The sequence below is a fragment of the Siniperca chuatsi genome, linkage group LG22 (assembly GCF_020085105.1).
Source record: "Siniperca chuatsi isolate FFG_IHB_CAS linkage group LG22, ASM2008510v1, whole genome shotgun sequence".
In the NCBI taxonomy this organism is placed as follows: Eukaryota; Metazoa; Chordata; class Actinopteri; order Centrarchiformes; family Sinipercidae; genus Siniperca; species Siniperca chuatsi.
The window spans coordinates 203236-347414 of NC_058063.1; the positions used below are offsets into that span (position 1 = coordinate 203236).

Genomic DNA, 144179 nt, shown 5'->3' on the forward strand with positions numbered 1-144179 from the left:
CTATATGTTACTGTGTATGTTGTAAAGTATGCCTATTTACAGTATGGGGTAAAACATTGTACTTATAGGGGACTTCAGCAGCCTGAGGTGGTACAGGTTGACACTGTTGTTACACAGGGTGCTGTTATGACCTGTGGGTGGCTCTCAAGGATGGTCATGCTCATATTATTATCTTTGAAACCTTCCAATCTGGTTTTCGTCAGCATCACAGCACAGAGACTGCCCTTCTTAAAGTCACTAATGACCTTTTAATGACCAATGATGCTGGCATGTGTTCCATTCTCGTACAGCTTGATTTGAGTGCTGCTTTTGACACGATTGATCATGGCATTTTATTGGACAGATTGAGGAAATAGGTGGGCATATCGGGCACTGTACTGAGTTGGATCAAATATTATCTTTCAGCCAGAAAATTCTGTGCGACCATTAACAACCATAGGTCGTCATTTGCTACTGTCAAGTATGGGTTACCTCAAGGGCCAATTTTGGGACCAATTTTATTCTCTCTTTATATGCTCCCACTAGGTAATATAATTCGTAGATGTGTTTCCTTTCACTGTTATGCTGACAACACACAGCCTGTTAAGCCAACTGACCTCCGTATGCTGAGTTCTTTACAGGAGTACCTAGGTCATGTAAGAAACTGGATGTCGAATAACTTTCTTCAATTGCACTCAGCCAAAACAGAAATTATTGTCATTGGCTCAAGTAAAACAAACATCAAATATTGCCATCTACTGCGTACCTGTCTGAGTACATAAAGCCTGTTGCTAGAAATCTTGGCGTCTTGTTTGACTGTAATTTAAGCTTTGAGCAGCACGTTACAAACTTGCTTTTATTAACTAAGGAACATTGCCAGAATTTGTCCTATGTTAAGTGTTAAAGACACAGAAACTATTTTACATGCTTTTATCTCATCATGCCTGGATTACTCTAACAGCCTTTTTACTTGCCTAAACAGAAAAAGTAGACCGGCTACAGACAGTACAGAACTCAGCTGCCATGCTTTTAACATGTTTCACCCCGGTTTTAGCCTCTTTACGCTGGCTTCCGGTACGTTTTAGAATTATTTTAAGGTGCTTTTAATTACAAGTCACTTAATGGCTTGTCTCCTCTGTATCTCTCAGATCTTTTATCCCCATACAACCCTGCTCACACCTTGAGATCCTCTGGCAGGGGCCTTTTATGTGTTCCAGACACTTGGCTGAAGACTAAGGGGGACAGAGCTTTTGAAATAAGAGCCGCAAAACTCTGGAATTCCCTGCCCAAGGAAATACGTCAGTGGCTTCTTTTAAATCTAAGCTTAAAGCATAACTTTTATCTTGTCCTTTTTATTTATTTGTGTGTTTTATTTGTTTTTATGTTATGTATGTTATGTTCTTTGCTTGCTTTGTGAAGCACTTTGTAACTTTGTTTTGAAGTAAGTGTTATATAAACAAAGATATTATTATTATTATTATATCAGAATGGGTACCCCATAGTTAAAAATACTTACAACAATAAGTTCTCTTTAAATTCCTGCCAAACAGATTGTTGCTAAGTAGGTCATACTGGACTCCGTAATAACAGAATACTGTTGGTACCCATTAGTTAAAAATACCCACAGTATGTATGTATAGATATATGGATGTATAGATATATGGATGTATAGATGTATAAATGTATAGATAGATAGATAGATAGATAGATAGATAGATAGATAGATAGATAGATAGATAGATAGATAGATAGATAGATAGATAGATAGATAGATAGATAGAAAATATATTTTGAGCATTTGGGCACTGTTGGACACTAACACAGCAGCAAGCAAAGTGCAATGAGATAACTTCTGTTATGAATTATAAATATATAAATAAAATTGAATTGAACTGAATTGAATTTAATATTTAGTGATACTATTCAATTTTTCAATTCAATTTTATTTAAATAGCGCCAATTCATTACAGAAGTTATCTCATTGTACTTTTCCTATAGAGCAGGTCTAGACCATACTCTTTATAATATTATTTGGGCACTATCCTATCCAGTCAAGCAGTATTTGGGTACTTTTTGGTGCTGTAACAGAATCAGGTAGTGGATGTTTCAGTCTCAGATGTGAACACTTCCTCCAACACTTACACCACAAAGCAACAAGCAAGGGCTTAATTTCTAATAGTAATTCTTATTGTAAGTGGTGATCTTTTGTGTGACATCAAATTGGAGCTCTGACAGAAGGGAAGGGCTAGAAGCCATAGTTATAAAATAATTTCACCTCTATCTACAACAGTCACACTTAGACACACTAAACTTAGCAACTGCTTTATCTCAACTAATATAACTCCTTAGTCACACATTTCAGTAACAGACGAGAGGTGGAGGAGGAAGACGGCAGATTTTACTGTACAGACAAAATAGGACGGATAAGGAGCTCACATACAGTAGTCATCTGAGACTATTGTGGTAAAGATTCAGACTAAACATTCTCAGACAGGTTGCTACTATCAGAGTCTCCTGTTCCAGGCCTTTGGAAGTTGTGGATACAATTCTGCATGAATAACAAAAGAAAGGGGGAAGAGGGAGATTGAGTCAAAGAGATGGGGCCGGAAGGAAAACAAGAAGAGACAGATCAGATTGAATACAATATATTTCAGTTTAATATAAAAACAATTTTAAACTAAACTAACACAGTTCATTGCAACAGCAGTTCTTTGTCTTTTTCCAGAGAAAATCCAGTAATTCTGCACTGCAAACCAAATATTAAAAAATAACCAATTTTTTTTTTGCCCCCAACAGGGCAACCTCACATTCACTCTGACCTGGGCCATAACCCCCTTTCATAACATAAAACCAATAATCGTTTCATGGCGCTGTGGAGCATTCTGGGCCCATATTTATCAAGCATCTCAGAATCACTCCTAGGAATCTTACTTCAAATTAACCTAGGACTAAAGACACTCCCACTCCCAACACTCCTGTAGTTGTTTTACGACACTCAGAGAAATTATGATGTAGTTGTAGTTGTAGTTTTCTGACTGTTGCGGTTTGAAATGTTAGACAGTGGTAAAATTCTAAATTCCACTTTTTTGTGTAAAGGCAAACGTAGGATGTAGGTAGGTAACTTACTTGTGTGAAATCATCTTATCAGCCTAACAGATCTAGATCTATGTTATGAAAAAGTAAAGATCTTGGTTTATTTCAGATATTTTAGCAAGTATTCTAGAAATGGGGATTTGGGTTGGTAGTTCTTCCAGTTTGAAAAGTAGGATTGTAAATACAATCATAAAAAGATTTATCTTATAAATATATCAAATATCTAGTAAAGCCAAACTAGTAATTACACTGCATCTAGATAATCTATATTTTTAGACAGAACAGGAGTCGAACGCCCCATGGTTTAAAGTGTCACCGACTGACACCGAAAACAGTCAGTGGGAAGAGAGAAATTTTCCCCTGGATCAGGGAGCATTTCATGCTAAAAACACCTATCCAAAAACCTAAGTGACACACTATGTCTGGCTGATTATGACTGTAAATTCATTGTACAATAAGTACTTAAGAAATTTAAAATTTTTTCTACCAGACTTCAGGTTTAATGGGGAGCTGGATTCCTCTTGCAGCGGTGGCTAAGGATCATAGGTAATGTAGCCTTTAAACTGATAGCCGTAACATTAACATGTTCTATTGTTGAATTATCAAGGACACTTTTGTGTTTTAGTTTTGAGACATGTTGAGGATATCATTGAAAGAAAACCTTAACAGTGAGGAAAATACTTCCGGGCGGCAGGTCTTCAGTTCTCCCATGGGACTGATGCTCACAGCATCTTATAGCGCTCTTATGTTGGAGTGAATGGACAGCCAGAGCAGTTCCTCTGAGTGTCTAATATTGCAGCGGATGGTTTTACATTGGGGTTAATGAAAGCCCAGTGCGTCTGGGTACGTTGGTATTTGATGACCTAGGAATGAGAACGGATTGATGCATATATATATATATATATATATATGTATGTGTGTGTACTTTGTATAGTAAAGTAAGAGCATAGACAAAAAAGGAAACATTCGCACAGAGAATATTTATTGTATGGTACAGTATAGCTTTAAAATACAGTGGCTTTTTCTAACTACTTATTGTTATTTCAATAATAAAATGTATGTGGTCTACATCGGTTAATCTGACTATCGTCAGAATAATTAATCTATTTTAATGTAAGGCATTTAGTGTAGCCTACTACATGTAAAAATGTAATGTCTTTGATGCGTGTCAACGTGAAAGATAAAAAAAGGTTTTATATAAATTAGATACATCAATTTAAATCTGTTTTTTTACTCTTTTCAAATCTGCGGTGAGCTTCCTGTGTATGATTTGGCACACACCTACACTGAACTTTGACTTCCACTGACTCAGTGCACACGCCACTTTGGATTTTGACCTTCCTTCATACTGGAGTGCAAATTATCTATCAATGTAGTGTGCAAATCAACACGGTAACTAACCTATTAGTTTTCTGTGGTGCTCTAGGGCGTCAACATATTGTGTAGTGCTTATTGCTACCCTTGTATTTGTTGCCTTCTTGGTCATACAGTAGTTACCAACATATGAGGTATTCTGTGATTCAGTTACTGTAGCTAGTGTAATATAATAAGTCTTTTTAATGGGCCAATAAAGCTGTTATACAAAATGCTGTATTGAAAAGTACTATTTCCCACACTTTATAGTGCATTTAAAAAAGTTTGAAGTGTATAAAATTTTTGTTTATAAAAAAATGTGGTGGTCAATGGTGTCGAACGCAGCACTGAGATCTAACAAGACAACTACAGAGACAAGTCCATTGTCTGATGCAATTAAAAGGTCATTTGAAATTTTCACCAATGCTGTCTCTGTCCTAAGATGCACTCTAAAATCGTCAAATAAACTATTGTTATTTAGAAATTCACACAACTGATTGGCGACTGCTTTCTCAAGGATCTTAGAAAGAAAGGGAAGGTTAGATATAGGTCTATAGTTGGCGGAAACCCCTGGATCACGAGTGGGCTTTTAAAGGAGTGGTTTAACTACAGCTACTTTAAAGGATTGTAGTATATAGCCCGTTAATAAAGACAGATTGATCATATCCAGTAAAGAAAAGAAGTGTTAACTAAGGGTAAAATGTCTTTAAGCTGCCTAGTTGGAATGGGGTCTAAGAGACAGGTTGATGGCTCAGATGAATTAATCGTCAGCTGAAGAAGATCGACAGGAGCAAAGCAGCCAAAACACACATCAGGCTCTACAGCTGTTTCCAAGGTTCCTGTGTTTGAAGACAAGTCGGCACCGGTTGAAGGCAGGACTTGATGAATTTTTTCTCTAATCGTTAAAATTTTATCATTAAAGAAGCTCATGAAGTTGTTACTACTGAGGGCTATAGGAATACATGGCTCAATAGAGCTGTGATTCTCTGTCAGCCTGGCTACAGTGCTGAAAAGAAACCTGGAGTTGTTTTTATTTTCCTTATCCACTTCAGATTTGCAGGCACCACTTTATCCGCCTCAGATTTTCACAATCCAGCTAATAATGTTCAGATTGACGTCATACTGGTTGTTTATCCACATAGAATTTGGTGCGAGCGCCCCATTCTCCTTATTTTGGTCTCCTAATATTGGTTGTTTCTTAGTTTCTAGTTGGAATGCATACCTGTCTTCAAGCTCTAGTGTGTTGTTCATACGGGAATGCAAATTATCTATCAACGTAGTACTGTAGTAAATACTGTTTACATTCATAATCTGAAGTGGGCCAATAAAGCTGTTATACAAAATGCTGTATTGAAAAGTATTATTTCCTACACTTTATAGTGCATATAAAAAAGTTTGAAGTGTATAAAATCGCTGTATTTTTTGTTTGTTTGAAACTTGCCAGAAAAAGGGAAGAGATCACAGGCTGCCATACTGCACTGGAAACTTGATGTGTGTGATGATGATCAACTGGAACAATGTTTGGAACCAAAAAGAAGCAGATTCGTGCCAGGTGTGTCCTATGCTGATATTGTTCAAAAGGAAGGAAAAACTGATGTATCGTGTGCACAACCAATGTCTGATGCTAATGGTGACAAACATAAAGATGAAAGAAATGTTTTTATTGTACCAGAGGTGTCTTATGCAGATATTGTTAAGAGGGGAGATCACAGTGATATTCTATGTGTAGTGGGGCCGTATCATCCTGACAATGTAGACCAGAGATGTCCCTGTGATGAGACACGTGTGCCGGCATCGCGTCAGGTTTCTGCTAAATACAGATCTTCCAGTAATCAATTCAATTCAGTTCAATTCAATTTTATTTATAAAGCACAAATTTATAACAGAAGGGGGGGGCACAATGCAAATACCACCTAGAATATTTTTTTTACATAGTAGAATAGTAATTGTAGTGTTAATGTTAATAAATTAATAACAATAGGAATGACAGCTATAGGAATAATAATGTCAGTATTAGTAACAGAGCCAAAAACAACAACTGTAGTAGCAGTTGTCGAGCAGGAACACGGGGGCAGCAAGTGGCCCACAACCACAGATCCAGTCTCTGCAGCTCCGGAGGCAGAAATACCTGCTGAAAGCGACAGGAGAGAGGAGAGAAACGAGAAAGCACAAAACTACGGGAGAGAGAAGATGTCGAGTTAGTAACATGCAATAATGGGATAAAAATGCATATAGATGGAGAGAAGGAGAGAGGAAAGAGGTGCATCATGTGAAGTCTCCCAGCATTCTAGGCCTATAGCAGCATAACTAAGGGATGGTTCAGGACTCACCCAAGCCAGCCCTAACTATAAGCTTTATCAAAGAGAAAAGTCTTCAGCCTACTCTTAAATGTGGAGGTGGTGTCTGCCTCCCGAACCCAAACTAGGATCTGATTCCACAGGAGAGGAGCTTGATAACTGAAGGCTCTGGCTCCTATTCTACTTTTGTAGACTCTAGGAACCACAAGTAACCCTGCATTCTGGCGCAGTGTTCTAGTCGGATAATAAGGTATTATGAGATCTTTAAGATAAGATGGTGCCAAACCATTAAGAGCTTTGTAGGTGAGGAAAATGATTTTAAATTCTATTGTGGATTTTACAGGGAGCCAGTGCTGCAAAGCTAATATTGGAGAAATATGATCTCTTTTCCTAGTTCTTGTCAGTACATGTGTCGCAGCATTCTGGATCAACTGACGAGTCTTAAGGGACTTATTCGCAGCCTGATAATGAGTAATCACAATAATCCAACCTAGAAGTAACAAATGCATGCACTAATTTTTTGGCATCATTTTGACATAGGATGTGCCTGATTTTTGCAATGTTACGTAGGTGAAAAAAGGCAGTCCTTGAAGTTTGTTTCATGTGGGAGTTAAAGGATAAATCCTGATCAAAGATAACTCAGAGGTTCCTTATGGTGCTGCTGGTGGCCAGAACAATGCCACCTAGAGTAACTATATCTTTAGATTATGTGTCTCGGAGGTGTTTGGGACCAAGTACAACAACTTCAGTTTTGTCAGAGTTTAATATCAGAAAGTTGCATGTCATCCAGGTCTTTATGTCCTTAAGGCATGCTTGAAGTTTAGTTAACTGGTTAGTTTCATCTGGCTTGATCGATAGATATAACTGGGTATCATCTGCATAGCAATGAAAGTTTATGGAGTGTTTCCTATTGATATTGCCTAAAGGAATCATATATAAGGTGAAGAGAATCTGTACAAGCACAGAACCTTGTGGAACTCTGTGACTAACTTTGGCGTGCACAGAGGACTCATCATTAACATGTACAAACTGAGATCGATCTGATAGATAGAATTTAAACCAGATTAGAGCAGCTCCTTTAATGTCAATTAAATGTTCCAGTCTCTATAATAAGGTGTGATGGTTAATGGTGTCAAATGCAAGACAAGTACAGAAGTCCATTGTCCAAGTACAGAAGTCCATTGTCCAATGCAATTAAAAAGTAATTTATAATTTTCACCAGTGCTGTCTCTGTGCTATGATGCACTCTAAATCCTGACTGAAAATCCCCAAATAAACTAGTGTTATATAGATAGTCACTCAGCTGATTGTTAACTCCTTTCTCATGGATCTTAGAGACAAAAGGAAGGTTAGATATAGGTCTATGGTTGGCTAAAACCCCTGCATCAGGGAGTGGGCTTTTTAAGAAGAGGTTTAATTACACCTATTTTTATGTGGGACATAGCCTGTTAATAAAAAATAAATTAATAAATTGAAATAAATAAGAAATAAATTGATCATATCCAGTAAAGAAGTGCCAACTAAGGGTTAAACTTCTTTAAGCAGCCTAGTTGGAATGGGGTCTAAAAGACAGGTTGATGGCTGAGATGAAGAAATCATTGAAGTTAGTTGAAGAAGGTCGATAGGAGAAAAGCAGTCTAACTATATATCAGGTTTTACAGCTGTTTCTAAGGTTCCTGTGTTTGAAGATAAATCGGTTCCATGTTGATGGCAGGACGTGAATAATTTTTTCTCTCATCATTAAAGATGCTCATGAAGTCGTTACTACTGAGTTATTTTCCTCTATTAATGATGAGTAATAGGCTGCTCTGGCATTACGGAGGGCATTCCCTTATGTTTTAAGACTATCTTGCCAGGTTAAATGAGATTCTTCCAGATTGTTGGCATGCCATTTCCTTTTCCTTTTGGCAATGTTTGCTTTAATTTGTGGGTTTAGGGGTTATACAATGGAGCTAATCTTCTTTGTTTTATTATCTTTTTTAGAGGGGTGATAGAATTAAGTGTGATTCGCAGTGAGCTTGCAGCACTATCAACAAGATAGTCAATTTGGCAGGGGCTGAAATTAGCATAGGAGTCCTGTTATATGAAATCGCTTCCTTAAATTTAGCTACAGCGCTATCAGATAGACATCTAGAGTAGGAGTTTTTGTCTAATGGTGTGTAGTCCAGTAATAGGAGTTTAAAAGTTATGAAATAATGGTCTGATAATGAAGGATTCTGTGGAAAGACTATTAAATGTTCAATTTCAATGCCATATACCAGAACAAGGTTGAGGGTGTGATTAAAACAGTTTATGTACACTCTGACAAAAGCCAATTGAATCTAATAAGGCTATCATTATCAACATCCACATGAATATTGAAATCACCTACAATAATTACTTTATCTGTTTTAAGGACTAAACTTGATAAAAACTGGTGAAAACTTGATAGAATTGGCTGTCGTGTTTTCCAGGTTGGGTGTGAAAGACTAAGAACAAGGCTTTCGAATGAGTTATTATTTAGATTAGGTTTAGGGTTGATTAATACACTTGAGTCGAAGATGGCTGCAAGTCCACCTCCTCGGCCAGTGCCTCGAGGAATGTGAGTATTAACATGACTGGGCGGAGTGGATTCATTTAGGCTAACACATTGTTCATGCCCTAGCCAGGTTTCACTAAGACAAAATAAGTCAATATGATACTCTGATATTAAATCGTTCACTAGTACAGCTTTAGATGACAGAGATCTGATGTTTAAGAGTCCACATTTAATTATCATATTTTGTTGTGCTATTTCACCAGTGGTAAATTAGTTTATGTTTTTGTTTTTATGTATAACTCCTCTTCTGTTAACTTTAGATTTTATTAATTTAAGTGGTCGGTGTCACAGCCTGTCATGTCCTCACCAGCCCATAATCACCCACACCTGCTTCTAATTACACTCCTGCCCTTAATCAGCCCCAGTCACACCCAGGATAAATTCACTCCACTCTCCACACTCAGGGTCCAACCTCGTTTGTGGATAGGACTCCATGCACCAGACTATTCCTATGTCTCTCCAGTTCCCCGTGGTCTCTCCAGTTCCCCGTGTGTTCTTCAGTCCTCCATGTCATCGCCAGTCCTCCGTGGTTTCTCCATTCCTCCTTGGTCTCTCCGGTCTCCTGTGGCTTCCCTCCGGTAAACTTCCCCAGATCCACTCTACCTATCTCCACACTCTCCACTGCTGGCTGTCATCATAAATAAAGACATTCCCATTCATCTCGGTGTCCTCTGCCTGTTAGTCCGTGACAGAAGGTTGGACCTAAAACCGCTATGATGATGGCCAGTATTTCCGACGACCCTTTACTCCACCTGAGTGGTCTGGCCGAACCGAACCGCCAGGAGTTTGGCCCGCCAAACATGTGGTCATCAGCCCATCCCCAACCCGTTTGCTCGCCTGCCTCCAGTTCCCATCCCCAACCCGTTTGCTCGCCTGCCTCCAATTCCGAGACCCAGCCGCCGCTGCCTGCCTCCAGTTCCGAGGCCCAGCCGCCGCCGCCTGGCTCCAGTTCCGAGGCCCACCCGCCGCCGCCTGCCTCCAGTTCCAAGGTCCAGCGGACTCTGGCTGACTGCTGACCTCCAGGCTGGAAACCGGAGGTTTTGGTCGTCCACCCGGCGTGACCGGACTCCGGCCAGCTCCCCGGATCAGCGTGCTTCCCGGAGGACGGGCCACCGCGTCGGGGGGAGGGGGGTTTCAGCCCTCGACAGCTGGCCGTGGAGGGGGGGGTACTGTCACAGCCTGTCTTCACCAGCCCATAATCACCCACACCTGCTCCTAATTACACTCCTGCCCTTAATCAGCCCCAATCACTCGTTGACCTCGTTTGTGGATAGGACTCCATGCACCAGACTATTCCTATGTCTCTCCAGTTCCCCGTGGTGTCTCCAGTTCCCCGTGTGTTCTTCAGTCCTCCGTGTCATCGCCAGTCCTCCGTGGTTTCTCCATTCCTCCTTGGTCTCTCCGGTCTCCTGTGGCTTCCCTCCGGTAAACTTCCCCAGATCCACTCTACCTATCTCCACATTCTCCACTGCTGGCTGTCATCATAAATAAAGACATTCCCATTCATCTCGGTGTCCTCTGCCTGTTAGTTCGTGACAGTCGGACACCATCACTAAGGAGTTTTGGGTGGGTACCTGCTATAATGGAAGTGCAGAGAAGCATGTAGGACTGCAGCGCTCCCTCCTGGTCTCAACTCTGAGTTGTCATGGTTTTGGTCCACTAATAAACTCGGCCAGATTTCTAGATATGAGAGCTGCTCCATCCAGAGTGGGATGAATGCCGTCTCTCCTAATCAGACCAGGTCTTCCCCAGAAAGTCCGCCAATTATCTACAAAGCCCACATCGTTTGCTGGAGTCGTTACCGCTGACGTGAATAACAATGTTACTGCATTTACACTTATACTTAGCCAGCAGTTTTGAATAAGATTCAACGTTGCACACTCTGGCCGCAGGAATACATTTGATTATGGTCGTCGGTGTCTCTAACTTCACTTTTCTCAAAATGGAGCTACTAATAATCAGCATTGGTCAACGGGTTTGTCGCTGAGTGGGGAGAACTTGTTGGAAATGTGAACAGGTTGGTGGTGAACAGTGGGCTTCTGCTTAGGGCTATGCTTCGTTTGGACAGTCACCCTGCCTCCCTGGACGGCTAACAGGAGCTACCACTAGTCGGTCTGCACCGGCTACTGGGGGCTGGCTAAGTACAGCAGCTAATGATTGAGTTCCCATGGTGCGGAACCACGTTTCCAATTCACTAAGCCTCGCCTCCAATGCTACAAATAAACTACATTTATTACATGTACCATTATCACTAAAGGAGGCAGAGGAATAGCTAAACATTTGACACGCCAAGAAAGAGAGAGCAGGAGAGAGAGAAGCCATTGCTAGCTAAGAACGGTAGCTAGCAAAACTGAATAGCGTGTAAACTGTGGGATTTGCGAGAAAGTCGTTAAAAGAAGGAGAGAGCTATGAGTGCTTGAGCAGAACTAGTGTACGTTTAAATGTATAGCAGATAGTTAGACACAGTAATGAAGAACGAAATTAACTGTGAACTGCTAGAGCAGCAAAAATATGCTACCAGTAACACACAAACACCGGTGACCAGAAATGAGACAATAAAATCAAGAAACAAGACTTGAAAGCGTTCTCAGAGCATATCAATACTGTGGACCCCAACATCAAGTTCACACGAGAGGATGCCAAAGAGAACCGCATGGCCTTTCTTGATTGTTCTACACTGAGAGGAGAAAGCTCCAGATAGAAGTGTACAGGAAACCAACACATACGGATCAATACTTGCTCTTTGACTCACACCATCCATTACAGCACAAGCTGGGTGTAATCCGGACATTACAACATAGAGCCCAAGAAGTGCCCACCGGCTCTGAGGGTAAGAAGAAAGAGGAAAGGCATGTCCAGAGTGCACTCTCAGCCTGTGGTTATCCTACTTGGGCTATCAACAAAGTTAAAAGAGCCAAAAAACAGGACAAAAGGGGAACAGAACCAAGAAGGAACGGTGTCTCCAAAATGAATAGAAATGGTGGTCTGAGATTCAATCTGCCCAAAGTCTACCACAGTGTATTATCACCTTGGTCACGCCAATCACATGCTAATCAGGTACTTAACAGTGATGAGGGAGGTGCAGCCAGAAAACAATAGGCCTGATTACTGGGCCATCATGGAAACAATTAGGTCAGTTTCAGGTGAAACTAGCTAATCAACAGATACTCAGGTAAACTCCTTCCTGAGGGCAAGGCTTATGCAACACAGAGTAGCTTAAATTTCTGAGTTCCCGTGCCATTTTTTCACAATTGAGAATGATTTCTGGGTGGGAGCCGAAACGTCTTGATTCTGAAAACAGTGTCCAGATGACTACGACTGAAACCTTTTCTACGATACTGATGTAAAACAGCTTCCAATTAGTGATCCCAGTTTAATTAAGAAATAATTGTTGTCTTCTTTGAAACACTTTTTCAATTTCTAATAGCATCACATCAATCTTATTTGTATGTTATACTGTATACTTTGTGTGTTTGTATGTATGTTGTTATGTCTAATGCTCAGAGAGAGAAAATGGTCACAAAACTACATTCTCTAGGAATTACTTTGAGCCTACAGATCAGAAACCTCAGTGTCATCTTTGACTCAGAACTAAACTTAAGGTTAATGTGAGCTTTGTCGCCAAAGCTTGTTTTTAACATCTCAAACTTATAACCAAATTTCTAACCATTTTGCTGTCTGAGAGACACTTTAATATCCTGCAGGCTGGACATGTCATGCTCTCTTATCTGGTGTACCCAAAAAGTTAGAAATCAGTAACTTTTAAATCAGAACTCTGCTGCCCACTACTGCCCTCTACTTCTGGTCCCTGACTGGGACCAGAAGTAGAGAAACTATTAATTAAATTAAATAAAATGTTATTTATGTAGTGCCAATCCATAACAGAAGTTATCTCATTGCACTTTTCCTTTAGAGCAGGTCTAGGCCGTACTCTTTATAATATTATTTACAGAGCCCCAACAAATGGAAGCACAATGCAAATACCACCTAGAATTTTAAAATAGTAATAATGTAATGGTAGTGGTAATATTAATATTAATAAGTTAATAATAATAGGAATGACAGTCAACAATAATGACAATAATAGTAACAGAGCTAATAACAACAACTGTAGTAGCAGTTGTCGAGCAGGAACATGGGGGCAGCAAGTGGCCCACAATCACAGATCCAGACACTACAGCTCCGGAGGTAGAAATACCTGCTGAAAGCGACAGAAGGAGAGAGGAGAGAAATGAGAAAGCACAGAACTACGGGAGAGAGAAGATGTCGAGTTAGTAACATGCAGTAATGGGATAATGCATATAGACGGAGAGGGAAACAAGGAGAATCATCTGTTTAATAGACCTTTCATTGTTTGCCTGTCATTTTCTGCATTGATTGAAGAATTATTTTAAGCCTACTTGTTTTTAAAGCTCTTCATAGCTTTGCACCAGCCTACTTCTCTAACATGTTTACAATGTATGAACCAGTACAGTGCCTCATGTCCTGTGACACATGCCATTTACTTGTTTCAAAGTGGATGACAAAAACCTTTGGTAAAACAGCTTTGAGGTTTTATGCTCAGACCTGTTGGAACAGAAAGGATCTGAAAGTGTTGATGTCTTAAAACTTAAAACTTGCCTTTTTTTGCCTAGCTTTTCATTAGAATATTGTATTACCTTTATTTGTTTAATTTAATCATTTATTTTCTTGTATTCATGTTTAATTCCTCTTCTATTTTAAATGTCATTAACTTGTATCATTTCAATCTAATTCTGATTTTATTTTTAGATTTATTTTATTGTTTTTTTTCCACATGCACATTAATGTCAATATACCTCCATTATATTAGTCTCAATCATTTGTCTTGTCTCATTATCGACTTATCAGTCATCTGTGAATATATATATTATATATATTATACAGTGGTAGAAAATACCAGGACTGCTCAGCAAAGTTCAGACCTAGCATCCAAACACGTCCAAAAAGTTTGGTTACAATAACTTAAGCCAATTTTGATTTATGAGCATTTATGTAAAATTTACCTTAAAGACAGGTTTTAAAATGTATAATTTTAAAACGGATTGATGTATCGAAATTTCTTTTATAACTTTAGATCAGTCAAGTCTGTAGATGATCTTGCTAAATGTGCAAAACTTATGTGCCAAAAGAAGCAAAATGTGTTTTTAAAAAAATCCAAAATGGTGGAAATATTTTCTAGGCACAAATGGGCGTGGCCTATATCAGTCGAATTGACATCATCCAAGGAACACACTGGGATGACTCCCACCCCCCCGCCTGTAACCTCTACTTTGAAATTGAAGAGTCAATTGTGTGGGAATGACAGCAAGTTAAAGAGAAGAGTTTTAAAACATTTTTACAGATTCTCTGCAGATGGGTCCCTCAATCTAGCTGTAAACATTCCACCCAATACACACTCAATGCTTTGAGTATTCACACCCAATAAAGATTTGAAGAACAATCACCCATACCTCCTACAGAGCTGCAATTTTTTCAGCCCACCCACTGAAATGTGACAAAAGTTTGCCTCACTTCAACCAATGGTCAATTCAGAAGTCTGTCACTCTACATTTTTCAAAATATGCTAAATCGATTAACATTTCTATCCCCATAAGTCTTCATTCAAATGGTACCAAAATTGACACAGACATTCAGTTCATGTGCGCATGCGCCAACGTGCATGCTGCCTGTTGCCACTACTCTGTCTCATCGTCTTACTTTTTCCAACTTTTATCTTTCCTTTTTCTTCAAAACTTGAGTAACTTTTGTGCAAGTGTAATTTAAACTACGCTCTTTAAGACAATGAGAGTAAAGAGTGTTTTGGGGGGTTTTATCGCCATGAAACTTCTTCTCCTGCTACTCGGTCAGGGCACCGCTGCAGAACAGCTGTTTGGCCGCATTGTTTACACCAGGGAACAGCTGATCATGCTGAAGCTGAGCGGCATGGCGCCGAGGACAACTGATGTCCCCACTGAGATCTGGAGGAGGACACACCGAGGATACAGAGGTGGAACGAAGCGGCGAGGAGAGAGAGAGGGGTCCAGACAAAAGAGACTTACGAACAAGAGATTTAAGTCATGTCTGCCTTCTCTCATCATGGGCAACGTGAGATCACTGGCAAATAAAATGGACGAGCTAACGTCATTAGCCCGGAGTCAGACGGAGTTCCGTGAGTGTAGTTTGATGTGCTTCTCAGAGACATGGCTATACCAGGATATCCCGTACCCCGTACGTAAATTTTTTGGTGGATCATCATTGGACCAAGCTCATCAAAAGTTGCATAAAAAGTTGCAAATGTACTTCAAGACGTGTGGATCACCACATAAATAGAACAAAGACAACAACCGTTGGGTCTATCAGCACAAAACTTAAAGGAAATATTCACAAAAGTACCTGAAACATACTCTGAAAGTTTCCTCCAAATCGACAGCTAGGGGGCGCTACAAATGCACGTGGCATAATATGAATCAGACTATAAATTTAGAAATTTGTTTTCTTCATTCTATTTGTGAAAATGAAAAAAAGGGAGATTTCACTGCGTTTTTCATGTCTAGACGACATTTGACCAGATCCAGATAAAAAGCTTTAAACTTCTAATGGTCTGTGTTGGCTTGAATTGAATTGATGCTTGCGGCTATATTTTTAATTATTTTATTGTATTCTATTCAGTGTTTTGGTCTTTTATTGAGCCCTGTCCGGCTGACGTGCTGCGGTAAGTTTATTGCCTCATTTCCAGTCACCGGTGTATGTGTTTTACTAGTAGCGTGTTTTTGCTGCTCAAGCTCATCAAAGATAATTTTGTTTGATTCTTCATTATAGTGACAAACTATCTGCTATACATTTAAACGTACACTAGTTCTACTCATGCACTCATAGCTCTCGCCTTCTTTTAACGACTTTCTCGCTAATCCCAGTTTACATGCTATTATTTTTTGCTAGCAACCGTTCTTTAGCTTAGCAGCTAGCAATGACTTATTTTATTAATGGACCTAAACCATGACAACTCAGAGTTGAGACCAGGAGGCAGAGTTGCAGTCACACTTCTCTATCTAACCTTCCCTTTCTTTCTAAGATCCTTGAGAAAGCAGTCGCCAATCAGTTGTGTGACTTTCTAAATAACAATAGTTTATTTGAGGATTTTCAGTCAGGATTTAAAGTGCATCATAGCACAGAGACAGCACTGGTGAAAATTACAAATGACCTTTTAATTGCATCAGACAATGGACTTGTCTCTGTACTTGTCTTTTTAGATCTTAGTGCTACGTTTGACACCATTGACCACCACATCCTATTACAGAGACTGGAACATTTAATTGGCATTACAGGAACCGCACTAAGCTGGTTTAAATCCTATCTATCAGATTGATCTCAGTTTGTACATGTTAACGGTGAGTCCTCCGTGCGCGCCAAAGTTAGTCACAGAGTTCCGCAATGTTCTGTGCTTGGACCAATTTTATGTCACCTTATATATTCTTCCATTAGGTAATATTATTAGGAAACACTCCAGTAGTTACTCTAGTTGGCATTGCCCTGGCCTCCAGTACCACCCTAAGGAACCTCTGAGTTATCGTTGATCAGGATCTATCCTTTAACTCCCACGTGAAACAAACTTGCTTGTGCCTCCGTCTTCCCCACACCCCCTCCCCCAAAACCTCTCTCTATCTCAACACCTAAAATGGCAGCAGCGGATGGCCGCCCACCATTGAGTCTGGTTCTGTCCAAGGTTTCTGCCTGTTAAATGGAACGTTTTTCTTGTCACTGTCGCTAAATACTTGCTCATGGTGGAATTTGTTGGGTCTCTGTAAATAATATTATAAAGAGTACGGTCTAGACCTGCTCTATAGGAAAAGTGCAATGAGACAACTTCTTTTATGAATTGGCGCTATATAAATAAACTGAATTGATTGTTTCTTTCATTTTGAGTTGTTGAATGCCTAATTTAAATCAGTATATCCCCTCTAAACTAAATTTGATTTATGTTTGTAAGATTTAGTTAATCAATGGGTGCATTTAGATTTTCCTCTTATTCGCCACTTGAGGATTTTTACTTCTTGCGCTGTCTAGGGAGAATGACTAGTCTTGCATGAGTCTTTTACCCTTTTTCTGACCTATTGTACAGAAAAATTAAGATAGAATGCGGCAAAGGGGATGTTTTCCTCGGGCGAGCACGCGATCTGTGGCCTGTTGGGAGTCTTACCATTTACTAATGGTCTTTCTTCATGGTGTGTTCAAGGCTGTGAGCAGATGGAGGTTCATAAGCCATGTGTAGTTAGATTACTTGTTTTTATATCGATCTCTTGATCAAAAAGAGGTGAACTGTTGGAGAAATTTGGAAGTGACCAAAGAGTTTTATGGGTGTAATAGAGAATAATTCAGAATGAATGAAACTTAGACTAACAGGTGGTTTTACTAAGGTGGCCTCAGGACTATGTGATTATGTTGTTTTGGGATAGGAGGTGCCAGCTGTCTTACAGCTACTGAGAGCGCTGGACCTTGAGAGAGGCTTAAGGCAATCCCGATAGTGATAGTTACGCACTGAAACAGTCTTTGACTCAGCTTTCTACTGATTTATGATAGCTGATGTAAACCACCGCCCACTGTTCTGCTATAAGAAGAGTACCTTTTTGGATGTAAACTAAGTGTTGGGGTGGCTGTGTCCATGAATAGATGCTGTTCCAATGCTTCTCTGTTAACAGATTTGTGTGTATGTAAGAACAACTGAGGTTCTTTGAGTTATTTGTTTATTGAAGACCATCTCTTCAGTACAACCTTTCTTCAACAGTTACAAAACATCAGAAACACACCATTTCATTCAGTTTAAAGTGTTTTATTTCTTTATAAAATTACATTCACACATTAAGCCCCTTTAGCCTTTGCCTGTAGAACACTACACAGATTCACTGAGCTTCTGCTTTCCTACACTAGAGCCCCTTTACAGCTCTTTCAACCATGCACTGTCTTGTCTTCTCTTCCTCAAAGCAACCAATCAATTTTTAACAAAAGATTTCAAATCAAAATCTTCATTCTCTTTCACATGAATTTATTCGTGCACAACACAATCGCCAAGTCATTGCATATGATGAGCTGATTGAGCAAAGACAAAGTTCAAGCTGGGTATTAAATAAAAACTTACCCAATGGAGAGGAAAAACATTATTCAACACACTATTCAAAGAATGTCCCTTTGAAGGAGAAACGGGGCAGCAGATGTCAGGGTTAATGATAAAACCTTAGGAAGCAAAATAGCTTTGGCTGCAAGAGTGGGTGCATGCTCAAATGTACAGAAGAATGGGAGAAGGATCAAGGCCTCAGTATGCTTCAACAAAATAAGTCACAAAAGTCAAAAGTGTCTCTCAGAATGTTGAACATCTGGAACCCTCTTTGTGAACGCAAACTCAGGAGGCTACAGTATGTCCAATTTTTGTAAATTTATGGTGGTGTGAAAGTAGGCATGGTTTGATTGTTACTGCCGTCATTTCATGTGTGTACAACAAAGTGCAATACCGCAAAGAGAGACTGTCTGAAAGTGTGAGTCATTATTGCAACATCACTAAAAAGATACACAATAGAAACAAAATTCTTGGAGAGATCAGGGAGGCAGTGGGATGCAGCCAGGCGGCAATGACAGCAGGCTTTTCATCCCACCTTCCAGTGTGGACATTCAGAACAGCTAGAAACATGTTTGCTTTTAGATGTGGTCAGACAGCATATAGTACGAAGTAGTTTGTTTGACACTAACATTACTAAAGGCCTTTAGGGCCACAGGAACAAAATATATTTAAACTCTGAGGTCATAGTAAAAATTCTGAGATTTAGTTAGAAATCTTTATTTTAAGTATTATCCTTTCTTCAGACTTCTAACATTTTTCTCAGAATGTTGAATGTAATCTCAGAACTCAAATAATTTGTCCCTAAAGCTGTTACATACTGCACATTCATCAGTGACAGCAGACTGTACGTCAACATATTTTTAGCCTTTCTTCCCCATGTGCTCTTCTTTTTCATTTGTTCCACTACATACTGGCACAGTACATCATTCTATCTCTAACACTGTAGAAAACAGTCACATCACACAGTGAGCCCTTACTCTTATAACATGGACTAACATTCAGAGTTCAGCAGAGGAAAATAAAGGATTAGTCATTGTAGACAACAGAGCTGCAGTGGAACTGACTGCAGTATCATTTGCCCCTTCTTTAGACAGTTTCAGGCTGAGTCTTGCAGCCTGTTCTTGCCAATGACCCCTACCTTTTCTTAGTTTCTCCATGAAGTACAATTGCTCAAAGGGCATTTGAGGATGTAGTACCTTTTTAAAGAGCATAGGTGTGGCAGTAACAGTCCAATATTCACTTAGAATCTGTACAAATAAGCAAGCAACACGATCAGCAAGTCGCATAAAGGCTATTCATTTCTGACAGAACTGAGTGAGAAACTTGGCTGATGGGTACATGGTCAACAAGTTTGCCATGAGCCAAGGAAATGTGGCCAAAGCCAAACTTTTGACAAATTTTGTGTTCTGCCTTACAAGTAAAAAGTAGACAAAAGGTTGATAAGATTTCAGGTTCTCTCCACCTTTTATTTGAAAGATTGCAGTAAAACAATGAGGAGAATGCATCCTTAGTTAGTGCTTGTTAGGCTGGATTCTAAACCAGGGGAGAAGCCAGTTCAGACCACTTCAGAATCTGCCTCATCATGAAAGCGACTTCATCAGAGCAATGGAACATATAAAGCTCATGATTTTTTATCTTTGTGTATGTGTAGACGAGTGGCTACAATGTGACTGCAAATGTTCACATACTTGTCTGTGTACTTTATTCTGGGAGGATTAAAAAGTATATCCAATAGGGTGTAGCTCAGGACCTAATGATCCCTGGACGACACCAAAATATCTTCCTTGAGAACTTCAGTTTTATCACAAAGTAAACATGGCACTGAACATGGCAACAGCTGAATAGGTTCCTGTACTGTTTAAGTTCAAATCACTGCAGAAAAAGCAGCAGCAGTGACAAGCTCTATTAGTTTCTCTTCAAAACTTTGTTGTGGTTTGTTCAGCCTGCTTGTGACCTTACTTCACATCCTGACATACATATCCCTCTGGTCATGGGTATAATTGCATCTTGCAGATGCATAACCCTAACCTCAACTATCTTTATCTTAATGTTACATGTTTGGACTCCATCTGTAGGTCTGACCTCAACCATCTCTTTCTGGTGCTAGCTTTTAACCCCTTGCCTACTAAGTGCCTCATCTTGGATGCCAAGCCCCAATGCCTGGATGTCAGAATGCCTGGACCCTTCTTGCGCCAATGTGTTCTCTTTCTCACCTAGACTCTCATTCCCTTGACCAGCTACTTGCCTAAACCCCAATTGTCTTTCCTTGGACGCCTAACTCCAACCAGGTTCACCTTGGACACCCCACTGTGTCCTCTCCCCCCTTTTCTCCTGTCCCCTTTCTTTCTCTCCCTGACTGTTTTTTTGTTTTGTTTTTTAAAGGGATTTCTTTTGGCCACTCCCTCCTGGTGCTCCACATGTCAGGAGTGAGTGATATGCGCTAGCACATGCACAGCCTTTGGCTCACTATTCAAACTACCATGCCAGCAGGCACTTGGTGGGAAGAGCCACTGAAAATCGCTGACATAACCCTCTACATCTAACCCTTTCTGAGGACATGCATAACCAATGCTCCAAAGGAATAAGGAGATACACTGGGAAGCCATCATGTGCACACAGACGTGTAGTTAAATACAAGTATAACACTAGCATTGGACAGCATTACTGCAGGAGTGAAAAATAACAATTTACCTTTTCAAAATTTTGCAGGTGGAGACATAGATCACAGTTCAGTCAGTTAGAACAGAAACCCATCATCCAAGCTGCTTACACAGTGTACAAGCTTTAAGCATAATCTCAACATCCTGAACAATTTTCACTTGAAGAGATAAACAGACATCCTTCTATGACAATCCTTATCTCGCTATGGTTGCACTGAAGCAACTCTTTGAGCAAGACAGCAAGGCCCAGGATAGATGAAAAACAGTCAAACTAAAACTACAGTACTACACTACTCCTGTAGACACTAGCTTCCAACTTTAAATCTTTCCTTCACCCACATCCCTGTCTAGGTTGTGATCAAGGAATGTTGTAAGAGTACAAAACAAAGAAAATGAATTTCCTATTAGAAATGAGGAGGTTTCTGTCCAGAACTCCTGAGAGGACATTGTACAAATGATATCCCTGTATAATGAAAAACATGCATGCAGGCAATAAAAGGAAGATTTTCCTCTGTAGGATTACATAGGATTGGAAAATGTAACAAAACCCTAGTAAGCGACAGCAACAAGATATCTGGAATTAATATTGTGATACAGCTTAAAATAAATAATTTTCCAGAAATATCCGACTGCTTCTGCTGTATGAAATGAGCAATTCATACATTTTCCCTAAGATACCATATCACTTGCCTGATGAGGCAAGATGAGTGAACATGGATAAGACTGCTTGCAAACAACTTGCAATTCCAGTAATTTATTTTCCTGAATACAGTTTTTCCAGGGGAAAATCTGGTAACATATATGATGAATGATCAATTATGACCTTCTGTACATACCCTACATGTGACTGCAAAGAAGTTTATAGTATCGCAAACATTCTCATCCCTGTCCACAGCTTTTTATGAAGTAAACATGTTTCATGCATAACAAGAGAACACACCAGTGCACACACTAACATTAGACTGCAGACTGTACAGAACTCAGCTGCTAGGCTTTTGGCTCCTGACTATATTTTAGACCTTGTAATCCCTTATGAACCTTCACGTAGTTTGAGATCTTCAGGCAGGGTTCTTCTGTCTTTTCCTGAGTCCAGGATGGAAACTAAGGGGGGCAGAGCATTTGCCATCAGGGCCCCGAGGCGCTGGAACAACTTGCCCGAAGAAATTACATTGTCTGAGTCAGTGTCTTCTTTTAAATCTCTTCTCAAAACACATTTTTATCGGAAAGCATATCCTGATTTTACCTGAACTGGCTGTGTATTGTATTGCTTTTCTGTATTTTATTTCTTTATATTTCATCATTCACTGTGGAATTTTATTTCTCTTGTTGTGAAGCACTTTGTACATTGTTTTGATAAGTGCTCTATAAGTAAAGTTTTATTATTATTATTATTATTATTATTTTTGTTATAGACTAAATACCAGGGGTATACAGTTCGCATATTCACTAATATCTGGTTCTGTTTTGGATTTAGTTCCACACATTTTATCTCTTAAGTTAAAAAGATAAACATTGACGGTAACAGATTATTTCAACTGTAGGTTGTTACACATTAATTTAATTCTCTAACTTTGCTGTTGTCTAGGTGTGCTCTCTGAAAGCCAGTGTCTGTACTCAGTTAAAGATAATCTCCGCCACTCAACATCACAATGACTGCAAGTGGACAGTGTGTTTTTGTAGTTCAGCAAGACCAATAGAGAGTCTTCTCTGGTGAAACAATCTATATAGCTGATCACGTCACATCAATTTCAGGAGTTGGAATCTCCCAGTTAACTTTGATTCATATCAGATCAATAGTTTCAGTTTATTAATAGTTCTGGACCAGGACTTCCAGTACTTGGATCAAGTAGATAATAAAAAAAGGTTAGCAAAGTTGATTGCACTTCAATTTGGTTTTTGATTATTTATACTTTCGTTACAAATGCTGAAAGCTGATGGATACTAGATACTACAAGGATTTAGATTCAATGAGTGGATTAAATTCTGGATTCAGATTTATTAAAATGCTATCAAACCCCAACCCTGTGTGTGAGCATAAACATAAGATGTTTGTGCATTTGTAGGACCACACATACATTTGCCAGAAACTCTCAATACACCTGCCCACTCAATGACACTAAATGATTTGTCTAATTACAAGCTGATCTGAGCTAAGTCAAACCTAGGGCAAGTTGAGATAGAAAAAAAAAAACATCTTTCCACTTCATTAAGGAAACCATGTTGATACAGTATGTTGATCTAAGTGATCTGAAACTAGGTAACAAACCAAACCCTGACCTAAAACCTGAGCTCTGCACCCACAATGACCCTGGTAAACTGTTGCGCCCCAAACAAATACAAGAATACATTCAAAACTGGTTGCAGGCTGTTGAAATGCTTCTACTGTTGAAATGCACTTTGTTTTAAATGACAGTTTAACTAACTTGAACAATACGAGCACCACTTACAGGAAGAGCATTTATGGAGATCCTGCTCTTTTCCCATTACTGACTTCCATTACTTGTGCGGTTACTCATCAAATTTAGATCACCATCAGTAACAACCACATATTCAAAAATAAAAGATAAAACATTGTAAATACATCTATGGGACCATAAGATATACTTGTCTAAAATCTAGTTTGTTCTAATTGCCTTGGAATTTCAATCCAGTCCTAACATGTAGTATCAGTTTGTAGTACCAGCAGAACAATGTTCCAACTCCAACACTGAACTCTGTTCATTTACATTCTATCTCAGTGTTTGCTTCCTGCTGTCTAGAGGAAAACTATGTTGGATGTGATTCTCAGTTGCACTTGTTAAATTGCTCGACATTTCTATCTCATCTGGTACATCAGTCCACTTACGAAACATATGAACGGATCATATGTAAACAAGTTATTTTAGGCTGTGACGGAAATCTCAAACGTCTTTGGTTCATTAGTCACAATCCACATTGCAGTTTACCACCGTGGGCCCGTCGTGTTAGGTAAGATGGACCAATCACATATAAAAAAATGAATTCCAAACAGTACAGCTCCAACTTCATGACAAAATTCAATAGACATTCTCAAAGAAGCAGTGTGTAGGATTTAGTGGCATCTAGTGGTGAAATTACTGCTCGCCTCACCCTCCCCTTCAAAGTGTGTAGGAGAAACTACGGTGGCCGTGAAACTCACAAAAAACGCGAAAGGCCCTAACTAGAGCCAGTGTTTGGTTTGTCCGTTCTGGCATACTGTAGAAACATGGAGGTGCAACATGGCGGCCTCTGTGGAAGGGGGCCGGCTCCCTCTGTAGATATAAACGGCTTATTTGAAAGTAATGAAAACACAACGATTCTTATTTTCAGGTGATCATACAGTAAATGAAAACATACTTATGAATATTATATTCCATTTCTGCCAATAGATCTTCCTAAATGTTATACACTGGTCCTTTAAAACATCAAGTGTAATTACAATAATTGTAATAATATACTGAAAAATAGGAAAACTGTTTTCTTATAACCTGTCTTATGCCTTAGTTATAGCCCTCAATCCTATTGGTTATGATAAAGTTTTACTTACATCTTCATTGCTGAGGTCTAGGGACACAATGCCTCAACATGGCTTCATAATGCAATGCATGAGGCAACAACAAAAGCCATCAGAGCCACCATATTATCTAAATCATAATTGGAAGTGAGAATGAAGGTAAATATTAAAGTTATTACCCAACCTGTCTGCTGTAAATATCCACGTCACCTTTTGAGCTACTTCCGGCTTAAAATTTGACTGATAGTACTTACAGTGGTTGTGTGCATGCAGTTTTACAACACTATGGATGACTGTAACATACATTTCAGTTGCACTCACTTTTGGTTTCTCCTACAAACGGGCTGATCATATAATAGTTAAATTGGGGACCTGTTTGGTTGCCCTATGTTATAACTGGTAGGAATGATGGACAAAATTACAAAAATAAGACTTAAGTTGTAATTAACCGAAATGACCCTTTACACAAGAGAATAACAATTTGAACACAGCTTTTGCAGTTATAACTGGAAATGTGTGAGAATGGCGCTCCTATGTGTCCTGATATTGATAATGCGACACTTCAGTGGAGGGACAGACATTTTGTATTTTTTCTCTGCACATTGTGTGTATTTTTGTTGTTATATTTTATCAACAATAGGAATAATGACGAGGTACGAAAACAGGATTCCTCTTGAAGGAAGTTTTTTCTTGCCACTGTCGGCAAATGCTTGCTCAGGGTGGGATTTGTCTCTGTAAATAATATTATAAAGAGCACTGTCTAGACCTGCTCTATAGGAAAAGCGCAATGAGATAACTTCTGTTATGAATTGGCGCTATATAAATAAAATTGAATTGAATAAACACTGAATCGTACTTTAAAGGTCGGGTTATTCTATATTTTTTCTGACTGTCACCAAATTCCATGTGCAGAGCCAAACCAACAATGAATGTATCCTACTAAGTATTGTGTGTATCCAAAGCCTGAAATATCTTACTTCTCTGTGCCATAGTTGTCCAAAAACTATTAAAAACACATCAGTGAGCCACACCATTGCCCTGACTGACATGTTCCTTCATTGCCATGAGCCCACTCATACACTGTAGTTTTTTTTTTACTCAATCCCATATACACCTTACTGCTGCCGGAAATAAACACTAGAGCAGAAAATGTGGATTAGTCTGCCGGTGAAAATAGTCCCCAACAAATGCACTATTTCCTCCTGTTTCAGTAACGTTTGCTAAAAAACTATAGGGGCCAGCTGTTTTAGGAAATTACTGAGCCTTTTTTTTTTTAAAGCTGTTTTTTAAATATTCATGTCATCAGTAGGAACCAATGGGCTTGGGGCAGAGAGCCACAGACAGGGCATGGGAATCAGAAGGTATTGAGAAATGGACTAACTAGTTTTGTTTTTTTCATGAGAATTGCTGAAAATACAAAAAAATATAGAATAACATCTGACTTATCATTTGAGTGATGCCCAGTTATTTTTTTCTGTCTAATTACCGAAATCCCTGATCTAGTCTCAGTCTCCATTCAGTACCTGACAAAACGCCACAACAAGGTGTGACTGTTTAACCAGCTCTTTGCATCAAAGCATCAGTCTGGTACTTATCTTAACTTTCAGATAAGCAAAGCTAGACTCCACCTCACCATTTTAAAAATCGAAACACACAACCCCCCCTGCAGCCAAATACAAGTTTAAATATATTCCATTTCCTCTACCCCGCAGATCAAACACACACACACACACAAACACAGAGCTAAAGGGCCTGTCAATGCAAGAATCTTCCATTCTTAACTGAGTCTTTTCCCCCATTAAAATACTTAACATCAATCCCCAGAGCCACAGAAACACAGAACCAACACCGTCAGTCCAAGCATGTTCAATTCCAGATTCTGTCCTGCCCTCTCTCATCCAGCCGTCTGTCTTAGGATCTACAGTCTCTCATAATGCTGCTGTGTACTACGCCAAGCCCATCTCCTCCAACACACTCCTGGGTGACTCATCCTCCTGTAAAGGGAAAGACAGAAACGTTAGAATGGTGGATTGAGTTACACTTAAACACCATTTAAAAAAACAACAAATATACACATAAAAATGGTGAATGGCTACATTTATATAGCGCTTTATCCAAAGCGCTTTACAAGGCTTTTGCTGCTCATTCAACTATTCATGTACACACTCACACACCAATGGCAGCGAGCTACCATGCAGGGTGCTGGCCAACCATCAGGAACAAGTGATCAGTGGATGACCCGCTATACCTCCTGAGCCACAGCCGCCCCATCACATCTTCAAATCAACATTTGATGGGGCTGCCAGCTCTCAGATGTACAGATATAAGAATCACTACAGCCAGACCTTTTTCAATCACATTACATTATGGCATTATGCAACCCTGAAACATTCAGAACTGTGGAAACAAAAATAAACATAATCCAGTCTATGGCAAGCCATAGACCATACTGCTCTCACTTTGTCCCAGGTGTTACAAGTAGGCCAAATGACAACTTAGGGCTGGGTAACGAACCTAAGTTTTTTTTGGTACCAACCAAAATGTGTCTATAGCTTTGAGTACTGAAAACTGCCATGCACTGAAAGCTGAAGGTCTGATTCATACAGTAATCTTGTTCAGGTATTCTTTTATCAGATAGGTTCTGATTTCAATCAAAACTTTTGATAGTTTTAGTCTGTATTTTTTAAATGCTCAATTTTGACCAAATAGTTCCAGGAATTTGAGCTACAGAAACTAGAGGAAGAAAATTAGGACCTACAAGTCCTTTATGCCCATTCCTGTTTGTGTTTACACTGCATCTGTGGAACTGGAAAGATTAGGCAAATTAGATCAATAACAGATTCAAAAATGATGGCAACATTTGAGACCCAATTTTCACACGAGGAAACACGCAGTCTTTGTATTTACTTTGTTGTGACTCTAATGTTTGAATAGATGTAATGAACAGATGCAAAGGAGACATGCAGAGGTGGAAAAAGAGACTGAAAACTCCATAGTGCCCGTCTCCAGATACAGTAGATGATATGCTGAGTGTTTGATGGTTACTTATTTCTGCATTAGTATATATTGTAACCATCATGAAACAAATTAAAGATGTAGAGATGTTTTTCCCGTTTCATTTTACGTGATTACATGGGTAATGTTGCGGTGTCAGTTAAGGGGGGTGAAATATTTATCCAGGAGTAGTTGCAGTAGCACTAACCACCACCAGGTGGCACATGTGAGCAGACCAGATGCAGTCTCTCCATGCTGGGCAAGCAGGCCAAGGGGGAAAGACAAACACCATGTAAGTCTGTTGAGAATGAATCACACCACACAATTTTCTGTCTGTACAGTATACTTACACGTTACAGTCTTAATTTCATAATGGACATTTGTGTTATGATATTTAAACCAACCATCTGTCAACACAGTTGTTGTGTTTCGATTTTCAGTTATACTAAAATTGAATGAATGTGGGATGCCAAATTCACAAAATAAAGTATGTGCTGATAAAGAATCTCGTTTAGTCTGGCAAGATAGTTTTAAAACATATAAGAAAGCCCTCCTTAATGCCAGAGCAGCCTACTACTCATCATTAATAGAGGAAAATAATAACAATCCCAGGTTTCTTTTCAGTACTGTAGCCAGGCTGACAGAGTCACAGCTCTATTGAGCCATGTATTCCTATAGCCCTCAGTAGTAACGACTTCATGAGCTTCTTTAATGATAAAACTTCAACCAGTACCGATTTATCTTCAAACACAGGAACCCTAGAAACAGCTGTAAAACCTGATATTTAGACTGCTTTTCTCCTATCGACCTTCTTCAACTAACTTCAATGATTTCTTCATCTAAGCCATCAACCTGTCTCTTAGACCCCATCCCAACTAGGCTACTTAAAGAAGTTTAAACCCTTAGTTAGCACTTCTTTACTAGATATGATTAATCTGTCTTTATTACCAGGCTATGTACCACAGTCCTTTAAAGTAGCTGTAATTAAACCTCTTCTTAAAAAACCTTGGGGTTGGGGTTTCAGCCAACTATAGACCTATATCTAACCTTCCCTTTCTTTCTAAGATCCTTGAGAAAGCAGTCGCCAATCAGTTATGTGACTTTCTACATATCAGTAGATTATTTGAGGATTTTTAGTCAGGATTTAGAGTGCATCATAGCACAGAGACAGCACTGGTAAAAGTTACAAATTACCTTCATCAGACAAAGGACTTGTCTCTGTACTTGTCTTGTTGGATCTTAGTGCGGCATTCGACACCATTGACCATCACATCCTATTACAAAGACTGGAACATTTAATTGGCATTACAGGAACCGCACTAAACCGGTTTAAATCCTATCTATCAGATTGATCTCAGTTTGTACATGTTAACGAAGAATCCTCCAAGCTGGAGATGGAGCAGGATCAAAGTTAGTCACCGAGTTCTGCAAGGTTCTGTGCTTGGACCGATTTTATTTCACCTTATATATGCTTCCATTAGACAATATTATTAGGAAACACTCCATAAACCTTCATTATTACGCGGATGATACCTAATTATATCTATCGATCAAGCCAGATGAAACTTACCAGTTAGCTATACTTCAAACATGCCTTAAGGACATAAAAACCTGGACGTGCAATTTTCTGATGTTAAACTCTGACAAAGCTGAAGTTATTGTACTTGGCCCCAAACAACTCATTGCCCTGGCCTCCAGCACCACCCTAAGGAACCTCGGAGTTATCTTTGATCAGTATTTATCCTTTAACTCCCACATGAAACAAACTTCAAGCACTGCCTTCTTTCACCTACGCAACATTGCAAAAATCAGGCACATCCAATCTCAAAATGATGCTGAAAAACTAGTGCATGCATTTGTTACATCTAGGTTGGACTAGGTTGGTAGGTTCTTCTAGGCTGCAATTCCTTATTATCAGGCTGCCTGAATAAGTCCCTTAAGAGTCTCCAGTTGATCCAGAATGCTGCGGCACATGAACTGACAAGAACTAGGTCAAATGATTTCTCCAATATTAGCTTCTCTGCACTGGCACTGTAAAATCCAGAATAGAATAAATATCCTCCTCCTTACCTACAAAAGTTTTAAATGGTCAGGCACCATCGTATCTTAAAGAGCTCATAGTACCTTATTACCCGACTAGAACACTGCGCTCCCAGACTGAAAAGTTACTTGTGGTTCCTAGAGTCTCCAAAAGTAGAATGGGAGCCAGAGCCTTCAGTTATCAAGCTCCTCTCCTGTGGAATCACATCCCAGTTTGGGTTCGGGAGGCAGACACCAGCTCCACATTTAAGAGTAGGCTTAAGACTTTCCTCTTTGATAAAGCTTATAGTTAGGGCTGGCTTGGGTGAGCCCTGAACTATCCCTTAGTTTGGCTGCTATAGGCCTAGACTGCCGGAAGACTTCCCATGATGCACTGAGCTCCTCTCTCCTCCTCTCCATCTGTATGCATTCTTATCCCATTAATGCATGCTACTAACTCAACATCTTCTGTCTCCCGTAGTTTTGTGCATTCTTGTCTCTCCTGTTGCTTTCAGCATTTATTTCAGCCCCCGGAGCTACAGAGTCTGGATCTATGATTGCGGACCTCCTACTGCTCCCATGTTCCTGCTCGACTACCGCTACTACAGAGAGAGAGAGAGATTCATAGATCTCCAGATATAAAGTTACAGTGTGGATGCATTATTCGCCAGACTGGGTAATTTAATGATAGATCTAACGTTAGACTAACACTTTGCAACCTACAGCACACTAAGTTTTTAAGAGTGAAGATGTTGTCTGTCCTGTTCTACAGTATATGAAAACAGTTGTGATCAGTGGGACATCCTGGTAGTTCACCTCGTGGAGTGCGTACCATTAAAGCTGAGATTTACTGCAGCGGCTCGGGTCCAACCCACAGCCTTTTTCTCCTAAAAATTGGTTAGGAGAAAAATTGGGTTATTGGCAAAATATCAAAGATATTTATTAATATTATCAAAATTATTAATATGGATGAATAATTATAGGGCACCACCCTGAGATCAGGGACCAATAGCCAAACATGAAAAACAGTCTCAAAAGGTGGCTGTCCACTTAGATATGGCGATATTTAAAGTCAGTTACATTAATACAATCCAATACAAGAATACGATCTAGACCTGCTCTACAGGAAAAGTGCAATGAGACAACTTCTGTTATGAATTGCCGCTATATAAATGAAATTGAATTAATAAGGTGGACAGTGAATGGTGAATCTGAGCTCTGACCGTCACAATCAGCTGTTATTGCAACACACACAAATAACCACAGGCAACTGCTCTTTAAAAAGGTACAGAGTTTATTTACTTTAGCCTCGATCAATAATTAATAAATTCATCCAATAAACTACTATCATCTACTCTAAATACAGTAAGCATACAACAATCAGCAAGCACAGAGTGTGTGTGTATGTGTATGTACATGTGTGTTTGGGACAATAGAGAGGGGGGAGTGAGGAAGATGGCGGACGTAACCACGTGGTGGTCATCACGCACAGATCTAAAACGGCGGGCAGGCCTGCAAAACTCAAACAAAGTGGAAGAGCTAAAATGGAGGATGCGCTCCACTTGTCCTCAAGATAGCGTGGAACGTAGCTAGGCTTCCACGCTATCTGGGTTAGTTGAGATGTAGGTGTGTTTAGGTGTACGTGAGGCATGTGTGTGTGTGTGTGTGTTTGTGTGTGTAATCTCAGATGCCGCAGTAAGACACAATAGCTGTCCCTTTATCACACCTGGCAGCGAGCTTGTATTCAGAAGCCGTGTTACTGGACTTTGGTCTGATAAAGCACTATTATTAGCTTCCACAGTGGCTAAAACTAACAACTAAACGACCCAGCGGAGTGGTATCGATACAAAATGGAATGTGCTAGGCACGAAAAACACATAGCAATACGGCACACGGCAGTCCGTTATTTCCCACAATAAAACAAATAAAAATCACAACAATGAAGCTTGGGTGAAATAACACACAAGTTATAAACGCTCTGCCTCTTACTTGAAATCGCTCTGCGTAACGATTTAATGGGTCAGTCCGTTTGGATTATCAGGCTCGGATACTGACGGTGACCGGGGGGGCGCTTTGTCAGTGGTTTAAAAGGCAAAATTGTTCCTCGGGCGGCAGCGGAGCGAAACTGCAGTTGATTTTGATTTTTTGATTTTTGGAGAAAGCGGGGCACAGTGGTTATCCTTTTCTCCGTAAAGAAGACGGTGGAATCCGTATCTTCCTTCTGCAGGTATGAGATTGTTATGTGGAATATAAATCTCGTTCAGGATCCAAAATGTGTTCAGCAACCACAAAAACAATCTGTTTCTCATCCAGCAGTCAAGTCAAGAAAGTCAAGACTTTCACCTAGGGATTAAAGTTTAATGTTGAGTCAGGTCACCCCTGTACCAACGGAGTTGCAGCGGAAAGGAGGAGGACAACCGGTGTGCTGTACGTTTATAGGCATGATGACGTCATGGGGGCTTCCTGTGCTCCTGTGATGGCTTGTCCAGTAGGAATCCAGAGTTTGGATTCAACGTATTCTCACTCAGGTGTGAATTAATGGACTTGAGGAGATTTGGTGCTATTTCTACTAGTTCAGGCTTTTTGTTTCACATACAAGGCTTCAACTAACCCAAGCAGGCCTTTCTTTGCTCCCCACACGTGGTGAGGCGCTGTGAATACTTTCCAGATGCACTGTATATAGTATGTTTAAAGATCATTGAATGTTATTCACACGACTAATCAAGGCAGACGATAGATACATTCAAGACATATAATTCAGCATTCTGATTAATTAAGCACGTGGGTTGTGGGTAGGTGAAATAGGGTGAAGCGTCTCCCGATTATGAGAGACGCTGTGCGCATTTACACACGGGGCACAGCAGTGTCCCTTCATTGATTAGTTAAATCTCCCGACACGCCAACAAAATCGTTCAGGATCTAATGTTCTGTGTTCTTCTACACATCCAAAAGGTCACACACACAGTCCAGGTTCATACAGTGAAATTGTTTGGAGTAAAGCAGCCATCCTCCTGATAAATCCTTAGCTCAATCAGAGCTGTCTAAAAATGCACACTGTCACACTGCCTGTACACAAAGGTAGGCTACACATAAATAAACATAAATACACACAGGTACACACATTTCTTCTTACCGTTCATCCAGTTCCACAGCGGAGAAACAACTGAATAAATGTCAGAAACAAACTTAATGATGACAAGCAGATGAATATCAGCTCGAATAAAGAAAAAAAGTATTGAGTTTCTTCCACTACAAACATAACAAGACACAAATATTTCATATGTTGGCTTAAGTTTTCAGCGAAGTTACACTTTGAAACGTTGTTTCTACAGCTGCTCCACTTGCCGTGGAGTCAACGAGCGGATACACGGACAGCGCCACTCTGCCATTACAACCGGAGGGTCGGAGGGTGTTGGAGGGTGTATTATCCTAAAGTCCTGTCAAACAGGATTCAAGCACTTTGCTACCACCTAGTGTCTATAGTTAACAAGTGCAGCCCACACTTATCCCTCACTTTTACCGCCCCGGCATTACTGCAGTAACACTCCAGGATGTGTGCCAAATGAAACAAGGAACATCTGTAGGGTTTGTTTCTCTCATTCTCATTCATACTTATTAGCTCTGTCTATCAGCCCTATCTCTCTCTCTTTTTATCTCTCTCTCTCATTGGCTCGTGCTCTGAGCTCATTCGCACACTCTTTTTAGGCTCATCAAGAAGATGCTCAAATAACTTTGTTTTCAATAAAAATTACAAGAAATGTCTGCTCTGCGTTAAAAAAATGATACTTGCGGCACCCAGTGGCAACTGTGGGAATGAAACTGTGCAGAAGTGTAGAAGGTGCGGTTTGTGTTTGACCAATCAGTGACACTACAGCAAACTCTGCAGTGCTCCTAAAATGGTTCCTGGGACCCTGGAAAAGTTCTACTTGGCATTTTTCTTAAATAGTAGCTCACATCTGCAATAAATATTAAACACTTTTGATGGAAATATGTTCCATTTTTGTGATAACCTGCTAACAGATTTAGAGACATGGCAGAAACCCAAACCCTAACCCTCCTTGGTGGAGGTGGCCTAGGTTACCTCCTGCAGTAGGTCAGCTTGTTCAATGGCTTTGAGGACGCTCTTCTTAGACGTGTCCTGGATCTCTCCTCCCATCAGGAACTCATCTAGAATGAAGTAAGCCTTCTCAAAGTTAAAGATGATGTCCAGCTCACACACCTGCACAAATAAACACAAATCATCAGTGCTTTCTACAGCAGGGAAAGTCTTCACATGCTCTGACTTCTCACTTAAGTCTGTAACCTTAGTTTAGCAGTGTGAAATCAACTACAGAGACAGAGCAAACAGATCAGGGACAACTAAAGAGAGATTCAGAGATCTATGACTTACACTGCCAAAGTACTTATCTAGCAGCTCTACGAAGCGGTGGATGACTTCCAGTGTGATCAGCTCATTGTCCTGCTCTTCAATTGCACAACAGAAATACAAGCTTGCATACCTGCATGAATACATACATAAAAAACAATATATCAATATAATAACATCTGGCATAATCAAGTATCAACCACTGTGTCAATGTGACACCAAAGTTAAAAGTGTTAAGCTGCAGTTCCTTTAACTGCCAATAGATGCTGGCTCCAAGGAAACACCAGCTAATAGATTTTACTGACGCTGCTGGGTGACATTTACAAATACTTCTGTGGGTCTTTTAGGCCATGACCTTTTCCCTCCCCAACTAACAATTACTAAACTGCATCACTAAAACTCTGAGCCTGAGCAAGTTTACCAAGCCTACAGCTCTACCTACTAAATCATATTCCCACTTTCATGTTTACAGAAATACTAGGGTCGGGAATCACCAGAGGCCCCACAATACGATATTATCATGATATGATATTATTGCAATTTTAAACATTTTGCGATATGCTGAGTATTGTGATAACATATAGTGCGATTTATTACATTTTTTCAACTGCAAATTATGTCCCCAAAGGGAAACTTAGTCAACATCTCTTTTATCTAATAAGATAAAGTTTTCAATTTTTTCATCTCACTGTTTAAACCAACTTCCTACCAATCCCGCGGACTGTGACCTCTCCTGACCTCACCAGAAAAAAAACTAGTGTACTAAAAAACCATTGATTTTATTATTCTAGTACCAAAAAGTAATTTTTTTTGTGGTTGCAACATTTATAATTTATATAATAAAAGATTGATACTTGCCGTCTGTGTATTGATGTAATATTGCCACGGAAAATATCACGATACTATGCTGTATCAATTTTTTCCCCACACCCTAATAAATGCTATTCTGATTCTGTAAACTAATCAGTTGCCATGTTGTCTACCTAAACTTCACCTTCATGCAAAGTAAACATGTTAGACAGTTGTCCAGAAGACACAGCAAGAATATGGCAATCATATGGAACTGACTGTACATTTGGTGCAGTCAGTCACACTTAAGGATTATAAAATATACAAATACAAAACCATTACAAACAGGTGCAGTTTACTGTATTTGCTAAAAAAAAAATTTGGACTTAAGATTTGTGTTCATGGTAAATGGACTGTACTTATTTAGCGCCTTTCTAGTCTTTCTGACTACTCGAAGCGCTTCAACTACATATCTCATTCACCCCATTCACACACATTCATGATGGCAGAACTTCTCATCAAAGTAACTAAGCATTCACACACATTCACACACCGAACATTTGAACCGCCGACCTTCTGACTGGTGGACGACCCGCTCTACCACTAAGCCACAGTTGCCCCAACATGTTTTTTAATACAAAGAAAAGATAAAAAGTGTCTAGATGACGCCGCTGTAGCCAAATTATACAGCAACGTAAGGTTCAAGCCTCCCTTTCTCCAATAAACCTTTAGGCATTTTGTTGTGCTAATTACAGGAAGTTTCCTCAGTGATCATTTGGGATTCAAGCAGCTAACTTGGTCAGAATATTTTTTTTGTTGTACGATTAGCACAAACCTGCACAGGATGATATTATTTTCAGATGAAAACATGGAGGCCTACTACAATCAAAACACATCATCACTACTAGAGGATGTGGTTGGAATTCTCGATACAGTTTATAAGCCAAATATCAGTAAAAGATATCAGTTAATTTGGTCTGGCCAATGGGAAAAAATTATACATAGTTTCCTTTTATTACTGGTCCGTTTCCTGTTCACACTAAGTTTTTACAAATGAACCAAGAGCTGTAAACATGAAGTCACATGGACTGACAGATGACTCATTCATCTGAAAGTTTTGTTGATGTCATTATTATATAAATCAGCACCAGAGTCTGCTTGGAAGCGCACTGTGACAACCCTTTCCAGGTGGTCTCGGTCAGGTTATTAAAGCTAGGGTAGGTAACGTTGGAGAAAATAGCAAGAGACAGCTAGATTTTCAAAGTATCCAACCGAAAAAATTCAGGCAATGCCACTCCCCGAAAACACATTTTCATGCGCAATGAGTGCACTGGCAGAGTGCATGCAGATAGGTAGATAGACAGGCAGGTAGAGTAGCCAATTATTTCATTCGTGCCAAATTAAATGATTAGGTGGCTTATTACAGGCCTGTGACAGCCACAGATACCAGCTTTTTTTCATTTTTTTTTTCAGAGCATCTGATTCATTGATTGCTGTCGGGATGTAAGGAAAATTTTAACAATTAAAATTAAAAATGCTTCTGAAATACATTCCCTACCCTAGCTTTAAGGGCCTTTTTATAATATTATGAAAGTACGAACCAAGGTCAGAACCAAATTTAAATTTTTTTTTAAATTTTTAACAATTAATTATTAATTAAAATCTGTTGATTGATTAATGGACTACTTGTTGCAGCGCTACTCTCAACTCATATCTGATAACAAGGCAAGAACTGAACACTTACTAAACAGTGGATGCGAGAGGCCAATTCAATTTATTTAGATAGCGCCAATTTATAACTGAAGTTATCTCATTGCACTTTTCCTATAGAGCTGGTCTACACCGTACTCATAATATTTACAGAGACCCAACTATTCCCACAAAGAGCAAGCACTTGGCGACAGGAAAAAATTCCTTTTAAGTGGTAAAAGAAGCTCATGAAGTCGTTAGTACTGAGGGCTATAGGAATACATGGCTCAATAGAGCTGTGACTCTCTTTCAGCCTGGCTACAGTACTGAAAAGAAACCTGGGATTGTTCTTATTTTCCTCTATTAATGATGAGTAGTAGGCTGCTCTGGCATTAAGGAGGGCTTTCCTATATGTTTTAAGACTAAGATCTTGCCAAGCTAAATGAGATTCTTCCAGACTGTTGGATCGGATAAATAATGGTCCAATAAAAAAGGATTCTGTGGAAAGACTATTAAGTGTTCAATTTCAATGCCATATAACAGAACAAGGTTGAGGGTGTGGTTAAAACAGTGAGTGGGTTTATGTACACTCTGACAGAAGCCAATCAGATCTAATAATCAGATAAATGGATCATAAATCGACGTCCACATGAATATTGAAATCATCTACAATAATTACTTTCTGTTTTAAGGATTTATCTTGAATAAGGACCAGAACAACAATAACAAATAAAATTGGCTGTCGTGTTTTCCAGGTTGGGTGTGAAAGACTAAGAACAAGGCTTTCGAATGAGTTATAATTTAGTTTAGGTTTAGGGTTAATTATAGGCTTGAGTTGAGATAGCTGCAACTCCACCGCCTCGACTGGTGCCTCAAGGAATGGGAGTATTAACATGACTGGACGGAACGGATTCATATTCTTCATGATCCAGCCAGGTTTCAGTAAGACAAAATAAGTCAATATAATAATCTGATATTAAAATCGTTCATGAGTACAGCTTTAGATGACAGAGATCTGATGTTTAAGAGTCCATATTTAATTCTCCCATTTTGTTGTGCTATTTCAGCTGTGGTCATTTTTATTTAGGTTTTTATGTATAACTTGTCTTCTGTTAACTTTTGATTTAATTAATTTAAGTGGTCGGGGAGCAGACACCGTCACTGAAGAGTTTTGGGTGGGTAACTAACTGCTCTGGAAGCGCGTAGGACTGCAACTCTGCCTTCCCTGTCTCAACTCTAGGTTGTCATGGTTTAGGTCCACTAATAAAACTCGGCCAGATGTCTAGATAGTCCACATTTGCCATATTTCTTTTGTTTTTTTTAAAACCAGCCAGGCTTGGAAAAGAAGGGTTAACAGGAGGTTTCTGATGAACAGCAGTGCTTCTATTACAAGTGCAGTGTTCCCTCAGTCACTGCTAGAAATCCCTCTGTGCTCAACTCATCACCCACCCACGCGCAGGCTGGTTCGGTTCTCCTTTGTTTTGTTTTGTTTTTCCACCTCTACATTCTGCTCACAGTAATGAGCCTCGACACACTGTGTGTGTGTGTGTGTGTGTGTGTGCGTGCGTGTGTGTGTGGGGTTAGATCAATGAGGGTAGAATGCTAGGTCTCACACTTTCCATCCACCTAAACTCTAATGCTGATCAGCCCATATACTGACAGACATGAACTTTTATTGGTATGTGTGAGGTGAACTAAAGTAAAGAGTAGACACACTATCAGCTGCTTTATTGTTATCTGGAAATGAGTTCATCACTGATCAAAACGGAAAAAAAAAAGATTAAAGAAAATACAGGTATATATTTGACTTGGCTAGGGATGTCTTGCCTGACATTAAAACCGAGCAGCCTTTGAGTTGAAAAGTAGTTTTCCACCCCAGTAGTAACAAACCCAGTGGGGTTTTCCCCCCCCCAGGGCTGCCCCCTAAACATTAATGACCCAAATCATCAGTTGTAAAGCCCTGAAGTCTAATCTCATTTTGTCAGTTGAATAGCTGCACATTTATTTTATTTTTTTAAACTGCGTCATTGTATACAGAGCAACTCAGAATCAGAAATAATTTATTGATCCCCGAGGGGAAACTCTTTCGTTACAGCTGCTCACTATCATGTCAATGCACACAGGAATAGAGTACTAATACAATAGAAACAGAAATAATAATAATAAGTCCGCAATGAGACAATTATTTCTAGTAAGAAATAACAGATGTGCAAATCAAAATATGATACACTGTAATACAGCTAAGATAAATTAAGTACAAATGTGGATTTACAGGTTGATAAGTATAGTACGGTATAATACAATGTAATAATATAAGTAATAAGTAATAGTGCAATAATGAGTACTGTCAAGTTAAGTGTAGCAGATTAACCAGATTATTAGACGGTGGATATTGATATACAACCAGCTCCTTAGACTTTGTCGCATTGAGCTGCAGATGGTTCTGCTCACACCATGAGACAAAGTTCCTCACCACAGCCCTGTACTTAGTCTCATCACTACTGCTGATACATCCCACCACAGCAGAGTCATCAAAAAACTTCTGAAGGTGGTAGGACTCTGCGTGGTGGCTGAAGTCTGTGGTCTGAGAGAGGACAGTCCCCTGAGGGGCCCCAGTGTTGCTGACCACGTTGTCCGACACACAGTGCTGCAGACGCACATGCTGTGGTCTGCCAGTCAGGTAGTCCACAATCCAGGACACGAGGGGGGCATCCACCTGCATCGCTGCCAGCTTCTGGGTGTAGATGCGTTCAGCAGGAAGATGATGGCGTCCTCAACTCCAAGCAGGGGCTGGTAGGCGAACTGATGGGGGTCCAGGAGGGGTCTTGTTTGCCTTGTTTGAGTGGAGTGGGGGGGATGTAAACAGCCCGAACAATGGCATGTGAGAATTCCCGTGGCACATAATATGGCCGGAGTCCCACAACTAACAGTTCAATGTCCGTGCTACAGATACTCAGCTTGATAGTAACGTGACCAGGGTTACACCATCTGTTGGTGACCAGAACAGCAAGCCCGCTGCCTTTCCGCTTATCGCTCCTGGTGTGATCCCTGTCGGCCCGAACAGTCTGAAAGCCATCGATGGAAACGTTGTGATCCAGGATATCCTGGTGTAGCCATGTCTCTGAGAAGCACATCAAACTACACTCAAGGAACTCCGTCTGACTCCGGGCTAATGACGTTAGCTCGTCCATTTTATTCGCCAGTGATCTCACGTTGCCCATTGCAAGAGAACGCAGACACGGCTTAAAACCGTGGTTTCTGCTACAAGCTTGGAAAGGGAGGGTGAGGCGATCTGTATTCAAATGGTTGCAATCTGCAATTTCATCACTAGATGCCACTAAATCCTACACACTGGACCTTTTTAAGTTATACCATTACACACTATTTTACCTTCAACAGATTGCTCACCAGAATTAAGTGAAAAAATATTGACTAAATCTAAGAATCTGCACAGAGAAAAAAAATGTATATGTGTGTAATTCCTTTCCTTTTCTTTGGCAGATACAAACATTTAAATGGCTGCTCTCCAGACAAGCAAGAGGACAGAGGGAGACGGGAAGGGGAGGTCAGCCAGTGGAGCTGGCCCTTACTGAGGAACACGAGTTGCGTGACTGGTATGGATCTAAGACTGAGGCTATTAGCTCATGTTTGCTGTCGGTCAGATAAATTTAAAACTGGTGTTGTTCATAGTAGGTCAGATAAATTTAAAGCTGCTCTTTTTGTGTCCACATCAGCATGTTCAGACTCAGGATAACAGCATACCAGGCTAGTCTTGTCTCAAAATCGTAATGCAGGGCAGCGCGATTCCTTTCTCGTTTCTGGTTCAGCTTCACGCTGGTGAAGTCAGCTAAACTACTTTTGAACCAGACACTGGCACCGCCTGCTCCTCCCCTACTTCCATCTAGTGTGATCAACACTTGACTTGAAAACTAAATAGCTGCACTATTATTACCAAAGTCCAGCATTTACAATGATCTTCTAACTTTTTTTGCAGTTGGTCTATACACAACACACACATGCAGGTGTCATGAATAGAGCTAAAACAATTCATCAATTAGTCGACAGAAAATTAAATCGCCAACTATTTTGACAACCAATTACTCATTTCTTAAATTTTCCATGCTAAAGCGGCAAACATTTACTGGTTCTAGCTTCTACAATATGAGGGTTTGATACTTTATTGTCATGTATGATATTAAATCGAACATCTCTGGGTCTTGAACATTTTTCACTATTTCAAAGACAATACGATTAATCATGAAAACAATTTCCAATTTAATTAATAATGAAAATAATTGGCTGCAGCCCTAGTCATGAATATACAAGTTATTAGAAAATAAATTATCAATATCTAGTATCATCATCTCTTCCTGCTGCCATAGCAGTGCAAAATATCTTGTATTTTACTACATGTATTTTGGTCAAGTACAAATACATGTAGTTATAAAAAGCTATTTTTATTTCACAGTCCTTGGTCATCCGTGACTAAATATAGACTAGTAGAAGACATGCCATGTTGTATTTCCAACACACAAGGTTACAAGGAACACCTGAATGCAACAATACACTGGGATAGATGGAATGAGTGCATGATGCTAATGTATGATGACATGATACTTTCTCTTGTTGGCTAACTTGTGACGTGTGTCCTAATTAATTAGGACTACTCTAACTAGTCAAAGAATCTGAATTTCTGGTCTAGACTGTGGGCTGACTGGCAGGTTGTTTGGTTAGATTACTGGTAGGACAGTTGTGTTGATTATCAACTGTTTATTTATTTTGGACTCAAACAATCTTTTTATTGAAACTTGTAATATGGGTATAGTTGGGTGCCTAGGCTATTTATAATTTCCAAAATTCTAAACATTTGGTTTTGGTGCAGCCCTAATAGAAAACTATTAAGTTTCCTTTCTATTGGCGTAATGATGAATACAATTCATAACATTCATTGATCAATACATATATGTTTTGTGTATTTTATGGATATTTTTTATTTATTTAGAGATATTTAAAAAGGACAAGAACCACAGAAAAATAATTATTACCTATAACTGCACCATAGTCAAAAGGAATTCATGCATCATACACATAGCCTGGAGCTATAGATTGAAACTGACATTCACATTCAGCCTGTCATTTTATATAAACACTAGTGTGCATTAATATTTGATAGGTTTTTTCATGACGGCACACCTCATTGACATTTCATAAGCTGGCCAAACATCTAAATGAAACTCATTTGCTCTAATTTGCTCTCTGTAAGCCAGTATCTGTAATATTTACACTCAGCCAATGATGAGAAAAAGAAAGTGAAAATGGTGTAAAAAGAGAACCATATTAAATAAAGTACCTCACTAAAGAATTACTGACATGGACACTTCTGGAAGACACTTCAGGCTGCCCAGCAGAAATTAGGGCAACATTATGACTTTATTATGAGTTTATGATTTAGCATTTTTACCTTTTATAGACAATCTTGAGGTCCTTCCATTCTAGGAAGCTGCACATCTTTGGTTTGCGGGCGAGCACTATCTGCATCAGCTCCCTGACCATCTTCTTCTTATCGCGCTCAGCTGTGGCTGTGTACCACTTCTGCAGCCGCAGCTTTCCTTGCCGGCTGAACAGCAGCATGAAACGCATCTACACACAGACAGGGACGGAAACAATTCAAAACAAGGGAAAGAACCGAGACAAGAAAGCATTAATGACAGGGGGTTTTATAAACATTCCATGTTGATGTATCTGCCAATAACTGAGAAAATGTGATCAGTATTATTAGTCCAATAAAAGGAATTTCAAACAATGACTACAACTGATGGTAAAGAAGTTGTGTTATTTTTCATTGTTCATCCCATGCAGGGTTTTTCCTGCATAGAGACATTTTTGGCGTCCTCCAAAGAGGTTTTAGCTCGCTAGTCTTTGACTTACATCAGTCAACTCTCCTCTCATCCAAAGCCGCTAATATTTTACCACACATGCGGCTGGCGCAAGAAGCCAGCTAAGCTGCATTGTCTTGACTGGTCCTGAATGCTCCGCTGTGAAGCTAGCGCTAATGAGAGAGAGGACTTCCTGTGATCTCATAAAATAAAAGCAGTTTTATTGCACCCCTCGCTTATTTCCAGTAGGTGAGAATGCATCTGAAACTGAAAAATAAAAAGGTACGGGGTTTTCTTCTCTTCCCAGCACAGTCCAGACGGTGAAAAGCTAACTTAACTTACTTAAATAACGTTACAAGTCTAGAGAAAACGTGATAAATCATCTGATCGCTCTGATTACTCTACCCGTGGCTTGCAGCTCCAAAATGTATTTTGGAAAATCTCCGGTTTAAGGCTATTTTATTGACATTAGCCTGACTCGTAGCTGCTAACTAGCTAGCTTCCACTCTGCTAACCAGAGGTGGAAGAAGTATTCAGGTCCATTACTTAAGCAAAAGTACTAATACCAATTTTGAAAAATACTCCACAAGTAAAAGTTATTCTAAACCTTACTAAAGGTAAAAGTATGCCAAAATGTAATTAAAGTACTCATTGCGCAGTAAAATGGTACCTGTCAGTGTTTTACTATTATATATGATGTTTTTGGATTAATATTACTGCTGCATTAATGTGTACAGTCTCCGAAATTAACATTTTGACTTGACGACGTGACATTGCCATAGTGGACCGGTGTGTGTATTAGACGCTTTGTCATGATACCGGGTTGCAGCAGCAGACCGGTGGCAAGTGATAGTTTAGCAGAGTATGTGATGTCCGGTACAGTAAACTAATACTAAATAGCGAAACTAGTAGCGCTTAGTTGGTCAGTTTCATGGCAGTTTAGAGGCGAGTAAAAATACATATGGTATGTGTGTGCGCGTGTGTCAAACTCGGACAAAGACAACAGAGGGCAAAAGCAGCGAGCCCGTAAATGACGCCAACATGCAGTAGAGACTCTCAGCATAGATTGTTATTACATGACTGTTTTGGTACAAACATTTACCTAGCCTTCTGAAATTATTCGCCAAACGGAAAATCTACCAGCAGTTGGTGGGTGTTAATTTCGGACCCTGAATGTGTATGTTGCATTTTACGCCTGTTTAAGGTTGTGCTAATTTTAACTACTTTATATATTTTTGGTGGGTAGTTTAATGTACAGCGGGGTTGGAAATTAGCACCTGCCACCCGCCAAATGCGGGTGATTTTGCTCAACCTACCAGCCACAGTGTCGGGTGAATGAAAGTAGCATAACAGAGATTTGTGACAATCCACAACGTAGATTGAATAGCAAGTCTGCTTGTTTCACTCGGACACTTTAACGACAAGACAGAAAGACAATGTGGGGTTTTATCGCAGGGTTTCACATTTAAGGTGTGTTGATTGATTACCAGTGTCATCGAATGCACTGTGTAACATGCAAAAAAACCAAGGATACCACCTTAAAAGTTGCCGGTAGCCTTTGAGTGGCACGCTGTAGCGAACTAACGTTAACCTTATACTAACAGAGATGAAAATGCAGCAAAACATCCTTTCATTCATGATTCACTCTTCTAACGGTTTATTTGTAATGCATTTGCAAAGAATCAACTTGGTCAGCTTGTGCTGCATCCACAATGCCTGCAGGAAATGAAAGTTTGCTTACCGGTAGATCTGTTTACATAGCCTATTAGATGAGCTTACCTCCGCGTGCACTGCAACTTTTCCTCAGAATGGATGTTCCCAATGCAGCTTCATTTGCTCGGCAGACGTAAGTAAATAAAAGAATTCAAAACACAAACTACTTGTGTTCATTCGCCTGTAAGTTATTGGTTTATGCCACTAATTACAACCTTCCATGGTATCGCCTAATACTACTTAGCTAGATGTTTGGCTGACTGCCACGTAATATTCTCAACATGATGAAACTGACTACTGTCAGTCGTGTGGTCAGTATAACTGATTAATGTATGTAAACTCGCCACCGTAGGAACAGCGGTTACATAACCTTTGAAACGAGTCACAACTTAACCGTAGGCGTGCACGCATGTGCGTACGTCATAGGTGCGCTCCGGTACTTGAACAAATAGCATTACACCTACTATGTGTGTGTATGAGAGAGGAAGCGAGAGAGAGAAAATAGAGTTTATCAGTATTTTCCTTAAGAGTTTAAATATTTACCTTACGAAATAAAATTGCCTATTGGAATATTGTAGGTCTTGTTTTATTATTTTTCACATGCTGTTACACACTGCCGGTGTTATGACGATTTATGCTGCCTTGTCGAAACATTCTACCTTATATTTCCAGTTGGGTAGCCTATATTTCATAAATATATAACTCTCACAGTATTATGACGTCTTTATTTACGTTTATGATTACAAACAGGGGTAATGTACTGGAAGAATATGGGGAGTATATTTTGATACTCTATTATAATATCTTTATGTAAGATTTCAGAGGTAGCGTATTTCAATAGACCAATATCCCCTGTCAAATGCTCCCACTACAGAATAATTTTATATTACACCACTACTGACTCCATGTATACTATAGGAATATGGAGAGCATGTTGAAATACTATAATATCTCTATTTAAGATTTCAGGGAGATTGTGGGCCATGTGCAGAGCCGCTGAGCAGCACATCTCAATAGGTAGCACATATTGACAGAACACCAGTTAAAAACAAGAAAGTGGCTGGTAAAAAATTGTGTGGACGTTAGATTTTGTAATCCTCCAGCCACAGTGGCAGGTGGACAAAAGTATACAAATAGTTAATTTCCAACACTGTCTACAGCATACTTGTATCATATTCTACAAGATCATCATATGTTTGCACTATTTGAGAATTTACGGCATATCTTATTCTAGAGAAAATGTGTATATCAAGATATATATAGTATGTAGCGGCATATTAGCCTAAAAATTTCGAGAAGCCATATTACCCACAACTGTATGCGGACCGATCATGCATAGTGTCATACGTAAATCATCCCCCAAAGGCCCATTCTGAGCCAGGAAAAACCCTGGCATGGCAGTGCTGAATATCACCTAGTGCAAACGTGAATGAGAAATAGAGAACAGAGTTGTGATGAATAATAATCAAGCCAATGATGGGGTTCTGCGATCTGATGATCTATACAGTGAGACAATATAAAGATATTGCCATACTGCTTATTACGTGGTTTGTCTCCATTTAATATCTTTGGTTGTATTGGACCGTTGTAGGCAGTGTTGCAAATAACTGAGCAGGACTGATTTAAGGCAATATTGTATTTTTATATAATTCCATATCAATGAGATTAAGTACCACAAATTCTCAAATGCTGGCTTGGGACAGACATTAACAGAGTCGTGTCATATTCATCACTGTACTGCTCCTTGTTTCTCTTTTTGACACTAGTATTGTTTTCATTAACTAATTAGTTCCAATCACTTTAACTCCATCAAACAAAAATGTTTCACATTAAAAGCCTTCCAAAGGGAAGAGTCTCTCCCTTAACAGCAAAGAAAGGGGAAAGAACCTTGAAAACAGCAAAGTAAAAGTTATTGGAAAGAATTTGTAAAATAAAACTCAGAAGATTTACAGTACCATGTATATTGATGGTGACCTATCACCATTTCCAAGCTAATGATCATTAAATAGTGGTTTTGCCTTTATCGAGTTGTTTGTTTTAATTAAATTATCCATGTCTTCATCAATCAACTTAGCATGTGAGTGCAGATTCTTCAGTCCAAATAACTTTATCAAGTCTGTATTTAATTTTTGTGAGTACAACGCCTCATAGAAAACATTGTGAACAAAGTGATTATTGAAAATTATGTTTGTGACATAATAATTACAATGGCATTAAGTTGTGCCCTCTTCATTATATATTTCTCTAGACATTCTGAACAGAGCTGCTGGATATCTTTAGCTGGGACCCAAGAGGAAAATTCTATAACAGAATTGGAAGACATTGAAAATTTTGAAGGGATCTTTCAATGTAATTTTCAAAATCTTTTTTTACTGGAAGTTGTGTTTGCATGATTATTCATAATGGATATAGTGTTATATTTTGGAAGGAGGTTAGATTTATGCATTGTTCAAATCACAATTTATAAAAACTTACTAAAAGAAAAAAAAGGTTGATTAATAGCTTTAGCCTACTGGTTTTTTTTGTCTTTGCTGTAGAAATGTTTAGTCATTTTTCGCGGACAGTTATGTTATCTTCACCGTTTCACCTCTTCTATAGTACAAGTAGACAAGCTAGTAAATTACAGAACTAGCCTAGTGACACCTTTGGCTGTCTTCATCAATCACATGACCCTCGCCTTGCAGGCCGTCAAATGTCTCCCATACAGCTGATTATCACTGTTTATCATGCTCAATTTTAACATTACTGAATGGCATTAAGACACATCTACATAAACAGTTACATACGGGCCATACGCTGATTGAAAGAGCTACAGTGTGTCAGATAGACAGCACTATTTCACACCTTATGCTGTTATACGGCCTGTTAGCTTGCAGGCAATGCTGACAGAAGCCATTTGAAGAAAGCGCAGGTGGACACTTCCTGAAATTATACACCTTGCTAGCTTAATGTTAGCATTAGCTTAGTGCCTAGGCTTTTTTAAGTGAAAGAGAAGCAGTAACTTACCATTTTGTCGGATTTTTTAAGCTACTGCAACGTTATAAACGAATTCTGGGTAACGTCTACACTTCCCGGTCCAACGTAAGTGAATATACCGCAGCTAACGTTGACAGTCCATGTCTGTGTCAGATACTGTTACACAGAAACTAAAGTGAACCATGGATGTATAAAGAGAACTGGATACCGCGTCGGAGGCGGGGCTCCGTTCATGAAGCCAAAAAAGTGAGTAGGGTACCGCTGTAGACCGAGAGACTTTAAATGGGCGGTGTAACTGTCAATCATTTTTTAATTTGGCCAATCAGAGGCTTACAATCCTGTCAATCAAAAACTAATCTCACCAATAAGCAGCCTGAACCAGTTGTCAATCAGTTTTGTCATAGGGAGAGTGGGGGAGGTTCGACACGAAGAAGCAACGTTTCCGTGCTTCTCAACTATATTTATCGACTTTATTTCTAAAAAGTGACTAGTGACACATTTAGCGGCTAATACAGACCATCAGGGAAAAGGCGAGAAATATATTAAAATATAGTATATTGTAATTTTTTCCCATGCATACTGGCTCTTCTGCCAACAGTGTCTCTCTTCCTCTCCTCTTGCGCTGTGCGCACGCAGTTAGTGTGTGGCTTGTTGGTCAGGCTGCTTCACTCTTTCTCTGCGGATCTCTGGATTAGGATGTTATAACTTGTAAATATGTAAATACTTCGTTTGTGCTTCTCTCTTACTCTTTATCTCTGGATTAAGATGTTACTACATGTTGTAAATATGTAAATTGTTCGTTTGATGTTCTCCCTTCCTTTGTAGATTTTTTTTTTTTTTTTTACATTTTTACTTAAAATACATGATGACCTTGTAGTGAGTTTGTGATTATTTGGCCAAAGATTTCTCTACGTTTTATATGTCTTAAATTAAGGCGATCTCTCCTTCGCTGCACTAAGCTGTATGCAAATGATGCGTGATGACGTCATCAATATGCAAATTAGCGCACGGCATCATCTGGCGACTTTTGGAGCTAGTGCTAGCTACTTTCATTGGAAAGAAGTTGGCCTCACTGGTTTAGATCTTAAGTTTTCAGTTCTAGTCAAAGGATCAACAGACAGCAACGTTTTTAATCAACATTTTAAAGTGGAAGTAGACAACTTTTGATCTTAACAGGACTATAGTAACTTTCACCACTGCTCCTTTTAGAAATCAAAAGTTGAAAGTTTTTTTGGAAAGCTAGACGCTGGCGGCTAATGAGCTACCACAGACTGTATGCAGTAAACTGCAAGTTAATGTTTAACCTCCACAGGAAATTACAGTATTAAGCTAGCAGGCTAGAAAAGCAGTGGAAACCGGAAGTACAGTAGTGCCTTTGCCTTACGAAAGTCGGAACAAACTTTTAAATTAGGCATTGTAGATCTAATATGAGTGAAGTTTTAGCAACTGGATTGCTTATTTCTCGTCTCAAATTTGTTCAGAAACATACTTTGGTGGACTGCTAAGGTGAAATAAGTGAAGGTTTACGTAGCCTACTTCATACAATGGAACCCTACTATGCATGCTCAAATCCCATTGGCTCACAGAACTAGTGGCCTCAGGAGGACTGCAATTGGACCCTTCTCCGCCCACCGAGCATGATCCAGGGAAAATGACGGCTCGCTAGCTAATGCTGGAAACCAGAAACAAATATCTATGATCCATTGGTTGTTTGATAATCTAAACAAAGAATACGTTTTCTTGCGGGGGCCTTTCTAAAATGAGCAGTGGTGAAACTCAACTATATTCTGTTATGATCAAGGAGTGCATAAGCCAAAAGCAGACAGCATTAGCGTTAGTATTAGTCTTCTTCTTCTGTTGAGTTTTATGGCGGTTGGCATCCATAATTGTGCATTACCGCCACCTACTGGATTTTAACAGCTTCACAGTTTAAACTATTTACGGTGTCCACCCAAAGTGCTTCCATGCCATAGTCCATTCTATAACCCAGACCCAATTATCTGAGTTGTTGCAACTCCTTCCCTCAATGTAACATCCAGATCCTCTCCAGATATGTCCATAACATTCAAGAATCTTCTTGCAGCGTCCAGCACCATATTAATTTTTTCCGACTTCCCCTTTATTTCAGCAGCAAAATTTATAACCATGGCAATAAATGCCAGAAATTGTTTCTTGTCCATACTGATGTTCTGATCATCTCCATTTCCTTTCTTCTCCCTTTCCTTTTGTACTGCCACCATTTCTCTCCATACTCTTAGCAGCTTCAGCATATGACAATCCCTTTTCTGCTCTGATCTTATTCATTTTTATTTCCTTAATTCTTTTTGGACTCTGTGCTGATCCTGTATGGTGATTTCCTTCGCAGTCCAGGCACTTTGCTTGCTCTTTCTCCACTTTGCACTGCTCCACATTACAGTTGTCCTTCCCACATCTTCTGCCTCCTCTACATACTGCAGCAACATGTCCATATTCCTGACAGCAGAAAAACCTGAGAGGCGCTCTCTCATATGGCCTCACCCTGTAACACACATAATCTAGATACACTCTGGCAATTCCCCCTCAAACATCAAACACACTGAATTACTGTCCTCCTTCTCCCCATTTCTGAATCTTGTCAGCCTTCTTGCCTCACATACATCTTCAACCTCCCGAAATGACTCGGCCTTTACTGTCAGTGGCACGCCGCTTACTACTCCCTTCTTCTTTATTTCTGCTCCAAGTGGGAAGCAGTTCACACTGCTGTGATCTCTAAATGCATGAATCTTCAGGGCTCTATCTTTCTGACACTTTGATACACATTCAGTGATAACCATCCCACTTCTTGTTATCCTGACCGATCTTACATCTCCAAGCTTTCCTCCTCCAAACTTTCCGACCTCATGTGGATTCTTGAAAATGCTGTCTGTTTGTGTCACAGCTACCATATCAACAAGATATTTCTCCTCTTTCTGACTGGATTCACTTAGAAGAAGAAGAAGAGTTAATCTTCTTCCTTTTCTTTTTATTTTCAAATCCTCTCGGGTCCTAGTTTCTAATTTAGCGCTCTGATTCCTCCTCTGACTCCATTTCATCCTTCCCGCCAATTCTGTTTGCTAGGTTAGGTAGACCGGAACCTGGAGCATGAGTTGTGAATGTACCACCCCTATATAAAACTGTGAAGTGATTTCGTGAATTAAAAAGTGATTGACAACTGGTTCAGGCGGCATATTGGTGAAATAATTTTTTGACTGACAGTGGATTGGCCAAATTAAAAAATGATTGACAGTTACCACACCCTCTCAAAGTCTTTATGAACACGTTTTCTTGCGTTGGCCAGTGGTGAAAGTTACTATATTCTGTTATGGACAAGGAGTTGATAAACCACAAGCAGACAGCGTTAGCTAGCATAGCTAGCACGCTAGAGTTTTTTGTCAAGTCATTAATTCTGTTATGTCGGAGTTACATATTTAATAACAGTCTATAAATAAATTGAAAATTATTTTTAAAGTGTAGTAAGTAGTAGTAGAAATTGCTAAAAAAAAATCCGGCAAACAAAAAAACAACAACAACAACAACAACAAATTATATATATATATATATATAATTATATATATGGGTGTGTGTGTGTCTTCTCAAATGCGTATTTACAAATACCCACCCCATACACACACATGAAATATTAAAATGCATGTACTGATATCCGTTAACACCAAACTCAGCAGAGTTAAATGATACTGTAAGAACTGCACAAATTTCACCAGTTAAACTCTGTCATCAAACAGTTGGTGTTAAAATATAGTGTTAAAGTTGTTTTCTATAAAACAACGTGACAATGTCATCATGATAATTTTTAACTCTCTAAAATGGAACTCTCAACTCCATTGGTTAACCCCACCCCACCTCATCAAATTCAGCCACAGAAGGATTGTCTTGACCATATAGGCCTATAGAAATAAGTTCTGATCTCATTATTCTAGAGTTCTTCGAAATTACAGTAAAAACACTTGAAGGTCTCATATAGGCTTAACTCCAATTTCTTTTCACTGGCTCCCCATACAACACCCACCTGTTTAGACTTGTCTTTGCTTAGTTATATTTATTTTACCTCTATTGTATTGATTAATATTATATTGACATATTTCATTTTCATATTGTGTCTCTACTTTATATCTTGCTTTTGTCTTTTATTGTGAAGCACTTTGTGATGTCTGATCTAGAAAGGTGCCATAAATAAACTTTGCTCATTTTACTTTTGTTTTGCAACTCCTGTGGTAAATAATTTATTGTGAGAAACATAATATTGTCTCATGTTGACTTAAATCCCTCTAATGCGTACAGGGGCTGGCTGAAGTTGAATTTGGAGGAATGATGGAGAAAGATATTCAAGTTCCATAGTGATAATTTCAACTGATTATTTACAGGATGTCACTAAACTTATGAACATGTACTAAACTTAACACAAGGATAGAATTTGAATGTCTGAATGGAATTTTAATAAAACTGTATAGAAGTTCATTTCTAACACTGAACACTCATGTTGAGAAAAGCTAAGTACCGGGGAATGTTCCCAGCCACAAAGAGGGTCAGTAGTAACTTTATTATAGTGTCAAAATACCAACACTTCAAAAAGAGTTACTGTATATTAACATTCTGTGGTGTGGACCCATAGTCACTTTAAAAGTGTGAAATTAAAGATCCCCTTCAGACATGTTAAAAGACATATAAAAAGAAATTCTTAAACATCTACTCCTTCTACATCCAGAATCTATGGATATGCAATTTTTTTGTTCAGAAGTTTATCAGCTGGACAGCAAGGTGTCTCCTATTTCACTGAAAAGTCTATTCTGTGTATGTGACCTCAATGTTTAAGTTTCTACATCACTCTTGTGTAAGTTGCGTATTGGACCAAAATTGGCTTCCGAACTTGTTGTGATGTCACAAATCATGCTTGTACATACATGTGTTAAACTCAGATTTAATATGAGCACAGAAGAATTCAGCAGAAGAATTTGAAAACAGCCTTCTGTAGTGTCAGACTCTGCACAGACATAATTTTGCAAAGTGAAAGTGAAACATCTAACGGGAGTAATAAGCAACACATTTTTGAGTGGAGGGAGACTTTGATAGTGTCAATTTATGTCTGCTTGTTTATAATCCTGTTATTTAATGGTGCAAATTAGAGATGATCCCCTTTTTGATTACCTATAAATTTCTTAATAAAAATATAGATTGTACTGATTTAATCAGGTTTTCATTAAGTGTGTGTAAAGCATGGCCAAATCTACAGTACATCATGTTATTTTTTAGCGAGGTCATGATCTTCGGCTTATTGAACACAAGAGGTCAGTGTTGACCTTCCACAGATCTCAATATTGCAGTAATCACAGAGACTGCAGCCTTGTAAAAACATAGTATTTTAATAAATACACAGTAAATACTAAAAAATACAATTGTAACCAACACCAAGGCATTAACAAAAATAGACATTACAATTTACATTGTAAAAATAGATATAAAATTTAAAAAAAAGTTGGTACTCATGCAGCCATCAGTCTGTCTGCAGCGGCATCTCTCTATGTGAAGTGCATCGGCCTTCAGACAACAGTAAACTACTTAATTAGTTAACTTTCCTTCATATTTCTTTCTGTCTTGTCATCCGCAAACATTCAGAGAAATAAATTAACAGAAAACATATAAACTCTTTTCAAAGAATATCTCAGTCAATCCTGTTTCCAAAGTCTGTCATGTTAAATCTGTGTGTCACTTTGTCCCAGTTTTCTTGTATTAAGCACATAATAAATTAACCTTTCAGTGAATTAGTCTGTAGAGTCAATAGAAGTCATATGAATCCTGTAAGTCTGGGGTGGTCATCATGTCTATGGTCATCATGTGGAGTATGAGCAGCAGTAGTCAGACACTGTGGAATGAAGGCAGGTCTTCAGAGTGGGTTATTGATGTTGAGGCTGGTTGAACTGACCCATGAACAGAACCGTACCTAAACACAGGAAGGAGAACATTAGACACACTTATACATTATATCTGGACTGCTCAGCTGAATGGCATTGTAAAATGATTTCAAATTAAAATGTAATAAGAGTGCTACCTGTGTGTTTGTGCTGGACGAGGAAGAGGAAGGGTCGGTCCAGAATAATCTCCTCCACTGCCATACGAGAAAACATGACAGCAGCTAACAAAGGGAGGAAATTAAAAACGGGTCAGTGTCTGTAAGGTGTGCAGAGGGCCCTGTACAAAATTTAGCTGTGGGCTTCCTTCATTGTTTTTGCCTAGGGCCCCAGATACAGTACAGTAACAGTACTCCTGAATACAATCGGGCCCAATGTTTGCCTTGTCTCAAATTTGTTTGATGTAAATTTATTTAACACAAAATATATTTAGGAATATGTGCCATATATGCATAATATTATATTATTAATATAACATAAATAATTTTACTACAGTGTTGTGAAAAAATGTTTGCCCCCTTCCTGATTTCTTATTTTTTGCATGTTTGTCACACTTAAATGTTTCAGATCATCAAACACATTTAAATATTAGTCAAAGATATCACAAGTAAACACAAAATGCAGTTTTTAAATGAAGGTTGTTATTATTAAGGGAAAACAAAATCCAAACCTATATGGCCCCACAATCTTTGCAGAATTGTTGTAATTTAGCCCCATTGGAGGGGTTTCGAGCATGAACTGCCTTGCCACAGCATCTCAATAGGATTCAGGTCAGGACTTTGACTAGGCTACTCCAAAGTCTTCATTTTGTTCTTCTTCAGCCATTCAGAGACCCCACAACAACATCCAAAGAACTGCCTTGCCTCAGGTAAGGTCAGTGTTCATGACTCCACCATAAGAAAGAGACTGTGTTATCTTTGACTAATATTTAAATGTGTTTGATGATTTGAAACATTTAAGTGTGACAAACATGCAAAAAAATAAGAAATCAGGTAGGGGGCAAACACTTTTTCACACCACTGTATATATTTGACACAGGGCCCTTTACAAGACAGGGCCTCAAATTAGGTAATTATCATCGCTTTAAAATCCTTATCATTTCATGTTATCATGTATATTCTCAGACCAATTTGCACCAACCAATTACCATTCATCCTTCCACCAAAAAAATAAAAAATTACATGACTTCCATTATGGAAAGAGACAAATTAACCAAAACTGTGACTCAGTGTTAGTATTTTACTAGTATGTGGTGTTGCATGTGGTTCGTCTGTAAATTTTGACTGTTCAACTTTCAATTTCATGGTTAAAATAATTATAAATGTATTTTATCAGGAGTTGCTGGCTTTGACTATAGCTTTGCTTAAAGGAAAAATCAGTTTATTTCAACTCTTTTTTATTAACTTATTTTCGTGGTTCTGGCCATCATTTTATTTGTTTGTTGTGTTTGAAAAAATTGAATCATCCTTTAATAGGAGATAATAGGAGTGTGTGTGTGTGAGCAAGAGAGAGAGAGAGAGATTCAGTATTGAGCCTACCTGTTGCTGCTGCTCCCTTAGTTCCTTGCTCATTCACCTCAATCTTCACTCTCTGCAGAACCTTCGACACACACAGCCTCTCATCAGCTGGAGGGCAGAAACACACACAGATTAGATACATAATTCATCTGAATGCACTATACTTATTGTAATTTTCAACATGGTCAAGTGGTATGAGAACAGCACTGCTTCTGTTCTCATACCACTTGACCATGTTAAAATGCAGAGATTAGAATATGAAGCCCCAAGTACAACTAAGGAAATATGAATGAAATATTATTTAAATAAAAAAACTAATCTTTTCAGATTGTAGGTGATTCTTCCCATCACTTGTACGCCCAGAGAGGCACTGCAGACAAAGCCCACCAAAATGTGCAAAACAAGAATGCAGCCACTATCACTAATGACATTTTGCATCTAGCCTCTCTTTGTACTTAATGCTTATTTGACAACTGCATCTACGTCCTATAAAGACATGTGGTTTTTTGAGGTTCTCTCCTCAGTTGTCTTATGTTTATGTTTACATGCTATGAGGTGAAGCCAATGAAAATTGTCCACATTGTGGACAAAATAGTTACTAGCTAACTAACTAACTGGTCTTCCTATAGGAGGTTAACTTACTGGTCATGCGTGTGAAATCAGCAGTAGCCAGGTTGAACATGTCTCCCAGACCCATGTTAAGCAGAGTGGTCTTCAAATTCACCTCAGAGTTCAGAGTAAACCTGCAAAAACACACACAAATCCTCAGTTTTCATCCTGGTTGCTTAAGGCTGGTAGCCACGTAAGAATCAATATGACACAAATAACCGTAAAACTACACAGAAAGTGTTTTTAAAAAAGTAATTTAATGTTAGCTACCCACATACTGTCCCTTTCTTCCTCACCTGGGCATGGCCAGCTGTCTTTTGATATTCCTCAGCTCCACTCTCCACTGCTGAATCCTCTGGCTGCTCAAATCCACACTGAGCATGCTCAGTGGAACTTCAGGCTCAAAGGGTGACACCAGGAACATGCTCAGTGAGTCACCCTCGTATGGGACCTCAATGACATCATAGTCCACCCCGTTGGCAGTCACAAACTCGCCTGTTGATAAAGGAGAAGGAGATAGATGTATTTTTCAAAGTTGTATACAGTATCAAACTTAGATAAATAAGTGCACTGGGTCAGTGTGTTGAACCTACCATAGTTGAAGTGGTTGGTGAGTCTCATCATGTGCACGGGCACAGTGCTGCCATTGGCACAGTGGAACATCCTCTCCTGTGTCAGTATGGGGTCAAAGGGAACCTTCCAGAGGCCCTGGAAGTGGAGGGCATTAAGGAGGACCAGGCGGGTCTCATCAGTCAGAGATCCAGGTGCCAAGAAATCAGGGATGGCACCTACAGAAGAAAAGACAACAAAGAGGTCTCAAAAGATGTATAAGATGGAAACAAAGAAAGCAGGCCACTGCAAAACACAGTTATTATTATCAGATATTAGTGTTTTTCAAAGGATTGGAAGTTGTAAATAGTACACTGGGGAGTTTAAGGGGATGGTAAACACATTTGTGTAATCAGATTTTAAATATCTAATTGTTAAATGGGTGAAAATAAATTTGAACCATATTTATTATTATCCCGTGCAATTAATTATATCTATATTTATATTATGTGTATATATATATATATATATATATACACATATACATCCCTATACATATCCTTATATATATATATATATATATATATATATAAGGATATATGTATAGGGACTGACATATATATATATATATATATATATATATATATATATATATATATATATATATATATATATATATATATATATATATATAAAATAATTTAAATTATACTTACAATTTGAAATTATTTTCTGTGCAATTAAATTTATTTACACTGTTTAACTACCTCCTGCTGCATCCTGTGCAATCAAGTCCTCGGTTCTCCAATGGGACTGATGCTCATTGCTCTGAGCGTCTAATATTGCCGCGGATGGTTTTACATTGGAGTTAATGAAAGCCCTTTATGGGGTATGAGACGCCTTATGTAGGTGTATGAGAAGCCAAGGGGCGTGACAAAACGTCGTTATTTGATGACCTGGGAATGCGAATGGGTTGATAATCCTGCAGATGACATGCTTAGCTGGGTGGTGTGAATACCTGCAGTGTGGTCTGAGACCCATGTGTTGACGATGCTGACTGCCTGGTCTAGCTTGGTGAAGTCCATCTGGTGAGGGTAGGTCTGGAAGGCCTTGGCCAGGGCCCGGCGGTATCCCTTCTCCAGGCTCATCTTCCTCTCCACCATCACCCCACTGATTGTCTCCACCCCCTCCTCATTGGACAGGTCCCGCTGCAGGAGCCGCTGCTGCCGAGACATCCCTCGCTCTGCAGGACAGGTGAGATTAGGGTTTTATGGTTACACCAATAATACACCAATATACCTTCCTCCTCTGCATCAGTCTACCAAATTCACAGATCTATTTTCCATAAATCCATCACACCTCCGTTCTGTCATGTCACTTGCAACTGGCCTTGCAGGCTGGAAGTCTTAGATGTCTAGTAACTTATTTTTACAATTTGCTTTTATTGAGTTTTATGCTTAACTGCTTTCTTTCTCTTATTTTTTCTCTCGTAGATTTGATCATGTATTTTACATGCTCTTATGTGTGACTATGTATTGTCTTAATGTTTTATCTGTTCTATATCTGTAAAGCACTAAATAAAGTAAAAAGTGTATTATTATTTTATTATTATTACCAAATTGATATAAGTGACAGTGTATGTATAACCTCATGATTATATTATATTAACATGTGTTTTTCTTATATTTATTTTTTAGGCTTCTAATGCAATGCAGGGAAATACTTTATTCGTGGTGGATTTCCTTTTATTCCAGTTCTAATTGTTTTTTCTGTCACATAAGCCAATACAGATACTACAGTGAGACCAGTGGCCTGTAGAAGGTGCTTGTTAGAAAGGCTCATCTGGCTTGATGCAGAGACCGGGTATGCGCAGGCATGTAGTCTTTCATGGGAGCACTCCTGGCTAATTTTCGACCCAATGGCAAGGTGAGGAGAGAGGAAAGATGTGGACTGACATACTTGGCATGTGGCCTACTCTGGGCTGGCTTTGCTGTACTGTATGTTACTGAATTTACACTAAAGAGTGAAAGTTATCTATTCTGACTTTCTGTGTTTTGATTGACACTCTGGGTGAGGGCCATCCTATATATCCGGACCTATCCTTAGTATCCTATTTTTCAGCACTATACAGATAGGTTCATACATGTAGGCTATATGGCTGCTTTGGATTTAATGTTGCATTGCATTTGATATAGAGAGAATTTTTGAGCTTTTTATTATTTTTTTTTATATTGCCCTCATGCTGTGGAAACCAGTGTATAAATATGTTCTCTTTTTTCCTGTACACTGTTATTGTTTTGTGTCGTATTAGTCCCATTTTCTAACAGAATCCTCAAATCATCTTCTTTTAATCTATGTATCACTCACCTTGCAGAGAAAACCCCATAACAGTAGTTAAGGCCCTGCGGGTGTTGCCAGCAGCACCGAGCTGAGCCATGGCCAGGACAGAGGCCACACCATATGGCGACAAGGCCACATTCTTGTCCACAGAGCTTTGGGCCAGCTGCGAGAAGACCTTCAGACCAAAGTCAGTCTGTTTATCCTGCAGAGAGCTCAGCCCTACTCTGCTCAGAGTCATCAACAGGAAAATATACACGCAAAGCATCCTGGTAAATAAACAAGAGAATATCTGTAAGTTTGATTGTGGTTGGTTTAAATTCAGATTCAGTGTGAACTGGGTACACTTGAATTTTACACCTAAAAGTACAACCACCAAAGAGTAACACCTCTTTCTCAAACATTTGCTGTACTGAATGCACACTGTCACTGGCATTCGTAGCACCTTATCCCAAAGGAGAGCAAAATATGTTGCATGGATATCACCAGAACAAAATGTTGCCAAATATGTTTTTCAGAGATGAGGAAACTCTCCATTTAAAGTGAATTTGTAGGGAAACCATGTACCCCATATTTGTTTGTGAGTGCATTGTTTCTGTTTCTTATTAGGAACAGTGAGTATACTGAATTGCTCAACACTGCAGAGAAACTCTAAACAGCTCTCAGATATTTTCAAATAAAATTTTAGAAATTTTAAAAATTAGGAGAAAAAATTGAAATAAAAAATAAGAAAGGGCAGGGGGTCAAACATAGACATTGCTTTATTTTAAGGGCTCATAAATCAGAAAGGTTGGGAACCACTGATTTCACTGATTTAATCCATCAGTTAAACATTCAGTTTATTCCATCTATCAATTCCTACATCTGCCCCTGTCTTACTATAGATCTTTCCATGATAGTTAACTGTGGGCCTCACATTCAAACCACTCCATTGTCTCAGATTCTTCATTTCTAATCTAGGATCAAATTTCAAATTGTTGAGCTAACCCTTTAAATTTGTGAAGGCACAAATGTAGTTGGTGAACGTACAACTACATCATATTACAAGTGTGTGTGTGTATGACTCATACTGGACGTCTGTATCAGTGTGTTAACTGGAAAATCTTAGTGTGTCAGTAACACTGGATTTCCACTGCAGACATCAATAGTATACTGTAGGCACAGCAGCTTTACAAAGCAACAGCATCATAGAACTGGTACTGGGTCACAGGTCAGCATTGTGACCTCAGCCTCAGTTTGCATAAGCAGTCACTTCCAGTTCTGAACAAACATGCTTTCACTGATCACCACAGAGAACGACACACAGCTTGACTTCTTTGTTGGGCATCAGTCTAAGAGAAGCCACTGGCCACCACTGAAGAGGCTGAATATTACCGCTTATGCCTTGTGTGATTTTAGAGCTTTAAACACCACTGCTAGTATTAAATCTAGTATAAAATACATAAAAAATTATTTATTGCTATAATAATGACTATAACTCTGCCACCTCAGTAGAAATAATGGCAGGGTACTGGTACTGGGTCACATGACCTCAGTGTCCTCAGTGATGCTACCTTTTCTGGGAATCTCGACATTTTTAGCAAACCAGGGAGACATGACCACAATATTTTTTAAATCCTGACTATGGCCGTGAATAATTCTTCTGTTCCTATTTGGCACACTCTTTTAATGCTGTAATCCAATGTTCAAAATCTTGTCTAGACAGGTTTGTACTTAAGGCTTTACAACTTTGTCATTTGCATATGTTTAGACAGCCATGTTTTTCCTTGTGTTGTGTTTTCATTATATCATATTATTGTAATAGAAAGTAACACATTAATCAAATTTAAGAAGTTTTGAGAAAACTGTCTTGACTTTGATTCTATAAATGGAAGACTGAGTGATTCTCTTCCCTGTGGTTTTGCATGATTCTGTTATTGCACCATAATACCGAAGAATTCTGCCAGTATTTTGATATTAGATTTATAATTCTAATTTCTAAAGCTCTAAATGTTTAGTCCAGTTGTAGTTCTTACCTTTTGGTTGAAATGCGTCAAATGTAGTGTAGTGGGTCTCTCGTGTTTCAGCTTCCGCCCCCTTCACTGCTGCTGCTGCTTGTGTCTGAATGACTGAATGAGTTTCTTTGTTTTTATAGTGTAGAGCTGTATGGTCTGAAGCCCTGCCCCCCACCTACACACACACAGAAGTTATTAGAGACGATGATGTCATCTGACACTGTCTGGAAAGGCTTCCTTTTCATGAACACACACATCCATTCTCCCTCCCTCTCACTCTCTGTCTCTTTTGCCCAAAGCATGACGAAGCATATGGAAAGTCACTTAACCGTTTTCCCTTGTCTCATTCAAACATACACACATCACTCTGGTATGTGCAAGAAGGACAGTGTCCTCAGAGGAGACGGTGCAGTTATGTTTTTTATTTATGACAGCTAATTGCTGCACCATCATACTATCTGTGTTTCCCCTGAAGAAAATATCTAGAAGCCTGTAGAGGAAATGGCTGTAATGTTTTCTTATGTTTCGTTTTTGTGATCTTGACACAACCCAAACTCTTGTGATCACTAGTTAAAAATGTTAGATGTTAGCCTAAGGTTCATTAAACACTTTGGTCAAGAGAAATATTTTTAGTACTGAGTACAGCTACACCACTCAGGCATCATGTCATTGATGGAATTTATCATAAATGATTGATATTAAGACAAATTATCTAAAACCAGTTCCTAAAAGGTATCAGGCACAATATGATCTTATTTTTTATTATTATTTTTATTTTATTTATTTCACCTATGGGGGTTAAAAAACTGGGGTGCTCAAACAGCTATAGTCCTGGCACCTGTCATAACATTTGATGTGGACATTCATAATCTCCAGAGGATGATTCTTTCATTCAATGCCACAATCAGGCTAAAATAGCCACTTGACCAACACTTTGGCCCCAGTATGAATCCTAATGTTTTTGGTGACCCTTTGTTCAGTGCCACCATCAGGCAAAATGTCCACTTTCACACAAGAAATGGCAGAATCGAATAGGCAGGTTGCCAGGAAATGTACTGTGCACTACATGTGCTCTTTGCTAGTGCCACCCTCGAACTAAAATTGCAAGTTTGCACACAGTGATGCTTACAAGAAGGTGAGCTTGTTTTATTTATTTTTTTAAGGATTATTTATTACTTTATTGTATAGTGACAGCTGTAGAGACAGACAGGAAAGGTGGGGAGAGAGAGAGAGAGAGAGAGAGAGAGAGAGAGAGAGAGAATGACATGCAGCAAAGGGCCCCAGGTTGGAATCAAACCAGGGCCACTACGGTAAGGACTCAGCCTTAATGGTACATGCTCTACCAGGTGAGCTTGTTATATTTTTAATGATATTTTCTTGATCATTTTTACCACCAAGCACAGCAGTTCATGTTACTTAGCACGGCTTTAACATTAGCTTATCTTTCATACAGTCACTCTCTCGACTCACTTTGGGGGGTGACACATCAAAACACTTCCAGCATTCCTCATCCCACTACTCACCATGCATCTGGTAGACAGGACAGAGAATGTGAATTAACACACTTTTTCCAAGTCTATCTGGAATGAGGTTTTGCAGACTCACAAAAATCCTAATTAAAGCCACTTTTTCTCTTAGAAGTTAAAAAGCAAAGCCAATAAGAATCTGAATCTGAATCTGACACAACTTAGCTGCCTCAGCTATGGAGTGTTTGATGTTTTTGTTTCTACTTCAGTGAAAAAAGGACAAACTACTGTATCCAGAAGGTGTTTCGGCATGGCAAATACTAAGCCATAAAGGGAGGAAAGAAAGGGTGAAATTTCAGGGCTGGGTCACCCAAATTACAAACATGTTATCTCCCTTCCCTCTAGTGGTACAGTATCTATCCATGCAAATAGTTTTGGTTTTATTTGTCCAGGTTGAGATATCAGCCCCTGAGATTTCTTCCTCCACCCAATACAACTGAGGTGAATTAAATTTAGTTTGTGATATTCACAGAACACAATGTGAACTTTCATTGGCACTTCTTTCTACCAAAGAAATAGTCCACTCGGCAGACCTAATCTACATTGCTATGACTGGCTCGTGGGCCACAATAAAGCAGGGAGAAGCACACCAAACTTACCAATAACAAACTTAAACTTAAAGTAGCTTATAATAATAAGTGCAATTAGGTGTGAAAGTCAGTATCAGTGATGTATGAAAGTGTATGAATGCAGTGGTAAATATGAGTCACGTGTTGCAAGTGTAAAAGAAGAACAATGCAAAAAAAGGGATCAGAGCATGGTGAGTAGCGAAGAGATCGGCACACTGGCGTCTGGGCAGGTGGGCTTAAATAACTAAGGAACACTAGCCAGGTGTTCCCAAGTAATGGCATCTCAGCTCCACCCAGCCAAGGACCTGCAACACACACAAACACTACATAGGACCAAGGCAAAGGGTGGTGGGGCCGTCCCAACATCTACAGGTGTTCAAGAGAGGTGTTCTAACTAAATGTCCCTCACACAAGTATTTACTTATTGATATGTAACAAAAATGTACTATAATGGTGGTTGAGTGGTTTAAGGGCTTAAAAATGCTTCACACCCTTTCACACTTGCCTCGTTTGGTCCGGACTTCCGCTTTGATCCAAAAATTACAGGTATGAAGCCTTCCCCGGACCACAGTTCGGCTGTTTGGTCCGAACCATGGTCCGGGGAAGGCTTCATACCTGTAATTTTTTTTTTCTGTCCGACAAAAAGAGGTGGTCTCGGTCCAGATCAAATTGAACCATGGTTTAGTTCATTTCTAGTGTGAAATTATTATTTTTTTTGGATGGTTCGGACTTTCAGGAATTACAGGAAGTTCTGGCAGGCTATCGTCTGAGCCGAAAAAGGAAAAACACCACAACAAAACAAAGCTGCGGTAACACATGGGGAGAGGAGGAGACCACATTATTAATTAGAATTATTATTGTAGATACCATGAAATGAATCTGTTCATTCATTTTTCTCCATTCAGTCAAACTGCGATAGAAGGCTACCTGCTAAATTGACAACACTCGCAACGTCAGACGCACACCTGTCTACAAACCAGTCAATTGCAAATATAAGGAGACGCAGCTCACGTAGGTATGCAAAATAGATAGATTCTTTAGTGTGCTTACATAATTGCAATGTGAAACCAAAACTAACCACATTAATTGTATAGAATGTAACAAAAACGCAAACCTTGGTTCGGACTTTCAGGTGTGAAAAGGCCTTAAGACTTGGTTGGGTATTGTGCCAGCTAATTGAACCATACTAAAGCCATCCTCCTCATTCATTTTAAAGAGACTACTGTGTTGATGCATTGGGGGTCCTGTCACAGAGGGTTCCAGCAAACAAACACACGGTCATCTGGCAAAAATGTTGAAACCTGGCTCAACTTTTACTGCAACGGTGTTGTAGTCAGTCATGCCGGAAAACAAGGAATGCCAGGGAACAGGACCCAAATGCAGACGAGCAAGCAAAGCTGGTGATGATCAATATTTATTAAGAGACTGGTGCTGGAACAGCTGCGACCTATGGTCAGACCCCTCCTAGACCCCCTTCAGTTCGCCTACCAGCCCCGGCTGGGAGTTGAGGACGCCATCATCTTCCTGCTGAACCGCATCTACACCCACCTGGACAAGCCAGCAAGTACCGTGAGGATCATGTTTTTTGACTCCTCCAGTGCTTTCAACACCACCTGGCCAGCCCTGCTGGGTGAGAAGCTGGCAGCAATGCAGGTGGATGGACACGAGGGGGGTCGTGTCCTGGATTGTTGACTGGCAGACCACAGCATGTGCGTCTGCAGCACTGCGTGCAGCACTGCGTGTCGGACAGCGTGGTCAGCAACACTGGTCCCTCAGGGGACTGTCCTCTCTCCCTTCCTCTTCACCATCTACACCATAGACTTCAGCTATCACACAGAGTCCTGCCACCTTGAGAAGTTTTCTGATGACTCTGCTGTGGTGGAATGTATCAGCGGTGGAGATGAGACTGAGCACAGGGCTGTGGTGGGTAACTTTGTCTCATGGTGTGAGCAGAACCATCTGTAGCTCAATGCAACAAAGTCAAAGGAGCTGGTTGTAGATCTACAAAGGTCCAAGACACCAGTGACCCCGGTTTCCAACCAGGGCGTCAGTGTGGACATTGTAGAGGATTACAAGTACCTGGGAGTACACCTGGACAATAAACTGGACTGGGCTAAGAACACTCAAGCTCTTTACAGGAAGGGCCAGAGCCGCCTCTATTTTCTGAGGAGGCCGAGGTCCTTCAACATCTGCCGGACAATGCTCAGGATGTTTTATGAGTCTGTGGTGTCCAGTGCTATCCTGTATGCTGTTGCATGCTGGGGCAGCAGGCTAAAGGTAGCGGACGCTAACAGGCTCAACAAACTGATCCGTAAGGCCAGTGACATTGTGGGGGTGGAGCTGGATTCTCTGTCGGTGGTGTCAGAGAGGAGGATGCTGGCCAAACTACATGCCATTTTGGACAATGTCTCCCACCCACTCCACGACGTGCTGGTTAAACAAAGAAGTACCTTCAGTGAAAGACTCATCCCCCCAAAATGCACCACAGAGCGCCACAGGAAGTCATTCCTGCCTGTGGCCATCAAACTCTTTAACTCCTCCCTCTATGTGTCAGTCTATATGACCCTAAGTCACTAAACTGGACATTGGATCATTAACATCACAGCAATACGTGATACTCCTGTGCAATATACTCTGTTTTCAGTTTAATATTCCCTGTTTATTGATATATATTAATACCTGACTACTAATATGACTGCTGTGCAATATCCACTGTCTGTGTAACGACCAATTTGACACTGAACAAAGGAAAAACTCCACTTAGGTAGGGGAGAAAACAAGACACAGGTGCAACTAATTTGGGCGGGGGCCCTATATATGAAGTCATTAATGAAGAAATTCTCTTTAATACCCTGCAAATAAACCCTTAGGGTAAAAAAAATACTTTTGTCAAAGAAAATTGACACTGCTGCCTCTTTGGCTAGGTGAAATCATCTCAATGTCTGCAAGAAACAAAGATGTTAAGGATGATGAAAACAGGGTTTGTTCATTTGGCCTAAGAGAACTCCTATGTTCAGAGATTTTTCTGAAACTGCATAGTTAATAAAATACCAAAGAAAAAGACAAACCCAGGCTATAAACTGAGATGACAAGGTTTACAAACTAGACTGCCCTGATGTCATTGTCTTCTGCCTTATATCTTTCTTCATGCCAAGACAACTGCATCTGTGAGGGCCATTTATAGGGCCATTTATACTGTCTTGTACTTTGCACTTGCCTTGTTTCTTAAACTCTAATGGTTTTAGTTCTGTGTCTTGGTGGCTGTGTTTGAGTGTTGTTGCACTTTAATTGCCTTGTTAAATCGCATAATACAGCTACTTTATTATCAAGCTTAAGAAGCTGCAGTTACCACTAATAACTTGGAAATGTGAGTGGGTGAACAAACACAACCTCACAAAGAGTGATAGGGCAATGACCTCATGAGTTATTTATGGAGACTTTTGTTTTGTCACTGTTGTTACTGCATGTCATTCTGCTGTTTGTTTAGACAATGTTGCCTAAAATATACAGATGTATCAACACATCGTTTTACTGTAACTTGGCATAACCCCCACTACCCTTGAGAATTTGGTACATTCCACATGAGGTTGTAAATGGAAATTCGGGTTGTACCACCCACACAGTTCTCTGTTGGGGCTTCAGGAACATGGGAATCAACTGTTGCCAAGACAACATCACACACACAGACTTGGTAGTCATTACCAAGGGGTAAAGCAGTAGCTGTTACCTGACTTGTGAAATATATAATAGCAATATATAAAAACAATATGAGAAATAAGAATGTCACATTTTGCTATCAGCAACGAGTCATTTACCTCCAAACGCCCAGAAATTCCATTGTGTTAGACAGTGGCAGGAAAACGATCTATACTCAACTAAAACTATATATATCTATTAATATCTATTTGATAAATAATTTGTCATGTAAACAATTTCTGAATATTTTCCATTTTTACTCGGTACTACTGTCTAATAAGGCATCCTTTATAAAGAATTTCTACATTGTAACTAATAACTTTCACGTTTTTCTGACAAGAACTAGGAAAAGAGATCACATTTCTCCAATATCAGTTTCTCTGCACTGGCTCCCTGTAAAATCCAGAATAGAATTTAAAATCCTTCTCCTCACCTACAAAGCTCTTAATGGTCAGGCACCATCTTATCTTAAAGATCTTATAATACCTTATTATCCGACTAGAACACTGTGTTCCCAGGATGCAGGGTTACTTGTGGGTCCTAGAGTCTCCAAAAGTAGAAACGGAGCCAGAGCCTTCGGTTATCAAGCTCCTCTCCTGTGGAATCAGGTCCCATTGTGGGTTCAGGAGGCAGACACCATCTCCACATTTAAGAGTAGGCTTAAGACTTTCCTCTTTGATAAAGCTTATAGTTAGGGCTGGCTTGGGTGAGTCCTGAACCATCTCTTAGTTATGCTGCTATAGGCCTAGACTGCCGGGAGACTTCACATGATGCGCCTCTTTCCTCTCTGCTTCTCTCCCTCTCCATCTGTATGCATTTTTATCCCAATAATAATAGGGTAAGATTTGAATCAGATTCAAACTTAGGCATCCCATCAATATAATTTAATTTGGCATGTGTGGTCTAGGTTTAGCAGCACTAAATTACTCGTATTGCCAGACCTAATGTCAATGATCTACATTATAAACATTACACAAGGTGACACCATATCCCTCTGCTTTGTCAGTGAATTTACTACTTGAAATGTGTATGAATTGAAATGTGTTATGTAAATAAAGTTGCCTTGCCTTCAATGCAATTCATGCAACACTTAATATTAGAAAACTTTTTAACTTTGCCCAGCTGATGCGACACCAGCGTACACCATGATAGTAATCAAGTGGATCCACTATCCCACTGTGAGTCACAGACAATTTGTGACTAGAGTCGTAACGTTACTGGTACACTAATCACAAAGGGGGGTGGATTTAGGGCAGGCAGTGAAATTTGGGCACAATGATGAACGTCTCTCACCAAGTATGACTCAGTTCCCATTGTTAGTACCAAAGACCTGTTAAAAAGAATCATACCATTCACGAACGTTAACATCACTACAAAGTTCTACCCCTCCCCCAACAGGAGCTGTTCTCAACTTCATGTTCACGAGGGAGGGAGATGTAGGATAGACAGAAGATCAAAAAGAGATTATATTCGCATGAAATAAGAAACAAGCAAACACCACAGCATGGTGCCAGGAACAGCAAGAGGACACAGGGTTGGTAACAGACCGATTTCACCCAGCTGCCACTAGCTGTCCCTGCAGCAGGCAGTAGCTCTGTTTTCTCCCAGCCCTGGCAGCTTTCTGTGCAGCTTCTCCCAATCCCGGTCACACACAACGACTGCTGATGGCTTTTTCCCCCTGCTAAATGTGTGTGTAGGGCTGCCAACTTCCACTGATAGAAATACCGAACGGCCACAGATAGATAGTGGTGGGGTTGTTTTGTTGAAGCACAGACACACAAGCCTGTTTCCTGGCAAGACCTTCAAAATAAAAGTCTAAATCAGAAAAACAGTCCATATCTGTAGAAAAACACCAGGAGACGTCTTAAAAATGTCTTCTCTTTTTTTTATTGTGATATAATTTTCATAATAACATTAAAATTTTCAAACTACATTTGATGCAGATTTGAATATTTATTAGATTATATAATGTCGTGGATGGTTAACTGTGAACTCTATTTAGCCAGTGTTAGTTAGTTAGTTAGTTAGTCAGTTAGTTAGTTAGTTAGGAACTTTATTGTCTAGACTATGGAAAATTGATTTTGGTTAAAAACAGAGGAGGACAGACATCGAGAACATATGCACAGGATATTTCCTCCTCTGCTGCACAGATTTTGACAAGTATTTTTTATATTTGTATTTTGTGACTTTCCAACTTTTTGGAAGTACAATATTAAATCAATGTAGTACCCATTTAAAGTACCTCTTTGAACAAGGACTAACAGTTTTATACATTTTAGAATATGGACCAACATACTGAACTGAAACACTTTCAAATGTTTCTTGTGACTCTTTCAGACAATTTCTTAAGCAAAAACATTAAGTGAAATCTCAAGTGGAAAAACTTTGGTTTACAGGCAGTTTTAGTGATAAAATACAGCTGAAGTGCTTTGAACCCGTTTTCATGTGAAAGTGGTTCTTATTTATTCCAAAATGACCCTTTTTTCATCAGATAGTGGACTGTGTTGGCTCAACCAACGACATTTCTTTTTAAAGTCAGTAAAGTCAAAGATGCTTAAAAAACCAAACATGTCATGTTTTGGCACCAAATTGTTACATTGTAAAGACACTGCATGATGAAGTACATCAGTCTCAGTGTTTTATGGCTCCATGGGACACAAAATATATTATATATCTTGTGCACATGAATGTTGTGAACGGGTCAACTTTGATAGCGTCAAAGAGCTAGTGGAGGATTACATGCAAAACTCTGAGGAGGGCGTCATTGAAACCCCTAGCACAGCATTCACTCCGACCATACAGAAGTAAAAAGGATTTTCACACAATACAGACACCACAGGAACATGAGCATCATGATGCTGCCGCAAAATGTTTTTCATCAAGGTAAACATAGTCGTACCATCAGTTTGAACAGTAATTACCTGGTGCTGTTTAAAAACCCTCGACGGTAGCGGGGGATGGCCGCCCACCATTGAGTGTGGTTCTGTCCAAGGTTTCTGCCCTCTTAAAGGAAGTTTTTCCTTGCCACTGTCACCAAATGCTTGCTCATGGTGGGATTTGTTGGGTCTCTGTAATTAAAATTATAAAGAGTACGGTCTAGACCTGCTTTATAGGAAAAGCGCAATGAGATAACTTATGTTATGAATTGGCGCTATATAAATAAAATTGAATTGAAATTGAATTGAATCTTCGCTGCCTGGTGAAAAGTTTCTTCCTGCTATTTGCTGGTACTGTTTCCTGTCATTTCCAGTGGGTTTTTCATCACCCGAAGTCACTTGTGACTTTGCAGTGCTGGTTAGGCAGAGTCAGAGTCTTAGGCAGAGTCTTCTCTCCCTCTCCATCTGTATGGAGAGGGAGAGAAGACTCTGCCTAACACTCTTTTTAACAGGTCTTTGGTACTAACAATGGGAACTGAGTCATACTTGGTGAGAGACGTTCATCATTGTGCCCAAATTTCACTGCCTGCCCTAAATCCACCCCCCTTTGTGATTAGTGTACCAGTAACGTTACGACTCTAGTCACAAATTGTCTGTGACTCACAGTGGGATAGTGGATCCACTTGATTACTATCATGGTGTACGCTGGTGTCGCATCAGCTGGGCAAAGTTAAAAAGTTTTCTAATATTAAGTGTTGCATGAATTGCATTGAAGGCAAGGCAACTTTATTTACATAACACATTTCAATTCATACACATTTCAAGTAGTAAATTCACTGACAAAGCAGAGGGATATGGTGTCACCTTGTGTAATGTTTATAATGTAGATCATTGACATTAGGTCTGGCAATACGAGTAATTTAGTGCTGCTAAACCTAGACCACACATGCCAAATTAAATTATATTGATGGGATGCCTAAGTTTGAATCTGATTCAAATCTTACCCTATTATTATTGGGATAAAAATGCATACAGATGGAGAGGGAGAGAAGCAGAGAGGAAAGAGGCGCATCATGTGAAGTCTCCCGGCAGTCTAGGCCTATAGCAGCATAACTAAGAGATGGTTCAGGACTCACCCAAGCCAGCCCTAACTATAAGCTTTATCAAAGAGGAAAGTCTTAAGCCTACTCTTAAATGCAGAGATGGTGTCTGCCTCCCAAACCCAAAATGGGACCTGATTCCACAGGAGAGGAGCTTGATAACTGAAGGCTCTGGCTCCCATTCTACTTCTTGAGACTCTAGGACCCACAAGTAACCGTGCATCCCAGGAGAGCAGTGTTCTAGTCGGATAATATGGTATTATGAGATCTTTAAAATACAATGGTGTCAGACCATTAAGAGCTTTGTAGGAGAAGGATTCTAAATTCTATTCTAAATTTTAGAGGGAGCCAGTGCAGAGAAGCTAATATTGGAGAGATATGATCTCTTTTCCTAGTTTTTGACAGTACACGTGCCGCAGCATTCTGGATCAACTGGAGAGTCTTAAGGGACTTATTCGGGCAGCCGGATAAAAAGGAATTGCAGTAGTCCAGCCTAGAAGTAACAAATGCATTCACTAATTTTTGGCATCATTTGGAGACAGAGTGTGCTTGATTTTTGCAATATTACATAGGTGAAAAAAGGCAGTCCTTGAAGTTTGTTTCATGTGGGAGTTAAAGGACAAATCCTGATCAAAGATAACTCAGAGGTTCCTTACGGTGCTGCTGGAGGCCAGGGCAATGCCACCTAGAGTAACTATATCTTTAGATAATTTGTTTCAGAGGTGTTTGGGACCAAGTACAATAACTTCAGCTTTGTCAGAGTTTAATATCAGAAAGTTGCTGGTCATCTAGGTCTTTATGTCCTTAAGGCATGCCTGAAGTTTAGTTAACTGGTTAGTTTCATCTGGCTTGATTGATAGATATAATTGGGTATCATCTGCATAGCAATGAAAGTTTATGGAGTGCTTCCTAATAATACTGCCTAGAGGAAGCATGTATAAGGGGAATATAATCCGTCCAAGCACAGAACCTTGTGGAACCCTGTGACTAACTTTGGAGTGCACGGAGGACTCCCCGTTAACATGTACAAACTGAGATCGATCTGATAGATAGGATTTAAACCAGCTTAGTGCGGTTCCTTTAATGCCAATTACATGTTCCAGTCTCTGTAATAGGATCTAGGATGTGATGGTCAATGGTGTTGAACTATGATCTAACAAGACAAGTCCATTGTCCGATGCAATTAAAAGGTAATTTGTAATTTTCACCAGTGCTGTCTCTGTGCTATGATCCACTCTAAACCATGACTGAAAATCCTCAAATAAACTATTGTTATTTAGAAAGTCACACAACTGGCAACTGCTTTCTCAAGGATCTTAGAAAGATCCTTTCTAAGATCTGGGTCCTTTCTAAAACCCCAGGATCAAGAGTGGGCTTTTTAAGAAGGATTGTGGTACATAGCCTGTTAATAAAGACAGATTGATCATATCCAGTAAAGAAGTGCTAATTAAGGGTAAAACATCTTTCAGCAGCCTAGTTGGAATGGGGTCTAAGAGACAGGTTAATGGCTTAGATGAATTAATCGTCAAAGTCAGCTGAAGAAGGTTGACAGGAGCAAAGCAGCCAAAACACACATAAGGCTCTACAGCTGTTTCCAAGGTTCCTGCGTTTGAAGACAAGTTGGCACCGGTTAAAGGCAGGACTTGATGAATTTTTCTCTAATAGTTAAAATTTTATCAATAAAGAAGCTCATGAAGTCGTTGCTACTGAGAGCTATAGGAATACATGGTTCAATAGAGCTGTGATTCTCTGTCAGCCTGGCTACAGTGCTGAAAAGAAACCTGGGGTTGTTTTTATTTTCCTCTATTAATGATGAGTAGTAAGCTGCTCTAGCATTACAGAGGGCCTTCCTATATGTTTTGAGCCAATTGAATCTAATAATGTACTAAGGCTAAGATTTTCAACGTTCACATGAATATTGATATCACCTACAATAACCACTTTATCTGTTTTAAGGACTAAACTTGATAAAAACTCTGAGAATTCAGATAAAAACTCAGAATAAGGACCAGGAGCGAGGTAGACTATAACAAATAGAATTGGCTGTTGTATTTTCCAGGTTGGGTGTGAAAGACTAAGAACAAGGCTTTCGATTGAGTTATAATTTAGTTTAGGTTTAGGGTTGATTAATAGGCTTGAGTCGAAGATGGCTGCAACTCCACCTCCTCGGCCGGTGCCTCAAGGAATAGGAGTATTAATATGACTGGGTGGAGTGGATTCATTTAGGCTAACATATTCTTCATGACCCAGCCAGGTTAAGGCAAAATAAGTCAATATGATACTCTGATATTAAATCATTCACTAGTACAGCTTTAGATGACAGAGATCTGATGTTTAAGAGTCCACATTTAATTCGCCTATTGTTGTGCTATTTCAGCATTTTTGTTTAGGTTTTTATTTATAACTCGTCATCTGTTAAATTAAGATTTTATTAATTTAAGTGGTCGGGGGGCAGACACCGTCACTAAAGAGTTTTGGGTGGGTAACTGCTCTGGAAGCACAGAGAAGCGTGTAGGACTGCAACTCTGCGTCCTGGTCTGAACTCTTTGTTGTCATGGTTTTGGTCCACTGATAAACTTTCTGGATTTCTGGATATGAGAGCTGCTCCATCCAAAGTGGGATGAATGCCGTCTCTCCTAATCAGACCAGGTCTTTCCCAAAAAGTCAGTCAATTATCTACAAAGCCCACATCGTTTGCTGGACACTACCTCGACAGCCAGCGGCGGAATAAAGACATGCGGCTTAACATGTCATCACTGGTCAGGTTTGGCAGGGGCCCAGAGAAAACTACAGAGTCCGACATTGTCTTTGCATATTCTCAAAATAGAGCTGCCAATAATCAGAGTTGTTTTCCCAGCAGGTGCGTCGCTGAGTGGGGAGAACTTGTTAGAAACGTGAACAGGTTGGTGGTGAACCGTGGGCTTCTGCTTAGGGCTATGCTTCCTTTGGACAGTCACCCAGCCTCCCTGGTTTCCCGGCTGCTCGGGAGCTGCCAGGAGACGGCTAACACGAGCTACCTCTGGTTGATCCGCAACGGCTACTGGGGGCTGGCTAACTACAGCAGCTAATGATTGAGTTCCCATGGTGCGGAACCGCGTTTCCAATTCACTAAGCCTCGCCTCCAATGCTACAAATAAACTACATTTATTACATGTACAATTATCACTAAAGGAGGCAGAGGAATAGCTAAACATTTGACACACCAAGCAATAGAGAGCAGGAGAGTGAAAGGGAGAGAGAGAAGCCATCACTAGCTGCTAAGCTAAAAAACGGTAGCTAGCAAAACTGAATAGCGTGTAAACTGTTAGCGAGAAAGTCGTTAAAAGAAGGAGAGAGCTATTAGTGCTTGAGCAGAACTAGTGTAAGTTTATAGCAGATAGTTAATCACTATAATGAACAATCGAACGAAATTAACTGTAATGAGCTAGAGTAGCAGAAATACGCTACTAGTGAAACACAAACACCCGGGACCGGAAATTACACAATACGCTTACCGCAGATACCGAAGATAAGATGAACTACGAGTCAAAGGAGAAAAGTGGGAAGACACACAGCAAGCAGCTGCAAATAAAGAATAAAAAGAAGTTAACAAACAATGACAACGGGCCCAAGAAGTGAATGCCCAGGTTATGCTAGTGCTGATGCAAGACACACCAACAGGTAAACAGCCACTGGCCTACTACTGCACTAAGTTAGACAACATTGAGTCGGATCTGCCACCTTGTTATCAGAGATTCGAAGCAGCAGTTTTTGCTTTTCAAAAAGCCTCCTCATTAACTATGGGATGCCCAATGCTCACAAGCTCTCAATTTGTTCTGACCCAAGCTAGAAAGACATGTTATGAGGTAATATTTTCAGCACCTGAATTTACAATCCAACATTGTAGCACAGTGAATCCGGCAACCCGGATGGTGCTGCCTCCAGATGGAGCGCCACATAACTGTTCAAGAAACAAACAACTTTATGTAAGCATGTGAGGACATGCATAATCAGCCAATCATGGCAAATCTCACGCTGTTTACAGATGGTTCCTGCTTTAGAGATGCTACAGGCAACCATGAAGGTTATGCCATTGTACAATTAAATAAAGATAACACCTAAACAGAAATTCAGACAACCAAGGTTGTTCAACCATGTTCTGCACAGCTTGCAGAAATTAAAGCTTTAATAGCTGTGTCTAAAATTTGCACAGGGAAAGCATCTTAATGTGTATAAAGACTCAGCATCCGCTGAATAGAGAGACTTCCTAAGGGCATACCAGTTACACATGGAGAAGCAGTCTCCGCACTGTCAGATGCAATAAACCTCCCAGCAGCGGTTGCCATTATCGAGTTTCCAGCACATCAAAAAACAGACACTTTAACACCCAAAGGGAATAATTTAGCAGATGAGAGAGTGTTGCGCCAAGCCAGGATCAAGGAGGTGGAGCGACGCAATCACAAGCGATAGAAGATTAGGAGACGGAGACACTACCATCAGCTCCAGCTCCTTGCCAGGCCTGACTCCTATTAACAACTCCGCACAACCCTTCCGCAGCCACAGTGAGTAGTGAACGGGACCATACAATGAACATTCACAATCGCAGGTGCATAACACATCTCACACTGGATATACTGGATATGCTGGACAATACTGGACACACTGGACATTATGCTTGTTCCAAGAAGCGCCATGGACACACTGTTAAGACCAACACTGGACACTAAATACAAGACAATCAAATACATTAGAGAGTACACCAGATGTCGTTGTGAATTCACCTTACATTTAAAAAGCATTTATGGTGTTCTGTGATTTGGTACTAACCCCATTAGTATACATGTTCAATACCCTAGTTTGCTCAAGTAAGATTAGCAAAACAGCCCACTGTATACTTATTTATTACTTAAATAATGATTAAACTCACAATGCATGTCTTATTATTATAAGTGTTTGATTTGGTTTTATGCTTATGGCTTTAAATACAGGATCCATGTTGCCAAAGAGAATATAGATGCACATGTTTGAACCTGTTTATGCAGCACATTGTCCTGGCGGTGTTGTGGTCATGGGGCAGCCTGTTGCTGACTCGGGGTGCAGACCTTGGCGATGACTCGAAAGGATAGTGGAGGTTGGGACTGGCAAGTGGGGGGAATGTCGTGGATGATTTCATTAAACGAACTATGTGTTATGAATCAGCCTGTGCACTTAGTATAGTGATTAACACCAATTTTGTTGTGATATATATCACAGTATGGAATAATTGACATGTATTAGGACATATAAAGTGTGAAGAAATTAAATATGTTAAGAAGATATAAAGGTGTGAAGATATTAAAATTAAAAAATATAGTCGAATCACCTTAAGACAGAAGAGATCAGGTTTTCTCCCGTCTCCGTTAAAATAAGATCATGGAAAGTTTTCGGTACTTTCCAGAGCCCAGTTAGTTCGCTACCAGTACCGAATTCGGGTTTATCGCTTGTGAAAGAATAAACTCTGTTGCACTGAACTGAGTTATTGGGAAAGTGTTGGAAAAGAAGCCAGTCTCATTCTTTGGCCCAGGCCTGGGCTTCTGTGATCCGACAACATCTGTACAGAACCAATTTTTGGGGGGTTACACATGGGTCGGGGTGAAAACTCCTTCTCCACCCATACGGTTGTTTGCATCTGTTTTTTTTCTTTTATTGCAGGTTTTTCTTTTGTTGCAGGAGCCAACAGATTTAACACCGCCCAGTCTGTTGATGTGAGTGTTGCTTTGACAATGCTTCCTCCAACTGGTAAAAACAATGATTAAATAATCATAGTTTTTCAACTATAATGCAAATGCATTATAGTTGAACACATACCCCCTGACACCACCCGCTTCTAATGTCCATACTTCCTGAAGGGTGTCAGCTGGAGGTGTCTGAATACAACACCCGTTTCTTGGGTGCTCCCCCTGGTGTCAAGTCTTGGTAGCTCGTCACAGGCGTCTCGCTGATAACCCACAAGTCGGCAGACTAAAACACGTTGTCCTTTTATTTTAATGTATTATTTTCTCTTCTCTCATTGGTTCTGGCTAACTCCACTTTCTCTTCTCTTATTGGCTCACAGTAGCGCCACCCACATCCTCTCATTGGTTCTGGCTAACTCCACCCCTCTTCTCTCATTGGCTTGGACAGAGGAGGGGGGTGTCAAAGGTCACCATCCATCATTTTTTGGCACAAAGTGTGCATATAATTTATAATGCGCAATATAATTTAATGATCTGTTATGGCCACATTTTAGACCAAGAGGTGGGTTTATGTTCAATAAAAAAATACATGTATTTGGAAAAATGCATTACATATTGATTTCTAATGCCACCTTTAGATATTTCTATTCAATGCTTTACTCGTGCCACAATAATGTAACATTTTTTTGTTAAAATATCTTTATTTGGGGGCTTTTTCAAGCAAATATTGATATATGTGATTGTCTGTGATTAAATCAGCATATATGCCACCCCATGAATATTTCTCTAGATCCGCCCCTGCGTGCCAGTTCTTTTGCACCAGCCACAATTATGGAATTGTGGAGGTTTACCATATTCTGATAGACTGGAGACTTGACTTGGACTTGCCACAAAGGAGAAAGAAAATTGTTTTAAAATAGCTTGCTAGCAAGTTTATATCATGTAAAAAAAAATCAGACTGCAGTTGGAATTGTTGGAAGCTTTTAATTTTTTTGTTAATTTAGAGGCTATCTAGAGGCTAGCTCATTGTGCTTCCAGTCTTTGTACTGAGTTAGGCTAAACACGCCCTGGACCAATTTCTGTACTGGACGCACACAGATAATCATCCATCAAGACAGCAAACAATAACTGCAAAGACAGAACTCTGTTGTTTGTCATGTGGTCTAATGCTGTAACCTGTAGTTTCCATGTTATTTGTAAAACATCTAATAGTTAGTAAGAAGACAGCAATATGATAGTTTACTGTTGACACAAATCAAAACCAGTTCAGTGCTGGGCCTCACCTAGCCTCACCATGTGTGAGGGACAAAAGACAGGCTTACCTAGAAAAGCCAAAGCCTTCATTAAGAGGCTTGGCTTAGAAACAAAGAACAGACAATAGCAAGATCGCCGCTGAGCCCCTCTCCCTACCGACGTCGGCCGCTGTTTTCCTTTGCTGCCCCGGTTGGATCTGGTTTCGTAAACGTCTGTGCATGCCCCCCCAGTTGCCTGTGGTTATTGCATGTACATGTTGTGATAATAGCTGGTTGCTACGGTCAGTGCTTGGATCTCACCCTTCACTGTTCCCCCTTTTAATGTAAGATAAATATCAACATTTTTAGGTGGACAGCCACCTTTGAGACAGTTTTCACATTTGGTTATTGGTCCCTGATCCCAGGGTGGTGCCACGTAATTATTAATCTATATTAATAATTTTGATAATATTAATAATTGTATTAATATTTACAAATATCTTTGAGATTTCTGCTAATAACCAAACCTGCCCTACCTGAATCCTAACATCAGACTGGTGATGAGACACTTGTCATGTATTTTTTGTGTTTCGGTGTATATTTTCACATTTAACTGACAGGGACCTCTAGTGGCCTTGTGAAATGTCAGAAGCAAAGGTGAAAGTAGCGCGTAATTACCACCAAACTTTCTAGGGTCAGGGTGGATGGATGGTTTGTCAAAGAAAGTGACTTTGACACAGATGATTGCTGTTGTTTCCTGATTTCCCACCAACGGTCATTGTTGTTTATTGTGTGACTAGAAAGGTTTGTTTTAAACCAAAATCTTTCCCTAACCAACTAGTTTTTGTGCCTTACCAAACCACAACCATAGTACTGGCATATAAGGAAACAGTCCTTGTTTTGGAAGGCACTGCTCCTGCTGATAGGGGTGTCAGATCAGAAAATGCTAGTATGGGTCATTTTTAAAAGCAAGGAAAAACAACATATTTTGTTCATTGGTTCGCATGACTTGGTTTTCTTTTTTTACAATTTAAATCATATTTATAGGACACAAAATACTGACTATTGCCGGCATCAGTACCTCCGTAAGGTTTGAAGCCACAGACAGCATGGAAGATGTTCTGACATGTTCCTTTGCAAGGTACTAGTTTCTAGAACAAACAGAAACAGCCCTGGTTTTGTCAGGTTTTGTCATGTCACATCAGATAACAGCAGATGCTTCATAGGATTGAAACCAGGAAGTGAATCAAGGGGTAGAGATAGTCACACTTCCTGACTCCCCAGCACAGACTGTGAATAAAGGTTGTCTTATTTGTCTTGGACATTTTTAGGACTGTGGTATGTTGGAAAAATCAAGACAGATTGAATAGAATTGCACTGAGGGAGATCCAGTCAAGCATCATAAGCTTCATGTTCTGACAGGTTTATTTGGCTGCTTACTTTGTTTCATACTATCATTCACTTTCTTCAAAATATACTATATGATGTTTCCACCCAGTGTACAAACTATTATTTGGCTGCTGAATGGGGTGTCCAAAAACAAAAAATTGAGAACTTGAAGTTCAAACGCAGAGGGTAAAACATTGTAGTGTGATATACAAACAATGATGGAAAGGAGTGAGATAAATATGTAGTGAGATAAATATGTATTTGTAACTGCTACATTGACACATATGCAAACGGAGTGCATCTGATCAGAACACGTTGTCACACCTAAATTTGTCTTGACAGTGCTTGAGGGAACAGAGAGCTGGAGAGTCCAAAACAGAGCAGTCATATTAGATGTGTCGCGGTTTTATATAACCCTGCTCTGCTGGAGTAGCCTCCACAAAAAACGCATGGTCTGCAGTCAGTCATTAGATAGGATCATTTATCTCCAATTTCTTGAACCCTGTGGACAACTATATCAACTAGGCACTAAAATGAAGTCTGATTCTCCAAACACATTGTTTATTTTACACCTCAAATGTATTCAGAAACTGTATTTGATGAAGAGTTTATAATTGATGTGCTTCAAGACAAGATTGATCAGAATCAGGAATCAGAAATACTTTATTGATCCCCATAGGGAAACTCTTTGTTACAGTAGCTTGCCTTTATGTCAGTGCACACAGGAGAAAGTACTAGAAAACGATATGATACACTATAAACACTATAAACAGGTCAGAAAATAAATAAGTATCATGTCGGTATAAGTATAAGATAAACTAAGTGTCGAGTACCAAGTGGGTTTACTGGTTGATGATGAAGTACAGTATAAAATACAGTGTCACCATATATGTAATAAGTAATAATAATAATAAGTGGAGGTGCATGTACTGTCAAGAGTAATAGAGGTATATGATATCAATACAATAAATAAGAAAAACTAACATGGGAAAACTAATATTGCATGGGAGTAGTACACAGAATATTGCACAATTGTTATCAATTATGGCGGAGAAGTAATGCTCAATGTCCAGTTTAGTGACCTAGGGTCATACAGACTAACCCTTAGAGGGAGGAGTTAAAGAGTTTGATGGCCACAGGCAGGAATGACTTCCTGTGGCGCTCTGTGGTGCTTTTTGGTGGGATGAGTCTTCCGCTGAAGGCGCTCCTTTGCTTGACCAGCACGTCATGGAGCGGGTGGGAGACACTGTCCAAGATGGCGTGTAGTTTGGCCAGCATCCTCCTCTCTGACACCACTGCCAGAGAGTCCAGCTCCACCCCCACAATGTCACAGGCCTTACGGATCAGTTTATTGAGTCTGTTTGCGTCCGCTACCCTCAGCCTGCTGCCCCAGCATGCAACAGCATACAGGATAACACTGACCACCACAGACTCATAAAACATCTTCAGCATTGTCCGGCAGATGTTGAAGGACCTCAGCCTCCTCAGAAAATAGAGGCGGCTCTGGCCCTTCCTGTAAACAGCCTGAGTGTTCTTAGCCCAGTCCAGTTTGTTATCTAAGTGAACTCCCAGGAACTTGTAGTCCTCCACAATGTCCACACTGACCCCATGGATGGAAACTGGGGTCACTGGTGCCTTGGCCCTCCGTAGATCCACAACCAGCTCCTTAGACTTTGTCGCATTGAGCTGCAGATGGTTCTGCTCACACCATGAGACAAAGTTCCTCACCACAGCCCTGTACTTAGTCTCATCTCCACCGCTGATACATCCCACCACAGCAGAGTCATCAGAAAGCTTCTGAAGGTCGCAGGACTCTGTGTGGTGGCTGAAGTCTGTGGTGTAGATGGTGAAGAGGAAGGGAGAGAGGACAGTCCCCTGAGGGGCCCCAGTGTTGCTGACCACGCTGTCTGACACACAGTGCTGCAGGCGCACATGCTGTGGTCTGCCAGTCAGGTAGTCCACAACCTGTCGTCGGTCTGGAGAGGGCCGTTAGCCTGATGGGGAGGGGGGAGCAGAGTACTCAGAGGAGCTTGAGGGCCGACAGCAGCTGAGTTAGAGGGGGGATGAGCAGGAGCCGGTGTGTCGAATCTGTTAAAGAACAGATTAAGTTCGTTGGCCCTGTCCAAGTTGCCTTCAACTCCTCTGCTGCCAGTCGATCTGAAGCCACTGATGGTCTTCATGCCGCTCCAGACCTCCCTCATGTTGTTCTGCTGGAGTTTCCGCTCCAGCTTCCTCCTGTACTTCTCCTTGGCTTCCCTGATTTTCACCTTCAGGTCAGCCTGGATAGCCCTCACCTCCTCCCTATTACCATCAGTAAAGGCCCTCCTCTTGGCATTCAGAATGTCCTTGATGTCCTTTGTAACCCACGGTTTGTTATTTGGGTAACAATGGACCATCTTGGTTGGAACATTGCAGTCCACACAGAAGTTAATGTAGCCAGTGATGCACTCATGATCTCAACACAACAGCAGTTTGTTATTGTAGTTCAGCTATCAACAAATTGACTTATATCTCCAAAGGAAAATAGTCATTATAAAAAATGTTCCTATGTAAAGGATAAAAGGAAGTAAAAGTGGGGGCTCTGTTGTTGAAGACAACACAAACATGAAGGGAAAGGCTGCTGTGACTAAATGCATCATCTCACACTAAAAGAATTTATCAAAACAACACACTCATTCTTGATAAGCGACACATGATTTCCATGACCAAGAATGACCTGAGCACACTGTAGCATTATTCATGCTGCTGAGTAAACCTCAACAGCCCACTGTGTGGCAAGATTTTCCAAGACAATTATGATTTCAGTAAATAATGAAAATCAAGTTTATAACTTAATGAAACTACAAACAATATTCAGATTATTAATTGATATGTAATCAAAAACAAATTCTCAAAAAATAAACTAAAGTGATATTAAAATCAAAATCAACTTGTCCAAAATTAAACTAAATTTATTGAAATTAAATAAACAATCCTTTGATTTTTGTTTTTCTTTCTTTAGTAGGCCTAAAGGTTCTGTCCTTGATTCTAAAAATATTAGTGTACAACAGCACAGCAATAATCCCCCACATGGCGGAATAGTATATGGCCCCTGAAATGATTTGATGAACATTTTTAGGGCACATAAGATAGCATTTAGATTGTGTTTGAATCACAAACTATATTATAATTGATTAAAGGGTTGACACTCTTCTGGGGAAAACTGGAACTTCATGCCATATTTACAGTTTGATTTTAAATTAATTACACAATTGAATCATAATATTATATTTATCTTATTGTTGTTCTTTCATATTTGTTAGATTATATGTTAATATATTTAAGTAGGGTAACAATTCCACTTAAAAGTACAATATCTTTGTAAAAAATAAAACAAACATACAGAATCGTTTGATCCAGGGTTGTTTCTGGACATTTTGGTGCCCTAGGTGAGACATCCACTGGCACCACTGAAGGGATTGATCTTTTCATTAGAATATTTTATGACAGTTATAATTATTTTATCATTATTTTTCATATATATTATTTTAAATGTAGCTCACCTTTACTGTGTCATGTCGTCAACATCATCTGTCACACTTTAGACCTGCATCAAAATTAGTGAAGCATGTTAGATACTGTATGTTTACAGCTGAACAGCTCTACATTAAGAGAATATAACATGCTTGTTTCCTATAATATATTTTTATAGTGTCCTAGAGTATTCTCTATAATATCCAGAGACAGAGGATGTCAGTGTGGAACTGTTGTGGCAGAAAGGTCTGGACAGGATTCAGATTCAAATTCAGATTTTATGTACTCTACTCTCATCATGGTATGGAGTACAAAACAGCAGTACAAAGGTAAAAAACCAGAATAGATCTTTAGCACAAACTAAGTTAATGCATGTCTCTAATATGGAGACATGCATTAAGCCACTTTGCAATTGTCTGCAGAGTTTTCATTTACAGATTTTGCACTCCACTTTGTTCACATTTATTGTAACAAATATTTTGCCACACAGATGGACTGTATGCTGTCATTTTAGCATGAAAAGTAACTGGAAGAAACTACTGCAGCTGAAAAGTTGATCCGGTTATATTGCTATAATCACGTCATTTCAAGGTTTAGTATTTAGCTATGACTGTTGCATGGTAGCATTACTGAGGTTTGGAGAATGCCTCTCTCTTTTAGTATATACAGTAGTTTTCAGTTCTCAAACACACAAATATATACAGACGCACAAGTGCACACAGGTTAAAAATCACAGATTCCCACAGGTATTTTTCCCCAGGAAAAGGGATCAGGTATTGGCATACATTAACATGGCAATATGTCAATAGCTGGTATTCAACTCTGGTTGACATTATTATCAGCTGTAAATAGTTTCTCAGTTTAATCTATAGTATTACTTTGATCTGTGTTCTTGAAAAACAGAATTCATGTTGAATAACACACTGTACGTTATGGCTTAAATTCCAAGCTCCCCTTCTATTCTCTGTTTAATACTACTGTGCAATATACAGTTTAAAATTCCCTATTTATTGATATTTATTCATACTTCTATTACTGCTGTGCAATATCCACCATCTCATAATCATCTTAATAAGCTACACTTAACTTGACAGTACTCATTATTGCACTATTACTTATTACTTATATTATTACATTGTATTATTATACTGTACATACTTATCAACCTATCAAACTCTAAATCCACATGGTACTTACACTTATTTTAGCTTTTATACTTACTACTATAACCATTTTGTACTTAATTTCTTACCTGTATTATAGTGTATTATATTTTGATTTGCTTAGTACTCTATTCCTGTGTGCATTGACATGACAGTGAGCAGCTGTAAGAAAAGAGTTTCCCCTGGGGATCAATAAAGTATTTCTGATTCTGAATGCTGATGAGTTGGTCCTGACCAGTTACCCTGCTGACAGTATACAGTAAATCAAGTCAATGCCTAGACTATCTCATGTGCTGGATGCCATGTCAGGACACAGGAAACCAGACAAAACAGAAACTAAGTCAAGCAACTCTTAACTACTGATAAATAAAGTCAGTATGATCTATGAAACAATGTTTCACTTATATATGACTTCTGTCACCTAGTGGCACAACACAACCTATCTACTCAAGACACATGTTATTGTGCCTTCATAGTTTTATTTATATATATTCCAAGCCTACAATATTAACTTAAACTGGCTTTGTTACATAATCTCTCCATTGCTCTGAGCATATTTATGCTGAGAGTGTTCAGTGTGTAAGAAACAGGATGTACTGTACAGTATGATCTCTGATGGTGAACCACAAAGTAGGAGATTAAAGGGGAAAAGGAATGGAAAACTGTACTGTTTGGCCTGTGTTTACCTGCAAGTGGTTAGAGTGAGTAAGTGGGTGAGGTTATGGTGAACCAGACCGAAGGTACAGACAGAGGATTGGTACTCTGCATTCATGAAAATACTTGCATAACACACAAATGCAACAAGTCTGGAACACTTCACATACCTGCTCTCCAACACTGTAACAAGCAACCAGATCCTACAGTGATTTCACAAATAACACACACTGGACTCTTGGTATCTTGGCACCAGTCTGGCCTGGATCTTGCCTGGATCAACTCAGTGTTTCCTTGGGTGGCCTGGTGTATTCATAAAACAGCATCACAGAAAAGAAATGAATAGGCATTGAAAATTGGTATTACCTGTGTATATTGAAAGATCAGTTGTTGGTATTCCTGTCAACCTTAGCTTTTTTAGACAGCAGGTGCAAACAATCTCCCCCTGATACCAGTGAATCCAGGGAATGGACAATGAGATGGTGAAATCTTATAAGTACCTGGGTGTTCACCTGAACAATAAACTGGACTGGACTGACAATACAAATGCACTATTTAAGAAAGGTCAGAGCAGACACTATCTGCTGAGGAGACTCAGGTCTTTTGGAATGCAGGGGACACTCCTGAGAACCTTTTTTGACTCTGTGGTGGCATCAGCCATCTTCTATGGAGTGGTCTGCTGGGGCAGCAGCATCTCGACTGCTGACAGGGAGAGACTTAACAGGCTGGTTAAGGCCAGCTCTGTCCTGAGGTGCCCCCTCAATCCAGTGGAAGTAGTGGGAGAAAGGAGAATGATGGCTTAGCTATCATCTCTGACAGAGAACATGTAGCACCCCAGGACACTCTGACAGCACTGGGCAGCTCCTTCAGTGACAGGCTGCTTCACCCTCAGTGTGTGAAGGAGAGATATCGCAGGTCCTTCCTTCCTGCTGCTATCAGACTTTATAATCAACACTGCTCGCAGTAGACCATGCACACTTATGTGCAATAATATGAACTCAACCATTGAGTCTGTTTACTTCCATATTTATTATATCTTGCTATTTTTTTAAAAATGCAAATTTTCCCGTTGTGGGACGAATGAAGGATTATCTTATCTTAAACATTTCCAGGAACCTTTTCTGAACTCTGAACTCTGTCTTCCGGGTTCTTCAGAAGATGTAGAACGCATACACAAATGTGCTAAAGGAAGTTTTTGAGTTGAGTAGCTGAGTTTAGTTCCTGGGTCTCCTTAGATCCTTGGATTATAAATTATTCTGATGTTGCTTGACAAAAACAAAAAACCATCTTGTTGTTTCTGAAGTTTTCAGTTAAGGTAAGATGGACTTTGTAATGAGCATTTTCTTGTCAAGCTGCAATTTCCAAAGTCAAGTATGAACCTTCAAGTTCAAAATTCACATGTACATCTTCACATGTGCCTTGTGGAGGTTTGTTCAGGAAGTACTCTAACCTAAACAACAAAACAGGTCACATGTCATTCGCTTCCACAACGACCCAAATTATCATTTTATTATCTGGTGCCCCTCATTTTTCAGTTTCTTCCAAATCTGTTACAAATGACACATCGCAAAAATTATTCCTAAGCATTTTCTGATCTGCCAACTATATGGTTAAGGTCTGGTTAGGTTTAGACAACTACAACTACTTGGTCAGAGAAAGATGGTGACCATGGTTAAAATAAACTGTGTTGACTGTTGGTAGGACCAGTGTTGACTTTCGGTTTGAGACAATACGCCCAAAGATCCACCCTAACCTCCTGCCTAACAAGTCTTGTAATCCTGTAACAACATCACAATATATCATTCTTTGCTTCTAAGAAACAGCCAGTACTCACATGACCACCAGAGGTTGCTTGTCAGGTAAACATAGGTTGATTTGAGTTCTTGACCCACAGACCAATGCTGTTGTTTTTCTGGTGACAAGGTTGCTGTTTGGTACATGTCTTTGCCTTTTCTCTGCTCACTGTTAGCTATCCTACAAAGCAGAAATGCTTTAAATATGTATTAATTCTTTAGCTTTTAAGCCACACTAGCAGTGTTTTACAGTAGGCTTTAGGCAGTGTCAGTTGGTCAGTCTACCATTTTTGTCCAGACTGAAATATTCTGACAAATATTGGATGGACTGCCATGAATTTTGTACAGGCATTTATGTTCCCCTCAGGATTAATTGTAATAACTTTGATGATCCTGTGACTTTTCATCTAGCACCACCATCAGGTCAAAATGTGTCCAATGCTTTGGTTATGACCAAATACCTGCAAAACTAATGACATTCCCATCAGCCTTAGCTGTACTTTGTGTTTGCTGCTAATTAGCTAATGTTTAGCATACTAACATGCTACCATAAGGTGACAACCATCAAGCGACACTGCAGCTTAAACAAGAAACACTTACACCGTGTCTACACAGGGTATAGAAAGCCAAGCGTAATCAGCATGTTTATGAGGTGTCAAACGATTCAGCCAACAAATGTCAAACGCCTCATGGGCAGTGTTGTGCAAGTTCACACCTCACATAAGCTCAAAGTTCAATTCACACAGATTTAAATGAACGAGTTCACGTTCACAATTTAGAATTTTGAACGAAATTCACAGTACCAAAAAATGAACTAGTTCACGTTCATTTCGTACGTTTTTTCCCCTTACAAAATGCTGTGCGTTTGACTTGGGTGGAGGAACCTTGCGGCTGGTTGCTTGTCTTACCCTTTATTAATGATTTCTTGTGATCGTCATTCACTCGCAGATATTTCCCAAGACTGGTCGGATGCTTCAGCTTGCTGTGTCGTTTCAAAAATGTGTGACCCATCAGATTCTGTGACCCAACTGTGAACAACGCTCACGTTCATGTTCAATAGTTGCAAACGAATACGTTAAGTTCAGTGTTCACCAAAAACATGAGCACGTTCAATGAACGGCGCTCTTTGAGTGCATTCATGCGCAACACTGCTTACTAGTAGCAGATCTGGCCAAACCTCTGAACGCATGCCAACAATTTACATAGACTCACAATGGAGACACAGGTGTTACACACCTGTGACGTAAGTGTCGCGCTGGCGGTGGTCGTTTCATATAGATGTGCTGTTCACACGAATTGACAGGTCGCTTGCGCGTAATGTACGCTACTCAAGACTTAGTGCATAAACCACACCTACCACATGTAATCTCATATGCACACATATGCCACATCAACACATTACACCTTACAGTTTGATAGATAATTAGGCGTGCGTATAGGTATGCGTTGTAAGTGGAGCGCATGTTTACTTTTGGTGCGCTGCAGCAAATGCCTACACACCAACACGCCTAACCTAGAATTTATATCAAAAAAGCTCATTGTATTTTCACCATTATTCCACCAGGGGGCATTTGACTTCTTTGTGAATGGTGCTTGCTCCCGTAATGCACAGCCACAGTGCATATACAACCATGCGCCTGTACTGGGAAACAGTTGTCCACCGTCTAGAGATAATAGTGGGCAATAGTGAGTTCCATTATATATTATATAGTGGGGTACACTCTTGTCCTCTGCTTGTGACACGAAGCAAAATTAAAATAAGGTGTTTATACTATCTCCAGAGGAGTGGACAACTGTGTTTCCCAGTACAGGGGCGTGTTCATATATGCACTAAATTCTAGGTTCGGCGTGTTGGTGTATAGACGTGTAGGTGTTTGCTGCAGCGCACAAAATGAATATGCACTCAACTTACAATGCTTACCTATATGCACGCCTAGCTATTTTTTTCAACTGAGGTGTAGTGTGTTGATTTGGCGTTTGCTACAGCTCGCATCTGTAGCAAACGCCATCTCAGTGAGATTGACAACTGATAGACATGCCTTTAGTCTTGATTAAACTAATACTGCTTCAAAAATGGAGTTGTTAAATCAGCATAGCCCGTGTCTCTTTTGGTCATTCGATTTTCCTTTCAGAAATGGTATTAAAAAACAAAAAACAAGTGGTTGTTTGATTTTCGTTTGACAATATCAAAAAATTAAAACTGAAATACAAGGCATTTTTTCTTTTTCATGGTCAAAAAGGGATGAGTACAATTTTAAAAATGGTTAAATTTTCATTTTCTATTTCATATAACAAAAAATAAAATCAATAGAAAATAAAAACAAAAAAAGGCCTGTTTTTTCATATTCTGGTCATTTACAAGACAAAAGCGCCAATGGTAAGATTGCTAGTGTTGCTTTAGCCCAGCCTAAATTGTCTTTGAAATCCTACTCAGACATGATTTTAGACATGGCAAAACAAGGCTTGTCATCTGCAGAAATCTCTGCGAGCATATTACACAAAAGTGGTCAAGAGGATTTTTTGCAAGAAATGTGAGGAGATTTTGCGCTGAATGTGTGTCAGGGATGGCACTGACATACATTTCGAGTTAGAGGTGGCAAAATCTATAACCGAGTGTCAGGGACCAAGCAAAAAGGCAAAAGGACAAAGGTGTAAAATGAAAGATTTCTTTATTAAAGTTGCAAAAATGTTGATAACAAATTACAAAAGTAAATAAATCCTAATGTAACATAAGAAACTAGAGAAAGAAGCTACAAAAATTAGGGCCCAAACTCAAAGGAGATCAACTAAGCAATAAAGAAACTAAGGCTTCAACCTAACGTAACATAACTTGTGTTGCCCTTACGGGAGGCTTACCCACACTGGCTGGTCTTGGGCCATGTTGGGCTGAGACACATTCTGGCTGTCCTTTTTCCAACATTTGCTTGCCCGTGACTGGTTTTTCCATCGAGCAGCCACAAATACATCAGCCAAGGAGGTAGCCTCGGCTGTGGTCTATGGGTTGCGCGCCTTAACCTAAACCTGAAGTTCTTGAGACAGCATTCCTAAGTATAATAATTTCATAAATTTTTTCAATAGTTTACCTTGTGGTTGAACCCATTTTCCATCAAGCTTCTTCAGCCTTATGCACAACTCTTCTCATCTGGCACCACATGGAGACAGCGAAACCTTGTTGATGTCATACTTTTGGAGAATAGCAGACTTAACATGATCATAATTCATTGATTTATCAACATCCATATGCACATATGCACTTCTAGCTTTCCCCATTAACAGTGGAATCAAGAGAAAAGCCTAGTCTGATTTCGGCCATCTGCAGGCAACTGCTATTCATTCAAAAGTGAATGTGAAGGAAATGTTCTCTATCATCTTCATCACTCAGATTTTGGTTCTTTAAAATAGCGAGAGCAATTATGAAAGGACTCACCTTGCTGGGAGTGTCCTAATGGGGCTGCAGCCTCCGACGAAGAGCCATCAGAGTTGTCTGTGTCCTCCTGAAGCCTCTCCAATAGTGCAGGCCTCAGCCTGGGAGAGGTATGGGCCTGTACCTTCAGCTGAAGGTGGTTAAACTGATGCCAGAGGGCCCTAATAATAAATCGGCACAAACACAATAACCCCATTATTAGGGGGTTCAGCCACCTAATAATGATTCCTCTCGTGTCTATTCAAAGGACATCTTTACACTCAATTGTACAGGCCATCCGTTGTGACCTTGAAATTCGAAAGAAATCTTCTCAGCTCATATGATTTTCAATTAAATTAAATTAAATTTTATTTATATAGCGTCAATTCATAACAGAAGTTATCTCATTGCACTTCTCCTATAGAGCAGGTCTAGACCATACTCTTTATAATATTATTTACAGAGACCCAACAAATCCCACCATGAGCAAGCACTTGGCGACAATAGCAAGGAAAAACTTCCTTTAAGAGTCAGAAAACTCGGGCAGAACCAGACTCAAAGGTGGGCGGCCATTCGCTGCTGCCATGATGGGGGAAGAGGGAAAGAGGGAGAAAGGGAGAGGGGGAGAGAGATCTTTTTAAATAAATGCTTGTGTATAATTATGCTGGCTTCTTTAAGATTGAACAAGAGTGAGTAATTTGCCAACCTCTTCAATTCAATTCAGTTCAGTTCAACTTTATTTATATAGCGCCAATTCATAACAGAAGTTATCTCATTGCACTTCTCCTATAAACAGGTCTAGACTGTACTCTTTATAATATTATTTAAAGAGACCCAACAAATCCCACCATGAGCAAGCACTTGGCGACAGTGGCAAGTGGCACTTCCTTTTAACAACTAAAAACCTTGGACAGAACCAGACTCAATGGTGGGTGGCCATCCGCCGCTGCTGTGTTTTGAGAGAGAGAGAAAGACAGAGAGGTTTTGAGAGAGAGAGAGAGAGAGAGAGAGAGAGAGAGAGAGAGGTTTTGAGAGAGAGAGAGAGAGAGAGAGAGAGAGAGAGAGAGAGAGGTTTTGAGAGAGAGAGAAGGGGTTAGGGGAGAGGGAAGGAGGGAGGGAGGGAGGCACAATGCAAATACCACCTAGAATATTAATATTAATAAAGTAATAATAATAGGAATGACAGTGATAGGAATAATAATGACAATAATAGTAACAGAGCCAATAACAACAACTGTAGTAGCAGTTGTCGAGCAGGAACACGGGGGCAGCAGGTGGCCCACAACCACAGATCCAGTCTCTGCAGATCCGGAGACAGAAATACCTGCTGAAAGCAACAGGAGAGAGGAGAGAAACGAGAAAGCACAAAACTACGGGAGAGAGAAGATGTCAAGTTAGTAACATGCAGTAATGGGATAAAAATGCATACAGGTACAAGGCCAGGTACAATAACTTAAGTTTTGTCAGAGTTTAACATCAGAAAGTTGCAGGTCATCCAGGTTTTTATGTCCTTAAGGCCTGCTTGAAGTTTAGCTAACTGATAAGTTTCATCTGGCTTCATTTGTGTAACAATGAAAGTTTATGGAGTGTTTCCAAATAATATTGCCTAAAGGAGGCATATATAAGGTGAATAGAATCAAACTGAGATCGATCTGATAGATAGGATTCAAACCAGCTTAGTGCGGTTCCTTTAATGCCAATTGAATGTTCCAATCTCTGTAATAGGATGGGATTCCACAAGAAAGAGATAGAACAAATGGTCGCTGACCTTTTTATTGACCTGGTGACATCCGGGACACAGGTCAGACTGGCCAATGCTGTGTTCAATGGCGCTCGGGATTGTGGGACAAAAGATGCAGTCTCCTAACTAAAGTTCAGTTAACAATCACATTCATCAAATGAATGAATTAATCTGTGGAGTCCCAACAAGACTCTCTAGTCCCTTAGACATGGTCATTCATTATTTTATTTAAAAATTTGTTAGAATTCCCATGGTCTCCAATATTGTATCCTCTTTTGATTGGAATGCCAACGCTGTGGCACTGGTGTGTTATATCACACCATATAACATGATGCTTTCAGAAAATTAATCTATTAATAAGCAGAATAAGTATCACCTATGTGCGTGCAGCGCACTTTACAATATCCAGTTGTGAAGGCAAGTGAATGGCTTTCAATAAGTGGTAACCAGAGCTGAATGTTGGTTAGGTTGACTAGCTGATGCCATATAATCAAAATGCATATCTTGAATCAGTGACAAATGGTGGCAGCTTGGCTCTCAGCAAAAATACAGGTATGTGTTAGTACCCACAATTTAGCTCATTAAGCCAATGTTTAAGGAGGCAAAGCATGTGCCTCCACTACATTTATTAAACAACTTTAGTTACTTACAGTTTCAGATTGATACAAGATATAGTCAACAAATAAATGATGATGAACATTATTGATTCTCAGGAGACTACCCAGCAGTCTACTAAGTAGTTCAAATGAGTTCCACCTTTACCAACTGCAATGTTAAAGTGAAGAACACGGCAACAATAATTATAATCTGTAGCGTAATCGTGCTACCGAGAGTTCGTCTTGGCCCTGAGATACCACGCTGACACCAGGGTTGCAGTGTATGTTCTTTATTTTTTGGTTGTTCTTGCTTTCTTTTCTGTCTCTTCTTCCGTCCGCTCTCCAACCGCCTCTCTTCCTCCTCCTTGTCCAGCATGCTACTGTATTTTAAGGAGAGAATAATTAGTTCACTGGGTTCAACTGTGCCAATTATCTCTCCTTGATGCTGCTCACCTGAGCAACTCCCCCACCTCTCCCTCTGCAGCTTAAAGCTAACCATACCCATCTCCACATAATCCAATATTATAATTTTTTGGATTTTTTTTTGGATAATGTGTACCTCACCTTTGATACTTCAAGTTTGTTTTCATGCCAGTACTTTTGTACTTTTACTTAAGTAAAGTTTTGAATACTTCTTCCACCTCCACCTTCCACCTAGTCTGTATCACTAGTGTCTCACAGTCATGTGCAATTAACATCAAGGTCAATCAATGGGAGCTATGTAGTTGGATGTGGAGCAGGGCTCGATGAATAAAAATGATAGGGTTAGACAGAATGATCGCATTGTATCTGGAGCCGCTAAAATGGGTTGAGCAACATAAGAGTTCAGAATGTGCAATTCAGATTTGACTTCACAACTGAAGTCCATAACAATAGCCAAAGCTGTAACGACTCGCAAACAGACTGGCATCCCCTGCATTAAGGAGGCAGCTTAGAAGAATAGAAAGCCATCAGGTAGTAATGAGACCCCTTTTTCCGAACTAAGGTGCCCCTGATGAAACCATTCGTCCCCGAAAAGGAAGATCATTGTCTGGTGCTGATGTGGGAGCAGCCTTCAAGTCTCTGAATGCGCATGTCATGGGTTCAGTTCATTGAAGAGGTTCAGGTGCAGAGTTCAGAGTGGCAGTATTAACGACAAAATCCATGTCAGTGGATCCATGAATCCAATGCCCGCAGAGGGAGCACATCTCTGATTTGGTATGTGGAGGAGGCACTAACTCTGTCTGAGGAGAGGAGGAGACGACCATTTTTCCAAAACTTCCCCATTTAGGTGACCCAAGTCTGACAAGCGCTGTGACCTCTTTCAGTCGAACTATTTCAGGAGCAGAATAAAGTCTGTTCACATGCCTTCTCAGAAGCAACATGCCTCCATCAGGTCAACAAGGTCAAAAAGCTTCTCTTTTACCTCTGAGGCTTATTTTGTAGGAACAATACTAACTATCAGATAGATCATGCTGAACACAACCGCACCAATGTGTAAAATTAAAAAAAAGTCATGAGGATATAAGGCCAAATTAGAATTAACATTAGTCAAAATTGGACTTGCAGCTAGAACAATCACATTTACAGCTTCCAGATCTTGAACAAGGCACAATTCTCCAGGTTTGTTAGCTTTAGAGATTTAAAGGTATTACTGGCTAGAGGCAGGCATCTTAACACCTTGTTCTAGAAGAGGATCCACAACAGATTTAATGCCTGCATTTTTCTTATATCTGATATTGCTTAAAGTGTGACAAAACTATATTTGGTTTCAAAGTCATTTTATGTGGAGGAGCTAAAATTCCAAAGGCTCAGTGTCAGGCAAACTAGCAGTCACTTTGTGTCTGATCCAGAAGGATCCTGTGTGTTATCAGATAGCCTGCACCATGAGTTTCAGATCACAAGGTTAAAATGTGTGGGACTGAATGAAAAACTATAATTATAGCCAAACGGAGCAGTGTCAGATGCAGCAAGAGCTGGCGCTGTTTTAGCCAAAGTAAACATCACCCAAGTGAACAAAAACGACAACTGATCAGATCAAACTGATCAGCAACTGATCAACAATCAAGCGGTTTAAAACAATATTTATCAGGAAGCTCCAAATATATCATCAGAAATTGAGTAACTCACAGCAATCAAATTACACAAAGCATATCTACAAAAGGCTCATTTAAGAATTTAAAATCAAATTATAGCTCCATAGGTTTTGTTATCCGCTTGATACAGTCTTTGATACAGGTTCTATCAATTGAATTCCAAAAAAAGTATGCAAATTTTACACATTTACCAATTGTAGAAAGAATAACCATACTGCCAACCCGCATTGCATTGATTTCTGTATGGGTCACGCCTGGTGTGAGAGAAGCTGGTTATTGTGGTGTAGTTATCTGCAACATTTAGACAATTTGCTTACTTATGTACTTCTATTACTTACTTACTGCTCTATCCTGCATTTATACACACACTTTACATCCTGCATGTGTAAAAATCATTCCTGACCCTACAGTGTCTTTTCCAATGTCCAGTTCTTCTGCATCTATGACACTTATCTTTTCTCCTGTCCCAAAGAGGAGATTTATGGATGTGTGAGTGTGTTCTCTGTGAAGCACCTCTCTGAGGGGTTCTAACTCATGTCCGAAACACACTGTTTGTCTCTAAGACTTCAAGTCTATGTTTGGCCTGTGAAAATCATTGATTGACTATGATGACACCAACTCTGTGCAGTGCAGTGCTGCACAGAGTGCAGATGACCGGACCACTACAGCTAATGTGATCAGGGAGACAGGTAGGAGGGTACTCCTACTGTGTGTCATCTGGAAAGAGATAAGAGGACAAGGAGACTTGGTGGTGGAACGAGGAAGTGCAGGAGTGTATACAGAGAAAGAGGTTAGCTAAGAAGAAGTGGGATGATGAGAGGACTGAAGAGAGTAGACAGGAGTACAGGGAGATGCAGCGTAAGGTGAAGGTAGAGGTGGCATAGGCCAAACAAAGAGCATATGAGGACTTGTATGCTAGGTTGGACACTAAAGAGGGAGAGGTGGATTTGTACAGGTTGGCCAGACAAAGAGATAGAGATGGGAAGGATGTGCAGCAGGTTAGGGTGATTAAAGATAAGGATGGAAATGGATTGACAGGTGCCGGGAGTGTGATGGGAAGATGGAAGAAGTACTTTGAAGAGTTGATGAATGAGGAAAATGAAAGGGAACGAAGAGTAGAAGAGGTGACTGGTGTGGAGCAGGAAGTAGCAAAGATTAGCAAGAGTGAAGTGAGGAGCACGTTGAAGAGGATGAAGAGTGGAAAGGCAGTTGGTCCTGATGACATACCTGTGGAGGTATGGAAGTGTCTAGGAGAGGTGGCAGTAGAGTTTCAGACTACTTTGTTTAACAAGATCTTGGAGAGTGAGAGGATGCCCGAGGAATGGAGGAGAAGTGTACTGGTGCCAATTTTTAAGAACAAGGGAGATGTGCAGAGCTGTGGCAACTACAGAGGAATAAAGCTGATGAGCCATACAATGAAGTTGTGGGAAAGAGTAGTGGAAGCTAGGCTAAGGGCAGAGGTGAGCATTTGTGAGCAGCAATATGGGTTCATGCCTAGAAAGAGTACAACAGATGCAGAACAGTATTTGCTTTGAGGATGCTGATGGAGAAGTACAGAGAAGGTCATAGGGAGTTGCATTGTGTCTTTGTAGATTTAGAGAAAGCGTATGACAGGGTGCCGAGAGAGGAGCTGTGGTATTGTATGAGGAAGTCTGGAGTGGCAGAGAAGTATGTTAGAGTGGTGCAGGACATGTATGAGAGCTGTAAGACCGTGGTGAGGTGTGCTGTAGGTGTGACAGAGGAGTTCAAGGTGGAGGTGGGTCTGAATCAAGGATCGGCTCTGAGCCCCTTCTTGTTTGCTCTGGCGATGGACAGGCTGACAGATGAGGTTAGACAGGAATCTCCATGAACTATGCGGATGACATGTGATTTGTAGTGAGAGCAGGGAGCAGGTGGAGGAAAATCTAGAGAGATGGAGGTCTGCTCTGGAAAATAGAGGAATGAAGCTTAGCCGCAGTAAGACAGAATACATGTGTGTCAATCAGAGGGACCCAGGTTGAACGGTGAGGCTACAGGGAGCAGAGGTGAAGAAGGTGCAGGACTTTAAGTACTTAGGGTCAACGGTTCAGAGCAATGGAGACTGTGGAAAAGAGGCGAAGAGGCGAGTGCAAGCAGGTTGGAACGGGTGGAGAAAAGTGTCAGGTGTGTTGTGTGATAAAAGAGTATCAGCAAGAATGAAAGGAAAGGTGTTCAAGACGGTGGTGAGACCAGTGATGTTGTACAGCTTAGAGACAGTGGCACTGAAGAAAAGACAAGAGGCAGAGCTGGAGGTAGCACACTGGTGTCAAAAGTATTCACATTCATTACTCAGGTAGAAGTATAGATACTAGGTTTTAAAAATACTTCTGCAGAAGTTGAAATTATCAACTCAAGCTTTTTACTCAAGTAAAAGTATAAAAGTACTGGTTTCAAAACTACTTAAAGTATAAAAGTAAAAGTAATGCAAGGAAAAAATGGCATTAAGGACAAAAGCTTAGGCCACGCCACAGGGGCCTATTGTGCACTACCCCACCTCAAAAAAACATTTTTTAAAGGCCATAATGATTATAATGTTATATTAAAATGTTAATGTTGAAAAATTTGGGATGCACTAGGCTACCTGTTTCAGTCGCATATATGCCCATTGAAAATGATCGCATTTTAGTACAATGCAAATACATTAAAGAACCATATATGTGTACTACTGAGCATTAACATGTTTAATGGAGCGGAAGATATGATGACTAGTTGCCTATAAGTATTGTAATGGTGCAAAAAGTCAAACTTCAGAGGCATGTCATCAATAACCTTTATTGGAATGTAAATGTACATCCAACCTTAGCTGCTGGAATCTGTGAGGGCAACAGCTAAAATTGGTGTACCCAGGGCAGGCTTAGTAACAATTACCCTTGTATGGTTGTCTATATACAATAAACATTAGTGCTGTCAAAATGAATGATTAATCCTAGTGATTAATCAAAAAATAAATATAAAAAAGTAACTCAAACCTGATACCTTCCTGGAATGTACTATGCTCACTTCTATAGCTAATGGCAACAATGTCACATTTAACTAGAAGATGTAACACTTTTGACTTAATCCTGTATGTACAACAACAGGGTAATCTACATCAGGATCTACATCAGTTAAGCACAGAACATACAACAAATTACCAATATGCTTTGTTCAGCCGCAAAAGCAGCTGGTTCTCAAAGTTCTTTGAGCTAATACATGCTCTTCTTGGCCTGAAGATCAGCCCTGCAACACTAAACAGTCTTTCACAGGCTGCTGAGGCAGGGAGTGCGGTATTGAGCTTAAGTGATAGCTGGCACACAGCTGGAAAGGACTTCAGTACTTCTACTGTGTCTCCTGGGCACCCCAGGTACGCATCCAACTGCTGGGTCGTTCCAAGAGGGCCAGTCTTCTTCAAGGAGGAAAAGAAGTCCTCTTCCTCAGATGACTGAGAGCCCTCGCTGATGTGATTCTCGGCCTGACAGTCCAAGTGGCTTCTGATATAGTCAAGGCCTGTGGAATAAAAAACAAAAATCAGGACAATTTAGACCATATGACAGTATAGTAATTGTATAATTTAAATGGTGTATTGTGTGTGTGTTTGTGTTCATTTCAAACTCATTTCACTGTCTCCATAGAAATTACACATATTATGGGGAAGTAGAGAAGTGAGACACTTACCAAGTTTGAGGATATTTTCATCACTAGTCCAGCAGGTCTTAAATTTGGGAACTAGAATGGCTGCGGCTATCAACTCTGCATCTGCAAGCATCTCACCAAAGTGTTTTTCAAGGCCTGAAAGAGTGCAGCAATCAAAGGTTCACAGAACTTGGAGGTGACGTGAAGGTGCTGGAGCTTGGTCCTTAGTAGAGTTATGGTGGGGACCAACCATTCCATCTGTATGTTCAACATCCAGTGCCTTTACAACTGGGCTCATTGTCTTTGCATATTCTGCAAGAAATGCAAGTTCCACTGGAGTAAACCTGTACAAAGAAGAAAAGAAAAACACAGCATGGAACATTTAGCCTACTTGATGTAGCACCTTCAACTGGAGGAACTGATAATTAAAAAGGAAAAATATTGTCATCTGAGACTTTTAGAAATGTAGTTGTGTTGCTACAAATCACATCCATAGTAAATATGGGGACTGTATATTGGCATAGTGCATACATGTGTTCTACATTATTCAAAGTATAAAACTATGACTTAATCGATTGTTAATCACTTCATTAAGTGAAAGGCAGAAAAACAAGCACTTACTTAGGTGTATCTAGTTCACTGCAGACAGCTGCAAGGGCTCCTTCACCTTGTTCTCCTGTTATTCTCATTATTCTTTCTGAGAAGAGTGAATTCCACCTTGTAGCAACAGGCTATACGAGTTGGAGTTTGCGGTGGTCTTCAATTACTTCAGATGCGATGGTTGATCTTGAACTTTTGTCCCACAGGCTAGAGCATTTGGCAAATGTGGACCTTGACACGCGCTTGTACAATGGGTTGACCTCTGCTTTTGAAGCATCAACTGTGGACACTAAATTGAGGAGGTGGCAGGCGCAGCGATGGTGCTTGGGTAGTTGGTATTCCAAGTAGTCATCTTTGTCCAACAGGGCTCCAGCATCAACAAATTCAATACCCTCAACACTTTCCTCTTCTTCATCATAATCATCATTTTGGCCACTATCATCCTCTTCTCCATCACCCTCTCCTACAGGTTCAGGATTGTTGTTCTCGTCAGTCTGCCCATAAACTCTGAAGACTTTCAGGAAGTTTGATCCGTTGTCGGTTGTTGTGCGAACAATCTTCTCTCTGATATTGAATTCTGTCTGAATATCATTTAGGGCACCAGCCAGGGCAGAAAAGGTATGGGACCCTTTAAGTTGCTTGCATGCCAGGGCAGCACAAGATCTCTGCATGGTCTGAGGGTTAAACAAGTGCGCAGTGACACCAATGAAACCGCGACGGTGTGCCGTCCAGCAGTCTGTTGTTGTTGCTATGAACTCAATTTCACTAAGGGCAGCTTTCAGTTTTCTTTTCATTTCAACAGAGGCCTTTGTGACTTTGTTTACAACAGTATTGCGTGTCATGACATTTGTATTTGGCTGAAGATGTTGCACAAGATCAATGAAGCTCTGTTGCTGAACAATGTGTGGTGGGTGCAAGCCTTGGACAATGAATTGGAGGACTACTTTATCCACACTTGCCTGGGACACTCTTTGAGTCTCCCACAGCTTGGTTTGTTTGGAGGGTGGGGCCAAAGAACCTTCAGTGGATGACTTCCTTTTGAGGGCTGCTAAAGTAAGTTGTGTGTACCTCTCTAGATGAGTTGGGTGTTTCTTCTGTGGAGAAAATGAATGCACAGGCACAGATTGAGATTCATATTATTTCTCTCAAACCACAAGGTCAGACTATCTAGGACTTCTGCTGTATTAATGTCATGCTTTAAGTTCATGAATGAAGGTCAGACTACAAGTTCTAAAAGAACTTCAAGTACTAAAGAAGAATTCAGTATATTAAGGACAAAATTAGTGTGTGAAAATAGAGCACTTTAAGTACATTATTGAAATGTACTTTTTTTCACCTGAGAGTACATGCTTTATCAACCAGGTGTAGACTATAGCTTTGCATAATTAACTTACAAATATTGCATATAGTAATAATATAAACTCAGATAACATTTGGTTAAAGTCAAATTTCAAATCTCACACAGAGCCCACCAAAAGAGTTTGCAACGTTGAATCATAGACTACTGCAAGCAAGCAAACCATGGCATGTCTTGGCATGTACCTAGCTAGTAGTACGTTACTAGGTCACTACAATATTGTCAATAATCGACTGATAATAACAAAATTTCAGCTTCCCTCAATATGCTTTTTCAAATTAGATGGCGAGTTTTTGAAAGCCATTAGCTCCTGGTACTTGGGTGCACAGAGCTTGTAGCGCATTCGAAAGGAGTTGTTTTTGCATCCAACCATTTCGAAAAAATCTTCCAGGTACAGCCAGGGATATATAAGGTTTGGCTGGTCTTCCTGGCTACCAACCTCCTCGCAGGTGCTTGGTTGGAACATTTCACTTGAGTTATCTTCTTGAGTCTCTGCCACGGACATCTTTCTACTGGGCTACATATGTCCAATGTTGGGGGTAACTTGCTGGAGTGTGACGTGATTTGTGTCATGTGCAGGTGTTATGGATTGCGTACAAACCAATAGGGTGTTGGAATGGTATATGTTTATACTTCTCATCCAACCACAATCAAATTCACTCTATCCGGATGGCGCGATTTATCTGGATAGGTTTTTTTGTTTTTGACAAGCCGGAATGAAAACAAGCCGAAATGAAATAGGAGTAACAAGGCTATTTTTAAAATGTATGAAGTAGAAAGTACAGATAATTGCGTGAAAATGTAAGGAGTAGAAGTAAAGACTTGACTGAAAAATAATTACTCCAGTAAAGTATAGATACCCCAGATTTCTACTTAAGTAAGGTAACGAAGTATTTGTACTTCGTTACTTGACACCTCTGCTCCACGGTAACGGCCGTTACCACAAGAAGACGCTTTTCACGTGAGCTTTAATTTCCCTAGGTAGAGTCTTAACTCGCTGGATATTCTGGATCACTGTTACACTACATTAAGGAGTGCCTATCACGCCATCCCCCGCACTGCACTGGGACACTCTGACCACATCATGGTCCACCTGATTCCTGCATACAGGCAGAAATTAAAGCTCTGTAAATCTGTTGTGAGGGCATCAAAGCAGTGGACCAGTGAAACTATGTAGGACCTAAGGGCGTGCTTGGACTGTTCTGACTAGGATGTTTTCAAGACTGCTACCAACAGTCTGGATGAGTTCACAGAGGCTGTGACATCATACATCAGCTTCTGTGAGGACTGCTATGTACCATGTACCATCACGCACCAGGGTGAGTTACAACAACGACAAACCCTGGTTCACAGCTAAACTCAGACAGTTAAGGTTGGAAAAGGAAGAAGCGTTCAGGACTGGAGACAGGGACAGGTTTAACGTCTGTACTCAGAGAGACAACAACACCAGTTCTCAACCAACGACTCTTCTGTCTCAGACAAATCACCAACTACAAACCTAAAGCCCCCCACTCCATTAATGACTTGCGCCTGGCCAACCAACTGAATGAGTTCTACTGTCGCTTTGAAAGACAAAGGGACAATCCTGACACCATGACCCCATCCCCCGTTACTCCATCCACCAACTCCAGCCCACCAGTTCCACATCTCCCACCTCAGCAGGGACTTGGGCCTCTCCACAACTGACCAGCCCAGAAGCTCCCCCTCCCCTACTGCAACAACGACTCTCTCCATCCTGGAGAAGGATGTCAACAGACTGTTAAGGAAGCAAAACCCCCGCAAAGCTGATCAGCTGTCTCCAGTGTTCACAGACATCTTTAACACCTCACTGAAGACATGCCATGTGCAAGCCTTCTTCAAATCATCCACCATCATCCGCGTCCCCAAAAATCCACAGGACTTAATGACTACAGACCCGTCGCCCTGACCTCTGTGGTAATGAAGTTTTTTGAGCGCCTTGTGTTGTCCCACCTCAAAGCTATCACAGACCCACTCCTGGACCCCCTGCAGTTCACCTACAGAGCCAACAGTTCTGTAGACGATGCAGTAAACTTGGCCCTCCACTTCAGAATCAAAATACTTTATTGATCACCGAGGGGAAACTCTTTCGTTACAGCTGCTCACTATTACGTCAATGCACACAGGAATAGAAGTACTACTGGAATAGAATTAGAAATAATAATAAAATAAGTGCACAACGAGATAATTATTTCTAGTAAGAAATAAGAGATGTGCAAATCAAATGTTAAATTAAGTACAAAAATGGATATAAATTATAAAGCTAAAATAAGTGTATGTACAAAGTCAACTTACAGGTTGATAACTATAGTATGGTATAATATCATCTAAAGCTGTACTAGTGAACGATTTAATATCAGAGTATCATATTGCCTTATTTTGTCTTAACCTGGCAGGATCATGAAGAATATGTTAGCCTAAATGAATCCACTCCGCCCAGTCATATTAATACTAGCAGGAATACTATTAATCCTAATATCCTAGGAGGTGGAGTTGCAGCCATCTTCGACTTAAGCCTATTAATCAACCCTAAACCTAAACTAAATTATAACTCATTCGAAAGCCTTGTTCTTAGTCTTTCTCACCCAACCTGGAAAATATAACAGCCAGTTCTATTTGTTATAGTGTGCCGCACTCCTGGTCCTTATTCTGAGTTTTTATCTGAATTCTAGGAGTTTTTATCAAGTTTAGTCCTTAAAACAGATAAAGTGGTTATTGTAGGTGATTTCAATATTCATGTGGACGTTGAAAATGATAGCTTTAGTACTGCGTATATCTCATTATTAGATTCAATTGGCTTTTGTCAGAGTGTACATGAAGCCACTCAACCACACCCTCGACCTTGTTCTGGTATATGGCATTGAAATTGAACATTTAATAGTCTTTCCACAGAATCCTTCTTTATCGGACCATTATTTAATGACTTTTGAACTGCTATTACTGGACTGCACACCATTAGGCAAAAATTCTCACTCTAGATGTCTATTTGATATTGCTGTGGCTAGATTCAAGGAAGCGATCCCATCTGCATTTAATTCACTGTTATGTCTCAATATAACAGAGGACTCTAGCTGATAGCGCTGCAGGCTCACTGCAAATGACACTCGATTCTATCGCTCCTCTAAAAAAGAAGATAATAAAACAAAGAAGGTTAGCTAGATGGTATAACCCCCAAACCCGCAAATTAAAGCAAACATCACGAAAACTTGAAAGGAAATGGCATTCCAACAACCTGGAAGAATCTCGTTTAGTCTGGCAAGATAGTCTTAAAACATATAGGAAGGCCCTCCGTAATGCCAGAGCAGCTTACTACTCATCATTAATAGAGGAAAATAAACATCAACAACCCCAGGTTTCTTTTCAGAACTTTTTCCTATAGCTCTCAGTAGCAATGACGTCATGAGCTTCTTTAATGATAAAATTTTAACTATTAGAGAAAAAATTCATCAAGTCCTGCCTTTAACTGGTGCCGACTTGTCTTCAAACGCAGGAACCTTGGAAACAGCTGTAGAGCTGATGTGTGTTTTGGCTGCTTTGCTCCTGTCAATCTTCTTCAGCTGACTTCGATGATTAATTCATCTAAGCCATCAACCTGTCTCTTAGACCCCATTCCAACTAGGCTGCTTGAAGACGTTTTACCCTTAATTAGCACTTCTTTATTGGATATGATCAATCTGTCTTTATTAACAGGCTATGTACCACAATCCTTTAAAGTAGCTGTAATTAAACTGCTTCTTAAAAAGCCCACTCTTGATCCTGGGGTTTTAGCCAACTATAGACCTATATCTAACCTTCCCTTTCTTTCTAAGATCCTTGAGAAAGCAGTCGCCAATCAGTTGTGTGACTTTCTAAATAACAATAGTTTATTTGAGGATTTTCAGTCAGGGTTTAAAGTGCATCATCTCACAGAGATAGCAATGGTGAAAATTACAAATGACCTTTTAATTGCATCAGACAATGGACTTGTCTCTGTACTTGTCTTGTTAGATCTTAGTGCCACTGACCATCACATCCTATTACAGAGACTGGAACATGTAATTGGCATTAAAGGAACTCAACTGGTTTAAATCCTATCTATCAGATCGATCTCAGTTTGTACATGTTAACGGGGAGTCCTCCGTGCGTGCCAAAGTTAGTCACGGAGTTCCACAAGGTTCTGTGCTTGGACTGATTCTATTCACCTTATATATGCTTCCTCTAGGCAGTATTAATAGGAAGCACTCCATAAACTTTCATTGCTATGCAGATGATACCCAATTATATCTATTGATCAAGCCAGATGAAACTAACCAGTTAACTAAACTTCAGGCATGCCTTAAGGACATAAAGACCTGGATGACCAGCAACTTTTTGATGTTAAACTCTGACAAAACTGAAGTTATTGTACTTGGTCCCAAACACCTCTGAGACAAATTATCTAAAAATATAGTTACTCTAGATGTCATTGCCCTGGCCTCCAGCAGCACTGTAAAGAACCTCGGAGTTATCTTTGATGAGGATTCATCCTTTAACTCCCACATGAAACAAACTTCAATGACTGCCTTTTTTCACCTACGTAATATTGCAAAAATCAGGCACATCTTGTCTCAAAATGATGCCGAAAAATTTGTACATGCATTTGTTACTTCTAGGCTGAACTACTGCAATTCCTTATTATCTAGCTGTCCGAAATAGTCCCTTAAGACTCTCCAGTTGATCCAGAATGCTGAGGCTCGTGTACAGACAAAAACTAGGAAAAGAGCTCATATGCTCATGGTGGGATTTGTTAGGTCTCTGTAATTAATATTATAAAGAGTACGGTCTAGACCTGCTCTATAGGAAAAGTGCAATGAGATAACTTTTGTTATGAATTGGCGCTATATACATAAAATTGAATTGGGAACATTAGCTTCTCTGCACTGGCTCCCTGTAAAATTTAGAATAGAATTTAAAATCCTTCTCCTCACTTACAAAGCTCTTAATGGTCTGGCCTGGAAGGCGTCTTTCCTCTGTCCTCCTCTCCTTCTCCATCTGTATGCATTTTTATCCCATTACTGCATGTTACTAACTCGACATCTTCTCTCTCCCATAGTTCTGTGCTTTCTCCTTTCTCTCCTCTCTCCTTATGTCGCTTTCAGCAGGTATTTCTACCTCCAGAGCTGCAGACACTGAATCTGTGGTTTTTGGGCCACCTGCTGCCCCTGTCTTCCTGCTTGACAACTGCTACTACAGTTGTTGTTATTGGCTCTGTTACTGATGCTGACATTATTCTTCCTATAGCTTTCATTTCTATTATTACTAATTTATTAATATTAACACTACAATTACCAATTGCTATTCTACTATATTAAAAAAATAATAATTCTACGTGGTCTTTGCATTGTGCCTCCCTAACCCTAACCCCTACCCCCAAACCCCTCCCCTCTCTCTCTCTCTCAAAACCTAACACGGCAATGGCGGATGGCCGCCCACCATTGAGTCTGGTTCTGTCTAAGGTTTCTGCCTGTTAAATGGAACTTTTTTCTTGCCACTGTCGCCAAATGCTTGCTCATGGTGGGATTTGTTGGGTCTCTGTAATTAATATTATAAAGATTACAGTCTAGACCTGCTCTATAGGAAAAGTGCAATGAGATAACTTATGTTATGAATTGGCGCTATATAAATAAAATTTAATTGAATTGAAGTTACCCACCACAGCCCTGTAGTCAGTCTCATCATCACTGCTGATACATCCCACCACAGCAGAATCATCAGAAATACTTTTGAAGGTGGCATGACTGTGTGGTAGTAAAGTCTGTGCTGTAGATGGGACCGTGTAGTCCCTCATTCGTCCAGGAGTGTTTTATCATAAAAAAGGTTCAGTCGTAATCATCTGGACACTGTTTTCAGAATCAAGACGTTTCGGCTCCCATCCGGAAGTCATTCTCAATTGTGAAATAATGGGACGGGAATTAGAAATTTAAGCTACTCTGTGTTACATAAGCCCTGCCCTCAGGAAGGAATCTGCCTGAGTATCTGCTAATAGCTAGTTTCACCTGAAACTGACCTAATAGTTTCCAAGATGGCCCAGTAATCAGTAATCAGGCCTATTGTTTTCTGGCTGCATCTACTTCATCACTGTTAAGTACCTGATTAGCATGTGATTGGCGTGACCAAGGTTATAATACACTCTAATAGACTTTGGGCAGATTGAATCTCAGACCACCATTTCTGTTCAAAGAGGGGTTCTCATTTTTTACAAAAATGGCTTCCTTGACGCCCCGTTCAAACCAACTCTTCTCTCTACTTAGAATCTTCACCTCGCTGTCTTCAAATGTGTGGTTTGTAGCTTTTAGATGCAAATGCACGGCGCTCTGTAATCCTGAGTTAGCGTGTCGTCTGTGCTGATAAAGTCTTTTGTGAAGTGGCTGTTTGGTCTCGCCTATGTACTGTTTTTACACTCGCCTATGTACTGTTCTTAAGAGGAAGGGAGAGAGGACAGTCCCCTGAGGGGCCCCAGTGTTGCTGACCACGCTGTCCGACACACAGTGCTGCAGACACACATGCTATGGTCTGCAGGTAGTCAACAATCCAGGATACGAGGGGGGCATCCACCTGCATTGCTGCCAGTTTCTCACCCAGCAGGGCTGGCCAGATGGTGTTCAAAGCACTGGAGAAGTCAAAAAACATGATCCTCACCGTGCTTGCCAGTTTGCCGAGGTGGGTGTAGATGTGGTTCAGCAGGAAGATGATGGCGTCCTCAACTCCCAGCCAGGGCTGGTAAGCGAACTGAAGGGGGTCCAGGTGTGTTGAATCTGTTAAAGAACAGATTAAGTTTGCTGGCCCTGTCCAAGCTGCCTTCAACTCCTCTGCTGTCAGTCGGTCTGAAGCCAGTGATGCTCTTCATGCCGCTCCAGATCTCTCATGTTGTTCTGCTGGAATTTCCACTCCAGCTTCCACCTGTACTTCTCCTTGGCCTCCCTGATCTTCACCTTCAGGTCAGCCTGGATTGCCCTCACCTCCTCCCTATTACCATCGTTGGAATAAGTAAGATGATGAGACGGAGCAACGGCAACAGGCAGCATGCACGTTTGCACGTTTGCACATGCGCACTAGCTGTTTGTGGATTTCAGCTCTGCCTTCAACACCATTATCCCGGCCCAGCTACAGGGCAAGCTCTCCCAGCTGAGTGTGCCTGACTCCACTCCTGAAAGGCTGCAATCTACCTTCCATCCAGGACCTGTATGCCTCCAGGACCCTGAGGTGAGCAGGAAAGTTTGTGGCTGGCCCCTCTCACCCTGGACACAAACTGTTTCAGACACTCCCTGCGGTCCATCCATTGGTCATATTGTACATATTCTTCATTATTTTCTTATTATTCTTAATATTTTTTAACATTCTTTAATATCTTATTGTCAGTCTTATATTTTATATTTATATTTCTTGACCTGCAGTACTCGCTTTATTTGTCTTTATATTTTTACTACGTTTACTGTTTTTGCACCAAAATACCAAAGCAAATTCCTTGTATGTGTAAACCTTCTTGGCAATAAAGCTGATTCTGACTCTGATTTTTGAAACAGTTATTTGTAATGGTTTTGAAAGGCGCTGATAACATTGTCATCACGGTAATACTGGTGCCGAATCACACCAAAATGGGTCATTGTTAAACAAAATAAGTTTTGAGGATGACGTAGTGAATTTCATTAAAAGTACTGTGTGTTATGAATATATTATGAATACATCATATAACTAACTTGATTAACTTAACTATCATTACTATTCCTATCACTATAATTTCTATTTTTATTACTTTATTAATATTAATGTTACCACTACCATGGAATTTGCATTGTGCACTTCTCTGTCTCTGCCGCCCTTTGGTCTTTGTTCCCAAGCCTAGTTCTAAAACTTCATAGTATAAATTAGCATCAAATATATAGTAATATACTGTATATACCTAAGTTATTTTCCACTGGAGACAGATATCTCGAAACTTGGACACAGCACTCATACCACCACACATCATCCACATCCTGTCCTCAAAGACCTCCACCTGGACCTCTTAGTGATGCGGTGTGGCGTTTACTTCTGGATATGTACCAATTATTGTACTCTTAATTTCAACCTTTCATGCTGCCCTGCATGTTTAAACACCTTAATTTTATGGTGCTCTATTCTTCTGTCCTCCACCTGTTTTCTCTCCACACCCTCCTTAAAGACACTTGTAATGAGTGGGTAGACACCCAACACTAACACCAACATGCAGCAGTGTAGCAGGTACTGAACTTTGTGAGGTGACTCACTGCACTTGATTCCTAATTCAGAGTGCAGGTAATGACCAGCAAGTGGTGCTGCAGCTGCTCTCTGCTCTCCTATAGCCCTCCTTTAACAATTTCAAATTAAAATTTTAACTTTGTTGCACTCTGTGTGTATGCATGTTCTGTAATCACACACACACACACACACACACACACACACACACACACACATATATATATAAAACTTCGTCCTTCACCCTCCACGGGTGGTCTCATCCTTCGAGCTTGGGTCCTCTACCAGAGGCCTGGGAGCTTAAGGGTTCTGCGCAGTATCTTTGCTGTTCCTAGTACTGCACTTTTCTGGACGGAGATGTCTGGTGTTCTTCCAGTGAAGAAGTTCTCCAGCTCTTCTCTGATCTATATGAATGTTCTAATTAGCTTTGCATAAATGACATTTAATGAGTGCATCAGTAAACAGTGTGGGTTGTTATAAAACAAAATGTGGGCAATTACAGTGGAAATGTAACTCAAAGTTTGGGCTTTCAACCATATGTCAGTCTTCATCAGTCACATGATAACAGGTGGTTGTATATGCAGGGAGATGGTAAACTGTATCTGATGCTGTGAGAGGTTTTGGTATGGTGTTCACAGACAGCTGATGTTGTCTGTTTCTGGTGTTCATTCAGTCTCTTGTCCAGGGTCCTTCCTGTTTCACTGTAGTATGTGTTTCATGTAGTGTTCCCCACAGCTGCCACATGTAATGTCATAATGATGGCATACACCACTCCAGTCTTCCTCTCAGGGGGGTCTTTAGGTCTTTAGGGTGTACCAGCAGAGCTTTTGATCACACGTTGGGTTCACATGATGATGCCTGAGCCACTTCCATTCACTGGTGAAGACTGTAAGATGTGGTTGAGATGCTCCAAAAAGCTAGTATGTGGATCTTGTATTGGGATTATTTTGTCACAAATACACAAAGGTCAAAAATAAACTTACAAGCTCAAAAGTTATTATTGTCACATATTTATCTTTTGGCAGTGTTTTTTTTTTCATTTTTACTGTTTTTATTTGTGTTTGTTTATATCACAGAGGAAAAGGAAGCAAAAAGAGGAACACAAAGGAGAAATATTTAGAGACATTAAGAGACAAAACGATAAAAAGGAAGATGAAAAGGATAGATAAGATGGAAAAGAAGAGAATAAAAAGAAGAGGAAAATGTAAATATCTGGTGATATAAAGTATATAAACTTGGTAAAACAATCTCGCCACAAGATCCATATAGCTATTCTGGGTTTTTTTTTTATCACATTACATGATCTTCCTAGACAGATGAAGTTGCCCAGTTGTCATGGAAATTTTACACATTTTCATTTTTTAGAGCACTCCAAGAACTTTTTATGCAGTAGTCAGGTTACATTTACATATTATGTTTCACTTTTTTCCTTCTTGAGCTTGAGAAAATACTGCTTCAGTATATAAACTGTATATCACGTTATATGTGATTGAATAAACAATGTGTAACACATAGGTGGTTCACTTCTGATAAGACAATCTCTTATATCTCTAATACTTCTTCTTCATGAGTGTGATTGGGTGAATTCATAATTAGCCCTAGGGCCCAACATGAATGAAGACAAAATTAGAAATTATTCTGGGATTATATTTAAGGAATATTTTGCCTATCTTTGCTTATTCCTCAAAAATAGATTAAATTTAATTGATATCATTCAGCCTATTCAGCTTGTATTATTATAATTTCTCATTATTGCATGCTGATCGAAATCATACACATTGTTTATCATCATTTTAAGTATTTAAATCATATCAATATGTGAGATTATTTTTGCATTTGTGCTTTGTATAAGAAAGAAACTAGAGTGGCCCTGCTTTCAAATCAATATTTAGGGCGGGGGTGCAGAAAAATCTTATGAATGAAACCCAGTCTGGTGACGTCAATGGGGACAGCTTGACGCATGAATCACGTGGACCGGGAGGGTGGTAGTATAAGACAGCCGCAGCCGCTGTTCTTGGTCCTGAAAACAGACGAGCCAAGCACAGGAATCCCCGGAGAGGAGCGCAGGAGGAGGCTGCAACTCAGCAACAACAACAGTGACGACTCTTAACATTAGACATCAACAACAACAACTCACACACAACAACAGCAACCACACAGTGCAGGCAGTGGGGTCTGTGCATGTCAGCAGTATTCTGGCAGCTTTGAGTGTGACGTGACGAGGAGGGGAAACTGGAATCCCCCCGCTGCTCCAACAGAACTGCGAGTAAGTGTCAACGTATTTGGCATTACTTTACCTTCTCTTGTGAAAACGAAAATCTTAACAGTCAATGGTTTATAGACATATGAGCGATTTTTAAATGAGACTTTGTATTATGTTGTGGTGAATTGCAGCCCATGTGGGAGCTGAATTTATTGTTACTTGGACTGGCCATATTTCTTTGTTTATGGCTAACAAAGAGGTGGCTGTATTGTCCTCCTCCTCTTCTTCCACTTCTTCTTCTTCCTCATCATCATCATCATCATCATCATCATCACAATTATTGTCATTTCCAGCCATCATCACCATGACTCGCTTTGCCAAAAAAAACAGGCTGAAAAATAAAGTAGAATGAAGCTGCTTCAAACTGTTGCCTTCACGTGCATTAAGGTGCAGTGATGTTCAAAGTAAAAAGATTATGATAACAGAGAGACAGTGACCATGACAGTCCTTTGTCATGTCTAAAATGTCTGCATAACACTGACGTCCATGTTTGTTTGGGGTTTGGAGGTTTACAGTTAGTGTGCAGGCTGTGGGGAAGTTACTCATGTTGACAGAAGTCTGGAGGTGGCTTTATGCTATATTCTTTGATTCTTGCCTACAGTTTATACCAGCAAAGATGCTGGTATAAATTGTATTGTAACCTGCTCAGGTCAGAAGCCTACTTTCTGCAGGAGAGAACATGACATGTGCAAGCAAGCTGATTTGTTTGGTTTATATATGGAGGGTGAGATCAGTCATATTAGATCCTATTTATCTTAATCCTTCGTTGTGTGTTTGCACATCATGCATCATACATCCCCTGCAATCCAGCCACCCCCACTCCCTTCACTGCAGAATATGCCTGGCTCAACCACTCATTTGGTCTGTTATTGTGTCTTGAAATTTCAACGTTTCTATCACAAATAACTTGTTTAAGAGATTTTCTTGAAAAAGAATGTCTTGAAACATCTCTGCACCAGTATAAAAAATGATTTGTAAAATTCTTTAACCATGTAGATTGTATTACTATTTTTAAGGTGGCGAGATAATCTCACCGTATGGCAGATTTTTGTTACTTGTCTTGATAAAAGAAGATTTTTAGATGCTATAATAGACAAAATTACTGCAGATATTGGTCGCACTTTATTTTGTTGCTCTCTCTCTCTCAACCCAACACGGCAGCAGCCGCCCCCCCCTGAGTCTGGTTCTGCTTGAGGTTTCTGCCTCTTAAAGGACTTTTTTCCTTGCGACTGTTGCCAAAGTGCTTGCTCTTGGTAGGAATTGTTGGGTCTCTGTAAATAATATCAACAGCACGGTCTAGACCTGCTCTATAGGAAAAGTGCAATGATATAACTTCTGTTAGACTAATAAGACTTAATAAGCCGTACTTTGTATCAAATTAGACTGAAACTAGAAATGTTTTTTATTAGACAGTAAACGAACACCTAAATTATGCTGTAATAATAAACCCAACTTATTAGACCCAACATATATTATACTTAGACACTATTATTCCAAATTATACTCTAATTAGAAACCAAATATAAGATCCTAATACACAATTAGACATCATTTTACAAGATTATAGTCTAATTAAATCAAATACAATAATATATCAGATCCAAAATATGCTACAGTTAAACGGTATTCTATCCTTACCAAATTATGCTATATTAGACACCACATTTAATGCTGCCAACATGGGCCTACGACAGCTTAATTACACAACACATGCTGTAATTAGACGAATTTAATGCCATATTATAACGGACATAGCCTTTATAATAGTCAGACAAAACACAGAGAGCTCAGAGGACAGTACATTTATTTGGCCTTTATATAACACAGTTTCACTTTCTTAAAGGGTAATTTGCTCATAAGTTGAAAACTGCACCGTATATTAAAGTCAAACCACATTGGGTCACATCTGGTCGCTACTTCACATGTCCCTCTAGCCTGGATGTTCTCCAGAGTCCTTTGGAGTTTGTAAGTAGTAACTAATACATAGTAATAGGCCTACATCCTTCCGCTACGGACGCTCTACTCCCATACCAGTTAAGACAACAGACCATTTAATGCCATGTCACTATCTAACCCCAGTAATATTATGGAAGCTGCCAGGACATTGCATCTTTATTTTACACTGTTAGATCTTATTAGACTTTCTTAGAGGCTAATATGCAACACATTACAACAGAACTGTACTGTGAACTAAAGTGAAAAAGTGAAACAATATATCTAACCCTAACCACACATTAAAGTTGTATAGGTGTAATGACTGGTCGCTGTTACTAGTTAATAGTTGCCTAAATAGTATTACTAGACGAACATGGATAATTTATGCACAGATTTGCATATTAGTACACAGGTTAAATAAAAACGGATGGTATTTTAACAAATGTATTCATTGATTGATTACTTGCATATTGCAGTTCGAATGAGTCTGGTGCTTCACAGCGGAAGCTGGGCTGTTCCACATGGCGCTGGCCTGTGAACAAGCAAATAATGTTCAATGATTTTTGACTATCGAAATATTTGTTAATTGTGGAGTATAATGTTGGACTCATGCTAAGCTAATTGTAATAGTAAATTGAAATCTGTCTGAGTCGTGCACAAACTTACCGCTGCCTGTTCTTCTTCTTCTTCTTCTTCTTCTTCTTCTTCTTCTTCTACTTCTGTTGAGTTTTATGGCGGTTGGCATCCATAATTGTGCATTACCGCCAACTACTGGATTGTAACAGCTTCACAGTGTAATCTATTTACAGTGTCCACCCAAAGTGCTCCCATGCCATAGTCCATTCTATAACCCAGACCCAATTGTCTGAGTTGGTGCAACTCCTTCCCTCAATGTAACATCTAGATCCTCTCCAGATACGTCCACAACATCCAAGAACCTTCTTGCAGCGTCCAGCACCATCTTAATCCTTTCCGACTTCCCCTTTATTTCAGCAGCAAAATTTATAACCATGGCAATGAATGCCAGAAATCGTTTCTTGTCCAAACTGATGCTCTGATCATCTCCATTCCCTTTCTGCTCCTTTTCCTTTTGCACTGCCACCATTTCATCGTTTCTCTCCATACTCTTAGCAGCTTCAGCATATGATTATCCCTTTTCTGCTCTGATTTTATTCACTTTTACTTCCTTAATTCTTTTTGGACACTGTGCTGATCCCATATGGTGATTTTCCTTGCAGTGCAGGCTCTTTGCTTGCTCTTTCTCCACTTTGCACTCCTCCACATTACAGTTATCCTTTCCAAATCTCCCACATCTTCTGCCTCCTCTACATACTGCACCAACATGTCCATATTCCTGACAACATAAACATGGGCGAGGAGCTCTCTCATATGGCCTCACCCTGTAACACACATAATCTAGATACAATCTTTCCAGCAATTCCCCCTCAAACGTCAAACACACCGAGCTACTGTCCTCCTTCTCCCCTTTTCAGAATCCTGTCAGCCTTCTTGCCTCACACACTTCTTTGACCTCCCGAAATGACTCGGCCTCTATTGTCGGTGGCACGCCGCTTACTATTCCCTTATTCTTCACTTCTGATCCAAGTAGGAAGCAGTTCACACTGCTATGAGCTCTAAATGCACAAATCTTCAGGGCTCTATCTCTCTGACGCTTTGATACCCAGTCAACGATAACCATCCCACTTCTTGTTATCCTGACCGATCTTACATCTCCAAGCTTTCCTCTTACAAACTTTCCGACTGTGGATCCTTGAAAATGCCGTCTGTTTGTGTCACAGCTACCATCCCGACAAGATACTTCTCTTCTTTCTTCATTGTCTGACTGGAATCACTTGCATTACTCTTCTTCCTTTTCTTTTTATTTTCAAATCCTCTCGAGTCCGTGTTTCCAATTTCACGCTCCGATTCCTCCTCTGATTCCATTTCCGCCATCCGGGTATGCTCAGACTCTGTCCCGAGTTGTCTCTCCTTCTCGGTGTCGCCTGTTCTCCTTCTCCCAGGGTGTTCGGACAAAAGAATTCCCTGGGGGCTTGCACACAGACTATTAGTTCCGGGACAGAACAACAAGCGGGAAGTGGGTAGAAGGGAGCTTACCCAAATATACACCTGACAAATACCAATAAATATCATATATAATAAATAAATACATTCATACATACAATACAACCGAACTCCCCTCTACATACGTCCCCTTGTTGTTACCCTCCCGGAACTATTAATGGTGTGCAACTAAATGTTATGTCTGATATAATATGGCATTAAATTCATCAATTACAGCATGTGTTGTCTAATTAAGCTGTCATAGGCCCATCTTGGCAGCATTAAATGTGGTGTCTAATATAGCGTAATTTCATAGTAACGGAAGAATAGCATCTAACTGTAGCATATTTTGGATCTGATATGGTATTGTATTTGATTTAATTAGACTATGATCTTGTAAAATAGTGTCTAATTGTGTATAGGATCTCCTATTTGGTTTATGGCTTATTACGTCTTATTAGTGTACCGTAAAATAAAGTGTGACCCAGATATTTTTTTGCAGTGTCTAACTAACTGCCTTAGACCATAACCTGCTCCGGAGCAGGTTAAATGCAGTTATCATGGCGATCTCCCCGGTAAGAAGTGAACCATTGTCATAACCCTGAAAACCTAGAGTTAAATCTGAAGTTTCCTTGATAACCTCAAATCCTGCTTTATAGTGCAGGCCCCTGGAACCACACAGTTACCTTTCAGACCCATATGTGCACTTTCCACAAATCCTAGACTGGAGAGTAGACAAATATGTAGACGTGTTGCCTGTTGAAAAGAAGGAATGGCAATACATGTGCTGTTATGTTTGGCTGCTGTAATATTTTGGACTAATGAGTCAACGTCACTGCATTTGTTGCACTTCAGAATGCTGTGTTGAAGATGTCAGCACCAAGGACAACAGCGGGTCCCTCCCCGCCAGCAGCATCAGGAGCTGTCCTTTGTGATGAGCTGAAATGAGTAGTCTAGCATTACTCTATCAGCAAAATAGTTGCAGTTGTGCTTACTCCTGCTCCTGGAGAGCCACACCATTACATATTTTCATCTGTCCCTACTATGCCTACACTTGATTTAGAGAAAGTATGGTCTTTTAGTGGATCAAGAGTTGGTTCCTTCCAGCTCCTCACTGGCTGAACACACCTGATCCAGCTAATCGGGTGTGGGTATTAGAAAAACCATGTGAAATATGACATTTGACAAGTTAAACAATACACCTGTATCAGTGTAATGTGAATTCTTTCACATGTAATACTATGCAAACGTGTTGTTTTCGCATGTCACATCTCACATTTCACAACAATGACAATCTATTACATGTGAAATTTCTGAAAATCAAATGTGCCCATATGTGAATTTTGTGAATAAGTGAAATGGTGTGCCACATGTGGTAAATGCATGTGCCTCCCTGGGACTAGGTGCGAGTACCAGTGTTATATTGTGTAACTATCCCTGTATTTTGTCAGGCTGAGCAAGATTTTCCGTATGCTGACTGTGTAGTGTAATCGTAATAACTAAAATAACTGTGAAGCATCATTCTTAACCTCCTAAAATGAAATCAATTATGTATGGATTAAATTTTTTCAGTCTTGGTGCCAACAGAATGAGTTTTGGCAAACCTTATTGTAAGATTATAAACCTGTTTTTCTCCAAAACCCTTTTTTGATTGAACAAAAGAAAAATGTTGTTAAATATTAAGCAGCCGCATGATAACTTTTACTGAAAAAAATACTAAACTGCCAAATCTGATCAAAGAATAAGTAAAAAAGATTATGAATGATGAACATTCAATGCTAGCTTTTTAGTACTTGGTTCTATGGATGCATTTTGTTCGGTTCAAAAAAGAATTTATTCAGTACCCATCGCTAAATGATAATAAAAATGTGTGCTGACTTATTGCAATTTATACTATTCTCCAACAGAGGTCAATAAAAGTAACAGATTTAAACTGATTAATTCAAAACTACAGTACAGCCTGGTACAGTGTGGCACGGTGGTTCAGTGGTTAACATTGTCACCTCACAGCAAGAAGGTCCTGGGTTCCAGCCTCCAGTTGGCTGGGGCCTTACTGTATGAGGTTTGCATGTTCTCGCCATGTCTGTGTGGGTTTTCTTCAGGTGCTTCGGTTTTCTCCCACAGTCCTACACATATAGGTTAGGTTAACTGGAGATTTTAAATTACCTTTAGGTGTGAATGGTTGCCTGTCTATATATCAATCCTGTAGTAGACTGATGACCTGTCCAGGCGTACCCTGTCTCTCAGCGTGACCTGGAATTGGTTCCTGCCCCCTGTGACCCTGGACGAGATAAGCAGGTATAGATAATGGATGGATGGATGGACTAGAGCAACTGTGATTCTGTTTATAACACCAACTCAGGTGTGATTCATGATCATTAACACAGAATAAGTTCTAAATAGCTTGCCAAAACACCAAAATGTAACTGATGTCAACTTTTATCTTACCTCTCTTTTGTTATGTCCTTGTATTGTGTAGCTTTTTCCTTTGGCTTTTCTTTCATCTCCTTATGATGTCCGTAAGGTGCCCCCAGACCTAAACCAGACCCAACCACATTTTCCATTGCCATTTAAAGCTTTTCCATTGAAATGAATTGAATGGGATCATCTCCTCCGAAATTTCTCTGATACTGTGCTGTGATTTTGTGCTACATGGCAAGAAAAAACTGAAGATGTGCTCCTGTGTTTTTCTCTCTTCTCTAGGCATTTTGGATCCCCCTCACTGCTCACAGCAGGCCCTGTTCTGAGTGGCCATGATTGGGTACCACGATGCCTCAAGTGCCCTTACCCTCCTGGTCCTCCTGACAGGGGCTTCCTTCCTCCATCGGTCTACCCCCAACCCAATCAACACCCCTGGAGATGTCAATAACCCACACAAAGATACTCCTCCTGGACTGACGGTGTCGGGAGACAGGCAAAGAAAGGATGAGGAGAGACGATTAATACAGAAAGAAGAGGCAGAGAAAGAAGAGGAGCTCTTTAAAGATGTGGATCCCAAAACACTAGCAGCGGTTTTACTGGAGGCTCTGAATCGCTCACAAGTAGAGAGAGGAAGGGAGGGAGAGGAGCGCGATGGGATAGAAGAAAAGCTGTGGCTGAATGCTGAGATGGGGGAGGTGAAAAAAGAAGAGTCATACAGAGACGTGAAAACGATGAAAGAAGCAGACCGAGTCAGAGATGGACGACAGGAGTTAGACCTGCTGATGGCTGCACAGGAGACAGCGCAGGAAAGAGAGGAGGAAGAGGAGAGGAAGAAAGCTCAGGAAGAAGAGGAGAAGATGACAGAGAAGGTGACCAGTCATACCACAAGCCAGACAGTCCAGGTCCAAACAGAGCAGCAGCTAGTCAGTCCAGATGGAAGAGGGGAGAATGGGCAGCCCCAGCAGGGACCAAACAGCCCAGAACAAGGCAGCAATGAGGAGGAGCAGCTCAGCCCAGAGGAGCTGAAGAACCTTGAGGCCATGATGAAGGAGTTTCCTCGTTTGAACACAGCCGAGAGGGAGAGAGATTCAGAGCAAAACCAGAGAGAGAGCAGAGGCTACAGTAGCTACAATGACATCATACCAATCAACAAAGGTGGCGACCTCACCATGTCTAAGAAAAAACTGAAATGGCAAGAGGAGACACAGAAAGCTCTGAACTTCCCAATATTCAGGGGGGGCAATTTTATGGATGACTTTGAAGACAGTAATTATGCTGGTAGTAATGCAGCACAGTCCCAGCTTCCAGCAGAGCAAAAGGTGATGGAAGATAATGAACCAGAAGAGGAGGAGGAAGATGAAGAGATGTTGAGCCCAGAGGAGGAGGAGGCTCAGGCTAAAGCAGAGCAGGAGGAGATGAGGAGGCAGGCGGCTGAGGCACAGAGAGCCAAGATGGAGGAGGAGAAGTTAGCTGACATCGCCTCAGACATGCTGCTGCGCTACATGGTCAAACAGAATAACGGGAACAAGAAGTACAGCTCATTTCTGTCCAATGCCGCAGAGGACAAGAGGTCTGATGAGGAACAGGAAGTGACAGAGGAGGACGATATTGATCCCCAGACCATCGACAAGCTGATTGAGATCTCCAGCAAGCTCCATCTACCTGCCGATGATGTGGTGGATATCATCAGTGATGTGGAGAAGAAGAAGAAGAAAGACGTGCCGCCTGAGATGACATCTCGTTGGCAAAAACCTCTAACTCCGATGTCGTCTTCATTCTCATCTACCAGTGGTTTCTCAGCATCGCCGATTTCAACCAATCAAAATAGCTTCCCCGTCTCTAAACAACCATCTTCAGTTGTCAATCTCCTCAAAACATGGTTCCAGGAGAAATCGCCAACAAAATCACAGGATTTCTGGAGCAAACCTGCAAAGCTTCTGCTAACCAATCAAAATCTTTGGCCCACACCTCAGAAGCCTCTGTCAGTCAAACAAGAACTCTGGCTCAAATCACCCAAGTCTGTTTGGGCTGGCTATCCTTTATACACCTACACATACCCATCCTACTACCAGCGGAAGCCATACCCAGACTACTACCCCATCTATTTTCCTCCCCCACATAGACCCAAACCCCGTTATTACGTCCCCAAACCCAACTTCCTGGGAAATTCCGCCTACCCCCTCCCACTGCACCCTTGGACATTTCAGCCAATACCCATCCCCAAACCACGTTCCCCTCCCCGAATGCCTGTGATCTATCCTCAACAGAAGCAGTTTTATTACTCAGCCCCGGCACCTGCAGTGACGAGAAATGAAGATTATTATGTAGCTGGAAAGCAGCCACACAGCAGCAACCGTGATGATCTGGAGAAATACATACAGCAGATACTTATGAAGAGACTTCAAATATTGGACTAAAAGGGGATGAGAGGAGAGCGAGAATAGGGAAAATTAGCAGAAAAGAGTGTATTGTGATTTTGTTTTGATGGTATTTGGTTTTGTTTTACATATGTAACAAGTTTCTTTCACCTATTTTGATTGGTTGTGATTTGGACAAGGACTTTGGACTTTTTTCCAGTGGTAGATAAAATGGAACTTTAGTAGGAAAATGAAAGGAAAGATACACATCTACACTCCTCTGTGAAAGAGGGGAAACAGGAGGAATGTGGTCTGTTGTAAAGCATGATGCTGCAAGGATTTGTATCATGCTAGAACTTTTCATCTAAACTCTAGGCATGACAGCATTCTCCATTTGGACATTTTACAGTGCCAACAAAGGAGGACGGTTAAATATGTTGTTACCTGTACCTTTTTAAAAATCTGTTTCAGAGTCAGAGAATGAGAGTCAGATGAATTGTAGACAGGTGCCAGAAAATGTTTGATGGCTGATGGCTGAATTTTACTGTCTAAACACAAAAAGAACATTTGTGTAATTATCTCAGACAGGAAATTTGAAAAATATTTCATAAACATACTCTCATAGAAATTACATGCACTACGTGGCCAAAAGCATGTGGATGCCAAACATTCCAGCCATATGTGATAGTTGAACATGTGATTCCCAAACTATGGACATGAATGTGCTGCTATAAAAGCCTTCATTCTCCACTGGTTTCAGACTTTCCACCAGATGTTGGAACCTGGCTGCAGGAATTTTCTTCCATTCAGCCACACATTTCTTTACAGAGCTGGCTTTGTGCACATGGGAATTGGGAAACTACTGAGGCAAAGTTGGAATCCCACTATATAAATATCATTATATGCATATTCACGGTGTTGCACTGAAATATCATTGTATGCTGGAAGCTTAAGATTTCCTTTCATTGGAACAAAGGGGCCTGGCCCAAACCAGGAAAAACAACCCCAGACCACAGGGCGTCCACATAGTTGACTACATAGTGTGTCAACTGACACACCTATCATCTCTTAGAGATGAAATCAAGCTCATACATAATCTGGGAATCAGATTATGTATGAGCTTGAGTCATTTGCAAAGCCAGCAAAGTCATTTGCAATACTTATATCATCTTTTAAAATGGATACATTTTTATGCAAATGTATCATTTTTGTGTTATTTGTAAAAAAAAAAATGCAGCAAAGATTTTTCAGCAGAACAGCACCTTTCCATTATGTATACTCACACATACATACGCATATCTTTATAAAGAAAGTGAATGCACCAAAAAGCATATTTCATAAAACAGCTGTAGAAGCCACTGTAATGGCTTGGATGACTCATCCTTTTGCATAACCTCAATTACCTTGTTGCTATGGTGCCAAACCCTGGGCAAACTCTATATGGCATTATTTTACAGTTGATGCCTTCAGAGGATGCAGTGGTGGAGGTATACTGTTCTCTTACTAAACATATGCATTTTAAAGGACAAGGCTGGTGTTATTCTATATTTTTCTTATTGTTAACTCCCATGAAAAGACCAAACCAAATGTGTTAGTCTCTCAATACTTTCTGACAACCCTACCCTGTTCGTAGCACTCAGCTCGAAGTCCATTGGTTCCTACTGAAGACATAAATATTTAAAAATGGCTCACAAATATATAGTTTCTTTAAAAAAAAAAAGCTAAATCATTTCCTTAAACAGTTGGCCACTGTAGTTTTTATCAAACGTTACTCAAACAGGAGGAAAGGCCGCAGTTGTCCTGCAGTTGAATGGCCCTGCTGTCATAGCCGCCTCCTGGCTGCATCCCACTGCCTCCCTGTCTTTTGCGTGATTTTGGAAACCTCAACGCGATAAATTCTACCAGTGGGGATAACAGAGCGCACTTTCAGACAGTATTTCCTCCAAGGTATTCATGGTGTTGCACTCAGTTGTGTGAATAATTCAAAAAGAGAGCTTAAGAGAGAAGTTTAAACCCTGCTTACTTTCACATCTCATTTCACATTTCATGTACAATGTACAATGGTGCATTTGTTGGGGACTATTTTCAGCGGAGGATTAATCCACATTTAGTGCTCTGGTAAGTATGTGGGGCAGCAGGAGGGTGTTTGTGAAATTGAGTCAAAATAAACTACAGTGTGTGTGTTCATGGTATTGAACCCAGTAACCCAGAGTAACAATGTGGCTCATTGATATGTTTTTAAAACTTTTTGGACAACAACAGAGCTCTATGGCACAGAGGAATATATATATATAAGATATATCAGGTTTTGGATACATGCACAATACTTGTTAGTAGGATACATTCATGGTTAGTTTGGCTCTGCACATGAGATATGTATATGTATGATACCTTATCCTTTAAAGATACTCTCCATGGTTTTGTTATAGCACCCCAAAGTGCCCCTAAATCCCAAAGTTCCCTTCAGCTCATTTAGTGTGATTTTAGTATTAATTTATCATTATCAACTCAAAGTCTATTTTAAAAGTTTTTCTTGTTATCTAAATGTTGCACAACCATTGATCATACATTGTATATATTTGTAGGTGGGAGGTTGTTTGCCAACTCTGAGCAGAAATCTGCTGCCTTATATGTCACTGTGACATCCCTCCCATTACGCTTTATGTTTTTTTTTTCTTTTGTATAATTTGATATTATCGATGAGATCAAGGCTTCTGTAATGGAAGTAGATGGAATAATGTAAATGACTCTGGGACTGATTCCAGTGGAGATGGAAACAGTTTGCTCATATTCAGGAGAATCTAAAGTTTAATTTACACTTTTAAAAACATGATGATGGGATTTTTCACTGCTCGGATTGGATGACAGTGCTATAAAAATGATTGTAAAAAAAAAAAAAGGTTTTTTTTAACATGAAAAAAGGATTGTTTTGCTGAGATTTCCTTTCTTTACTTAAATGGCTACTGATAATCAGTAATCAATAAACACTTCATTTTCTCCCTTTTCCCTCTTTTTCAAATACGTCACTGGGTACAAGAGTATTTGTTGCTCTTTGGTTTGTCTGTATTATGGCCGAACAGAATCATGTTATCGAAATCTCATAATGAAAAAAAATGTCAACATGAGGCCATTAGTCAAAAAATAGAGTGAACTGAATGGAGGCTTTTTGTAATTTTTAATGATTTGTTGTTTTTTATGAGATTAAGAAGGAAGTTAAAGATTAAGAATGGAGAGACAGAGAGAAAAAATGAGCTGAGATATGAGGCGACAGACCAGAGATGAGGGTACAATGTCTGCATGTTTATGTACACTTGCATCAAAAAATTGACGTACAAGCATCAATTTAAAAAGTATTAAAAAAATTTAAGATGACAGAAACAATGACGTCGATGTACCTAAAAATCATTGTTTGAGTCATGTATGCGGCCAGTATTGTCCATGGTCCTTCTAGATGTACCTTGTTGTAACCACTGTAATAAACATGCATTTGCTGGATGTAAATATGTGCATGTCAATGACAAAAATAAAGTCAATTATTTTTATTACGAAAATGCTTCATTGTGGACAGAGAGAATTTTTATGTGAGTGTGAGAGGGGACACTAAAGGCCCTAGATAGCCATCAAACTGAACCTAGACATTTCAGTCGCTCAGGTGTTCATAAAATTTGTTACAGGAAGTGTGCTTGGTGCTGCCACTGTTGGCTGGGAAGATATATTACAGCAATACTAGCTATTAAAATGATTATATGCCGCCGCCAGTGGGAGCACTGAACGTATTTTCAACAGTGTTTCTGTATTGCATTTCATTAACACCTGAGTGACTAGTTATACAGGACTGTGACATCTACTATGATGGTCCTGGACAAGGTAGTTGGCATGTAAGAAGGGATGGATGGGCAGATGGATGGTTTTTGAAGCACTCACAATGAGAGTGAAAGAGAAAGGCATTAGCAATCATCATGAGGACCATGAATATCAACAGCAAATCTCATTAAAATCAAGTCAATAATTCTTGAGAGAGTTTGTCATGGAACAAAATGTTGGTTGGGGAGAATTTTTAACTTCTTAAGTGTTTGGTTTAACAAATTTATGAAAACATATTTTCTTGTTCTACTTAGATCTAGTCGTATCTCTCCAGGTTTTGAGATATCTATCTCTGATATTTCTGCCTCCTCTCTTTGAAAAATTACATTTTATGAATTCAACAGCAGAACAGTGTCCTTCGGAATTACTTTCTACCGAAGAAATAGACCCCATGAAAACTGTTGACAAGTGGGTTTGTGTACTATTCAGAGTAACAGGGACACTGATCATCATAAAGACGTAGTAGTCTAAGAGTGTGTTAACAATGACATTAGCACTGCATAAATAAATGGAACCATCTCATTAATTTCAGTCAGATCACTGTGTTGGCACAATGGAGGTGCTGATCTCGCAATCAAAGGCAGGGTCAGATATATGAAAACTTTAACAATTTACCATGGACAGACACCAGCAGAGGGAAGTGAGAAAATATGTTTTTTGTAATTTGCATTAGTTACCCCTTAAATGGACAAACATGCTAGCACTGTCAACGTCACTGTCACTAGATTGAGGCCATTAATTGCATCAGTGATGGTCTGGTACATTTTGAAAACTATATTCTCCTTCTAATAAATACATCATGATAAAGAAATTAAATCTAGGGTTAAGAATGTTAATCCCCTGTGATCACTATGTAGTCCTTCGGGCTGATTACAGCACAGACAGTACCTAATTAAAGGTGGGAGGGAACAGAAGACAGAAGAGATTTGGCTTGCTTTGATACGTTGTGTTGCTCAGCGGTGGGGGTGTTCAGCAGCATGATTAGGGGTTAGAGGAGTCATTAGCGGAGATGCTGATTGTGAGCTGCAGGGATGTGCTAACACCCACACAGACCAGTAACCACAAATGCATGTCTCTGTCAAGGTTTGAGAAGCACTGAAACTTGGAGGTGTGTTAGAGTGAGCCTTATGATGCCTACTGACAAGGACTTCCACAAGCTGTCCAATGATATTCAGAGATGCACAGAGATAAAAGACAGACAGGATGAGATGGGACTTGCATTAGTAAATGAGACAGCCAAAGCAGCACTGGAGGTAAGGCTGAGACACAAGGTTAAAATTATTTAGTTTTAGGCTACACTGAACTAGAATCAAATGAAAGGCTGCTGGTAAAAATAAAAGAGAAGAGAAAGTGGAGGAACAGAGAAGACAGCGAGCATGCCAGATGATGGGGTGATGAAAAGTAACACATGGCTGGGCAGAGGCAGGGAGGAGGGAGGGAGGAGGGAGTGAGGTATGAGATAGGGGAGGAGTGAAGTGGTTGATGGTTGGAGCTCTGCCCATGAAGAGGTGCAGTGATTCATGATGTCACGTGAAGACTGGGTGACTCATCCACCAACATCATCATGCAGCAACTGCAGAGTACCCAAACACACACACACAAAAGTGCACACATTAGACATATGTATGCATGATTGCTCATGCACACAAAACTACAAGCTGATCAAACATATTCATGAGCATATAAATTCTCAAAAGTAAAGATGAAGCAACATGCTCATTAAAATACGTAGACCCACACATACTAATAAGAAACATACAATAGCTGCTGGCAACAATTAACAGAAATGCTTACATATATAAAACCCATGGTTATCGCTCTCTCACATATATACACACACACCAAGACACACATAATATACCCCATCTCCACCTGGTATTAACATATGATCTGGATATTGAGTTCTTATCATATAAATCACTTTGCATTTACACCTGCGGTTAATAAGAATTTATTTCCATTCAGCCCACATTGTGATCAGATTTTAATATGCAAATTAAGCAGGCGGAGCTGGCAAGTTTTTAACAAACATGATGCATCTCAGGTGAAGGAAAGCAAAGGGGACCTCTTCAACAACTGACTGTTCGGTAAACCCCTCATTCAAATGGCGACTGTCCAACCATAGCAAACGTAACTAGGCAATGACGACGCCATCGCCCTAGCCCTCCAAATTGCCCTCTCCCACCAGGACACATGTGAGAATGCTGTTCATTGACTATGGTTCAGCATTCAGTACCATTGTGCCCTCAAAGCTCATCATCGAGCTCAGAGGGACTCAACACTGCCCCTATGTTACTGGATCCTGAACTTCATGATGGGCAGACCACAGATTGTGTGGATAGGCTCCACCACATCCTCCAACCTGACTCTCAACACTGGCGCCTCTCAGGGCTGTATGCTCAGCCCTCTCCTGTACTCCCTGTTGACACATGACTGCGTGGCCACCCACAGCTCCAACATCATCATTACACCATTGTGTAACTGCATACCCAGATTCTGCTAGCTCTCTCCCTCCCAGAATATTTAAAAAATTCAAAAGTGAACAGGACAAGCACTGTAGGGGGTGTGCTTAGTGTGTGCCGTGGGAGGTAAGGAGACACCAACCAGACAGCTAACCAGCCATGCGCAGCTGCTGTCAGACTCTGTGTGTCACGTGTCCGTGCTGGAAACACAGAGCCCACTAGAGCTTTGACAGTCACTAGAAGCACATTCATGGCCCTTGGTAAAAGTTTCTGTTTAGTACTTGTGTTGTAGCTGAGCTAATGTTAGCGGCTCTGAGAGGCTTAGAGGTTCTCCGGTGAGTGTGTGTGTCTGTGGGCGAGTGTCAGTACGTAGCCATAGCCCTGCTGTTTATCATGGGATCATCATCAAGGAAAAGAATGCAGTCCGGTGGAGCTTCTACAGCTGTCAAAACCACATATTTGAAAATGAGCACTATTTCACAGACTCCCACTCAAGGCAGGGGCTGGGGGAGGTTGGCCAGCCACATCTGATTAGAGGACGTTAACACTCTTTTTTTATATCAATTTCATGACTTCAATTAGTCCCAAACAGTTGACTCCATGTCAGCATTGGCCTTGCAAGGTTCAGAGTGAACAGTAGATGGCGTATTGAGCCATCTTTAAACTAATGGAATGCAGATTTTCATAAATTTGGTAAGAATGTCAATATTCAATTCAATGCAAGTCAATTTTATTTATATAGCACCAATTCATAACAGAAGGTATGTCAATGCACTTTTCCTATAGAGCAGGTCTAGACTGTACTCTTTTTATTATTATTTATAGAGACCCAACAATTCCCACCATGACCAAGCACTTGGTGACAGTAGCAAGGAAAAACTTACTTTTAACAGGCCGAAACCTCGAGCAGAACCAGACTCAAGGTGGGCAGCCATCTGCTGCTGCCGGTTGGGTTGAGAGAGAGAGAAGGAGAGAGAGACCAGGAGGTAAGAGAGCATGCAGTAGCACAATGCAAATTTCACATAGAATTTTAAAATAATAATAATGTAATGGTTGTGGTAATATTAATATTAATAAAATAATAATTGTAATAATAGTCCTCTGGGGCACCACTCATCTTAAAGAAGAGAAATGATGCCAATTAATTGATTGAGTCTCTTAAAATACACTAAACTATCAATTTGGAACTCAGTAATAATTAAATTAATTACTATAACCAAAATTACCATTGATAGTTCAACATAGAAGAGGTTGGCAAATGACTCACTCTTGTGCAACATTAAAGAAGCCAGAATAATTATACACAAGCATTTATTTAAAGATAAACAAAGCAAAAACACACAATGTGAAGTCTAACTCTAAATACACTAAACTACAGAACAAAGGGTGTTTGTATGTATGTGCTTCTGTGTGCGCAGGTCTGGGTGCGCGCCAAAAGGAATGCGTGTATGTTTCTTTGTTCTGCCTCCGTAGTGTCGCATGCACGAGCATGAAATCACGAGGTCAGAAACAAAGGAACATGTGAAGCTTTGAAGTTACTCTCCGCCGTGTGTGTGGTTGTGTTCAAGTTAAATTAGAGGTGTATATGTATAATCTGTTTAGGATAACGGTGCCAAGTTAAAAGGAGTTAGTTAGCATGCAAAGACTGTGTGGAGCATAACATAACATCAACTTAACATGTGGCTACCATATTAACATATAAACACTTCACAACAACAAACAACCTCAGAAAAACACATCAGTACATGTACATCATTAACTAAACAGTCCTGTGCTTAGCCAAGTACACTCTATGCTACGCCCAGTTGTTACGTAACCCATCCCTGGGAGGGAAAGAGAGGTGGCTTTGGTGCTGCTGTTAGCTGCCAGTCAGTCTGTTGTAGACCAGCCAAGCTGGGAAGAAATTTTGTTCCGCTGTGGAAGTGTCTTTTGCTGTGCAGTGTCCGCTTGTAGAGATTGAGCCACATCTGTTTGGAACATTTTATTCTTGTTTCACTAGTCTTTACTACTACTACTACTATTGTAGTCTTTACTACTACTACTACTGCTACTACTACTACAATCATTAATACTGCTGGTACTACTACCACTACTACTATTGTAGTCTTTACTACTATTACTACTGCCACTACTACAGTCTTTACCATAGGACAAGCAGTTTTTGAATTATCTGTCTGAAAGCATCAAGAGAGCCCTTCAACTGTCTCATTCACTGTAATTTTATTTTACCACTCAGTCTCAGACAAAAACACAAATGTGCGACTTTTGAAACAATGATTTCTCAGTTATTTTTTGACCTACAGTGTAAGCTTCATTGTGTCTTCTTTGGAGGGAAGTTTTACAAGGCTCTCTCTGTCTCTGTGCACCCTCAGGCTACACAGATACAGTTACAAACAGGTGTTGTTGATTGGCTGATTACACATCAAAGGAGTTATTTTTGGCAGTTTAGACCTTTCTGTCTGTCAGAGAGACAGATAGAGTAAGAGACTGACATACAGACAGACAGACAGACAGACTGGAATAATTTACGACATTATGGAATTATTGTTTTTCAGGTTTTGTTCACAATGTACAAAAAATTAATTAAAAAATTATAGGGCATTCAGTTTTCCTAAAATGTTTTGTCTGTACTGTAGCCTATCCATGTCACTTGTACAGCAAAAAAATAACAGTCACTTAATCTCTGTCAGTCTGTCAGTCACTTACTCTCTATCTGTCTGTCTGTTGCAGTGGTAATTCTGCAGAATAAAGAAACACTCAAGGCAACCACTTGTGTTTCTGTAGGTTTACTTCAAATGTCTGCAGATGGACTCACAGCAGCAAAACATACATCAGTATAATCTGCTCTAAATGAGTACAGACGGAAAGGAGCATCAGTTATTTATCCAGTCTTCAGGGTCGGGCTCCTCAGCCTGGGGAGTCCTAGTGTCCCTGAAGTTTGGATACAAAAGTTAATAGCATGTTTTGTAGTTCCATATCATCATTATCAATGAACTGTTCTCATCACACAGTCCAAAACAATCATATACAGATCAAGTATTGACATCAAACTTGATGTGCCTGGTACACAAAAGAGCCATAGATATATGTTATATCAGAGTCATGTCTATGTTACACAATCATTCAGTATGTTTATTCTTGCCATTACAATTCCTCCCTTTTTAGCATGAAAATCATTAAAGAAAATATGCTAATCAAAACAATTAAGAACAAAGGTTAAAAGAAGGAAAGGAAAAATCAAACAATCAAACAAGTGGGAAAAAACTCAAGTGTCAGAGGGAAAAAACCCACATGTACTTATCATTAGCTTATCAAGCAAACTTCAATATCATTAGCAGTCGTTATATCATTATAACTGGACGCAATAGAAATGAACTCAAAAAATGTAATGAGAGACTAAATCAAAGAACTAAGTCATAAAGCATGAATCAACAGAAATGTAATCATTAGGTAAATAGCTCCAGCAGTAATATATGATTTCATGAGCATTTTATTCTAAATTCGCATCATACTTCAAAATCCATGTAATCCAATTATATGCAATTTTAGAGAGTAAAGTTCTACGGCCAGGTGATCTATCTTGTGTGCATTATTCACAAGTGGTCTCTGGATTGGTGGTTATAGTTGTGGTTATTTGGCTCATGTTCCAAAACCTTGCTTTGGAGCCATTGTGATGCTGATGTGACATAGCTCGAGTGCAGCGCTGGTTAGTTACTTTTCTGGCAGTAGTCATTATAGTTGTATACCATGTGTTGTCTTCCAGCTGAGCTGGGATGTTGGAAAAGATGGATTACACCTCCTTTTTGACCCCTCCTTCTTCTAGGATTAGTTGTGATTCGAATGTTTCCATTAGTGAGACTGATGACAGGATGTCACTTACTCTCTCTGTCTGTCTGTCTGTCTGTCTGTCTCCTCTTCAACAAACTCAATATCTACTATGATTCAGCTATTTACTACCTTTTAAACTTTTTAAAATATTAAGTGTGTCTTTAGAACTACGACTACTACTACTAAGTCTTTACTACTACAACAGTATTTACTACTACTGCTACTGCTACAGTCTTTACTACTACTACTACACTATTTACTACTACTGATACTGCTACTACTACTACAGTCATTAATACTGCTGGTACTACTACCACTTCTGCAGTCTTTACTACTACTACTACTACTGCTACTACTAATACTACTAGTCTTTACTACTACTACTACTGCTGCTACTACTAATACTACTAGTCTTTACTACTCCAATTATTACTACTACAGTCTATATAAGACGGTGTAGTCCCTCATTCGTCCAGGAATGTTCTATCGTAGAAAAGGTTTCAGTCGTAGTCATCTGGACACTGTTTTCAGAATCAAGACGTTTCGGCTCCCATCCGGAAGTCATTCTCAATTGTGAAAAAATTGGACGGGAACTGGAAATTTAAGATAATCTGAGTTACATAAGCCCTGCCCTCAGGAGGGAATCTGCCTGAGTATCTGTTAATAGCTAGTTTCACCTGAAACTGACCTAATAGTTTCAAGATGGCCCAGTGATCGGTAATCAGGCCTATTGTTCTCTGGCTGCATCTACTTCATCACTGTTAAGTGCCTGATTAGCATGTGATAGGCGTGACCAAGGTGATAATACACTCTGATAGACTTTGGGCAGATTAAATCTCAGACCACCATTTCTGTTCAAAGAGGGGTTCTCTTTCTTCACAAAAATGGCTTCCTTGACGCCCCGTTCAAACCAACTCTTCTCTCTACTAAGAATCTTCACCTCGCTGTCTTCAAATGTGTGGTTTGTAGCTTTTAAATGCAAATGCACAGCGCTCTGTAATCCTGAGTTAGAGTGTCGTCTGTGCTGATAAAGTCTTTTGTGAAGTGGCTGTTTGGTTTCGCCTATGTACCGTTCTTTGCAGTTTTCCTCACTGCACTGAATGGAGTAGACAACATTGCTCTGTTTTTGTGTGGGTAACTTGTCCTTAGGGTGAACGAATTTCTGTCTATGGGAGCCGAAACGTCTTGATTCTAAAAACAGTGTCCAGATGACTACGACTGGAACCTTTTCTACGACTACAGTCTATACTTCTACTACTACTGCTACTACTAATACTACTAGTCTTTACTACTCCAATTATTACTACTACAGTCTATACTACGACTACTACTACTATTACTACTACTACTACTACAGTCTTTAATACTCCTACACTCATTACAACTACTACTACAGTCTTTACTACTACTTCTACGACAGACTTTAATACTACTACTACTCCTATACTTATTACAACTACGACTACTACAGTCTTTACTACTACTACTGCCACTATTACAGTCTTTACTATTACTACTACTACTACAGTCTTTACTACAACAACTAATACTACTCCTACAGTTTTTATTACTACTACTACTACTACAGTACTGCAGTGTTTAGTAGTAGTATTTGCAATGCAATGCATTTGAGCTTTAAGATTTTACAGTCATTTCATTTCAGACTTCTTTTCAGCAGTGTTTTGCAAAATCATTTCAACTTTCAGCATTCCCACGCATTTTCAGCAGGAAATGCAATTTTTCTAGTTTTTCTTATTCTTCCATAGGTTTTTTGCAACATTTCAACTCCTGCATACTTTCAGCTACAAAAACCATTCAACTATCAAAATGTACAGCTCTTTAAGGACATTTACGTTTGTAATTTTATTTTATATACCTTTAATACTTAAAGTATTAAATAAATATTAAGCTTTTTTTAACACATTTTTAGAATGTAAATCAATGGAGCAATCCTCAAATCCGCTTCAAACATACTCCTACTTGGAAATGCTACTACTTTTGCATACTTTCACCTACAGACGTCACTTGAACTTTAAACTGGTCACAAGACTTTCAACAACTTGTATTCAGCTTTTTGATATGTTTTACAGTTTTTAAATGATCACAGTTTAAGTTGTATGCTTTTTTCAGTCCTTTTCTGAGTTTATAATGGGTGTGTATTGGGTTAGCTAGAGTGGATGACATCATCGCTGGGGGGGGGCACAATGCAAATTCCAGAATAGAATTTTAAAATAATAAAATGTAATGGTAGTGGTAATATTAATATCAATAAAGTAATAATAATAGGAATGATACTGATCGGAATAATTTATTTATTACTAATAATAGTAATAAGACTAATAATTACAATTGTAGTAGCAGTTGTCAAGCAGGAACACAGGGGCAGCAGTTTGCCCACAATAACAGATCCAGACTCTGCAGCTCCAGAGGCAGCAACAACTAACACTACTACAGCTACTACTATTACTAGTAAAGTATTTACTACAACTACTGCTGCTAATGCTAACACTTCTACTACTACAACTACTACTAAAGTATATATTACTACTACTGCTGCTACTACTACATTCTTTAGTACTACTACTGCTGCAGTCTTTACTGGTACTACTATTACTACTACTACTACAAACTTTACTACTACTTCTAAATTCTTTACTACTACTACTACTACTACTGCTACTACTAACACTACTACTACTTCTACTACTACTACTGTCTTTACTGCTACTACTACTACCACAGTCTTTACTTCTACCACTACTACAACAGTATTTACTACTACTACTACTGCTACTACTAACAAAACTACTACTACAACTACTATAGCCTTTAATACTACTACTACTACTACAGTCTTTCCTAATACTACTACTACTGCTACTACAAACACTACCACTACTACTACTACAACTACTGCTACTACAGTCTTTACTACTACTACTACTACTTCTACTACAGTATTTTTTATTATTATTGTTGCAACTATTAAAACTACTACTGTTACTACTATTACTACTATAGTATTTACTACTACTACCTCTGCTACTACTAATACTACTACCACTACTACTACAGTGTATACTACTACCACTACTACTACTACTACTGTAGTCTTTACAACAACAACTACTACTACTTTAGTCTTTACAACAACAATAACAACAACAACAACTACTACTGCTACTACTACTACTACAGTATTTACTACTACCACTACTGCTACCACTACAACTACTGCAGGCTTTACAACAGCAACAAATACTACTACTACTACAGTCTTTACTACTACTAACACAATTTTTACTAACACTACGGCTACAGTCTTTACCGCTACTACTACTACTATAAACTTTACTACTACTGCTGCAGTCGTTACTACTACTACTACTACTACTATTGCAACTACTACTACTACTACAGTCTTTACTATTAGTACTATCATCAAAACTACTACAACTATTGCTACAATTACTACAATGTTTAGTACTGCGACTACTGCTGCTAAAACTACTACTACTACTATTACTATTAGAGTCTTTACTACAACTACTACAGTCTTAACGACTACTGCTACAACTACTACAGTCTTTACAACTACTACAACTACTACAGTGTTTAGTACTGCAACTACTGCTACTATTACTACTACTACTACTACAGTCTTTACTACTACTACTGCTACTACTACTACTACGACTACTACTAAAGTCTTTACTTATTCTGCTACTACTACTACTAGAGTCTTTACTATTACTACTACTACTACAATCTTTACTGCAACTACTACAGTCTTTACTGCATCTGCTACTACTATTACTACTACTACTACAGTCTTTACTACAACTACTACCGTCTTTACGACTACTGCTACAACTACTACAGTCTTTACTACAACTACTATAGTCTTTATGACTACTGCTACAACTACTACAGTCTTTACTACTACCACTGCTACTACTAATACTACTATAGTCTTTCCTAGTACCACTGCAGTCTTTAATACTACTGCTATTACTACTACTGCTACTTTTTACTACTACTACTACTACTACTGTCCTTACTACTACTACGACTACTACAGTCTTTACTACTACAACTGCTACTACTACAAATACTACTACTACTACAACTAGTGCTACAGTCTTTAATATTACTACTACTGCTAATACTAACAAAACTACTACTACTACAACTACTTTAGCCTTTACTACTACTACTACAGTCTTTCCTACTACTACTACTACTGCTACTACAAACACTACTACTACTAATACTACTACTACTACAGTTTTTACTACTATTATTGTTGCAACTAATAAAACTACTACTGCTACTACTATTATTACTATAGTATTTACTACTAATACACTGCTACTACTAACACTTCTACTACTACAACTGCTTCTACAGTTGTTACTACTACTACTACTGCTACTACTAACACTACTGCTACTACTAACATTACTACTGCTGTATATACTACTACTACTACTACTACCACTACTACAGTAGTCTTTACAACAACAACTACTACTACTGTATTCTTTCAACAACGACAACAACAACTATTACTACTACTGCTACTAGTAACACTACTACTACTACTACCACTACTACTGCTGTATATACTACTACTACTACTACCACTACTACTACAGTAGTCTTTAAAACAACAACTACTACAACTACTGTATTCTTTCAACAACGACAACAACAACTATTACTACTACTGCTACTACTACTACAGTGTTTACTACTAATACTACTACTGTTACCACTACTACTACTCTAATCGTTGCAACAACACCAAATACTACTACTACTTCTACTACTACTACAGTCTTTACCACTACTAATACAATCTTTACTACTACTAGGGCTAAATAATTTTCTGCTACTACTACTAGTATAACCTTTACTACTACTACTGCAGTCTTTACTACTACTACTATTGCAACTACCACTACTACTACCACAACTGTCATTACTACCACTACAGTCTTTACAACTACTGCTACAATTACTACAATGTTTAGTACTGCGACTACTTCTACTAAAACTACTGCTACTACTACTACTACAGTCTTTACTATGACTACTACAGTCTTTACTACTACTACTACTACTAATACAGTCTTTACTGTTACTACTACAGTCTTTACTGCTTCTGCTACAACTACATCCACTACTACTACTGCAGTCTTTACAACAACTGTTACTACTTCTTCTAGTTCTACTACTTCTACAGTATTTACTACTATTACTATAGTCTACTCTACTACTACTACTACTGCAGTCTCTGCTGATACTACTACTACAGTCTTTACTTCTACTAATACAGTCTTTACTGCTACTACTACTAGTATAATCTTTACTATTACTGCTGCAGTCTTTACTACTACTAATATTGCAACTACTACTACTACTACTGCAGTCTTTACCACTACTACTATTACTACTACTGCTACAATATTTACTACTACTACTACCACTACTGTCATTACTACTATCACAATCTTTACAACTACTGCTACAATTACTTTGTAGCAGTAATTACAATGTTTAATGCTGCGACTACGGCTACTAAAACTACTGCTACTACTACTAGGAAAGAGGAAAGTCTTAAGCCTACTCTTAAATATGGAGATGGTGTCTGCCTCCCAAACCTAAATTGGGACTTGATTCCACAGAAGAGAAGCTTGATAATTGAAGGCTCTGGCTCCCATTCTGCTTTTGGAGACTCTAGGAACCACAAGTAACCCTGCATCCTGGGAGCTTAGTGTTCTAGTCGGGTAATATGGTATTATGAGATCTTTAAGATATGATGATGCCTGACCATTAAGTGCTTTGAAGGTGAGGAGAAGGATTCTAAATTCTATTCTAAATTTTACAGGGAGCCAGTGCAGAGAAGCTAATATTGGAGAGATATGATCTCTTTTCCTAGTTTTTGTCAGTACACGAGCCGCAGCATTCTGGATCAACTGGAGAGTCTTAAGGGACTTATTCGGGCAACCGGATAATGAGGAATTGCAGTAGTCCAGCCTAGAAGTAATAAATGCATGGACTAATTTTTCGGCATCATTTTGAGACACGATGTGCCTGATTTTTTAAATATTAAGTAGGTGAAAAAAGGCAGTCCTTGAAGTTTGTTTCATGTGGGAGTTAAAGGATAAATCCTTATCAAAGATAACTCCGAGGTGCCTTACAGTGCTGCTGGAGGCCAGGGCAATGCCATTTAGAGTAACTATATCTTTAGATAATTTGTCTCAGAGGTGTTTGGGACCAAGTACAATAACTTCAGTTTTGTCAGAGTTTAACATCAGAAAGTTGCAGGTCATCCAGGTCTCTAACTGGTTAGTTTCATCTGGCTTGATCAATAGATATAATTGGGTATCATCTGCATACCAATGAAAGTTTATGGAGTGCTTCCTAATAATACTGCCTAGAGGAAGCATATATAAGGTGAATAGAATTGGTCCAAGCACAGAACCTTATGGAACTCCGTGACTAACTTTGGTATGCACGGAGGACTCACCGTTAACATGTACAAACTGATCTGATAGATAGGATTTAAACCAGCTGAGTGCGGTTCCTTTAATGCCAATTACATGTTCCAGTCTCTGTAATAGGATGTGATGGTCAATGGTGTTGAATGCAGCACTAAGATCTAACAAGACAAGTACAGAGACAAGTCCATTGTCTGATGCAATTAAAAGGTCATTTGTAATTTTCACCATTGCTATCTCTGTGAGATGATGCACTCTAAACCCTGACTGAAAATCCTCAAATAAACTATTGTTATTTAGAAAGTCACACAACTGATTGGCGACTGCTTTCTCAAGGATCTTAGAAAGAAAGGGAAGGTTAGATATAGGTCTATAGTTGGCTAAAACCCCAGGATCAAAAGTGGGCTTTTTAAGAAGCGGTTTTATTACAGCTACTTTAAAGGATTGTGGTACATAGCCTGTTAATAAAGACAGATTGATCATATCCAGTAAAGAAGTGCTAATTAAGGGTAAAACGTCTTTAAGCAGCCTGGTTGGAATGGGGTCTAAGAGACAGGTTGATGGCTTAGATGAATTAATCGTCGAAGTCAGCTGAAGAAGGTTGACAGGAGCAAAGCAGCCAAAACACTCATCAGGCTCTACAGCTGTTTCCAATGTTCCTGTGTTTGAAGACAAGTCGGCACCGGTTAAAGGCAGTATTTGATGATTTTTTTCTCTAATAGTTAAAATTTTATCATTAAAGAAGCTCATGAAGTCGTTGCTACTGAGAGCTATCTGGCCACAATGGACCCAGCAGACACAAACCCGGAAGTAGCGCCATTCCACCAAGCGCTCACCATCCAAGGGATTCTCCTCGGGCAACACAAACAGGTTATCCGGGCACTCTCTGACAGCAACCAGGTCCTGGTTACCCAGATCACACAACTCACACACCAAGTTTCCAGGCTAACCACCCAGCTCTCAGCTCCGGTCCTTCTCGCCGACCATTCCTGCTAACACACCGTCATCGACAGCACTGCGAGACTCCTACACTTCGGATCCGGACCCCTCACAGGGGACGTTTCAAGGTGAAGGGGTTTTCTGCTGCATTGTTCCCTCGTTTTTTGCCAGCGTCCAGTGACATTCGCCTCCGACCAATCCAAGGTAAACTATATTGTGGGGTTACTCCGGGGAAGAGCGTTGGCCTGGGCTGAGGCTATGCACGCTAGCCAACTCCTTTCATCATTTTCCTTGCCGGAGTTTCTAGAAAAGATGAGGAGCGTCTTTGATCACCCAGACGGCACTGGAAATGCCAGAGGGTGACTGTTACGGATCAGCCAGGGAACCGGGAGCGTGGCAGATTACGCGGTGGAATTCCATACACTAGCAGCCGACTCGGGATGGAATGAGAAAGCATTGATCAGTGCTTTTCAACCAGGACTCAGTGAGCAAATGAAGGAGCGCACCAGCCGTTCCCTCACTCAGCAGTCACGCAACCCGGCTTCTCTTCCTCACGCAAGACCGGGGACCCAAGCCCAGACTACGAGGTCACGTCGCAACCTCCGGCACTTCCTGAAGCCGAGCCTATGCAGCTCGCCCTGCCGTTGCCACCACACCATCCCTATGACTGCGCCATAGACCTCATCCCTGACTCCACCCTTCGATCACCTGTGCACCTGTCATCAATTATCATCAGTCTCCACAGCATAAAGACCAGGCTCTTCCTCATCTCCAGTGCCAGATCGTCTCAGCATACCTGTACGAGCATACGTAACGGCTCCACGCTCGACACAGCTAAGTACTGTTGTAGCTCTGTCTAGTAATCTTGTTTTTTGTGAACTCTGGTTTGCTTCTGCCGCAGACATCCCTCTCGCCGGTGATCACAGCCACATCACCTCACGGATTTCTGCCAAACTGTTCGCCCGTCTTGTTCCGGCTCTGCCAGCAAACCAGCAGTCTCCTTGTTCTGCCAGCTAACCCGCAGTCTCTCTGCTCTTCCAGCTAACCAGCGTTCCCCCTGCTCTGCTAGCTAACCAGCGGTCCCCCTGCTCTGCTAGCTAACCAGCAGTTCCCTGCTCTGCCAGCTAACCAGCGGTCTCCACGCTCTGCCCGCTAACCAGCGGTCTCCTCGGCTCCACCTGCGACACCCCCAGTGCCACTCGGAGCCAGCTCACGCCGCTCTACGGATCTGTTGCCGGCCTCACATCACCACCCTCCGCTCTTGGTTCTGTGCAGTCCGTCCAGGATTGGGATCACGGCTTCCTCAAGAGCTGTAGTGGACAGCTCTGGTTACTCCCTCAAGAAAAGACTGTTTGAATAAATACTGACTTATCTCCTTACTCCTGGTATTCTGCATTTGTGGGTTCTGGTTTGTACATTACGACACTACTACTACTACTACATTCTTTACTACTACTACTACTACTTCTGCTATTAGAGTCTTTACTACTAATACTATTACTACTACAGTCATTACTGCTACTACTACTGCTACCACTACTACAACTGCATTCTTTAAAGCAACAACAACTACTACTACTAATACTAATAATACTACTACTACAATCTTTAGTACTACAACTGCAGTATTTAATAATTCTATTGCTACAACACTCTTTACTACTTCTTCTTCTTCTGTTGAGTTTTATGGCAGTTGGCATCCATAATTGTGCATTACCACCACCTACTGGATTTTAACAGCTTCACAGTGTAAACTATTTACAGTGTCCACCCAAAGTGATCCCATGCCATAATCCATTCTATAACCCAGACCCAATTGGCTGAGTTGGTGCAAATCCTTCCCTCAATGTAACATCTAGATCTTCTCCAGATATGTCCACAACATTCAAGAATCTTCTTGCAGCGTCCAGCACCATATTAATCCTTTCCGACTTCCCCTTTATTTCAGCCACACAATTTATAACCATGGCAATAAATGCCAGAAATCGTTTCTTGTCCATACTGATGCTCTGATCATCTCCATTTCCTTTCATCTCCTTTTCCTTTTGCATTGACACATTTCACCATTTCTCTCCATACTCTTAGCAGCTTCAGCATATGACAATCCCTTTTCTGCTCTGATCCTATTCATTTTTAGTTCCTTAATTCTTTTTGGACACTGTGCTGATCCTGTATGGTGATTTCCTTCACAGTGCAGGCACTTTGCTTGCTCTTTCTCCATTTTGCACTTCTCCACATTACAGTAGTTTTTACTACTGTTGCTACTACAATGTATACTACTACTTCTACTACCACTACTACTACTGCAGTCTTTACATAAACAACTACTACTGCAGTAATAACATCAAAAACAACAACTACTACTACTGCTACTAATACTACTACTATTGCTTCAGTCTTTACTACTACTACAGCCTTTACTACTTTTTCTACTGTCTTTACCACTATTACTACTGTCTTGTAGGCAAATACTACTACTACTACTGCTGCTACAAATAACACAACTATTACTAATGCTACTACAATCATTACAACAACTACTACTACAGTGTTTAGTACTAATGCTACTCCTGCAGTCTATACTACTACTAATACAGTCTTGATTACTACTACTACTGACATTAAGAGGGTGTAGTCCCTCATTCGTCCAGGAGTGTTCTATAGTAGAAAAGGTTTCAGTTGTAGTCATCTGGACAGTGTTTTCAGAATCAAGACGTTTCAGCTCCCATCCGGAAGGGAGCCAAAACGTCTTGATTCTAAAAACAGTGTCCAGATGACTACGACTGAAACCTTTTCTACGATACTACTGACATTGTTACTACTAAAATCTATATTACTACTAATACTACTTCTACTACACTATTTACAACTAATACTTCAGTCTTTACTAATGCTACTACTATTACTTCTACTACCAGTACAGTCCTTACTACAACAACTTCATTCTTCTCTACTTCTACTACTAAGTATTTACTACTACTACTGTTGCTGCTTCTTACACTATGACTACTACTACTACTGCAGTGTTTAGTAATGCTGCTACTACTACTACTACCACTAGTACTGGTAATACTGCAGTCTTTAATACTACTACTACTGCTGCAGTCATTACCACTACTACTATAGCTACTCCTAGTTTTTACTACTAAAACTACAATCTTTACTACTACTACTACTACAGTCTTTATTACTACGACTACTGAAATCATTACTACTAAAATCTTTATTACTACTTCTAGGTTTTACTACTACTACTACAATCTTTACTAATCTTTAGTCTACAAAACTTATTACAGTATTGACTACCACTAGTACTACAGTCTTTACTACAACAACTGCAGTCTTCTCTACTTCTACTAATACTACAGTATTTACTACTACTACTGTTACTTTTTCTTACACTACCACCACTACTTCTACTACTACTACAGTTTTAACTAATGCTACAACTACTACTACTAATACCACTACTACTACTGCTACTGCTGCTGTCTTTAATACCACTACTACTACTACTAATACAGTCTTTACCACTACTACTACATTCTTTATTACTACTGCTACTTAAATCATTACTACTACAATCTTTATTACTACTTGTAGGTTTTACTACTACTACTACAATATTTACTACTACTACTACTACAGTAATTACTACCACTACTACTACAGTCTTTACTGAAACTACTACTACAGTGTTTAGTACTGCTACTACTACCAGTACTACAGTCTTCACTTCTACTACTACTACTACTCCTACTACAGTCATAACTGCTACTACTACTGCTACCACTGCTAAAACTGAAGTCTTTACAATGACCACTACTACTACTACAGTCTTCATTACTATTACTACTACTACTATTACTACTACTACAATATTTAGTATTACTACTGCAGTATTTAATAATTCCATTGCTACTACAGTCTTTACTACTGTTGCTACTACTATTACTAATACTACCACTAACAGTGTATACTACTACTTCTACTACCACTACTCCTACTGCAGTCTTTACAACAACAACAACTACTACTACTGCAGTCTTTACAACTACTACAACTACTACTGCAGTCAATACATCAATAACAACAACGACTACTGCAGTCTTTACAACTACTACAACTACTACTGCAGTCATTACATCAATAACAACAACTACTACTGCTACATAATTAACTACTACTTCTGCTGCTACTACTAACACTACTACTACTAGTACTACTACAGTCTTTACAACTACTACTACTACTACAGAATTTAATACTGCTATCACTGCTACTAAAACAACTACTATTGCTTCAGTTTTTACTACAACTTCTACAGTCTTTACTACTATTACTGCTGTCTTGTAGGCAAATACTACTACTATTACTACTACCACAGTATTTACTACTACTACTGCTACTACTACTAACACCACTAATACTAATACTACTACAGTCATTACTACTACTGCTACTACAGTGTTTATTACTGCTACAATTGCTACTAATACTACTACTATTACTACTAGTACTATTGCTGCAGTCTTTACCACTACTACTAATACTACTTCTAGTTTTACTACTACCACAATCTTTACTACTATTACTTCTACTACGACTACTACAGTCTTTACTGCTACTACTACAGTCTTTACTACTACTACTGTCTTTCATATTACTATCAAAGTCTGTACTACTATTACTGTCTTTACTACTGCTATTGAGCAACAACTACTGTCTTTACTACTACTACTGCTACTAGTAACACTACTACGACTACTACTTCTACTACTACTACAGTACTTACTACTACAGTACTTACTACTACGTCTGCTTCTACTGCAGTCTTTACAACAAAAAATATGACTACTACTACTACTGTATTTACTACTACTACTGCAGTTACTGCACTCACTTACAGCAACAACTACTACTACTACTCATACTTCTACGTTCTTTGCTACTACTACAATCTTTACTACCACTGTTTAGTACTACTACTACTACTGCTACTACCAATTCTAGTACTGCAGTCCTACTACTACTACAGTATTTGCTACTACTACTTTTACTACTTCTAACATTACTACTACTACTACTACTGCTACAAAAGTGTTTAGTAATGCTACTACTACTACTACTACCACTGTTACTGCTAGTGCTGCATTCTTTACTACTAATACTGTTACTACCTCTACTATTACTACTACTAGTCTTCACTGCTATTACTATACTCTTTACTACTACTACTACTACTACTACAGTCTTTACAAATGTTACTAAAGTCTTTACTGCTATTACTACTGCTACTACTACTACTACAGTCATTACTACTACTACCACAGTCTTTACTACTATGACTGTCTTTACTTCTACTACTACTACTACTACAGTCTTTACTATTACTACTACCACTGTCTTTACTTCAACTACTACACCTATTATTACTACTACTACTACTACAGTCTAAACTACAACTACTCCTACAGTCTTTACTACTACTACTAGTACTCCTCATACTACCACTACTACTTCAATCTTTCATACTACTACTACAGCTTCAATAGCTACAGTCTTTCCTTCTATTACTGTCCTTACTACTACTACTACTACTTCTATTACTACTGCTACTACTACAGTCTTAGCTGCTACCACCGCAGTCTTTACTACTGGTACTATTGTCTTTAAAACTACTACTACTACTATTACTACCACTATTACAAAAGTTTTTACTACTACTACTACTACTACAGACTTTACTACTACTACTACTACTGTCTTTACTACTTCTACTACAATCTTTACTACTACTACTACTACTAACACTACTACTACTACAGTATTTACTACTTCTACTGCTGCTACTGCAGTCTTTAAAATAACTACATCTTCTTCTACTACTGCAGACTTTACTATTTTTACTGCTACTACAATCTTTACTACTGTTGCTACTGCTACTACTACAGCTACAATCTTTACTACTACTTAAGTGTTTACTACTACTACCTACTGCTACTACTATTACTTCTACTGCAGTCTTTACTACTGTTGCAACTACTACTACTAGTGCTACAATCTTTACTACTACTAAAGTGTTTCATACTACTACTACCACTGCTACTACAATCACTACTACTACACTCTTTACTACTACAGCTAATATGACTACTACTTCTGCAGTCTTTGCAACAACAAGTACTACTACTACTACTACAACAGTCTTTTATAAAATACCACTTCTACTACTACCACACGCACTACTACTACTACTTTACCCTTAATTAGCACTTCTTCAGTGGATATGATCAATCTGACTTTTTTAACAGGCTATGTACCACAATCCTTTAAAGTAGCTGTAATAAAACCGCTTCTTAAAAAGCCCACTCTTGATCCTGGGGTTTTAGCCAACTATAGACCTATATCTAACCTTCCCTTTCTTTCTAAGATCCTTGAGAAAGCAGTCGCCAATCAGTTGTGTGACTTTCTAAATAACAATAGTTTATTTGAGGATTTTCAGTCAGGGTTTAGAGTGCATCATAGCAGAGACAGCACTGGTGAAAATTACAAATGACCGTTTAATTGCATCAGACAATGGACTTGTCTCTGTACTTGTCTTGTTAGATCTTAGTGCTGCGTTCAACACCATTGACCATCACATCCTATTACAGAGACTAGAACATGTAAATGGCATTAAAGGAACCACACTAAGCTGGTTTAAATCCTATCTATCAGATCGATCTCAGTTTGTACATGTTAACTATACTTACTAGGACTATTACAACTACTACTTCTAGTCTTTACTACTAATACTACTACCGACACTACTACTACAACTACTACAGTTGTTACTACTACCACTACTACAGTCTTTACTACTACTACTACTACTACTACCATGACAACAGTCTACTACTACTACTGCTACTACCACTAACACTACTACTTCTACTACTACTACTGCTACAGTATTTTAAACTACTGCTTTGACTACAGTCTTTACAACAACAACTACTACTACTACTAGGCCCTATTACTACCACTACTACTAGGCCCTATTACTAAACTCAATCTTTACTACTCCTACTATTGCTGCTACTATTACTACTACTACTACTACTAACGCTCCTACTGCTATTACTACAACAATGTTTAGTACATCTACTCCTTCTACTACTACCACTACTACTGCTACTGCTGCAATCTTAACTACTAATACTTCTACTACTACAGACTTTACAACTACTGCCAGTCTTTACTACTACTACTGTCTTTACTACTACTACTCTAGTCTTTATTACTTCTACTACAGTCTGTACTACTACTACTTCTACTACTCCCACAGTCTTTACTAGTACTACTACTACTAGTCTTTAGACTACTACTACAGTCTTTATAACTAATACTAATGATAATAATAATACAGTCTTTACTACTACTACTACTACAGTCTGTACAACTACTACTACTACGACTACAGTCTTTACTTCTTCAATCTTTACTACTCCTACTACTGCTGCTACTATTACTACTACTACTACTACTACAGTCTTCACGACTACAACTACAGTCTTTACTACTTCTACTACTACTACAGTATTTACTACTACTACTGTGGCTTCAACTAACACTACTACTGCTATTACCACAACAGTGTTTAGTACATCTACTACTTCTACTACTACCACTACTACTGCTACTTCTGCAGTCTTTACTACTAATACTACTACTACTACAGACTTTACAACTATTACCACAGTCTTTACTACTACTACTGTCTTTGCCACTACTATTACAGTCTTTACAACTACTACTACTAAAACTACTACTACTACTAAAGACTTTTCTACTGCCACTACTACAGTCTTTACTACTACTACTACAGTCTTTCAGAATCAGAATCAGAATCAGAAATACTTTATCGATCCCCAAGGGTAAACTTTTTCGTTACAGCTGCTCACTATCACGTCAATGCACACTTGAGAATAGACGGAATAGAAGTACTAAGCAAATCAAAATATAATACACTATAATACAGGTAAGATAAATTAAATACAAAGTGGATAGTATAAACTATTACTAATAGTATAAAAGCTAAAATAAGTACAAAGTAGATTTAGAGGTTGATTAGTATGTATGGTATAATACAATATTATAATATAAGTAATAAGTAATAGTGCAATAATGAGTACTGTCTACACGTAATGTTACGTGTAGCTGATAAACCAGATTATTAGACGGTGTATACTGCTCAGCAGTAATATAAGTATTAATAAGTATCAATAAATAGGGAATATTAAACTGAAAACAGAGTATATTACACAGGAGTATTAAACAGAGAATATTGCACAATACACTACTACTACTACTACTGCAGAGTGTACAACTACTACTTATACTACTACCTCTGCAGTGTGAACAGCTACTACTACTACTACTACCACTGAAGTCTTTACAACTACTACTATTACTACTACTACTACTGCTGCTACTGTTACTACTACTACTACAACACAACTACAACTATAATCTTTACTACGCCTACTACTATTACAGTTTTAACTACTACTACTGTTGCTTCTACTAACACTACTACTAGTACTTCTACTACTAAAGTGTTTATTTCTGCTACTACTACCACTACTACTACTACTGCTGCAGTCTTTACTACTACTACTGTTGCTTCTACTAACACTACTACTAGTACTTCTACTACTAAAGTGTTTATTTCTGCTACTACTACCACTACTAC

At 39.7% G+C, this 144179-nt stretch overlaps 4 protein-coding genes across 8 annotated transcripts; 1 reads left to right on the top strand and 3 right to left on the bottom strand.

Moving 5' to 3' along the window:
* Positions 1 to 18111: 18111 nt before the first annotated feature.
* Positions 18112 to 47257, bottom strand: ap1s1 (adaptor related protein complex 1 subunit sigma 1). 3 transcript variants are annotated; one of them, XM_044183423.1, is made up of 5 exons: positions 47033 to 47254; positions 41899 to 42077; positions 33984 to 34092; positions 33675 to 33812; positions 18112 to 26574 (listed from the first exon to the last, which is right to left on the bottom strand). In XM_044183423.1, the coding sequence occupies exons 1-5, from the start codon at positions 47033 to 47035 to the stop codon at positions 26527 to 26529; spliced, it is 477 nt and encodes a 158-aa protein (XP_044039358.1). In that variant the 5' UTR covers positions 47036 to 47254; the 3' UTR covers positions 18112 to 26526. The 3 variants fall into 3 exon arrangements, with proteins under 3 accessions (XP_044039358.1, XP_044039359.1, XP_044039360.1); XM_044183424.1 differs by lacking the exon at positions 47033 to 47254 and adding an exon at positions 44093 to 44409; XM_044183425.1 differs by lacking the exon at positions 18112 to 26574 and having other exon boundaries at positions 33666 to 33812; positions 47033 to 47257.
* A 5120-nt stretch (positions 47258 to 52377) lies between these two features.
* On the bottom strand, positions 52378 to 81461 carry serpine1 (serpin peptidase inhibitor, clade E (nexin, plasminogen activator inhibitor type 1), member 1). 2 transcript variants are annotated; one of them, XM_044184782.1, is made up of 9 exons: positions 81414 to 81461; positions 59972 to 60125; positions 56638 to 56862; positions 55664 to 55858; positions 55367 to 55565; positions 55104 to 55204; positions 54483 to 54569; positions 53085 to 53168; positions 52378 to 52976 (listed from the first exon to the last, which is right to left on the bottom strand). In XM_044184782.1, the coding sequence occupies exons 1-9, from the start codon at positions 81444 to 81446 to the stop codon at positions 52930 to 52932; spliced, it is 1125 nt and encodes a 374-aa protein (XP_044040717.1). In that variant the 5' UTR covers positions 81447 to 81461; the 3' UTR covers positions 52378 to 52929. The 2 variants fall into 2 exon arrangements, with proteins under 2 accessions (XP_044040717.1, XP_044040716.1); XM_044184781.1 differs by lacking the exon at positions 81414 to 81461 and adding an exon at positions 57987 to 58225 and having other exon boundaries at positions 59972 to 60218.
* A 14507-nt stretch (positions 81462 to 95968) lies between these two features.
* Positions 95969 to 104452, bottom strand: LOC122870419. The gene is made up of 4 exons (XM_044184590.1): positions 104246 to 104452; positions 97221 to 98293; positions 96642 to 96943; positions 95969 to 96473 (listed from the first exon to the last, which is right to left on the bottom strand). Exons 1-2 carry the CDS (start codon positions 104378 to 104380, stop codon positions 97331 to 97333), a joined length of 1098 nt encoding a protein of 365 aa, XP_044040525.1. The 5' UTR covers positions 104381 to 104452; the 3' UTR covers positions 95969 to 96473; positions 96642 to 96943; positions 97221 to 97330.
* Positions 104453 to 108781: 4329 nt separating this feature from the next.
* vgf (VGF nerve growth factor inducible) lies at positions 108782 to 121396 on the top strand. 2 transcript variants are annotated; one of them, XM_044184834.1, is made up of 3 exons: positions 108782 to 109072; positions 115275 to 115363; positions 115769 to 121396. In XM_044184834.1, exon 3 carries the CDS (start codon positions 115819 to 115821, stop codon positions 117901 to 117903), a length of 2085 nt encoding a protein of 694 aa, XP_044040769.1. In that variant the 5' UTR covers positions 108782 to 109072; positions 115275 to 115363; positions 115769 to 115818; the 3' UTR covers positions 117904 to 121396. The 2 variants fall into 2 exon arrangements, with proteins under 2 accessions (XP_044040769.1, XP_044040768.1); XM_044184833.1 differs by lacking the exon at positions 115275 to 115363.
* Positions 121397 to 144179: the final 22783 nt, after the last annotated feature.

Coding starts and splice junctions, on each gene's coding strand:
- ap1s1 (XM_044183423.1), bottom strand. Junction 33,813..33,983: donor TAGATAAGTACTTTGGCAGT/GTAAGTCATAGA, acceptor TTATTTGTGCAG/GTGTGTGAGCTGGACATCAT. Junction 26,575..33,674: donor AAGCTGACCTACTGCAGGAG/GTAACCTAGGCC, acceptor TTCCCTTTACAG/GAGGATGAGTCACCCAGGAG.
- serpine1 (XM_044184781.1), bottom strand. CDS start 58,224: ATGCTTTGCGTGTATATTTTCCTGTTGATGACTCTGAGCAGAGTAGGG. Junction 55,566..55,663: donor CACCAACCACTTCAACTATG/GTAGGTTCAACA, acceptor CTTTATCAACAG/GCGAGTTTGTGACTGCCAAC. Junction 52,977..53,084: donor CGTCCAGCACAAACACACAG/GTAGCACTCTTA, acceptor TCCTGTGTTTAG/GTACGGTTCTGTTCATGGGT.
- LOC122870419 (XM_044184590.1), bottom strand. CDS start 104,380: ATGAGGGACTACACGGTCCCATCTACAGCACAGACTTTACTACCACAC. Junction 98,294..104,245: donor AGACTGACTACAGGGCTGTG/GTGGGTAACTTC, acceptor TTTTCTCCACAG/AAGAAACACCCAACTCATCT.
- vgf (XM_044184834.1), top strand. CDS start 115,819: ATGATTGGGTACCACGATGCCTCAAGTGCCCTTACCCTCCTGGTCCTC.